Source organism: Micromys minutus, assembly GCF_963924665.1.
Source record: "Micromys minutus genome assembly, chromosome: 30".
Classification (NCBI taxonomy): domain Eukaryota; kingdom Metazoa; phylum Chordata; class Mammalia; order Rodentia; family Muridae; genus Micromys; species Micromys minutus.
Window position 1 is genome coordinate 31,777,874 of NC_137965.1, and position 107,743 is coordinate 31,885,616.

Sequence of the window (107,743 nt, forward strand, 5' to 3'; positions counted from 1 at the left end):
GTGCGTCTGAAGACAGCTACAGTACTTATATAAAATAAATAAATCTTTAAGAAAGAAAAAAGAAAAGGCTTGCTGGATGCTTGTACATCCTTTAACTCCAGCGCTTGGGTGGAAGAAGGATGCAGATCTCTGAGTTTGAGGCCAGCCTGGTCTACAAAGTGAGTTTTAGAAAAGAAAGGGCTATAGGAGGAAGCCCTGTATAGAAAAAAACAAACAACATACGCACAAAAAAAGTATAATAGTGCACATTTTTCATTCCAGCATACAGAGGGCAGAAGGAAGCGAGAGAATCTTAGTCTAGGGCCAGCCTCGTCTAAATACGGAGCTTGAGGACAGCCAGGGCTATATAGGGAGACCCTGTCTTTAAAACATACAACTTAAAAGGCCTAGGCCTAGTGGACGAGCCTTGCGATCCCAGCTTCTGGGACAGGAAAAGGCTTGAGTTCAAGGCTGTCCTGGACTCTAGAGCCTGCCAAGCCTTTTTATTTTGCCACAGGGCAAATTAGCAAAATCCTGTCTCAAACCAAGAAAAAAAGCCAAACTCATTAGCATACACTTTCAATCCCAGTGCCAGAGAGGCATAAGCAAGCAAATCTTTTTTGTTTGTCTACACACTGAGCTCCAGGCCAGCAGGGTGAGAGTCTGAATGAATGAATGAATAAACGACATGTAGTTAGGCACTGGAATGGCATTCTCAAAGCCCTAGGTTCAATCTCCAGGTAGCATCGCAAGCAAAGCATTTAGAAAGTACACTTGCTTGCCTAGTATAGAAAGGCCTTAAAGGTTCAGGCCCCAGTATTGCAGGAAACTGGATGTGGTCCTGCACTCCTGTGGTACCAGCACTCAAGAGGTGGGGGCACTAGGACAGAAGTTCAAAGTCGTAATGAAAAAGCAAATCATACATATGTCGAGCCAGCAAGTCGGTTCAGCTGGTATAGGTACACATGGTACAGACATATATATAGACACTCATACACATAGTCTGTTTTCTTCAAACTATGACAGTCATATTGCTTTGGCCTCCCAAGTACTGGGATTATAGGCATGTACCTTTACACAAGACTTGATTATTCTCTTAAAACAATCACCGTAATGGTGCACACTTTTTCTTTTGAAGAGAGGGAAATGTTTTAATAATCTCAGATTCAATACATAGGCTGATAATGGATAGGGTCTAGACGGAGCAGTGTCCTGTGATATTCTACCAACCCCTCCACTATTCTTTTCTCAGGCTTGTCCTAGCCCTCGGCAGCTGGTTTACTCAGAATCCCATGCGGGGTCTCTCTGTCATAACCTTTCCACTGTACAGCCACCTTTTTGGAACAGGGTGTCACCCCACAATCCCTCAGGGTACTTCCTCAAGCTTGGCAGAGATGGCTGATTTAGCCTGGTGATATCAGAACTGGGGCCCTGGAGTCCAGACCACAAGCCTCTCTCAAGGAAGCCCCAAATTTGAGCAAGTTCCAGTTGAAAAAGACATAGTTGTAGGAGAAACCCTGCTGGTGAAAGATTGCGGAAGAGCTGGCGCAGGGCGCAGGTACAAGTAGTCAGGCTTGTCACTGAACTGCAAGGGAGCGGCAGAAGTTCAGGTATGTTGAGAACTCGGAGGACCTTGATCGGCGTTGACATCTTCTTGCTGATCCGTTTGTACTTCTGACGCTTGGTGGCTGTTTTGAGGACCTGCCAGGCAGGGAGCCCCGGTTGAAGAGCATGAGCACGTAGCCCAGGCTCTCCAGGTCATCCCGACGGCTTTGCCCAATCAGTGCTCAAGTGGGTGTTGTAGAGGTGTAGGTGGGCAGTGCCAGTCAGGGTCTTGTTTTCCCGGTAGGGAATATGCTGGTGTGTGTGGCATTGCCGTACTTCTTGGCCAGGCCAAAGTCAATGATGTACATACACTAGGTTGCCTTTCTTCCCCAAACCCATGAGGAAGTTGTCAGACTTCACATTCCAGTGGATTCGTTCTTGGACTGGATGTACTCTATGAGGCTGATCATCTGGTCGGGCAACAATAGCTTGAGGCTGAACTTTTAGGAACAGAAGTTGAAGAGATCCTCCAGGCAGGGCCCCAGCAACTCCATGACTGATAGTCACCTTCCCTCAGCTCCGAACTACCTGATGGACAGGATCCCACTCCTCCCTGCATCATCTTGTAGAACTTCCTCTCGATGTGGAGCTGCGTGTCCTTCCTCTTCACACATCCGAGTTTGATGGCTACTTCCTCACCAGAGCTGGCACCCAGGGAGATGTATCCAGAGGACCCACTGTCGATCTTTCGGCCCAGGCAATATTTATTTCCCACACGTAGCTCCATACTTAAACCTTGCTGATGCGAGGAGGTCAGCTGTGCTGCTGGAAGACCCACACACCCTCTAGGTGAGGACTTGCTGGCCAGCCTGGAGCCCTGGAAGAGAGAGTCCAGTGCACACACTTACAATCCCAGAATGCATCAGATTGATGACACGAGGGTCTCAAGGTGTAGGCCAGCCTGACTGACAAAGCCACAAATGGTTTTAAGAAGGAAGGGGGGGAAGCAGGAGAAAGAGAATATGGTATCTGTTATGAACTTTAAAACTGTTATTGGGGGCTGGAGAGATGGCTCAATGGTTAAGAGCACTGGCTGCTCTTCCAGAGGTCCCGAGTTCAATTCCCAGCAAACACATGGTGGCTCACACCATCTGTAACGAGATCTGATGCCCTCTTCTGGTGTGTCTGAAGACAGCTGCAGTGCACTCATATACATAAAATAAAATAAATAAATCTTTTTTAAAAGTTTAGCCTGGGGAGATAGCTCACAGGATAGTGTACTTACCAGACAAGGGTGAGGATCTGAGTTCAGATCCCCACAACTCTTATAAATTCTCTCAAATACTCACATTATTATGAGATCTCAAAGAGACCCAGGACATGTCTCACCCCATCCGTACCCTAAACCTGTTCCCCCAGCTTGTCCTCTCTGTATAACTGCCATTTTGGCTACAAGTCCATTTAGTGTCTTGGTCTACAGGGACTCTCTTGGCCTCTGGATCCACAGCTCATCTCTTCCCTTCTTTTTCTCCACCCCCTCATGACAAGGTTCAGTCTGGACCCTTCCTGATGCCTCTGGCTATTCTCTTCTTCACGTCTACAGTAGAACCTCCTCAGCCGTACCCTGGAACAAGCACGTCCTCATTTTTATTCAACCATACACATAAAATCCAAACCTTTTGCATGTACCGTTTTGTGTACGTTCTGGGAAAGTGAGACAATGTCTGTATGGAGGTTGGAGAAAGACCTGCAGAAGTTGTTTCTTTCCTACAGATGCTTCCCAGGGATAGAACTTAGGTCCTCAGGCTTGGAGGCAAGCTCCCTTACCTCCTGAGCCATCTTGCCAGCCCAAATATTTTAAGTTTGAAAGATTGTTTTAATAAGTCCCAGGTCAGCCAAGACTACACAGAGAAATCCTGTCTCAAAATACAAAAAGTAAATAAAATTAAAACGGCTGTATTTTGCATTGGAATAATTTATTCTCATCCAGTCTCTTAGGTACCTGGTTCCTTAATCAGAGACTGCATATGTTATCAGGAATCTTGTGTATTTTGGGAGGGAAGTCTGTATGTATGCAAAAAGTTTGAATATGCCAGGTTGGCCATGGCTCAAGAATAGGCTTACTTGGATTTCTTTTAATCAGAAACTGATTTTTCAATCCGAGGTGAACATTAATACATGTATATTTAGATACATGTGTGTTTGGTTAGGTTCTTTGTGAGGTAGGGTCTCACTATATCACCTGGACTGACTCCAAATTATTCTTGTCTCAGCCTCCTGAATCCTCAGACATGTGCCATTGTTCCTAGTTAGTTTATACTTACTCTTCAGGAGTTTTGGATGCACAGGAAAACGGTGAAAGTTGCTAAGCACACCAAGCCCACACTGTACTAGTCTGAGACACAATTTAAAACAGCCAATTTTGCCCAATGACTGTACCACTGCAGTTGGATCTCTGTGTACACCCAGCGTAGGTTAAGACAAGGACCATGGGAAGGGTGTACAGTACAGGTTAACTCAGCTGAGCTGGGCCAAACACTGTCCATGCTAAAAAGACTTGCCTTATCTCTAGCCCTTGACCTACTGAAGAGAACCAAGGCCTTGGAGTGTCCTGATGGTAAATGTATCTGTCCTCCTGGTCAATGAGCATGATCACTGTCACTTTGACTGTTACACACCAGAAACCACATGATCCTTGGTGCAGTGCACAAGTTACAAGGTTGGTTCTCTCATGTTTCACACACACACACACACACACACACACACACACACGTATCTGTGTGAGAACGTGCATGTAAATAGAGGTACCCATGAAACCCAATGGCAATGATTCTCTGGAGTTACAGAAGCCCAACATGGGTTCTTGGGAAGGGAATGGAGCCCTCCTCTGCAGGAACATGTGGTCTGTACTAAGTCATCCCTCCAAGTATTCATGAGCATTCTCATTTAAGTGTGGAGGTTGTTGAACGGTCAAACCATGCACCAACAAGACGCAGGTGAGACCCTTCACTAGTTCTAGTTGCACAAAAATCTACCTCCATACCCAAAGACTTCCAGCTGAGCCTGCACAACCGTGTATGAAAACACAGGTAGGTATGCCATGTGGTTAACTTACAGGACATCAGTGTGGAAGACTCATTTTTATGTGATGGTGCAAACTACTCCCAACACAGAGGCAGACGGCCTGTTATACTATGTTGCTGTCCAGGCCAGTGAGAAAAGGATCAGCATGAAGACCAGTCATATCCCCAGCACCCACATCAGAAAGCCAGTCATAGCCGAGTGTAGTAGCAACATAGGCCTTTAATCCCAGGAGACAGGATCTGACTACATCCAGGACTACACACAGAGAACCTGTCTCATTAACATAGATGAAATGAAGCTCAGTAGTGGTAGTATATGCCTTTAATCCCAGCACTAGAACCAGTTCCAGGACAGGCAGGGCTACAGGAAGCCCTGCCTCAAAGAAACAAAAAATTGTTTACAAAGCTAATTGTGGGCCAGCAAAAGAGCTTGACAAAAGCAGCTTGCCCAGCAAGCCTAGCAACCGGAGTTTGATCCCCAGAATCCACCTGAAAGTCTAGAAATAAAACCATTGTCCGTTGACTTCCCCATGTGCAAGTGGGTTTACGGACAAAGCCAAGGGCTGCCACACAGCTGTGCTGTAATCCCCAGTACCAAGCTGAGGGTCACTGCCCTCCAAGCATAACTCCAATTTTAATGGGATTCGGTCTTAAAAGAAATAGATGCCACCCTCCCCTGGTTTCTATGAATGTACCACATATGCTTTTTAAGGTTCACTTATGAGTCCTAAATCTGCATATATGTGTATCCAAAGAGGGCATAAGATTTCATTACAGATGGGTGTAAGCCACGTGGATACTGAGAAATGAACTCAGACCTCTAGAAAAGCATCAAGTGTTTCACTGCTGAGCCTTCTCTCCAACCCCTACACAGTACATGTAATGATAAATTTAAAAACATCACTCCTCCTGTAGACAGGTCACCTGGGTAGTACTGCTGTCAAGAACCCTATGCTCAACAGATCAAAGCACAAGGGACTTAGTTCCTTAAAGTAGTTAAGCCTGGATCTATCAGTGGGGAGGGAGAAAGGGTGAGTTAAACTTGGTAAAATAGTTCAAGTCAGGCTGGGATGGACAACAGTGATTCAGACAAGACCAGCATCAACAACCCTACCATCCCTCATTTGCACTGGGGAAAACTAGAAGAGGCTGTGTTAAAAGTCAAACTTTACACAGCAAGCAGGTCCAATCATTCCCCAAAGGGGAATTTAGGCCCAAGCAGCTTTCAAATGAATTTTGTAACAGACGAAATTCCAGCAAAAAACGGTGTGGATGCTATCTTGCACCTGAGCCTTAAGTTCTCCAAGTAAGGAAGAGCTAATCCCAGAAGGATGGGTGGGAAATGGACACTCAAGTACTCAGCACAGCACTGCACCCGTTACCCCCTCACCCAGATAGACATAATGGTTCATTTTTGAGACAGGGTCTCTATAACCCCATGTATCCTAAAAATTGCAATGTAAACCAGGCAAGCATTACATATTCTCCTGCCTCTGCCTACAGAATACACTTAGATTACAAATGTAAAGGACAGAGATTTGGTGGAAACTAGACTTTGTTGACATTTTCCAGGGTCAGCAACAGGAGATGAAAAGAACACTTTAACCAAGGACTTCACTTTGAAACCTTTGTATCAAACCCCTTTCTTATTAGAGGGGCCTCTGAGTCAGCAAACTGAGACCTAGTAAGAGCCTCAAGCTCAGAATACCTGACACCATCAGCTGCTAAGAACCCTGTTTTTACCTTCACTCCTGTTTCTACAGGAATCAAGTGAATGCCCTCCACAACTAACTCTCAGCCCAGTCTTGGCTTTCACTTCTGTTGCTACCCAGATGGCCCTGTTAAGTTTTTTAGCCTATATCCCTCAGGGGGTGACTAATTCTTTAGATACTCATAACACGGGAAACTGACGCCCCATGTGTGTAGCCAACAATCCCCACTTCAGACAAGTCCTAACAATAGTCTGACGGCACAACTAAAGACATGCAGGGCCACAGCTCAGCGAGCCACAAAACAGGAGGCCTAATGGAGGCGGTTGAACAAGTCAGTGGACTCTTTATTGCTTCTGGGGTGTGGGGCTCAGGAGCTCTTGGTTGGGCGGGCCCGTTTCCTCTTCACCACCACAGGCTTCTGGCTTCGAAGGATGGCACTGGCCCTGCGGATGGCAGCCTGAGGACAGGATAAAGAACTTAGGTCACAAACTCAAAAGACTCCCCCCATTTACTGCTTCCTGTTTCCTAGGACTACAGGGAGGCCGGGGAATCAAATCTCCACCTAACTCTAGCTAGGAGTCAAGTACCCAGGCCTGTATCTATCTCACTCACCATACGCAGATCAGGGCGGTACTTGTTCTTTCGGATCATGTGCCTGATGCTGCTGAGGGTGGCCCGAGCATTCTTATTGATGGTGGTCCTCACGTAAGAAGTGGCAGGTTTTCGCTGACCTGGTAAGGAGAGCCTAGGAATTAGTGCATCTGCACGGGCCCTTCAGAATATCGATTGATGGAACACACAGCCTCAGCAGAACACGCTCACCCTCACTCAACTGTCTTTCCACCAGCCCATTCAGTACACTCCCTAGTTGATCACCACAGGTTAGTCTCAACCAAAGCCTGTGAAAAACCCATTCTTCTTTAAGAACTCCCAAATACAGCAGGAACATCGAAGCACAAGCCCTGAATTCCAGCACTCAGAAAGCAGAGGCAGGTGGATCTGTATTAAAGACCAGCCTGGTCTGCACAGAGTTCCAGGACACTGAGGTGTATGTACAGAAGTTGTACTTAAACTTCTCCACTTCTGACTTTAAAAATCACCTTATAGGGCTGGAGAGGTGGCTCGGTGGTTAAGAGCACTGACTGCACTTCCAGAGGTCCTGAGTTCAAATCCCAGCAACCACATGGTGGCTCACAACCATCTGTAATGGGGTCTGATGCCTTCTTATGGTATGTCTGAAGACAATGACAGTGTGCTTACATATAATAAATAAATCTCTTTATAAATCACCTTATACAGCTGGGAAGTCATAGGACAGACAATTCTGGACTCTGAAAAAAGAAGAGCTATTGTGTGGAAAGGCTCACCAGATCTGCGTTTCATAACCACCACGACCCCTTTGCCATCAGCCGCGGGCTCCACTCCAACGGTCTTGCGATGAATTAGCCCGTTGTAGCGGAAGGAGTTTCGGGCCTTGAGATTATTGGGCTCCTGGAGAGTAAGTGTAGAAGATGGTTAAGACCCGGATATGCGAAAGAGCCAGAGTACTTCCCACACGGGCCACACTTACCGTGCTGTACGTCTGCTTATTCCTCTTGATCAAGAAACTGGAGCAGTTCCGAACGACCATCCATTGCAGATGCGCGGACATGGCGGCGGCTGGGGAGAGACAGGGCACGTGAAAGATGGCAAATAAGAGAAGCAAGCCGTAGACAGGCGTCTAGTTAAACGGGAAGCACCGTTGGGAGAAAACCCGCAAGAGCTATAGAAGGCCGGAATGGGAGATCAAAGGAGGCCGGCCGAACCAAACCGGGGACGTGGAGGAGGGAAAGGGACGCTCAGGCCCCACTTCCGGCGCGGAAAGAGGGCTGCGAATGGCGCTTAGGTACAAGTAGAGAAAATATAGGCTGGAGACCGAGGCTGTAGGCGCGAGATGGCGGCCACGCGGAGCGGCCAGAGGACTCACACTTACCTCCTCTCCCTATGGCGGCCGGAGACGGAAAGAGAGTCACTAGGGGCGGGGTGACACCTTTAAAGTGGCGACGCATTTCCGCTTCCTCCGGTGGCGCTTCTGAACTCGGCTACCCAGCTTCCTCCGCTTCTTGAGTTCCACCTGCGAGTCTTTTTGACTCGGAAACCTTCGGAAATCTTCGTCTGTAGATCGCCGCGAGTTCTCGCGGTGGCACGAGGAAGCGTCTTGGGCTGTTAGGAAGTTTTTGCAGCTCCGTGGCTGGGTTTTCGTGAGAAAGCAGAGATCCCGAGAACTGTATCTTCGCCGTATCACTCTTATCTGTTCAGTTAGTACTTGGCACATGGTGGGCACTAATAAATATTTTGAACAAAGGGTTTTGCGACTTTGTCTAGTTGATTTTGAATTCGGATCCTCCCACCTCAGCCTTGTGGAGGCAAATATTGAGGATTCCAGAACTGTCTCATTATGTGGGACTTAATTGATTCTAAGATTTACTTATTTTTAAAGATTTATGTTTATTTCTTATTTGTTATGCATTGGTGTTTTGCCTACAATGTGTGTGAGGGTGTTGGATACCCCGGAACTAAAGTTACAAAGAGTTGTGAACTGCCCCGTGGGTACTCAGAGTTGAGCCTGTGTAGTCTGAAAGAGCAGCCAGTGCTGTTAACAACTGAGCCATCTCTCCAGACCCAACTTAATTTTTTTAATAATATGTATGAGGGCTTTCATTTTTAAAAGATTTATTTATTGTATGTATGAGTACACTGTCGCTGTCTTCAGACACACCAGAAGAGGGCATCAGATCCCATTACAGATGATTGTGAGCTACCGTTTGGTCGCTGGGAATTGAGATCAGGACCTCTGGAAGAGCAGTGTTCTTAATCACTGAGTCATCTCTCCAGCCAGCTTTCTTTCTTTGTTAAGCCCAGATATATGTATGCATACTATGTGCTTGCCTGGTGCCTGGGTTCAATTAGATAGATGTGGGTGCTGGGAATAGAACCTGGGTCCTCTGGAAGAGCAGCCACTCTTAACCACTGAGTTATCTCTGCAAATCCAGATTTACTTATTTTTAATTATGATATATGGGGTTGTTGTGTTAACATGTGAAATGCAAGTCCAAAAGAAAGCATTGATCCCAAGGTACTAGAGTAACAGTCACTTGTGAGCTGCCTCGTGGGAGCTGTTAAGCAAACCCATGTCTGTGAGAGCAAGTGCTCTTAACCACTGAACCATCTCTCCTGTTCTCAACACTTGTTCTCTAAATGGATTCATGAACCATTTTAAAGCTTTGCTCTGGGCAAGGAGTCTTCAGATGGTTCCATTGCTCTTCATAATCACTTGACTGTCCCACACACAAACACCAGTGCCCAGTGAACCATTTTCAGACCTCTCTAAAAATGTAGTGCTGCAGTGTTAACTTTATTCTCTCGTGCTTGGTTCTGTCTATGCAGAAACACTCCACCCACGTCTGTCTGTCCTCAGCAGTACCTGGCCAATCTTGGCAGCTCTCTGGCAATTTGCATCACAATCTTTTTTTTTCTTTTTTTAAAAAATAGTACATTGATGCTGTCTTCAGACACACCAGAAGAAGGCATCTGATCTCATTACAGATGGTTTTGAGCCACCATGTGGTTGCTGGAATTTGAACTCAGGACCTCTGGAAGAGCAGGCAGTGCGCTTAACCACCGAGCCATCTCTCCAGCCCCACCACAGTCATTCTTAATGTTTTATTAGCATTTAATTATACATAAAGTGGGTTTATGACATTTTCATATGAATATATAATGTGTTTGGCGATATTTACATATACCATAGCTGATCTATGTGTGTGTATTCGAGTGAGTCTCTTTTGTTATTTATAGACTCATGAATAGGAGTTTGTTTACAGGGTTACCAATGGCTTGTACTAGTGTAGAAAATATAATTTTCTCCTCTGTCATCCTGAGTTTTCTCCAACTCTGAAACTAGGTAGAGTCTTGGGAGAACCTAGACAGACCTGTCTTGAAGTTTCTCACCCCAGGGGAAAATGAAGTCACCTAAGGGTAGATGTGGGGAAGATCAGGACTGTCCTTTGACAGCTGTTAGTTCCCCAGTTCTCCCCACGGCCTTGGCCCACCCACTTGTCTGAGGCACTCCCATCTCCACAGTGCCCTAGCCAGCCATTAAATTCTGTCCAAGCCAACTCTGTTTTCAGGGATCGGCTTGCAGAGCAGCCATTGTCCTTCCTAGAAGCATTTATCAACAACAAAAAGGCCATAGCTTTGGTTTGGTTAGATTTGAGACAGGATTTCTGTGTGGCCCTGGCTGAACTCATTCTGTAGAGCAGGTTGGCTTGAACTCAGAGGTCTGCTTCCCAAGTGCTGGGACTAAAGGCCACCACTGTCAGGCTAAAGCTACAATTTCTATACCACTTCATTTCTATACCATCTTTCCTAGACACTTCAGAAACTGCGGCTAGGAATCCGAGGACAGGTCTTGTCAGGCTAACTTCTGAGCACCAGCAGAGCCCTGAGCTTAGTGTGTGTAGTGTGTTCTTATGCTGTCAGCAGCCCCTGGAATCGGCTCATTGTATTCCCACCTTGGGTTCACAAGAGATCTCAAAAGACAAGCATGAAGACAGCTTCAGGGCTCTGGCTTTGGTTCTGCGCTCCAGAGAATGTTTCTGTGCTGTGCAGGGCATGAAATCAAGAGCTTTGAGCGTGCTAGGCAAGCGCTCTATCAAGTGAGCTACAGACACCCCCAGCGTGCTCGGTTTTTTGTTTCTGATCCCAATTTTGGTTCCTCATGGGCCTGGTGGCAAAGGTGGCCCTCGGGAGGCGAGCACTAAACAGAAACGCCATCTAGCTACATTATGCCACCCTGAAGTTTGGTCCTAGTCACCTGGCGCTGCTTAATGGACAGGGTCATGCGCCGCAGATCCTCCCAGACCTCAGCTACACAGAGACTCATCCGGGCCACCAGGTCCAGGCTGTGAGCTCAGGTGACCATGCAGGCACTGGGCACACCTGGCGCTGGGCCCTAACTCCGCCCCGGGCAGCCGCACCCCGGGACACTTGGGGAGCAAGCGGCGGCGGGCCACCGAGGGCCATGGCGGCGGCGTCACCGGTGTGCGGCTCGCAGGCGTCCGCGGCCGGCGCCTCGTCCCCACCCGCGTCCGCGCCGGCACCGGCGGCCGGCCTGGGCCGCTGCCGCATGGCGCTGCTGCTGGCCGTGGCCTTGGACGTGGCGGGCATGGCGGCGCTGCTGACCGGCGTGTTCGCGCAGCTGCAGGTGCGCGGCCGCGACTTCGGGGACCTGCTCATCTACTCCGGGGCGCTGCTGGTGTTCTTGAGCCTGCTGGGCTGGATTCTCTGGTACACCGGCAACATCGAGATCTCGCGCCAGGAGCTGGAGCGTGACTACGGCCTGCGGCCCTCGGCGATCGCCCGCCTGGCGCGCAAGCTGTCCCGCCGCTGGTCGGCGCCCGCCGCCGCCAGTCCCCGGACTACAGCCGGGGTCCGCGCAGCTCGCAGAGCGGCCGGTGCGCCCCAGCCGTCCGCCTCCGCCTCCCGCCGCGTGCGTCTGCAGCTCGCCACGCTTGAGGCGGGGCCCGGGGCGGCGGGCACTGGCAGCGAGTGAGCCCCAGGTGAGGACACGTAGAAAGAGTGAGAGATGGTGGGGAGACAGACACGTCGCTGAAAAGGGAAACTGCAGGAGAGTGAGTCAGAAAGAGACCCTGAAGGATGGGTGGGACCGGGTTAAGAGTCACAGCACACTCTTCTTTTGCTCCCACGTGCACCAGGCCTCATGCCATCCTCTCTGCAGCCAGTGCTCTGAGTTCATCACTGTTTCTGTAGAAGCAGCACGGAAAGTAAGTGACAATCTTGCCGGGACCACACAAATATGCAAATGAAAGAGCGCCTTTCCTCCAGACTGGCAGTCCTAAAGTGAAGGCAAAGGCAAAGAACCAGTAGGCACAGAGAGAGGGGAAGCTCCCTGTTCCTTTCCCTTTCTTTTTATGTTTGAGACAATGTCTCACTTTGTAGCCCTGGCTGACCTGCCCTGGAACTTGATTTGCAGACCAGACTGCCCTTGAACTGAGATCAGCTTTATTTGTGTGTGTGTGTGTGTGTGTGTGTGTGTGTGTGTGTGTGTGTGTGAGAGAGAGAGAGAGAGAGAGAGAGAGAGAGAGAGAGAGAGAGCGCATTTGTGGCACAATGTTTTGTGGCATCTATTCTCTCTCCACATGTAGGTCCTGGGTATCAAACTCAGGTCATCGGGCTTGGTGGCAAGAACCTTTACCCAATGAGCCATTTCTTGAAGCACCTGTATTTCCTTTCTCAAACATGCTTTCCTGCTTCTACTCGAAGGCCTGCTAGGGTTCTCTCTTGCCATCTCATTAAACCCAGGCTATTGGCCAATATGTGAAACCTCCATTTTTAAGTTTTCCTTTTTCCCACATTTTATTTGCATTTAAATTTCTCAGACCACAGATGGACAGACAGATGTCCTTCGTAATGAGGAGGGCCATTGATATCTGCAGTCCAACCAGAAAACTTCCAAAATGTTCTTTAGGCACCAGTTCATTCCTCTGATCTCTGAGTATTCATATGGTCTGAGCCCATTCCTACTGTTTGAATAGCCATATGGCACAGCACTGTGGAAGCTGGTTCACAGGTAAAGCCAGGGTCTTTGGTGTCTCTGTTCCTGACACTACCCAGTCAAAGTGTGAACTCAGGAAAGACTGATCATGGGTAGGATGGATGGACCCATCAGTACACGGTGGACTGAGGATGGATAAATGTCTCACATACAGATTGATGGACGGATGGATGGATGGGGTGGAGCGGTAAATGGTTTGTAGAAGAGTGTGTTGATGAGTTGGGAGTGTGGGAGCAGATAGAGTTAATGAGGTGATGGGTGGGTGAAATGGGTCCATAGGACCAGTGCATAGATAGATGAGTCTTGCTGGGCATCCCCAGGTTCACCTTGAACATAGTCCTCCTGGTTCAGCATCAGATTAGTTTAGTAGATGTAACGGATGAAGAGAAGCATAAATGGGCAGTTAGGTGGATAGTTTGGGTGGCAGATACACAGATAAATGGATGGCTTTGGTATTTGGATGGATGGGAATGACTGAGTCCATGTCCTAAGTGCAGTTTCTGTAAAAGAGTTAAACCCTAAAACTGTGTGTGTGTGTGTGTATAAGATGTGTGTTGCATTTGCATGTGTGTGCACTCATTTGTATAGAGGATTAATTTGAGTGTCTTTTCTCAGGAACCAGCAATCTTGCTTTGAGACAGGGTCTCTTGCTGGCCTGGAACTCACTGATTAAGCTAGACTGGCCTGTCAATCAGCTCCAGGGATTTAAGTCTCCTCCTCCCCAGCACTGGGCTTACAAGCATCATAAAATCTGGCACTTTTTATATAGCACACTCTAGTAAATGCACCATGGTGCATCTGTGAGGGTCAGAGGACATCTTTCCTGAACAGATTCTCTCCTTCCACCACAGAACTCAGCCTGTCGGGATTTCATGGCAAATGTTTTTACCCAGTGATGTATCTCACCAGCCTAAAATAGTTTTACTTTTCTCCTGGGCATCCAAAGAAATACTAATTCTATTCTATGCTTCATGACAACTAAGAATTTGACTCCATGTTCTGTGGTTCAAATGGGGAAACAGCTTGGCTGGGAGGGTGTGATTCAACTGTAGAGAGAACCATCACATCCTCCATTCAGTTTCTAGCACCACATAACAAAAAACATGGTTGGTAACCACTATAATCCCAGCACTCAGGCAGACCACAGCAAATTCAAGACCAGTCCGATGTGCGTAGTGTGTTCCAGGCCAACCAGGACTGTAATAGTGAGACTCCATTTCAAAACAGAAAGCAGGGTCTGGAGAGGTGGCTCAGCAATAAGACTGGCTGCTCTTCCAAAGGGCCTCAATTCCATTCCTAGCACAACTACTACGTTCACCAGTAATTCCAGTTCCAGGAGATCTGATGCCCCTTCTGGTCTCCACCGACACTAGGCATAAAACTTTCCTATGCATAAAACATAAATCTTTTTTTAAAAAAATCACACAAACAAAATACGTAAAGGCTGAATAACCACGTGTACTTGGATTACAATACTAGACATATGCCAAAATATCCATCTGTGGTTAACTTGGCTCCTGAAGATCCTTGACATTTATGCAGAAGAGTACATTTGGGTGAGCCTCAAAGAACTTGAATTTTGACATAAGGGCATGCTCTGGGAATACCATCTTCCCCTGTGACCATAATTCACACATGGGGCAAATCTTTTCCTTCTGCCTTTCCTCAACGTAGCATGGTCTCGTAATATAACAAAGGCTGCCTGGCACTGCCTAGAGTAGGCTGGACTTTAACATGTGGTACACCTCTGCCTTTTAAAGACCGGGCTTACAGATGTCAGCCACCTCATCTGCCTTGGTTCTTTTGGAATTAGTTTTTTTTTTTTAAGATTTATTTATTTTATGTATATGAGTACAATGTAGCTGTCTTCAGACACAGTGGAAGAAGGCATAGGATCCCATTACATAGGGTTGTGAGCCAACACGAGGTTGCTGGGAATTGAACTCAGGACCTCTGGAAGATGCTCTTAATCACTGAGCCATCTCTCCAACCCGAGATTAGTTTTCTTTCTCTTTTTTCTTTTGGTTTTAAGTATATCTATTTGTTTTTAGTATGCGTGTATGTGTGTGTGCTCTGGAATGTGTGAGTATAGAAATCAGAAAGCAACCAGTGGGAGTGGGTTCTTGCCGTCCACTGTGAGGTCCTTGAGACATGATCTCACACTCTGTAGCCCAGGCTGGCCTCAAACTATGCATCCCAGACTGGCTTTGAACATTCTCTTTGCCAGCCTTCCAGGCGTTGGGATGCCCCGACGGTTTCTTGTCTATTTTTTCCAGCTCTGTTTATCTTCCTGTCTTTGTGACTCCCTAGGTCTGTCTCCGTGCCTCTGTCTCTCTGCTTTCTCCTGTCATAAACTCATGTCAGTGCATTCTGGTAAGTTAGAAGCACACTTGCAGACATCCCCTGGGGACTCTACAGCAAGCAGAGGGAGGGGTCGGGGTAAGCTGAGTGTCCATCAGCGAGTAAGGGGTCTCCCTGGCCTTTCATGGGTTAGGGAACCTCGAATGAAAGAGAAGAGGAACACACCTAACTAGCCACTAACCTCACTTTGCCTTCCCACAGACAACCTCATCCTCAGGACCTGACTGCGACATGCAGCTACCCTGTACATCACTCAGCCACCAGGATATCCATCTGTCACCTCACTTGGATAAATGTTTCGGTTTTGGAGCACTGCTTGCCTGTCTGGTTAAGGTCCTGAACTGGCGAAGGGGAGTGATATGCCAAGCCAAGACACCTTTGATCTTGGGGTTACTGGCCCTTTGATGGGGCACCTGGGAGTGAGAACAAGGATCTTTAGTGCATGCAGACCCACCCACCCAGCCAGGCTTCCCTAGGGTAGTTTAGATCTTCCAACAACAGACACAGGGGCACACTGAACTTGTAAGATATTTACTTCAGGGTTGGTCCTTATATAGAAGATGGCATTGATGCAGGGTACCTGCAAGGCTAGGAGGAGAGAGAGCTCATTGGGCAGACTGAATCTGAGTGCAGACAACACACTTCCAAAAGGCTTGGCCAGTGGAGACTCTGGGAGCTGAAGTCCTTGCTGGATGGCGCCCCTATACTTCTGTAGCCACTCAGGCATTGTGCTGAGGGGCAAGAGAAGTTTGAGAGCTGGTGATTAGTTGGTTCATGGTGCTTTCCTAAGCAGCATGGCTTAGGACATGTTCCCATGGCCATGTGTGTCCCTAATACCCCAAGTCCCCCTATTGGAAGCTCACCTCATTGTAGCCCCTACACAGCCTCCCACCCAGAACTACCTCCAGTTCCATGATTCAGACCCACACCACTTATTCCCAGAACCCACTCCTAACCATCTTCTCTACACTAAGCTCACATCCCTAATCATACCCAGTGCCCACATTCAGTCCATGTGTGCACTGTGCAAAACTCCTATGAGGCCATGTGCTCCCCACAGATCTCAAAAAAGACACACATTTATATGCTAGGTCTGTATTAAAGCGACCTCCAGGGTCCTCCTATTCTTCACCGTCCTCTGTTTCTTCCCCGGAAGCTGTAGCTTTAGCTTCTACTTCAGTGCCGCCTGGGGATTGTGGCACTGAGTACACTTGGCTGGCGGAAGGCGTGGAAGGCGTGGTAATCGGGGTTTGCCTCCCGTTGACCCTTCGTTGGTCCCTAGACAGTAGGGAGACTCGCCCTGCCAGTCTGTTACATTTCCCTTGTAGAAAGCGCGGTAGTTGCAGCATGTTTCGGCGCCTGGCCCACCTGGTAAGGAGAGCATATGTTCAGCCCGAACCACTCACACCTTCGGAGAACCATGCCTGCTGGCCTCCCAGCCACACTCACCACAAGAGACAGATACTGGTGATCAAGAAGAGTAGGGTGCCACAGGTCCAGCCCAGTGCCCACATATGCTTCCTCCGCATATTTCCTAGAAAAGGGGAGGAGGAAGGTCCAGGGATCCACCCTATGAACCCTCACCCTCTGAAACATTCCGTCTTCGGCCAGGTCACTCACCATCTGGCCGTTGATGATAGCATACACCATCCCGGTAGCAGCATCTCAAGCGTAGACAGAGATTGGGGTTCTCGATTGCTGCCTGACCCCCACAGCTCTCTCGGTCCCACACATCTCCCTCACAACCTAAGGGCCACCACAGTAGGTGCTAAGTAACAGAACTGTCCCTGGAGGCTACAGGCACAAGAACACCAAAGCCAGGCTGTGGGGGTTCAGTACTGTGTATTTGGCAGTATTCTTTAGAGGATCCAAAAATCCAGACCCAGCCCTCCTCCCTCAGTCTTGGACATCCCATCCCCAGACCTCTTCCTTCAGAGACTATATTCCACAACCCTTTACCCTCCAACTCAGGAGTGCAGGTTGCCGGCAGCTCTCCAGAGCCCAGCCCAGGGTTATAGCCTCAGCACTGACTCAGACCTGAGGCTCACTGCTCAAGCTCTTCCTCTCCCTCAGACCCGAGGCTGAGTCCCCTGACTACTTACTACCAGATCCAGAGGTTCAGGCCTTAGTCCCTCCCCGCTATACCCCAGGGACTAAGATCTGACTTCTTTCAGCTAAGGTTCCAGCTCTCCTCCCTCAGACTGTCCAGGCTTCAGCCCTCCTTGAGTCCTAGTGGTTGAGTACCTAGCCCTCCTTCCTCAGACACAAGAGTCTACCCCCCAGTTTTTCTCCTTCAGACCCAGGGGTCAAATTTCCTCAGCCTTTCTCTCACATATCCTAGTCTTAATTTGGGATTGCCTCCCTGGGGCCCCAGGATTTTGGCTCTTGCTTACTCCATGGGTAGAAAAATCCCTGGATTCCATTCACATCTGTGGGAGAAAAGGAGTGATGTGGAAGACTGTGTGACAGCCAAAGTGGTGACCCTGCCCACAGCCCCCTGGTGGCCATCATCCTCACCTACTGAACCCTGCATGAGCAGGAGAAGACCCAAAGCTGAGATCCCAGACCTCACCATGTTACCTCCCCAGACCTCTGGGGCCTCTGTGGAAAGAAACCTTGAAGGACATCAACCCTAGCAACAGCTGGGCCCCGCCCCAAAAGCCGCAGTCCCAGAATTCTTAGTTCTGTTGCTAGGGAATCCCCTCAGCAAGGGGTTCACAAGGAGGGGTGCCCCGGAACCATCATTTCTGTCTAGGAAGTGGCTCCTTAGGAGAAGAGGTGGGTGAGCATTGGGAGACTTCAGATTTAGAGCCTTCTCAGCAAGGGAAGAGGAAAAAAGAAACCAGAACAAAGCACGGGGCTGGAGATGTCTCTGTTTTCATCCTGGAACTGAGAGGGTACGGATCTGGGGCTGGAGAAATCTTTGAGTTGCAGAATCCAATTCGTTCCTAACCCAGTGTCCAAAGAGGCAGCCTCAAGAGACCCAAGTTCAGAAATCCTCATTGCTAGGGTATGAAAAAAAGGACCCTAGGATACCAGGGTCTCACTGAGCCCCATTATTAGAGAAGGTTTCCTCAGCAACCAGATCAGGATGAGGATGGGACCGTAGGGGCTGCTGGGTTGGCCCTGGATTTCTCATTCCAGGCTCCATCGGGCCTTTGCTTCCGGGACACAGACCAGGGACTGACTACCTGGCTGAGACTGAGGTGTGGTCACTGTTACAGGCTGTGATGGTGACTCCTGCCTAAAGTTTCAGGTCCCCAAAGAGACTCAGTTTCTGTTTGTTAATGAGGGAACACAGCTAGAGCAGCTCGGGTTGTTCTGTTTGTTTTACATAAGATTGTCCTAGCTTTCAGGAAGTCAGATTGGAGAACACTGCACTATGGCTCCTCATTCACCTCAGTTCATATCCACTTGGCATAGTGAGAAGGGCTCCTCAGTTCCTGAGGAAGGTCTGGAATTAGCTCTGGACTCATGGGATGGCTGGGGCACCCCATGGATCCTGGATCTCAGGGAAGGAGGGGGCTGGAAGATGGGATTCTTGGGGTTGAGGGAGGCAGGTTTTGGGAACCCTGCGTCTAAAAGAAGCAGGCTGGAGTCTGGATCCCTGGGTCTGAGCAGGAAGAGCTGGTCTGGGCTTCTGAGGCATTTAGAGGAAGAAGCTAGATCCAAGACTCAGATCTGAAGGAGGGCTCCCTAGGTCTGAGGGAGAAGTGTTGGGGTCTAGACCCCTGATTCTGAGGAAGCCTGGGGCCTGGACTTCAGATCTGAGGGGGAAAAAAAGGCCTGGGGCCTGGATTGTCCCTTCCGTGGGAGGGAGGGGTCTGAGTTCAGACCCCTGTTTCCCAAGAAGCTTACGAGGGTGACTCTCTTTCATCCTTGGATCCTCCAGTAAACATCTAAAGGGTGCTGAGTGGGCCCTGGGCTGACTCCGTCAGAGATGACACAGGTCCGAGGGGGCTCGGCAGGGGGCCTGGGGGTGGGGGTCAGAGGGGTTGCAGGGCTGAGGCCAGGCAGCTGCTGACCATTTCCTGTGTCAACACCATCTGGACCCACTTCCCAATTCCCTGGATTCCTCAGGGATCAAGGAGGGGGTGGGGGTGGAGCTGCCTGGCCCTGGACCGCGGATTGGGATTGGGGAGGGGGGGCGCCGTCAAGGCTCTCACCGCTAATGACAGGTTTGGGCTGCCTCTGTGGCTGACCTGCCTCGTCACCCCCCAGAGGCCAGACAGGACCCCCCAGGGACAGACAGACGGACACACACAGCCTGGGATGTGCTGACATCACACCCAGCCAGCACCAGCTCATCAAGGGGCCAGCACACCATTAAGAAAGGCCCCCCTGGCTAGATCCCCACATCACAGGGACTCCTCATGAAATGCCTCAGAGGTCTTCTACCCTCTGCCTTTGTTTTTGGCTCGAGCTGGTCCCTAGCACTTTTGCTTCTGTCTTCTCATCACCAGGATGTTTGTATTTGTTTATCTCCTGTCTTCCTTCATGGTAGGGAATTCCCAAAGTCTCTCACCCATCTGTCCTTTTGTGTCATTTCCCTAAACTGGTATCCCAACTCTAACCCAGGGAAGACCCAGGCAGGCATCCTAAGTCCACGCTTCAGTCCTTCCGTGGTCACTCTGGGAAGATGAGTCTTTCCCCACAATCCCCAGGGTGTAAAGTGAAGCAGGACTGAGAATAAGCAAGAAGCCCACGACCCAGACTCATAAACTTCCTCAAACGCAAGGCTCCCCAATTGTAGGACTTACATAAAAATGAGGGCTTAGTACCCTGGGTCTGAGGGAGGGGGGCTGGGGTCTGAACCCTGGTTCTGAAATAAGAAAGCAAGGCTCTGTGCTCTGGGCATGATGGAAGAGGGTTGGGTATCTGAGAGCCTGGGTCTGAGGGAGGAGGGCTGGGGTCTGAACCCTGGGTTTAAGGAATATGGGGAGATGGAAAGGTGGGGTGACTGTATGAGCTCTTGAATCTCAGTTGGGGAAGGGGCTGGCATTTGCAGTTCCTAGTACTGGCCAGGTCTGACCCCAGTCCTCTATCCCCTCAGACCAGCCCATTCCTTAAGCTGGTGGCCTGAGTCACCTTGGCTAGCCCCCATGGTCTGGGGGGCTACGTCAGCTCTCCCCTCACTGACGAAGTCTTGTGCCCCCCCCCCCGCTGACTCAGTCGGAAACAGGCCCCCTGAGGGGCGGAGACCCAGTGGTCAGAAGCCTGGGTCCTAGCAGGAGCAGGGGCTGAGGAGGGCCCCTGGGGGGCCCTCAAAGGGGTGGTGTGACAGACCAAGAAAGGGAGAGAAAGAGCTCTTACCTGAGGCGATGTGGTCATGTCCCACCATGGGGGGGCTGACCTCACCCCGTGTGGGATCTGAGCAGTTCTTCCCCCCCAGTGGTGAAAGATGAGGAGGGGAAGCCTCTGGCTGCCAGTCAGTCCAGAGCCAACCCCCACCCTACTCCCCCATCTCCAGCCAATGCAATGGGCCCAAAAGATGGGCATGGGTGGTCTACAAAGAGATTTTTAGCAGTTCATGTAACTGTCCTGTGTTCAGGCTATCCCCCTCTTGAGGAGGAGACGTCTGAGTTGATTTTGATGTTCCCTTCCCTTAAGGGGCTGAGAATTCTGAACCAATGGTAGTCATTCGTTGAACACGGTGTGTTTGGCTCTTACCTGGATAGACTATTATGTTTCCTTCTCTGAACGTGGCTTTGTCTAAGTTTCTCAAACCCACCCACTCATTTCTGCCATCTCTCCCAGTGACTGCCTGTGCCTCGGTATAGCTGATAAACTGTAACTGTGAGACCAGAAACAGTTCTCAGGTAGTAGTTTGCACAATACCTCTTCACTGTGGCATTTAGGGGTATGTGTGTATGTATAGTGGGTGGGTGTCTGTCAGAGGCCAGATGGGGATATTGGGGTTCTATCACTCATCCTTATGCTCTTGAGAAAGGGTCTCTCACTGAACCTGGAAGACAAGCCCTAGTGACCCCACTGTCTCCACCTCTCCACCCACAGGGCTGCAGTTTCACATGCTCAGCTTTGTATACAGCTGCTGTGGATTCCACTCAGACCTTCACGTTTGTGCAGCAAGCACTCTTAACCCCTGGCCTATGCATAGAAGATACTCTTATTAGCTCCATTTACAGAACTGGAAAGTCGGGCAATAATACAGCCAGAGACCTCTGTGGAGAACCTTTCTTTCTTTTGGTCCTCACCTTATCTCATGTAACCTGTCTCTCAGGTGACCCCATCTTTGGTACATTCTTCTGCAGCCTGCCTCTTCATTCCATGTCCGTACCCCCTTTTCCCTTGGAGGTCTCTGATTCTTTATTATATATGAGTACACTATTACTGTCCTCAGACACACCAGAAGAGGACATCCGATCTGATTACAGATGGCTGTGAGCCACCATGTGGTTGCTGGGAGTTGAACTCAGGACCTCTGGAAGAGCAGTCAGTGCTCTTAACCGATGAGCCATTGCTCCAGCCCCCCCCCCGCTTCTTTTTAAAAATAGGGTTTCAAGTAGCCCAGGTTAGCTTCAGTCTTACTGTGTAGCTAAGGATGACCTTGAACTTCTGAACCTCCGGGGTGCTGAGAGTGCAGGTGCGTACCAGTACCAGCGCTCTGCTGAGTTTCCCTGTCTCTTCATCTCAGAGACTAGGTATCTGTACGTCCTACTCTCCCCTTTCCTGTGCATCCGTCAGCCATCCTGGTGTTAGAGGTTCTCAACCGTCTCTGTCAATCGGATTCTCTCCCTCAGTTCCACCTCCTCAGGCCCCATCTCTCAGTGCTATCCTGCTCCATGCAGACCCCCCACCCACAGCCAGGCTCCACAGAGCTCTTGAGCCTTGTGTGTCTGTCCCAGCCCGTGGAGGTGGAGGGAGGGGACGCCAATGACCTCACCGGCCCCTCTCAGACCACCCCCCCTTCACTTTTCAACTTTTCCAACTTTTCCTTCCGTGCCCTCCTCCGAGTAAGGCGGTGTGAGCCCTGCTAGGCAGCCGGCTCGTCTGAATGGAAAAGGCAGGAGGGAGGGTGAGTCAGGATGTGTCAGGCCGCCCTCCCCTGCCGCCTGCCCCCCGCCCGCCCGCCCCGGCCCCCTATATAACCCCCCAGGCGTACACACTCCCTCACTGCCTGGCCCTTGCTGCTCACACTCACAAACTTCCCCTCCCCAGGCCGAGGCCCAGCTGACCCCCTGGGCTCCCCCGGCAGCGGACAGGGAAGGGTTAAAGGCCCCCCCCCGGCTCCCTGCCCCCTGCCCTGGGGAACCCCTGGCCTGTGGGGACATGAACTGTAAGTTGGTTCCAGTTCATGGGGTGAGGGGACAGGGTTGGGGGGAAAGGAGGAAAGGATTGAGGGATTGAGGGGGTGGGGAGGGTGGAAGGATGGGAAGCAGAGCAGGGACAGAGGAATAGAAGAGAGGAGTCAGACTGAGAGAAAGAAGAGTGAGAAAAGTGGGAGTTTTAGAAGAGATGGACAGAGAGAGAGAGAGAGAGAGAGAGAGAGAGAGAGAGAGAGAGAGAGAGAGAGAAGGCAAGGACAGTCAGACACTGACAGAGGGATAGATGCTGGGAGGTGATCCTTAAGGGCCCGGGTATCCCAAGGAGTCAGTGGGAATCAGGAACAGGGACAACCACGAAGTCCAACAGCGTGGCTCAGGAAGGAAACTGAGGCAGAGAATCCCATGAGGTTGAGAGCAAGCCCCAGAGAAAGGGGACCATGCAGGGGAGGCAGACGAAAGAGAGGTGCGGACAGAGAGCTTAAAGAGCCAGACAGATGCGCACCGGCTAGGGGACGGGTGCACCGACAGACGGCCGAGGAGGGGCTTGCGAAGGACTAGGCACAGCTAGAGGGGACCAGGGGGCGGGCTGGGGGTGTGATACTTGAGCTTGGCGGCCCGGGGGGCTCTGATTGGCTAGCTGTCTCAGAGGTGGGCGGGGCAGCTGGGGGATGGGCAGCCGGCACAGGAGCTGTCCTTAGCCCCTGAGCCCCGAACGCTGCTCGCCGGGTCTCCGGCCGCGTGCGTCCCTGAGCGCCTCTCAGACCAGGTGCGCCCAGGTCCTCCGCGACCCAACAACCCAGCCTTCTGCAGCCACCTTTGCGGGCATATGGGAGTGGGTCCAGGCGCCTTCCTGGAGAGGAACCCGTGTGTTCGGGTGTCAGATCCAATCTCAGGCTCCTACCCCTGTTCCCAGGTCGGCTCGGGCTCCCGGGGCAGGGGAGGGGGGCAGGTTCTGGCCTGTGCCTCCCCCCTCATGCCCCGCCCCGGGGCCCAGATTCCGGCGTCCGGGGGCGGACGGGAGACGCCCGGCCCGTCTACCCGCCCCGGGCCGCGTCTGCTCCGACGGGCGGGGCAGCCAGAGCCAGGGAGGGAGAGGGAAGCCCGCCCGGGTTCGGGCTTTGCGACCTGCCCCAGGGCGCCCCACCCTGAGACTCAAGACCTCCAGGTCCTCCTCCCTCAGAAGCAGGCGTTCAGGCTCCAGCCCTCCTCCCTCAGACCTAGGAGTCCAAACCTCAGCTCTCCTCCCTCAGAACCTGGAGTCCAGACTCTAGCCCTCTTTTTGCAGATCCAGGGTCCCGAGGCGCAGCGTCCCCTCTCTCAGACCCACAATCAAGGCTCCATCCATCTTCCTTCAGACTATAAGTCCAGACCTCAGTCCTTCAAAATCAAAATTCTGGACTCTAGCCTACCTACAACCCAGGTTATAGGCTCTAGCCCTTCGCCCTTCTTCCTCAGAGGCAGAAGACTCTAGACCCCAGCCCTACTTTTTAAAACCCAGAGTTTGCCCTGATTTCTCCCTTCTGTCCACAGGTGTTTGTCGCCTGGTCCTGGTGGTGCTGTGCCTCTGGCCAGATAGAGTCGTTGCCCCTGGACCACCAGCTGGCTCCCCTCGAGTCTCTTCAGACCCTCGTGCAGATCTGGACAGCGCTGTCCTCCTGACCCGATCCCTCCTGGCTGACACGCGGCAGCTAGCTGCACAGATGGTAGGAGACTGGAGGGACAGGGTATATGGAGTGACAGTCTCTTCTCTCTCTCTCTCTCTCTCTCTCTCTCTCTCTCTCTCTCTCTCTCTCTCGGGCACCTGACGAGGGGAGAACTTGGGGTTCCCATCACAGCTTCTTTCTCACCAGAGAGACAAATTCCCAGCTGATGGAGACCACAATCTGGACTCCCTACCTACCTTGGCCATGAGCGCTGGGACATTGGGGTCTTTGCAGGTAAGAGCTGGCTGATAGGGAGGACCGAAAGACTGATGGCAGAGGGGTCATGTGTGTTAACTGTTCCCTGATTTTCATTCTTCGTCCCCAGCTTCCTGGTGTGCTGACCAGGCTTCGAGTAGACTTGATGTCCTACCTCCGGCATGTACAATGGCTGCGCCGAGCAGGTGGTCCTTCCTTAAAGACTCTGGAGCCAGAGCTGGGTGCTCTGCAAGCCCGGCTGGAACGGCTGCTTCGTCGTTTACAGCTCTTGGTATATGCTCTGACTCTTCAGGCCTTTTACTTTCATTCTGACCCCTTTGGCCCTAAGAAACAACAGCCTGAGGTTTTGATTTCCTGCCCACCCAGACAGGTTTCTCGTGTAGCCCTGGCTGTCCTGGAACACTCCCTCTATAGACCAGGCTGGCCTTGAACTCAGAGCTCCACCTGCCTCTGCCTCCTGAGTGCTGGGATTAAAGGGGTGCACCACCACCACCCTGCTGGAATTTTGATTCTAACACCTCAGAATCCTAGACTGACTTTTGAATCCTAGTCCCCAGATCTGATCCCTGCAGATAAGATATCCAAGATCCTGTAACTGTGAGACCTTGAAGTCCCAAGACCCCAGAATCCTTCAGAGCAACTCTTAATTGATCCCCAAGGCTACAAGCTACCATAGTCCATTGTCTTGTGTCCCCCAAATCTCATCCCATGATTCTATGAAACCCAATCCTGACCACTCAAGACCCCCACCCTGAATCAGTGGGACCCAAATCTCGTGAGACTTGGAGGCCTAGGCCTTAAGATACCTAAAACTAAATCGCTAATACCCAAAGCCCCAGATCCCAGCCCTCCCACCCCCACCCCTACATCCTCACATCCCAAGAACCTAGTCCTGGTCCCTAAGATTAAAGATCCTGACTGAACCAGCCTTGATGCTCTCTGATCCCATTATAGATGGTTGGGAGCCACCATGTGGTTGGTAGGAATTGAACTCAGGACCTCTAGAAGAGAAGTCAGTGCTCTTAACCACTGAGCCATCTTTCCAGCCTTGCTTTTGTTTTTTTGTGAGACAGGATTTGTGTAGCCCAAACTGCCTTTCCTATATAGCCTTCAATCCTGGCCTTCTCCTCTGCTTCTCAAGTGCTGGGATTACAGATTTGAGCCCCAGACCTTGCCTTTTGCTAACTTTTCTCTCTTCAACAGATGTCTCGCCTAGCCTTGCCCCAGGCAACCCCAGACCAACCTGCTGTCCCCCTGGGCCCTCCTGCCTCAGCCTGGGCAAGCATCCGGGCAGCTCACGCCATCTTAGGAGGGCTGCACCTGACCTTGGACTGGGCCGTGCGGGGCCTGCTGTTGTTAAAGACTCGGCTGTAACCGGACTGAAAGCCACCATCTATACCGTCCTTTAAAGCCAGATCTTATTTATTTATTTATTTTGGTACTTGGAGGAGGGGCATGATGATTAGGGGCATGCCACACCCCAAACAACTGCCCCCCACTCAGCTAGATAAAGTCCTTCCAGGAGACCTGGGTGAGGGGGATCACCTGTGGCTTATTTATACTTATTTATTTAAAGAATTGGGGTGGGTGGGGTGGGTGCATCTGAGACCCTGAGGATCAGGGAACTGAGGCCCTGGGTTCTGGGGTCTTGATGAAGTCCATTCACAGTGTCTTTCTCACTTCCTACATTATTTATTAAACAATTACCTTTTATATTAAGAGGAGGAGGGAGGGGGTAAAAAGAAAGCCTGGGGTTTTATACCAAAATGTGAGTTTTTTGTGAGACAGAGAAGTGGGGAGGATTTAAATACATATCTCTTCAGAGGTTATTAGCAGGAATAAGCCACAGGGTTCTGAGTCGGAACTGGCACTCTAGCACAGGTCCTCCACAGACACCTACAGGACTCCAGAACATCACTGCATAACCAGCAGCACCTGTGTGGTGCAGAGCTGCAAAGTACAAGGCTGGTTGTTTCAGGAGATTCATGATGACAAATGGGAAACAACTCGGCTTTCTGGGGGTGAGCAGGGATGGATGGATGAAGCTAGGGACACACCCACAGGATGGAATATGAGCTCGCCAACCGTAAAAAAGCAACTTCCAGGCGAAGGATGCTTTAGATGTTGAACATCCCTATGACCCGGGAGCAGCAGCTGGTAGAACCACTCTTCCTCTACATGAGTATGGATTTTCTTGTCTTTCAAAATGGAAACACCAAAATGCTGACAACGGCTGCTCAGGGTTGGCAACAAGCTGGCACTGTGGGTGACTGTTACTGTTTGTGTTTTCCAGAGTTTTCACCATGACTGTATTCTGCATGGCACATTTACAAACAATAATAAACTATTTTTAGAGAGATGCTGTGCCCGTCTGCCTCACTCAGTGCATGTTTCACACACTCAGAAGGGACCAAGAAAACGGTTGTTTGGTCCTGGGCCACACCAAGCCCAATTTGTTTGTTTGTTTTTTTTTTTTTTTTTTTTTTTAAGAAGTTGTCCCAGAGTGGGAAAAAGTTGCTCTGTTTTACAAAAAAGAGGGAAACTGAGGCTCAAGGGGAGGAATTGCTTTCTGTAGGGTATTTTGACTTGGTTTTGAGTCTTTCTGTGTAGCTGTTTGGACCGGACCCCACAGAGATCTGACTGCCTCTGCCTCCTGAGCGCTGGAATTAAAATTGTGTGCCACTATGTCCAGCTTTGTTGCTAATATGGTCGCACAGGTAGTTGACCTTCTGTCATGGTACTAGGATTGAATCCAGGACCTTATGCCAAGTGAGCGAGCACTTGAACCCTCAACCACATTTCCAAATCCTTGGATTTATTTCCTATTAGTTTATTATTTTGAGACAGGGTATTGTTACATAGCCTAAGATGGTTTCAAACAAGATTTTCCAGCCACTTGTCCCTAGTGTTGGGATTGCAGCTGTGACTGTAATGTGGTCCTTTCTTTACAGTTCAGTGGATTCGAGAGTTACACACACACACACACACACACACACACACACACACGAGCCATTGGGAAACTGAGGCTCAGCATAGTGTTGGGTCTTTCTGAGTACGGAGGAGGGTCACTGGCAGACCTAGGCCTGTAACTCAAATCTTTGGTTTAATGATCTCTATAGAGGTTCGAACACAGATCCCTGGGGTGGTGGTGGGGTCTGTGTCATCACAATCTTGGGTCCAGGAGATGAGGATAGAGTTTTAAGTCACTTATCCCAGCCCTCAAAACACTCCATACCATATTCTGGAAGGCTGAGGCCCCTAGGCAGTTCCCAGGAAGCTGCCCCTGGTGTCTAATGAGGTCACAAAGCCCCTCTCAAAGCTTCTACTCACTGCCTAGTGCTGACTGCCTCTTCAGGGCCATGGCCATACCAGAGTCTCTCAGCCCTGGGGACACTCCACTTTCTGTCACTGCTGAGCTCCTGACATCCTTGAAGCCTAAGGGTCCAAAGCTGGTGGGCTGGGGTGGGGGTCAGGGCTCCACTAGGGCCAAGGATCCTTGAATCTATACACCCCCACCCACTGTTCTGGCAGCCATGTTAAGACGGCTATGGGACTTTTTAATTTCGCCTCCCCCGGAGCCTCCGAAGTGGGTCCCCATTCTTGGAGAGATGCAGAAGACCCTTGAGATGGCCGAGTACCTGCCCCTCCGCCCGCTGCCCATGTTCGAGAGTAACTTTACCCAGGTCCCCCAGCTCCCTATGCCCCCGGGGAATGGGGGAAGGAGGGTTGAGATACAGGAAGAGAGGGAAGCCTGGGCAGAGTGGGGTGAACAGGGATTTGGAATTTGAACTCCTGTAGGTAGACGGTGGGTTTGGAAAGAAAGGAGGCTCTCAGGTGAGGGATGCTGGAGCCATGCTGGAGAAAGAACTGGTCCCAGCTCTTCTCCATGGCTGCCCCAGGTGACCAACACAGGGACTCCTGCGTTATTGCACAACAAATCCAACAAGCTGACTATGGGTGTCGCCGCATCGTTGCCTGGCCTAGTGCTGCCTGACATTCTGTTGATTGCTCGGCCCCCCGAGGATCAGGAGTGCTCCAGTCTCATCCTAACCAGGTATGTCCTGGAACTCTAGCCTAGCTTACTCCGTCCATCCTTTCTATTGCACTAGCCACCCGGCTACCCTGTCTCCCACCTTCTGCAGGATGATCCCATTAAACCATGCCCGCCTCTACGTCCACGATCTGCCCACCTGGCGTCTGAAGCTGCGTCTGAAAACCGGCCGACACTATTTCCTGGCACTGGATGCCCCTGAACATGAGCTGGCCTTTCTGTTTGACCGCTGGATTCGCCTCATCAATATGCTCCATGATCCTGAATTATTACCCCGGGCACCAAAGACCTCCGACAACTCCCTGCAGGAAACGCCCCCGGAAGAAACTCCCGCCTCCACGTGGCACTTTCAGGTGAGGAGTCGATGAGCAAGGCCTGGAAACCGCCGTCCAGATTCCACAGAGAACAGGGGACCCATCCTAGAACTGGGTTTAAAGGGAGAGTCTGACCTCATGGGACCAAGGAAGAAAAGCTGGGGAGGAAGGTGCAGGCTGGGTAGTTGAGACAAAAATCATGGGGTGGAGAAAACAGTTGGTAAAGAGATTATTGTCTATGAACTATGAGAATTTGAGTTCAGTCCCTCAGAACACACATAAAAATGCTGTGTTGCCTAGCAGTGGTGACTCACGACTTTAATCTCAGCACTTGGGAGGCAGAGGCAGGTAGATCTCTGAGTTCCAGGGCAGCCTGGTTTTAAAAGAACAAGTTCAAGGACAGTCAAGGCTACACAGAGAAGCCTTGTCTCGAAAAACAAAAAACCCAAAACAAAAGGTTGGGCATATTGGCACATGCTTGTAATCCCGGTGCTGGGGAGGGAGAGACAGGTAGATTCCTGGCCTTGCCTGATTTACTTGGTAGAGTCCAGCCCAGTGAGAAAACTCTGTCTCAGAAGGAAACAAAAGCAAACAAAAAGGCAGACAGTTTCTGAGGAATGACAGGTGAGGTTGTCCCCTGGCCTCACATGCACAGACTTGCATACACAGATAGACACATATATGCCAAAAAAAAGTGGCCAGGAACCCAGGCACAGTGGTACACCACCTGGGAAATAAAGACAGGAGGTTCCTGTCCCAGCCTATGGGATGAACCGTATGAGGTGGGACACAGCCTTGGACAAAGGTCAAGACTGCTCATCTCTGCCCCGTAACTCTCTCTTACTATTTTGTGCTAACGAGCGCTGGTTTCTTTTCTCTTAGTATTTCGTGCTAAGGAGCACTGGCTTCTTACTAGTCTGTGGCTAAATGCCTCCTCTGGTTTCTGATAATAAACCCCTGCTGGCAGCAGCAGGAGATTAAGGGGAGAAAAAAGCATTATTGTTAGGGCTCTTTTCTCTCTGGCTCAAGGACCCTCTCTTGATCAGGCAAGAGTCCATGAACCAGAGAGAAAAGAAAGAAAATCATTTACACAGACAACACACAGGCACACACACTCATACATACACACCCTGGTCAGCCCTGACCACCTGTCTCATCAACTCATGCATTCTTACATTCATCAACTCATGCATTCTTACATACATACACATATACCTACACATGTATGTACATATGTATAGACAAACAGACATATACAAGTATACATTTGGTGGATGGGGCTGAGGCCCAATTGTCACACTTTATTCCTTCTCTCTGGCCTTCTTATACCTTCTTAGACAAAAGTTCTTTAGAAAATTACCTCATAGGGCTGGAAAGATGGTTCAGTGGTTAAGAACACTGATTGTTCTTCCAGAGGTCCTGAGTTCAATTCCCAGCAACCACATGGTGACTCACACCCATCTATAATGGGATCTGATGCCCTCTTTTGGTGTGTCTGAAGACAGCTACAGTGTGCTCATATAAATAAGATAAATAAATATTAAAACAAAAATTATACCAAAGACGACACGTTACAGCAGGGGGGTGACAGAAGGACATCAAGAATAAGTTCACAGCCACAGTCTCACGTGACCCTGCTCTATCAGAGTGCACACTTGTGGCTTCATCTTTGGACCTGACCCAGAATGAATGTTTTCCCTTGATCACAAATTGATCCCAAGCCTCTTTCTCTTTTTAGTGTAATTGTGGAAGCTCATTGCATTCCTTATTCTGCAGCCTTTACTTGCTATTCTAGGAGGAGGGGGCAAATTCTCTTCTCAATTCTAGTCTTATTACATCTTTCTAGCAAAACAGCTATGACTATCTCCTTAGGCTCTTCTTAAAATTATTTGAACCAAATCAGGGATTTTACAAAGTCATTAATTTATCTAAACAGCATTAATTTATTCATGAAAGTTCATCTTCATGTTGATCTGCAGGAAATCTGACCAATAGTGTGTGCTGATGCCTAGGGATCGTTAGGCTATGTAATAGTGACAGGAAAGCAGACCAGCAGTGAGAAGCAATCCTGGGGTAAAGTCTCTAAGGACCCTGCATCTAAGAGCTCACCCACCACAGGCCATGCAAAACAGTGGGCCACCTCCACAAACTTACTTGTGCGCCTTAAGATGTCTTCTGACATCTCTTCCCGTAAAATAAAATGAAGTGAAGTGTGATCTCTGTTGAGACTGTACAGCAGATCCGGATGATCAATAAGGTGATTAGAAAAAGAAGCAGCAGCAAATTAACCTCTAAACTCATAAAGAAACTCCACCGGGGATTTTCTTATAATATAATGCCACACGTGGTATTTGCATGTACTTATGAATATGTGTGAATACAGGAATAACTGATTCTTCTTTTTATTTATATGTGTATTTTTCTAAGAGTCTATGCATACTATTTAAGATGTCCATGGGGCAGAAGGGGCGTTGGATCATATGAAACGAGTCCCACGTGGCTGTGAGGGAAATTTTTTTCAAACAAATTTTTTTAACTGAATTAGAAAAATAACTAGTCAGTTCCTAGTAGTGATCTAAAATTGTAGAACTTGTTAATAGCAAGCTGCAATGAGTTCTAACACCTTGTAGATGTGTTTGTTTTAAGTCACAGGACAGAGGAGTAACACAAATCCATTTATAATTAGCATGGCAGGAATTTATCATACTGTCTTGATATTTTTAACCTGAGTCCCTATGTTAAAAATGGCTTTCTCTATTTGTCCAACCTTGATCAATTTTTGCCTAAATGACCAATGTCAAGGAAACATTTAGGGTGAAGGAATTTATATGGTTAGGGGGTGTGAACATATTGAATCAGAGAGGCAACTGAAGACAACATAGATCATTTAAAATAAGTGCATTGATAAATTTGTCTCCAAGAGAACGTTATCAACCAATTCCCATGTATACATAGCAGAATCCTCATACCAAAAATTAATAGGTAACAAAATATAAGTGGGAAAATATATATATGTGTGTGTGTATGTGTGTGTGTGTGTGTGTGTGTGTGTGTGTGTGTGAGAGAGAGAGAGAGAGAGAGAGAGAGAGAGAGAGAGAGAAACTTTAGGACTCATGGAAGAATCTGTATGGTTAGTCAAATAGCATTCTTATAGGAAATGTTACATAGAGACCCATATTTAGCAATTTTTATATCCCCTGTATCTCCTGGGTATCCAGTAGCAAAAGGTGGTGGAACAATACAGAATTAAGTCCATTAGGTGCATCAGGAGCCCTGTCCTCAGTGTCTTCTTTTGATGGGGTATCTGACACAGGTGGAGAGCCTGGAGATGTTGGCTGAGGTGGGCATGGAGGAATTGGCAGGCGTGGAACTCTCTGCCTCGAATCCATTGGGCAGCTCCTGGCACAATCAACTGGTTTGGCAACCATATAGTTCGTGAAAACATATAAACAGAGCTTCTCCCGGAATAAAACATCTCATCTTTTTTATTATCCAGTTTGTAGGTCTTTTTATCTTATTAGAGGGTTGGAGTAAATTTTATTTTGAAATATTAAAAAAGGAACTTATATTTTGTTTTTTAAAACATGGTAAGGAGATGAGTATTTATAATCTTATTTTGTAACTTAGATATATTGTGCCTTAAAGGTCTGGTGGGCTCATTCCATAATTGCCTGTCCCTGTGGACTCTAGGGACTGTCAATAGATGTGAGAAAGCAAAAGCCCAACACTGGTTTTTAAAGGCTTTGGTTTGGGAGCATAAACAGTGACATTGTCTATTTTTAAAGCCCTTGATATTTCTAAGATAATAAACTGTAAAACAAATGCTGTATGACTTCTTTGAAAGCTTCCCCAGGTTGGGCAGAGACATAAATAACATTGTAGGACTCCCTTTCGGGGACCCCCACTCGAGTCTCAGGACATGGGGTTACCCAATGAAACACAAGAGACCTTCTTGCTGCAAAAGCACGAGGTAGTTTAATGACGGAGTTCCGGGCCGATACATATCTCACGCAGGAGATAGAGGCATCGACCCTGAATTCAATTAGGGAGACATATTTATAGGGAAAATTACATAAACAGTTGGCAACAAGCACATAATAATTTCATTGGTTTATTCAAATTGGCACTCTCTGTCTGCTTTTGGATATGATTCAACTCTAGACCACTCTGTTTTGGGGCACACTGACCTTCATGCTAGTTTTTCTCAGGATTGCAAGGCCAGCCCAGAACTTATCAAGTCTAGCCGGTCTGGGTTTGGGCCATTTCTTTAAACGAGTTATTTTGTTCTTAGCCTTGAAGCATACTTGTCCTCAAAGCAGGGTCAGTGGGAGCTAACTTGAAATTTTAAATCTTTCAACGTGAGAATAATATCCTCACATACATGAATAAAGGCTAATTTTCCAAAAGACAAGACATGGGTAGTGTCATCTGACTTAAATCACAAGGACACAGGCGCATCAGGGGTTAATTCCCACGAGCCAGCAGTTCTTCAGGAATGCAAGAGCAACTTTGCAGGATGCAGTATTGCTCTGTCTTCATAGAAAAAGTAACAACTTTTGTCAAGGAACTGAATGCATCCTTACCTTCACGCACAGGACCAGGAGACACAGAATGAACTCAAGCATGTCCCATAAAGAAAAGGCAGTTTCTAGATCGAAGAAAGACTCTGAAAGTGGGGCTAGAAGAGTGGATCAGCTAGAAAACAGTGGAGCGGTTTCAAAAGGGCTTGTCCTTGTCCTTTAGTGGTTTTTGGTTTTGTTTTTAAAGACAATAATTATTGCTATTAGCTCTATTTGTGATGCAGAGGTTTGTTATGTGAGGAAAATTCTTTATGACTCTCAATAATTATGGTATCCCTGTCTGAGGGATACCATAGGACTGCGGGGTAATGAGGCTGATCTGGTTCTAAAAGTGTTAATGAAACTTTAGGCTTTGGAGGTAATTCAGCTGTAATTATTTGTTTTGTCATTTGAGCCAAACTCTGCCACTCCCTGTGGAACGTGGAGTAACAGCAGCTGGGCAATTCGCTGTTCTGAATAAAACTGAAACTTTTTTGGTAGGGAGCTCTTGATTTTTCTGGAAAAATCAGAATCAATTACACCAGGAACTGTATTTATTGCTTACCCTGAAGTGGAACTCTGACTTGCTACCGGTCCCAAGGTCCCTTCAGGAAAGGGGGCTGTAAGCTTCTGTGGGAAGACAAACCACAGGGGAGTCAGAGGTAAAGGCTGTTGTGGAGGCCGAACAGAGGCTCAGTCCTGTGCTGCCCCGGGTTGCCCTTTGAGGCTGTAGGTCCTTCATTGGCAAATGAATTGTTTGGCTGAGGATGTTGAATTACTCCCATTGTTTGAAGGGCTAGGAAGAGACTCCTTACCTAACTTCCCTGGTTGGGCAGGGTTTTTACATAGTTAAGAGTACAGTAGCATCAGATAAAGAGATTTCTTTCTATGAAAAAGCAAGTGGCATTCCTTTTGCCAGTGACATCCTGTCTGACAGTGAGCGCTCCTTGTCTGGACTTAAACTCTGAATGGGGCCAAGAGCATTAAAATTTCCTGGACCTCCTGCCCTACTGGGACATTGTTTGCTGATGTGTCCAGGCTTGCCTCATGAATAGCATTTGTGGGCTGTACCTGCTTGATTAAAGTTTTTTTCTCGATTAGTTAGATTCTGAGTAGTGCTCTGACTTTGTAAATCAGTTTAATGCCACACCTTGAAGATATGAAATAGCAACCTTGGCACATGCTTTAATAAAATCAGAAATGTTTTCAGATTTTTCAGTTATCCTTAAAAGAGACTGAAAAGTGGGCATAGTATTGTTTTAAAACAATATTTTATGTCTCAAAGCTGGGAAACTTTTTTTTTCTATTGACTGTGTCTGAGCAAGGGATTTCTCAAAAGTTCCCTTTGGTACTGTTTTGTGTCTTTCTCCTAAGTTTCCTTTTGTTACTCTTTTGCATTTCCTATGTTAGTTTCCCTCCTATTGCCAGTTACTGGAGACAATTCTCTATGAAGCAAACCTTTATATTTAACTTCCTATAGTGTGTGTGTGGCGGGGGGGAGAAATGCCTCCATCTAAGTAGGTTTTGGGTCATTTGAATCAAACCATAAGGAGTCGTCCACTGAGATGTTAGACTTTCTACAAGAGTCAGGGTATATGGCGAAGTGAAGTAGGCCCATATGCAGACCTACCTGTTTATTTCCTTAATTAATTGAAATGGCAGTGGCTCCCTCTAGGGATCCTTACCCCCTTTGTTTTTCTTACAATCACCAAATGCATACAACAGCAGCCAATCCCACAGGTCCCTTTTGGTTTCCTTACCTTTCTTAAGGTCTGCTGAGGAGGCCACTCAAGGTTATGACATTTTTTTTTTTTTTTTGTCTCCTTCTCCCAATTTAAATTCCTCCTCTGAGGTCAATTATTTTCTGGTCTGAATCATCCCTGTCCTTTTCTGTAAAACATGTCTTCCTTGGATTTTTATAAAGAGATAGAACATTGTTTTTAGATTCTAAATGAGATAATTACAAAGAAATTTCTTTTTTTTTTTTTAAGATTTATTTATTTATACGAATACGCTGCAGCTCTCTTCAGACGCCAGAAGAGGGCATCAGATCTCATTACAGATGGTGTGAGCCACCATGTGGTTGCTGGGAATTGAACTCAGAACCTCTGGAAGAGCAGTCAGAGTGGTCTTAACCGCTGAGCCATTTCTCCGGGACTCAAAGGAAATTCTTACACACACTGGAGGAAAAGGTCTTCAATGACTACTCATGCTTGCTTAAGCAGGGTTTCAATAGACATTCCGAAGGCATTTCTTTACCATTTACCAACATTCTTTGTATAACAGCTGTTTCCATTTACATCTGAAGGCTCTTGGTTTGGTAGCCAGGGGCTGACTGTATATGTTGGAGAAAATCAGCCAGTTGATCAGTGATATTAATTTTTTTAAGCATATGATTTTAGGTTGATGTCAAGGCGATACGTGATTGGACAGTAGAGAGTGGGGCAGGGACAAAGTTTTTGTAAGGCGGGGGGAGAGGAAGAAGGAAGGAGAATCAAGATGGAGCCAGAGGAGACGGATGTAGATCCAGGTGGTCTTAATTGGCGATAGGTAGATATGAATATTTTTAAGGATTTCTTGTAGGTCAAATTGTCTCATTTAGATGGGCAAATCTTTGTTAACTGGTTGTAAGTGTGTTGTGTAGATGGACTGTGGATTAAGAATGTAACATATAAATCTGATTGATAAATTATTGATTATTCAATCATGATTTTACTGGGCTGTGGGGAATGTGAGCAAAGTTCCCAGCTGGCAGAGAGAGCCGGGAGAGGGCAGCTGTAGAATGCTGAGGGCTAGTGTGGTGTGGAGCCACGCTGGAGTGGCCTGTGGAACATGATGCATATGTCAGGTGAAGTAACAACCCGCCAAGGGGACAGTGCGTGAAAGAGGCTGGTAGGGAGACAGCCAGAGTGCGCGGCTCTCTCGGATCCGTGCAGAGTGAGAACGTGGGAACCCATGGCCACCGACCCTTTTACTATTTACTGCAACAAATGATTAATCATTAAATCATCTTGTAGCCCTCTGCTGATGGTGGCAGGCAATCTGAACTCCAATTACGTACCCTCCTTAACCTGGCATTCCCTGTCTGAGGGCTTCGAAAGACTTAAGTGAGAATCCTATCCGTGTTAAGTTACCTTCCTTTGATTCCTGTTTGGGCACCGAAAAGATGCCAGGGACTTGCCCCCAGTGGCCTTTAGGATGAACGGTATGAGGTGGGACACAGCCTTGGACAAAGGTCAAGACTGCTCATCTCTGCCCTGTAACTCTCTCTGACTATTTTGTGCTAATGAGTGCTGGTTTCTTTTCTCTTACTATTTTGTGCTAACAAGTGCTGGCTTCTTACCAGTCTGTGGCTAAATGCCTCCTCTGGTTTCTAGTAATAAACTCTTGCTGGTAATAACAGGGAATTAAAAGAAAAAAGGGTTAATTGCTGGGTCTCTTTTCTCTCTGGCTCAAGGATCTCTCTTGGTCAGGCAAGAGGCTTGGAACCCATAAACTCTTCATGAACCAGAGAGAAAAGAAAGAAAATCATTTACACAGACAACACACACAGGCACACACACTCATACACACACACCCTGATTGAGCCTGACCACCTGTCTCATCAACTCTACGAGTGTTCATGCATTCTTACATACATACACATATACCTACACATGTATGTACATATGTATAGACAAACAGACATATACATGTATACATTTGGTGGATGGGGCTGAGCATTCCTTCCTTCTCTCTGGCCTTTTTTTTTCTTTTTAATTATTTTCATATTACTGGTCCTTTTTTATTATATACACACACACACACACACACACACACACACACACACACTGTAGTTGTTTTCAGAAACACTAGCACAGGACATCAGATTCTATTATAGATGGTTGTAAGCCACCATGTGGTTGCTGGGATTTGAACTTAGGACGTCTGGAAGAGCAGTCAGTGCTCTTAACTGCTGAGCCATCTCTCCAGCCCTCTGGCCTTCTTATACCTTCTTAGACAAAAGTTCTTTAGAAAATTACCTCATAGGGATGGAAAGATGGCTCAGTGGTTAAGAACACTGACTGTTCTTCCACAGGTCCTGAGTTCAATTCCCAGCAGTCACATGGCTTCTGACAGGCCTGTCACAAATTTAGGCTAGAGTCACTCCTCTCCTTACTGTATATGTGTGTGATCACACACGCATACTTGGATATGGGTTCTTTCCTACCATGTGGGTTCCAGGTGTCAAAACTCAGATCATCAGGCTTAGCTACAGGCGTCTTTACTTGCTGAGCCTCCTGACTAGTCTTTGGTCCCACTTCCCATTCTTGAGATGATTTCTCTTTTTTCCCCCAGTTTGAGATAGGGTTTCTTTATAAAACCCTGGCTGTTCTGAAACTTGCTCCATTGCTCCAAGGCTGGCCTTGAATTCAGAGATATGCCTGCCTCTGTCTCACAAGTGCTGGGATTAAAGGCATGTTCCACCACCACCTGACAAGTTTACAATTTTAATAAATAATAATTTCTAATTCTTAAAAAAAAAATAAAAGGTTTGGTGACTCATGCTTGTAATTCCCAAGACCTGGGACGTGGAAGCAGGTGGACTGCAATGAATGTGAAGTCAGTCTGGGCTATATAGTGAGTCTCAGGATATTATAGGTTAAAGAGAATCTGTTTCAAAATAAAACCCAAAAAACGAGCTGGAGAGGTTGTTCAATCCATAAGAAACTCCCCTTGAAAGTTCAAGAATCTAAACTTACACCCTCTCCAGAATTTACAAATGCTGGGTGTGAAGCATTTGCCTACAAGCATGGCCTGAATTGGATCTCCCCGGCAACGTGGTCGAAGGAGAAGGCCAGCTCCTAAAAGCTGTCTCCTGACTTCTAAGTATACAGCATGTGTACCTCCCCAAAATAAAAAGTAAATGTAATAAAAATTTTGAGGTGCTGGAAAGGTGGCTCAGTGCTTAAGAGCACATAGTGTTCTTGCAGAGGAATTATGGGTACTGAAAACCTACAGAGCAGTTCCCAACCCCCTGGAACTTGATCTAACAGCTCTGCCCTCCATTGGCACCCACGTTCATGAACAGACACAGAATTTTTAGAAAGTTTATTAGATGCTGGGTGTGGTAGTATACTTTTAATCCCAGGATTAGGGAGACAGAGCCAGAAGGATCCCTGTGTGCTCACCATACAGTGGTTCTGTGATCACACATGCATACAAATGCACATGCATACAAACATGCATACACATGAATCTGTACACATATGCAAATGTACACACATGTGCATCTTCATAGAAACACAGACATTAAAAAGAAAGAGGTGTGTGTGTGTGGCACATGCTTTAAATCCCAGCACTCAAGAAGCAGAGGCAGGATGGTCTTTGTGAGTTCAAGGACATCCTGGTTTATATAGCAAGCTCCAGAACATCCAGTACTATATAGACCCAGTATCAAAGGAAAGGAAAGAAGAAAGAAAAACAGAAGGTGCTAGAGAGATAGTCCAGTGTTTTAAGAGCATTTTAAGGGCATTTATTGCTCTTGCAGAAGACCTGGATTTGATTCCCAGCACAAACATGGCAGCTCACAAACATCTGTAACTCCAGTTCCAGAGGATCCAGTGTCCTGTTTGGTCTACACAAGCACCAGGTATAGACATGACATACATACATACATGCAGGTATTTATACATGCACATAAAAAATGAATAAACAAATCTTAAACCAAAATAGAATAAAAATAAGAAAAAGACCTCTGCAAATTGTCCCTCTGTCCACAGGCCCAGTCTCAAGGCAAATTTACAGGTGAGCCATCACTGTCAAAGGTTGGGCCATCTCTTCTTCTGCATGTCAGGTACCTTCCCTCAAAGCATGGGTGGGGTTCACACACGTTGGCAGGCTCTTCTGCCCTCCCTGGCTGAGCTCCCCGGTTCTCAGAGTCTGCCTGCGTGTCAGCACCACCTGAGGCCCTTGACCTTCCTCTCTTTGCCTCTCCCAGCTGAAGTTGCTGACCACACCTTTTCTTGTAAAATATTGTCTTCTCAAAAACCAAAGAAGACCAAGGTGAAGGTGACCAAGGTGAAGCAGCCAATGTGTCTGTGCACATGCATGTGTGTGTGTGGGGAGTGAGTGTTTTCCTGTGTGTGTGTGTGTGTGTGTGTGTGCATGTGTGAGTGCACGTGTGTGTTTGTATGTATGTGTTCCAGGGGCTGCCCAGACTGACTGACTGACTGTCTCCTCTCTGCCCATGAACAGCCAGCGAAGCGCATGCTGAGGTCCCAGGCTGTGGGTGACTCCGTGCCTCTCATCTGGTCACAACTGCGACCTTTTGAGGATCAGATGAAAGTCACAAAAAACAAGTAGGCAATGGGTTTTTGGCTGGTTGTGTTTAGGACCCTGGGTCAGATGTCACTAATGTCCCACTGCATTACTTCTGTAGGTCCTATCTAGATGTCTGCTCTGACAGACCTGCACCTCTAATCCATGTTTCTGGTATGAGCAATGCCCACCCTCTGCCACCATGAACCTGCTGTTGGGTTTGATCCCTTCTCAGAGGGCTCAGACTTCTTTCTGCCCTACAGACAAGGGCATCACCATCCGGACCATCTTCAGCATCATCTCTAAGACGATGAACCAGGACCACTGCAGTTCAAAGGCCAGCTGTTCATTAGGGGTTGGGGTCTAGCCTCCAGGGTTCAAGGGAGGAGGGCTGGGGCCTGGAGTCTAGAGTCCAGTAGAGAGAACTGGGATGCAGACTCCAGGGTCTGAGGAAGGAAGGTTGAAAGACAAGATTCCCAAGTCTTGTGCCTCCCCTAGTCCTGAACACACCCACCCCATCCGTGTACAGGCCCACAAGTCTGATTCTGAGAAAGACTCAGGGCGGAATAGTCTACTTGAGACTCCAACAAAGTGCATCTCTCGGAACAGCGCTGATTTGCCTGTCACAGTCTCTAATCACCTGGACACCCTCCTGTGGGCGCAAGACCTTGAAGATCTCATGGATACTGAATCAACCACACTATCTTCTTTGAACACATCTTACCCTCCTGCCTTCTATATCTTTCCTTCCAACCCCTCCTTTCTGAAGTCCAAAGACAAGGCCCTGCCCACAGGCTCAAAAGAACATGTGAAGCCACTGTCCTCTCACAAAGCTGCATCTGTCCCCATCGAATCAGGGAAAATGCCGTTCATTTTGGACCAGTCTAATAAGGTGCCAGCTAAGCCTGCTCTAGCTCGGATGGCCTCAGCCCTCCCCACTCGGCAGACCCCAGCTGCACAGTGGTCAAAATGGACACCTTCATCATCTAGGCGCTTCCACAAGTCTCAGCCTTCTGTTTCCCAGAAGACCCCAACCACCCCTCGACACCCCCAGAAGCCCCAAGTTGTAACTGCCCCTACCCAGAAAACTTTAACACCGAATCAGAAGCTTCTACAAGCACCTGCACATTCCCCGAAAGCTGTGCACCCCCCAAAGGACCATCTACTTGTAAATGCTACATCTCAGAAAGATCCAGCTGCCTGGTACCAGAACACTCTCAACTCAGGGGCAAAAGCCCCTGTGGATCCTAGTGTGTTAGAGGGAGGAGACATGCTTGAGAGAAAGACTGAAGGCAAACAGGAACCTGTGATGTTGGTGGGAGGGCAGAATACAAAGGTGGTAGACACGAGAACTATGTCCCTTCATCTGCCCTTAGCCACTACCAAGGAGCAGTCCAAGGAGATCTTGATTAGCAAAACCCAAGAGGTCACGCCGGAGGCCTTGAAGGGCAGGGAGAAGTTAGAGAACAGGGCCTACAAGATGGAGGAGGGGACAACTGTGAACTTGCCTGATCTAAAGTCCAAGGAGACAGAGATGCAGAAGTGGGTCTTGATGAAGGAGATGGCTGTTGAGGGCCCCTGCACAGACGACAATAGGCCCTTCTCTGAGGAGGGACTTGCCCTTGCCAAGATGATGATTATGGCCAACTCCAAACACCAGCACCTGAAGCCAGCTACTATCTCTCTGCCCTCCTCATTCTCTATGAATTCCAAGGTGTCTTCCATGTCTGTGTTGGCCAATTTGCCCTTTAACACCAGCCAGATGACCTTTCCAGAGGGGACACAAGTAGTGGTCATGGAACAATCAGGGTCCCATACTAAAGTGAACAAGGAGAACACACAACACCAGATGAAGAGGAAGCCACCTGAGGGCTTGCTGAGTACTTCCCAGCAACCCATATGTGAGGTGCAGAAGACTTCCATGTCTGTTTTTGATAGCTTAAAGATGCCTGCGACTTCTGTGTGCACCACCATGCCCTCTTTCACCTTCACAATATCCCCCACATCTGAGACGGAGAGATCAGTCAAGGGGCCCCAAAAGCCTGTAGTAAAACACCAAGGACACAAGACACAACCACAGCATCCTCCTTTGGTGGTGACAGAGTCAACCTCAGGAATTCTCCTTCCTGTGATTTTGCGAACTGAGAAAAAGGGGAAAATGGCCACCAGAGCTGAGGTGCCAGTGAAGAAATCTGGTGCCCATCATACTCAGGTATTTGGGAATAGTGTTTGGCATCCACTCCTGGGGGAGGGGTGGGGGTGCTGGGGAGAAGGAGCAGGCTTTCAGGACTGGACTCAAGGCATTTTGTATTCTAACTACAGACCTTAATTAACACTGAGCCAAACCACTAGATTAGAGATGGGTCAGATATGAAGTGTTGGCTGTGTGGCAGATAATGCTCTAAGTATTGGGGGTACAGCACCCAACAATCAGGCTGGCAGAAGCAGAAGTTGCTGCTTGGCATCTAGTGACAAGGGATAAGGCATGTTGCTAAACATTTACAATGCAGAGGGTAGAACCCATTACAGTACAGTGGCCTAAGGTGGCCTCAGCCTTGGAGCTGGGGGTCATTTGTGTAAAGACATGAAAGAGGGGGCTCAGATTACAGGGTACTTACCTCGCATGTACAAAGCCCTGGGCTTAAACCACCCAACACTGAGTGAAACTAGTAGCCACTGGATGTGTATGGTGGTGGGTGGTGCAGCAGAGACACAGAAACTGCAGACAAGTTTAAGGACTTTGGCTCTGAGCAAGCTGAAGGCTTGGGGCCAGAAGAATAGTTAGAACTGATTTATGTGAAAAGTGCTCTCCTTGCTGGAGTCCAGAATGTGTGCGGGGGGGGGGGGGGGTTAAAGGAGGGAAGATGGCAACCTGAACCAGAGAAGCCTTGGATTCCTCGGACACTTTGAAGGGTAACAGGATGTCTCATTGATCATGCACGTGATGCTTAAAGAGTCACCTGTTAGTCACTTTTCTCTACACTGTGACAAAATCCTGAACAAAAGGAGGAAATGGTTCATTCTGGTGCACAGTTAGAGACAATCCATCACGAATGGGGGGAAACTATGCACTTATTTCTCTGTACACACGTGACAGTATGTGTGTGCTGGCCTGTGCATGCACACGTGGAAGACAGAAGTCACTTCCAGGTGTCTTCCTCTGTGGCATTCCCCCTTTATCCTTTGAGAGAGTCTCTCACTGATTTAGGGCTTGCTGTTTGGGGCTGGAATGACTGGCCCTGGGCATCTGCCTGGTTCCAACCCCCCTGTGCTGGACTTACAGGTCTGGACCAATAGATATATGGGTTCTAGGGTCCCAAGGTCATCTCCTCCTGTTTTCATTACAGGCAGTTTAACCACTGAGTGTCTCCTCAGTCCTGGTTTCTCATTTTATCAACCTGGCACTAAGACAGTAAAATAGTCTCACTACATCGAGAATGGGCCTTCCCACCCCATTAACTCCAGAAGTTTGTCTCCTAGATGATTCTGGATAGTGTTAAGTTGATAATACTAACCACCCATGAAGATGAGGGTCATTGGGATGTTTAATGATGCAGAGACCCTCAGAATGAAAAGACCACAGGCAGCAGTGGGGCAAGAGAGAGAAAGAAGGACTCGGGGCAGTTCTGAGATGACTGGGGAGGATGTGTGAGCCTACAATTCAGGAGAAGTAATTTGGGTGAGACTGTGAGATGCAAGGGGGTTTTCAGCAGGAAATATGAAGAAGAGACAAAGGGAATGGGGATATAGCTCAGTTGATAGAGTGCTTGCTTGCCTAGCAGGCAGGCAGGAGGTCCCTGGATTTGATCCTGGCACCAAATAGAACTGGGTGTGGCAGTTCACACTCTGGTCCTCGAACTTGAAAAGTAGAGGCATGAGGATCATGAGCTCAGAGTCACCTTTGGCTGTGTATCAATATTGAGGCCAGCCTGGACTATAAGGTGACCCTATGTCAAACGATGAAGAGCCCTTGAGATGCTTCAGTGGATAAAAATGTTTGCTGTCAAGACCGACAGCCGGAGTTCCATGAGGTAGAGAGAGTGTGCAAACTGTCACAATGGTCCTCTGATCTCCGCAGGCACCTCTGGTATGCCACCCCTCTCTCCCTTTAATGCCAGCACTTGGGAAACAGAAGCAGGTGGATCTCTTAAGTTTGAGACTGTTCTGATCTACAGAACCAGGTCCAAGCCAATTTTCAGTCCATTGGGAGACTTTGCCTCAAGGGGGAGCAAAACAAAAATAAAAACACTGTCATATACCAAGTGAAAGGAACCAAATAGCTAACCAAATAAGATATGTCTATGGAAATGTCCAGATATCCATAGAGACAGATAGTAGATGGTGGTTTAAAACAGTTTGGAGATGGAGGAATGGGGAATTACTAATGTGTTGGGGGGGGGGGTGAAATCAAAATGCCTTGAAACTAGACTCATATGATAAATACAAGGCCTAAATAAACAGCTGTAGAATATATATATATATATATATCCCTACGCTCTTGGGAGCCTTTCTCTCTGCTAGTCCCCTGAAACATTCTCTGCCTTTCTCTTCCTGCAGTAAGCAGCGACCCAAGGATTTGAGATAACACAATGCAGGAGACTCGATCTGTCAGCAAACTGTCCAGATGCCCAATGAGGCCAGGTACCCTTGAGATCCAGAAGACCTGGAAGGAGTGGGTCTTAGGGGCCAGGAATCATACATACCGTCTTTCCTCCTTCCCTCACAGGCCAGCAGGGTGCTGCGTACCCTCGATTGTGAGGCTGAGTGCTGAGAACACCAAGTGTGATCGCAGAGGGGGAGGGGGATCCTCCTTCTCCCATAGAGACCAGAGCTAGATATAAGTTTATATTATTGGGGAGGATGGGGCAGGGCAAATGTCAGGGAGAAGCTCAACTTCATAGGGATTAAAAGTCCTAGTCTGAGACTCAAAGCCCTGTCTTTGTGCTGGTAAGTGTATGCGCTCCTGTGGGCCGGTCCCCCAGGGGCACTGCCTACAAGAACTAGGGGGCGGGGCCTCCACTGATCCCACCCCCACATTACAGACGGCTCCTATTGGCTGGAACTCCCTAAGGGCCAGCCAATCCGGCCTGAGGGTCGTTTTTTTTTTTTTTTTTTCTCGTGCGCTCGGGGGACCAACTCTCACTCTCAAGCTAAAAGCACCGGTGGACTTCATAGCCCTGGTGTTCCAACTTCTACGTTGGTCCACTTCAGTCTGGTGAGGACGGGGTGGGTGACGTTTAGAGTGGGTCAGGAGCTGGGGAAGGTGGAAGCGCGGGGCGTCCCCTAGTCCCCACGGGCCCTGCACTCCTTCCTGCAGGAATTGCTACCTGAATGTTGGGTGTTCAAGCCCAGAAGCCCTCTTCGGGCCAACGGACAACGCCGCCCTTCGACCCGCGCTTCCCTAACCAGAACCAGACTCGTAACTGCTACCAGAATTTTCTGGGTGAGACCGGTTGAGCCAAATTAGAGGGGAGGCCCCCACCTGGAGACCGTTGGAATGGGAGACTGCGCTGTGGCCTGAAAGGGTGGGGCCTGCACCAAAGTGGGTGGGGCTGAGCCATGGAGGGGCGGGTCCTGGGATGGCGGGTGTAAGAGTGCCACATTGAGGTGAAATGGATTGAGCCAGGAGGGATGGAGCCTTGTCTGTAAAGGGAAAGACCAGGACTGAGGGGGCGAGATCAAGAGAAAAGGAGCGGGACTTGAGGTGAAAGGAGGCACCTGATCTGGAGCCAGCTGGAACTGAGTCCTGGAGGGGAAGGCGAGGCAGACAACCAGAAGGGACTAGACATCTCTAGGTGATGAACCTCAGTCAAGAAGGGAGTCTGGGGGCTGGAATGGAAAAGATGAACCCGATTGGTTGGAAAGGGTGAGACTGTCCTGGAAGGCCTGGGAATGGTAGGTAGGGTGGGTTTAGAGGGCCGTGGCGTAACCTGTTCTTGACTGGGCATGGTTTGCCTCGCGATCCCCACTCCCACCCGAGGCACTCTGCAGACTATCACCGGTGTGTGAAGACCATGAATCGCCGCGGAAAGAACATGCAGCCCTGCGAGTACTATTTCCGTGTATTCCATTCACTGTGTCCCATCAGCTGGGTGAGAGGGCAGAGAGGGGTTGGTGGAAGGGTAGTAGTGGCTTAAGACGCAGGCTGAGCAGCCGCTGGGGTCCCTTTGCCTCTGCAGGTGCAGCGCTGGAATGAGCAGATCAAGCAGGGAACTTTCCCGGGCAAAATCTGACCTTGTACTTGAGCGCTGTTCCCGCGGTGGCATCAACCCCCAGTGACCACTGTCCTCTCATCAAGCTCCAGCCCTCCTCCACTTTGTCTTTATGCCACAAATAAAGTTATGGTGCTGCTAATATTTGTTTCTTTTCTTGTTAATTGTGTTTGAGACAGGGCATCTCATGCTAATCCTGGAATTTAACTGGCAGACTAGATGGCTGGAGTCCTCCCATGTCTGACTTCCCAGCACTGGCATTACAGTCAGCCATGGGGCCATTGTACCAGGCTTTTTGCAGGCATGTTGGGGACCCATGCATACATGGTGACTTACTGGCTGAGCCCTTGAACACTTCTTCTTTTGATCATGGGCACAAGAAGGATTGCAGCTCTGTGAGTGAAGGCAGTCATAATTCCCAGGCAGGTAAATATAAACAAGCTGAGAGGCTCCTGTGTCTTGCTTTTGATCATGATATCAAGATCTCAACATTGAAGTTAGCCCATGTATTTAGTCCAGCACTCCAAAGGCAGAGAGGCATGTGATCTCTATGGATTTGAAGCTAGTTACAATGAGTTCAAGGCTACATTACACAGTGAAATGCTGGCAAAACACAGCAATAAAACACTCTCTAAAAACATCAACAAAACCTTTTCCAGCTACAGGGCTCCACTATGTCCTGACTCTCAACTGCTATACCAGTCTGCAGATGTGCTCCTCAGCCTCCTGTCTGGGCCATCACCCCTCCACCCCTCCCGTCTTCATCCCATGACCCAAGGTTGTTCCATTATTCCCTGACTGTCCTGCTTCGATGCTTTATTAGCTTTTAATAATGCTGTGCCTCCTATGTCCTTCCAAAAATGTCCTGTCACCATAAGAGCCTTCTTGTCCTGACTGCCACAGAGACTTGTCCATCCTTCAGCACCCCAAAACCCAGCACATCTGGTTTTAACTTAAAAAATGTATATGAATAAAATACTCATGTATACACACACACACACACACATACCTTGAACACCTTGTACCCATGGAGGCCAGGAGGGAGCCTTAAATGTCTTAGAACTTACAGTTGTAAATGCTCGTAACCACTGAGCTATCTCGCCAGCATCCTGCCCCTTTAATTTCTAATGCAGGTCTACCCTGTGCTCGCGTGGAGCCATCTATCCTTTTGTCCATACATGATGTTTCTTCCACGGACCCTTTAGTACACTCACGCTTCTCTCTGAATTATCCTTTCTTCCCATCGTTTCCAATCATTCTGGGTCCAGATGCCCCCAAACCTGAGTGACACCATTTTATGGACAAGTCTATGTAGCCCTTGAACCAGAGAGATCCACCCATGTCTGCCTCTCATACTGGAATTAAAAGTGTGCCACCACCATCACGTCTCAGTAACTCCCAGACCCCCTTTTAAAAATGTGTGAGTGGGTGGGCACTGTTGGGAGGTGGTCAGAAGAGGACATCGGATGCCCTAGGGCTGGAGTTACTGGAAATTGTGAGTAGCCTAATGCCAGGTCCTCTGGAAGAACAGTAAATATTTGTAACCACCTTCTCTCTCTTCTTTAAAGATTTATTTGTTATGTATAAGTACACTGTAGCTGTTTTCAGACAATCAGATATCATTACAGATGGTTGTGAACCACCATGTGGTTGCTGGGATTTGAACTCAGGACCCCCGGAAGAGGAGTCAGTTAACCACTGAGCCATTTCTCCAGCCCTGAGCCTTCTCTTTATCCTGAAGAGTGACCCTGTTTATTGTTCTGATATAGTCTCTTGTAGCCTCAAACTATTAATTCTCCTGTCTTGCAAGTGCTGGGATTACAGCCACCAAGCTCAGTACTAGTAATCCTAAAGGAAGCCAGAGGCCTCTAGCTGGCTGTGCTGGCCTCTTCTGTTACCCACAGCTATCAGTTTCCTACCTAGACCTGAAATAATCTCAGACTCTGTCTTAAAAGGCCTCAGGTAACATCTAACTGCCAGGTTCAGAGATAACTTTGAAGTCATCATCCTGAGTGACCAACCTCAGTGTCTCCAGCTATAAACCAAGAAGCAGGATAGAAGGGTTGGCTGAGCTTCTAGGTCTGCCGGGTCCCACCCTTGATGACCGGTTTACCACCTGCCCCATGGGCTACTCACCACCCAAGACACACCCCAGATGGTCTGGGATGACTACCTCCAGACCTTGGCCTCAGAGCTGTCTGACCACAACCTGAGAGGGAGGGGCAGGGTGGAAGTCCAGGGTAATGACAAGGCTACAGAAGACACTGGTCACTCAACATCCCGACAGGTGGTGTTGCTGATAAAACAGCAACTGGCCAGAGGGCACTGTCAGGGGAGGAGGCTAAATGTTGCCTGAAGACTTAATAACATCACCCAGTTAGGTGTCTGGAGCACAGGATGAGCAGCTGGGCACCATTTGTCCTGCCCAGAATACATGCTCTCCCAATACCCACTTCTTCCTCTATCTCCTCTCCTCCTCAGGTCCATACTCCCTTTTGTCATTGTCACTTGACTATTTCCTACACCTTTCCAACTCATTTTAAAGCCAGAGAGGCATCAAGCTTTCCAAGTAGAAAAGGCTGGCTTCAAACTCACAGCGAGCCACTTACCTCTGCCTCCTAAATGTTGGGATTAAATGTGCATGCCATTACTACCTGTCCACTCCGGGCCATTCTTATAATCCTGGCCAACTTTGACTTGCACAAGGAGCTGGACCACACCTTGCCTACCAGCTCCACTTGGACTACTTGCCTCCACCACAAACTTTCAGCAGCTCCTAGCCCTCCCCTCCCCCCAGCTAGTGTTTCCCGTGATTCCAGGGCCAGGGCCAGGGACAAGGCCAAGTTCTGTCTCTTAGCAGCCTCCCCTGCTTAGAGGATTTGAAACCAGTTGCCCTGTTTTTCCTCTTCCCTCTAGTTCTGTAGTTCCTCAGAAATCTTTCTTCCTGGGACTACTTGCGGGTTTCATGTGCTTCCTGAGTAGAGAGGCCAAAACATCAAAATGGCTCTGTTGCTCTTCAGGCTTTGTCCTATAGATCTTCAGGACCCTACTTCACTTCCAGACACTGGCTCTCCCCATAGGACCCTATGGCTCTGGGTCATCAGATCAACCTCCAAGGTTCTCTGAAAACAGGTCAGGGAAGCCCCACTGAGGGAGGACCAGTCTCCAAGCTGGCTTTTGTCTTGGTTCTTTTTCTGTATGAAGGCTCAAATTTAGAACTTGGTACCTGCTAAGGAAGCCTCTCCCACTGAACTGTATCCCCAGCTTGTTTCACTCCTTGCGTATGAGGACAACAGGGCTACATGAGGTTCCCTCTGGCCTTGGCAAGGCTGAGCTCTTGGCCTCACTTATATTTCCTCTCAACCTGAACAGGCCCACCCCCACGTGCAGTTCCACTATGGATAGCCTAGAACTTCCTGTGTAGATCAGGCTAGCCTTGAACTTACACAAATCTGTCTGCTTCTGTCTCTTAAGTATTGGGATTAAAGGGGTGCCACCACACCAGGCCCTGCTCTAGATCTGGTTGACAAGTGACAAACCCTGTATAGTCTCAGACAAGCCACTCTGTTCCCCAGTCATAAGTTATTGGTTATCTCCTCAGTTCCACAGCAAAGAATGCATTTGATCATGTCCTATAAGCATTGTTTGTGCAGTTACAGGGCTTTATCTCAGTCCAGCAGTCCCCAGAACCCACTGCCCTCTCCCTTTTTAAGGCGTATCAGCGTAGCTGTCAGTCTCCCAAGCATACCACCTCATCTTCCCAGCCAAGCTAAGATCTCACCCTCCAACATAAAAAACTCCTAAGGGTTTACAATGTTTTAATAAAAAGTTCAAGTTCTTCCAATCCCCCATCATACCCCATTCTGGTGTGGGGAGGAGAGGGAGCCTCCCCTACACCCCAGTAGCACCAGGGATAGCACCGTGAAAAAGATGAGGTCACACCTGGCCTCCCTGAGACCCATGGGACAGAGCCAAGTATGTGGCTAACCCACCCCATCTGACTGCCCCTACCTCCATCAATTGCAGAGCTGAGAGCCAACTCACTCCCCACTGTGGGAGCAGTTCGGGGGAGGGGGGCAAACCCCCAAGTCGATTCCACCTCCTGAGGCCTGGTCTCCTGAAGAGTTGCCATGGAGTGGCCCCACCCACTTATGGCTTTGCTCCCTGGGGAGGAAGAGGCTGAGGGGAGGGGAATGACTCCTACAGTCCTGAGGTGGGGGCAGGGACGGAAATGGGGATATCAAATAGCCAGGGCTCCTTGCTGGGTTGGGGCTGGATGAGGAGTCAGCAGCTATAGAGCAACAAGGATCAACTCTCTAGGGGTGTCCCAAACAACACACTCCCAAGGTCAGACCTAGGTTAAGGGTCAGCTCCCTCCTTCCCTTCCGTGAAGCAGCCTATCATGGCTCACTGCTGTTGATGTCCAGATCAATAGAACCATGACTGACCACTAGCCGGAGGCGCTTAGGTGGGCAGAAAGGAGCGAAGGCAAGGGCCTGCTTAGGGATGAGGTCAGGGGTGGGGACAGGACCTGGGCTCCCAGCAGGGGCCGGAGCAGCTGGTAGAGTTGGGGCTAGGCGGGTAAGTTCCACACGCACCACAGAAGGTAGCCCATAGCGCCGGGCCCAGTACCAGTCCTCTTGTGGGGTCCAGCGAGTCTGGGGGAGCAGATGTAGGGTCACCATGGCCTCAGCCCGTAGCTGGCAGTGGGGACCACAGCCTCCACACCGGTGTAGGGAGATACAGGCAGTCTGGAGGACAGGGGGTAATGAAGCCTGGCGGATCCTGGGGCGCCGGTGACGGCGGCGACGACGGCGCTTCCGGGGACGTACTCTGGGTTGGGTCTGAGGCACCCACTGGAGCCAGAGGGGCAAGCAGTCCAAGCGGGGGCTGACAGGCAGCAGGCATGGGGGCTGGCAGGCAGCTGGGGAGGTCAGAGTGGACAGAAAGTGAAAGGTGGTCAACAGTTCTTTCTCTGGACAGATCAGAAAAGGTGACCCAAAGGGTAAAGAACAGGCGTGCTCACCACAGAATAGGTCAGGACGCAGTGGGGACAGGTCCAAGCCCTGCTGCAGACGCCTCTTTGTCTCTCGGAGTTCATACTTGTCCAGAGGCTGTGGCCGAGGCTCTGGCTCCCTGGGCTGAAGCCTGAAAGCTCCCTCACCTTTTCTGCAGAACAGAAAAGGGCAAAGGGAGATGCTGGGCTGGACATGTTTGACGGTGAACCCTGAGGATGCAGTCCAGCCCAGTAACCGTTGGCCTCCCAGGGCAGGCTGACACACCCTGCCCACTCAGTGCCTACCTCTCACAGGTAAAGCATTCACAGTGCTCATTCTTCTCACCGAAGAAGCTCTCACCATAGAAGCAAGTTACTTCATCCCCCGGCTCAATGTCCCGTAGCACCTTTACACAGGCGGTATTCCCATCTGAGGGCACAAACTGAGGCCATGCCCCCTTAGCACCCTAGCCTGGAGCGCAGGGCAGGAGCTGTACAGCTCCACCACCTGGCCAGTCACCCAGGTCCAAGGGTTCTGTAATGAGTCAAGCCACAGCTGAGGAGCCCACTCCTACCCCACCGTTTATCGGTAGCTACACAGAGCCCCTTAAGAACCTACCTTCTGTGTCTACCCCTCCCTGTCAGGCAGGATGCGGTGCCACTCTGACTTGTGGACAAATGCCAAGTTCCACCCCTCAAACCTACCCGTGTCCCCAGCAGTGTCCCTCAGGAGCCACTCCTCCTTGCCGCTCTGCCTCTGTGGCTACTTCTCAGTCTCCCAAAGCTTGTATCTACTCTGCAGCCAAATACCCCCTGACCTGCACTTAGGGTCACTCAGCCTGAGGCTACTCTATAGGCTCCACATATGGATCTACCTCGGCACTCCCTGTTTGGGAGGGAACACGGTCACCATCTAGCTAACTAGCCAGCCACCCAAACCTGACACCCAAAGTGAACCAACAAGCCTTCCTGCCTGATGGCCTTCGGGCCTGAGGGTAGCACCTCCTAGATCCTTGTCCTCCTCTCATCCTGCTGCTCTTCCTTGACTTGGTCCTTCACCACCGTGAGGTCTGTCAGTCTCCTCATGGCCACCCTCATCCGTCCACTTCTTCCCTTTCCACAGCCTCCTACACACTGCTGCCATAGCCATCCAAAAACCAACCTTCATCTCACCACTAGAGGGAGAGCTGACTGAGTTTAGTAGTTAGATTACCACCATCTTTAGTTATGGGTGCCTCTGAGCCACATGGTGTAAAATGTTTGTCATCTTGTGCCTGATTTTCTTCAACATGTAGGAAAACTCTTGCTCCTCCAGAGCCTGCTGATTCCAGACCACTATACTCAACAAGCTGAGGACCGAGAGCAGCGTGCCCTTCCTTTCTATTCCACTCTGTCTGCGTGCAAGGCAAAGGGTGTAGTGAAGGCTTTGTGTCATTCATGTCAAACGCCTGTGACATGGAACAAGTTTTATACATTCTCGGGTGTTCACCATCTGACCCAACAACAGTCTTAGGGGTGTCAGTGGGCGAAACAGAGGCCAGGACATACAGCCATAACTCTTTCCAGTTCTGAGTCGGGAAGCTGAGCGCTGGCCTTACTCATGTCACGGGTGCTCCCACAGAGGGCCAGAGGTCTGTGTCCTGACAGAAGACAAACGGGGAGCTTCTGGGGGACTCCCCTTACCTTCAGTTACTATTATTATTATTACTACTATTTGGTTACACACACACTCATTTTTATTTTATGGTCATTGGTGTGCTACATGCATGTATGTCTGTGTGAGGTATAAGAAGCCCTTGACATAGACCTACACACAGGTGTGGATGGCCACATGGGTGCATCCAGTGACTGCTCTTAACCATGGAGCCTTCTTTCTAGTCCCTGTCTTAACTCTTTGAAGACGGACCTTGTTACTATATAGTCTTCGGTGACCCAAAATTCACTATGCAGACCAAGCTGACCTCTATCTAACTTGAAGTAATCCTCCTGCCTCTGTCTCCCAAACACTGATTTCACAGGTACAAGGCAGGAGGGCGCTCAACTAAAACTCTGCTTTTGTTCTTGTTGGTCCTGTGGGCTGATCTCAGGCCACTCATGTGCTAGGCAAGGACACTGCCACTGAGCTACAAGCCAAGATGTCTGTTTTGTTTCTGTGGCACTAACTCAGGGTCTCACACACTCTAAGCAAGCACCTTACCCCGACTACATCCCTAGCCCTTCTGAAATACAGTTTCACTGAAGTTGCCAAGATTAACCTAGAACTTAGAATTTTTCTGCCTCAGTCTCCCAAGATGCACGACAGGACAATATTACATCCCACTGGACCTCCCAAACCCTTTACAGCATGTTCAGGCCAGTTACCTTCTCCCTCTCTTACTCTGCCCTTCCACTCAGTTTCTTAGCAGAGGTCCTTAGCCTCCTGGAATTTCCTGGCTTCTCCCCTGCCTTGACCTTCAAAGCTGCCTGGTGAGATTAGCCACCTGCTAATTTGTCTCCCCATCACACCCTTGCCTCCATTTCAGTCAGTAACCCAGGGTCCGCTACCACTGATGCCCCTTCTTCCTGTTTGATGTCCCTGAGGGTGCATGCCTTCCCATGCTGCCCACCCTAGGTGCTGCTACCAGCTATGAGGGACTGCAAAGGGTAGAAAATCACCCTGTCGGGTGAGGCAGTCCAAAGCCCGTCCTTCTCATACTCTCCAGTCGGCCTCACCTTGCAGTTGGGTCTGCAGTCTGCCGCCATTGGGTGGACAAGAGAGAAAAGAGAAAGAGTGAACAACTGAAGACAGCCCCCTCCCCTGTTTCATGCACCTGCCTGCACCCCAGCACCCTCTCTCTAGCCTTGCCCTCACCATGGTTGATGAAGGCAGCTGGGCCAAGCCACAGCTGGGCACTCCTTTTCCGGGTGGAGTACATGATGCTAAAGTCGTTCTCGCCAGTCCTAAGCAGGTATTCGTCTTCCTCACGCAGCTCCGCAATGCACCCCACCAGCAGCTCCAGCTTCTCATTCTTCTTCCTGCCAAGAGGCTAGGCTATAGGGCTCTGAGCGATGCCTTCCAGTCCGTGCTGGGGATGAGGGCCTCTCACGCAGAAACATCCTGGGAACAGAAGCTCGGAGGCACAGGCCAGCTGCTGTTTCCTCCATTCATTCTCAGCTCCACCATGCCCTCCAGTGTCACTAATCCTACTTCCCCTGGGTCTCTGCTCCCAGCAGCCCCTTACCAAGCACGGGTAGACACAATCTTTGCCCCATTGGTCTCCATGGAGTAGCGGGTGCAGGGCAGAATGGTGAAGCCACTCTCTGGCAGGAAGGCGCGGAGGTAGGAAAAAATCTGAGAAGAGTGGAGGAGGACAGGAAGGTGAGCAGGGCCAACCACAAGGTCCTCTTTCTCTTGGGCCAGGTCTACTTTGTCACTGTGTGGCCTGGGTCCTCTCTGGGTCTAGGTGTCCTCATCTGGCAAAGGAAGAGGAGTGTGGACTCAGCTCACCCACCCCCAATTCTCTTCTAGGATTCTGAGCCTCCCCTGTAGGCTGTCCCCAGCAGCCAGGCCGTCTTGGACTCGGGGCTACTCTCCTGCACCTCTACAACCTGCCAGAACGGAAAGAGCACAGCGCCGGGCAGCATGGGGTGCGGGCTCCCTCACGTGGGTCTTGAGGGCGGCCTCCTGCCGAGGGGCGCGGTTCTGGAAGTAGTGGGCCATCCAGCCTCCCAGTGTCAGGGCTCGGAATGCAGCCTCCAGGTCCCGTTGCCTTAGGAAAGCTTCCAGTGCTGAGCGAAGGTGGTGCTGTCGTCGCAAGGTGGGCACGGGGCTGGGAGAAAGGGTGTGCCTGGGTTCCAGGAACTCCGAGGCCTCTAGTCCCCACCCAAAGCTTCAAGGAGACCAGGCTGAGCGTTGTAAAAATACAAGAGAAAGGGTCCAGGACCCAGGACCCATTACCTCCAAATTCCCCCTCACCTGACATTCATCTTATGGGTGCGGAAGCCGAGGTAGGGGTCAAGGACGAGGCTGGTGGCCAGGTCATCATTCTCACAGAGTTCTCGGGCTGTCACTCGGTCAGGCCCCATGGTGCTCTAAGAACCAGGCTACTTCTGGCACAGAACAGGGTACGTGGATATGCCACTTGGAAGCTGCATGGCTTGTCTGTGGGCCCCAGAACTTGCTTATCTGTAGGAGAGCATAGGGGTGGGGGTTAATATTGACTCTACAGAAGAATGACACCTCACAGGTACTTTTGAATGAGGAAATCCTAAGAGAAATACAGTCTCCTGTGCATTAAATACTTCCCTCTCCTCTTGCAGAGCAGATGCATGCCCACCCCCAATCACACACTACCTTCCCAAGATGTCAGCACACACAAAGACCACCTTGCCAACTGCACATGGAGGAGACAGGTCCCTGTGTACCCAGGGGGAAGGAAGATTAATTGGCAGTCTGAAATAACTCCAAAGACTTAGCATTGCAGGAGGGAGTCAGAATAGCTGGGCTCTCATCAAAGGAAAGGGGAAATGAACTCCATGTTTTGAGCTTCCTGCCTGCCTTTGCTGACCCTTGCTAGGCTGATTTTCTTGTCCTCATTACCTCCTTCCAAGGTCATCCCCCTCTAGGGAGTGGTCAAAAGGTTGTGGGTGGAACCCAGGAAGCCATTAGGAGGATAAAGGATCCAGTACCTCATCCCCCAAGAAGGATTCCAGCAAAGGGAAGGCTTTGAGAGGACAAAAATAGAAAGAAGGAAGAGAGAATAGAGAGAAGGAATAAGTCAAAACAATAGGGTAGGAGGCAAAGAGGGGAAAAAAGAGATTCAGAAAACCAAATCAAATAAAATGGAGGGACAGGTTACCCAGTACCCTCACTATGGTATGACAGTTCTGCACTTTGGGAGAGAGCAAGGGGGCAGAGTGTGTCAGACACACTCTACCACTCTGGTAGAAGATCTGGAAAAAACAAGTCTGGGTTAAATGGAGAGGGCGCTTAGAAAAAAGCCTGGAAGCTGGGAAAAGACAAAGCCAAGTATAGGAAGTATGATAGGAAGGGAAAGGGGAGAGAAACATGGAAGAAAGTCAGGAAGGATTTGCGGGGGGGCGGGGGGGGCGGGCAATAAGGCACCTGCGGTTGCAAGGGAGGAGCCCACGAAATCCAAAGGGTAGATACGCCTAGGGTCCACGGGAAGGGCTTAGCGGTTCCAAGCAGGGTTTGGGGAAAGTCCTGGGGGATTTGAAGTGATGGAAACCTGAAAGATTCTAGGGGTTTGAGGAGGGAATCGAAGGTGCTAAGTAGCCAACTAAAGTCTGGGAAGGTTGCAGAAGGGGACTGGGGAAGCAGGGAGTCAGAGGAAGGGCCTCAGAGGCCAGGATAGTGAGACAGGAGTCAGGAAGTGCCCAGAGTGTGACAGGGTAGGTTAAAATGCAGGAAAAGGTGGCGGACTGGGCCCTGGTGGGGCAGGGAGCGACTCCTAAGGTGCAAGGAAACACCTGAGAGTAAGAGAGGGATCTGCATGGGCTCCAAGGGTGCAGGGAAGGCTACGAGTGAGGAGCGCGTAGATCCGCGGTGAGAGGAAGGGCCCGGGGACAGCCGGGTCAGGGGGTGACTGGGAGGCCGGGCGGCGCGGGGAGGGGGCCAAGAGGGGGCTCAGAGGTCGGGCCCCGCGCCGCCCCTCACCCGCTTCTCCTCCTCCTTCTCCTTTTCAGGCACCCGCGTTGCAGACGCCACCTCCACCCACCGCCTCCTTCGGCTCTCGGCAGACACAGCCGCCGCGCCTCCCCTCTGCCGGGATGACAGACAACTCAACCTTCTATTGGTCCAGTCCACCGTCATTCCTCCGTTGCTATGAAACCTGCACTAGTCTTATTGGCTAACTCTCATTGCTCTCTTTTTCCCGCCTCTCCTGGCCCCAGTCTGTGCCCTGACAAAACCCCACCACGCCCACTCTGTCAATAAATCCAGCAAGCTACAGCTAATGGCTCGGATTGCTGTCATTCAGACGTTGCTATAGAAATATGTTCCACCTCTTCATACGCACTGCCCAAAATCTTTGCTTTCATTGGCTCAAAGAGCCGTCGCTCCAATCGAAACTCTGTCTGGGTCAGGTTATTCAGGTCCAAGTGAAGAGGGTGGGCTCTGTCAGATACAAACTTCGTATTTTATTGGTTGGCCTTGGGCATGACCACGCTTCCATTCGCTAAGGCCTTCGCCCAACACCCTAGAGTCCCGAGCTCTATTCTCTTTCTTTCAGTTTGAGGGGGGTCAGCATTTCTGAGTGAACCAGGAAGAAAAGAGGTAAATGTATAAGCACTCCACTGTTGCCAACGGCCCCAAGAGAGAAACCATTGGTTGTCATAGCAACAAAACTTCATTGCCATCCCTGCTTGGCAAGAAGACCTTTTCATTTCCCAATATTCCTTATTTATCGTTTGGGAAATTGTACCTACAAGACTCTGAAGTTTTCTTGTCCTGCCTATGAACAGGAAAGAGACGACGCTGAGAAGTTGGGACATAGGAGACAAGCTCTGACTCATGGGGCACTCCCACGGGGAAACCCCTGTAATTACAATCCTGCAAATATAATTAGCAGGATATCATAATTATGTCCAAACAAATAAGCTCCATGCTTGGGGCAGGCAGTCTTTGTTTTTCTTTTTCATGAGTTATCTATTTGGTGGGTTAGAACAATGCCCGCAGCACAGAATGTTTTGTTAATACAGACTGAACAGAGATAGAACATTGAGATGGCCCAGTGGGTAAAAGCACCTGCCCACAAGTTTGACAGCCAGGATCCGCGTGATGGGAAGAATGTACCGACTCCCGAAGGTCGTCTTTGACCTCCACATTCATGCCAAGGCCTGTGCATCCTCACACCAGCACACACTCAGACACAATACATGAAAACTTCGTAGCTTCTCTTTTGAGACATGTAGCTTTGGCTGTCCTAGAACTCAGCATGTAGACCAAGCTGGCCTTGAACTTACAGTGATCCTCCTGTCTCTGCTCCAGAGTGCTGGAATTAAAAGTGTGCACCACTGTTCCATGCCATGTACAATATTTTGTGGGTTTTGTTGATGGTGGTTTGGTTTGGTTTTGGTTTTAATTTTTTTGAGACAGGTTTCTCTGTATATAACTGGCTATCCTGAAACTCAACTCTGTAGACCAGGCTGGCCTCAAACTCAGATATCCACCTGCCTCTGCCTCCCAAGTGCTAAGGCACATGCCACTACCAATCAGCCAACATTTTTTTTTTTTTAAATATAGAATGGCTCACACATTTGTGTGTCATTTTTGCACCGGGGCCATGCTAATCTCTCTTGTCCCAGTTTTAGTATATGTGCTGCCGAAGGGAACACCAACATTTTGTTTTTAAGGAGGCTGAAGTTTTGCACTGTTCTGTGATCTTGGGGTTTTGCCAACTCACACCTTTATGGTTCTGTTTACAAAGCAAATATACACTGGAACACTTTCAGGTGTCTGAGGTCCATGCCTCACTACCCTTATCTCTCCTGAGTTCTAAGACAGCTCCGTACCCTAAGCATCTTTCCAGATAAAGATGATTATATCTTCCTTAGGTGCCGTCACATTGTGTGAGATTTTCAAACAGCTAATAAAAATATATTTAAGAAAAGAAAGTCCACTAAATAGCAAAGTGTCTTCCAGACTGTTGAAGTGGATTCCAGGATGAGGATGTAATTTGTGGGTACACAACATGCACCACGTGTGAGGCCTGTGGTTTGAGGTCCATTTTGGGAGAAAAAGAGATGTGCCTGGCAAACAGCTGGGCAGAGAGATTCAGTACAGCAGCATGGTTACTCTGCTGGAGTACACGCGTGTCCTTAGGATACGTCTTTAATCCCAAACAATGACGGTAAAGTTAGTTTGTAGAAGAAAACACCTATGTTTGAAAGAGATGTTAAATGAGAAACAGATGAAGTGACAAGTCAGAGAAAGAGGTGATAGAATATGATACACCTAACTCTCTTGAAACCAGAGAGAAAATAGAGATCAGGGCAGAGAGAGTGAAGGAGAGAGGGCACTTTTACCAGGACAGTTGTACAGAGACGGGTTTCAGAGAGAGAAGCCAGATGATTAGAACAGATTACCAAAGTTAGTCTGAGGCCAAGCAGAGCATTTCAGGAGAAGCAGAGAAAAGCTGGGTTGGATCAGTCAGCAGGGAGAAGAGTTTGAGCCAAAACAGCTGCGTTGACCAGCCAGCCAGAGTTCAGAAAGAGCTAGAAAGGGAGAGCTTATTCAGCAGTAAGTCTCAGAGAATGAAAACATTTTAGGCTTAGATAAGGTTGTATGGAGGCGAGAAGCTTCTAGAACTAGGCCTCGGGTAGCAGACAGAGGTGGTAAACCTTCAAGTCAACAATCACATCAGGCAAATGGAAGACACTTTGACACAACTGACCTTGTGCCATCAGCCAAGGGAGCAGCCCAGGTGTTCTTTGAGAAAGAGTTGGGACAGGATTTCATCTATCCAAGGCTGATCTTTATGACCTTGAATTCCTTATGAATTCCTTAATGTTTTTGCCTAGACTTTCAGAGTGCAGACATGACAGCCCCTGTCATGCTGCCTTTACTTGGTGCTATATGTCAAGCCCAGGGCTTTGTCCATGCTAGGAAGACCTCCACCAACTGATTTATATCCTCGGAGAGCTTTTGTTTCTTTATTTTGTTGTTTTCTTGTTTTGAGACAGGGTTTCTTTGTGTCCTGGAGCTCCTTCTATAGACCAGGGTGGCCTCCAACTTAGAAATCTACCTTCTTCTGTCTCCCAAATGCTGGGATTAAAGATATTTGCCACCGCTGCCCAGCTGCCTTTTGTGTTTCTGAGATAGTTACTTATAGCCAGAGCTAGCCTGGAAGTCACTATGTAGTTCAGGCTGTACTTAAACGTAGAAGAGCCTCCTGCCTCAGACTCCAGAGTCTGGAATTACAGGTACCTGACTCTAACCCCATAAGCACAGGTAAGCTGTCACAGGCCCCCAGACCTTAGCACAGGGACGCCATGATGGGCAGGGTGTTCTGGCCATGGAATCTAGCTCACAGACAGCATCCTCTGTGAATAGATATCTAAAATCCATCAAAGTTCATGGTTCTGGAAAAGTTTCAAGCTGAACTAGTCTTATTTTGGCTTCTGCAGCTTTGTTTCTGGCTAAATGCTTTTCTTAACTGAAGTATGTTAAGACAGATTATGATTTTGTGATTAAAAGCTCATCCCGAGAACAGGTTGTGTCTACACTGGGATCAGGAACACACAGTGTGGTCACTGCTGACTCTCTAGGGCCTGGAGAGATGGCTCCGTGGTTAACAGTACCGCTGCTATGCCAGAGGACCCAGGTTCAAGTCCCAGTGTGCATGAGCAGCTCACAACTGTCTGTAACCCAAGTTCAGGAGATTCAACACCTTTACACAGACATACATGCAGACAACCCTCCAATGCATTTACAATATAGATAATTAAATACATAGAGCAGGCAAGACTCCAATGCATTTGCAATATAGATAATTAAATACATAGAAGTTTTTTTTTTTCTTTTGGCTTGAACCTGTGTCCAAATTGTTTTCTCTGGTGGAGCCATCACAACAAAGCCAGGACCACATAGCAAATCCCTTCTTTTGCTTTTATTTTGTTTGAGACAGAGTTTCTCTGTGTATCTTTGGCCATCCTGGAAGCAAATCCCCCACTTAAAGGCAGAAATCTGGGAGATGCTGAGCACTTCTTTAGTCTGATACTGCTCTAGTTAATGAACACATTCCTGGGTTAAAATCTGACTTTCTAACAAGGACATCTTTCTCTGACCTCCCCAGTCTTGCTGGTCTTACACTGTGTGTCTCCCATGACTTCTGTGACCTCATCCATATGATTTGGTCCCTCATCAGCTCAGCTTGCAATAATCTGGTCAACTGCCGCGATAAATGTCGAGTCTGGTTTGGATTTTTTTGATTTATTTGCTTGAAATAATGTCTCAGGATTGTCCTCTGAATTGTGCACAAGGTGTCCTAGCTTTCTGCTGCCTTCCCAGGGCTGGGATAACATATTTTTATCACTTCATTTGATTTTCTGGAGCTAGTGGAGATGGCTTACTAGGTAGAGACACTTGTAACCAACCCAGACACACACATACACACATGCACACATATACACAGATTCACACACAAATGCACACATACACCCACACACGCACATACACACTCAAACACACACACACACACACACTGAGTATACTATTTTCTTTTAAAGATTTGATGAAGGATGAAATAGTATCAGCCCCAGAAGAAGTGAGGGAGGAAAGATTAAGTTGAATGAGAGCTATTTTCCACAGACAGACATCTGTTCTTCTGGCCTTCACATGTACAAGGCAATCCCAGCATATCCACACATACACACAAACACAGAATAAATACAAAGGAAAACAAAAGGGCTGGAGAGATGGCTCAGTGGTTCAGAGCACTGACTGCTCTTCTAGAGGTCCTGAGTTCAAATCCCAGCAACCACATGGTGACCCACAACCATCTGAAATGGGATCCAATGCCCTCTTCTGGTGTGTCTGAAAACAGCTAGTGTATTCACTTGAATGAATTAAAGATTATTTAAAACAAAAACAGAAAAACAAACAAAAAAACCAAATTGAGGTAATTTTTTCCAAGTTTTCCCCTTCCCTTTGCTGACCAATGTGAAAATGGGCTCCATGAAACGGTCATAAAACAGTAAATAAAGTGTTTGGTCCAGTGGCAATACAACCTCTAAGGAGTTCTAAAGCATTTTTATCAGTCCCTAAGGAAAGTTTGAACCCACTATGCAATTACTGTATTTCTCTTCTCCTGTCTCTTGCCTTTCACCTGCTTCCTAGTCCCAAGTGTTTGTCTGTGGGAAATCTCTGTGCCACATTACCCAGTGGGGCATCAACTTTCTAGACAGGAGCTGAGGTTCTCTCTGCCTCTCTCCTCTCCCTTCCCCAGAGTCAGATCTGCCTACACCACACCCCCCATCTTCCCTCCTCTTTCCCTTTTCTTTTTCCCCCTCCATGCAAATCTTGTGCTGTCTGCAAGAGCCAAGTCACATAGTTGTCTGCTTTCCCCAGACACAGTTACTACCTCTGCAAAGCCAGGGTTTGGCCCACCAGATGCTACTAAAGACCAACAGTAGGTACAGAGGTATTCAGAATGTCAAAAAGTACAATTGATCAATGACTTAGACACAGAAGTACATCTTGAGAAGCAACAATATAGGAGGGTCCCTGAACCCCAAGGTGGAAACAGGGCTAGATGCTAAACCAGACAGAGTGCTACACCCACAGGTAATGTCCTGGGGCTTTCTCTAAACCTGTTAACCTGCCATAAGATAAGAGACAGTCTAGAAGCTGGGTGTGGCAGCTAATATGTATAATTCCTGAATTTGGGGGTGCTGAGGCAGGAGGATGAAAGGAAGCTTGGGCTACATAAAACTTTTTCTCAAAAAAAATATAAAAAGAAAGAAAGAAAAGAAAAAGAGAGACAGAAAGAAAGAGATTAATACCTACTACTGCCAAAAGTGGGGAGAAATGAAGAGAATGAAAGGAAAAAACAACAAAGGGTGAAGGGAAAGGGGGGGTTGGGCGGGGCGGACATGAGGAAGCTCAGGTTAACATTTCTTGTTGTTTTGTTTGTTGTCTTTTGAAAGGGTTTTTCTGTGTAGACCTGGTTATCTTGGAACTCACTCTGTAGACCAGGCTAGCCTCAAACTCAGACATCCACCTGCCTCTACATCACAGGTGCTGGGATTAAAGGTGTGTGCTACCCACTGCCTTGCTATTTTATTCTATTTCATTTTATTTTATGTGTGCATGTATGTACGTACACTTTGTGTGTGTGCGTGGTTTCAGAGGACAGCAAAGGAGGCTGTGAGCTATTGTGTTGGTACTGGGAACACAAGCGCTCTTAGCTTCTCAGCCATCTCTCCAAACTGTTTATTTTTTAACATGGGCACAAGAGATCAAACGCAGGCTTTCAAACTGGGAGAACAATTATTTTACCAACTGAGTCCAGCACCTCTAAGGATCAGAAACAGAAAGGGAGAGGAGAAGATACAGGCGTGAGTCAGAAGATGGACTGGGAAGGAGTGGGGAAGGGAGGGAGGTGTCACAAGTACACACACACACACACACACACACACACACACACACACATGCATACAAATGCACAAACTATAAACAAAAATGTAACTTTTTAAATGTCATCAACTGGATTCTGGTCTGGAGCCTCTGGGATAGAGCCAATAGGGCCAAACTGTATAAACTGTACATTAGCTTAATGAGACTTTCCTCAAACATAGCTCTCTAGAACTACTTCGCTAATTTGTGTTATCAGTGGTCTAACCTGTGACAACCACAGATAACACTCCTACTATTTTTGCATTAGAGGTGACTTCTGAACTCAAGCCTTTCTGAGTTAAAATCTCAAGTGTTTTGGGTCACAGTCCTTTTCTATCTCAGTATTCACACAGGACGCAGGGCTTCCTGTCAGGCAAGCAGGCTTCTACTACAACCACTGCCTTCTACAATCTCCTGAATCTATGCAATTTGAAATAATTCCAGGTATTCTGTCCTCAGGGCCACTGGGCTGTGTATATGTGTGTGAGTCATAAAGAAATGAGTCAAGAAATGAAGCATTCCCTGGGTGTGGTGCATGCCTGCCATCCCAGCCGCTGGGGGGATGAGGATAAGATCCTGCAGAGTGGGGGGGGAGGAGACGGACAGAGTGTGTGTGTGCGGGGGGGGGGGGGGGGGGAGACAGACAGAGTGTGTGTGTGCGGGGGACAGAGAGATACAGACAAAAGAAGGGACAGAGAGAAGAGAGTGAGAGGAAACAGGGAGAAAGGGAGAGAGAATATTAATGTCAGACACTCTAGGCATATTAATGGTTCAAATTAATCTTTCTCTTTGTCCTCCTCCCTCCATTTGTTTGCGGCGGGATCTCACGAATTCCGGGATAGACTCAGATTCCCTGTGGTGACCTTGAACTTTTGCTCCTCTTTCTCCCCGCCCCTAGGTGTGCAGTATCACATCTGGTGAACACTGTGCTCGGGACTGAAGTCAGGGCTTCACGATTGCTAGGCAAGCAGTTCTACCAACACATCTTCATCATTAGCCCGGTTCATTTGTGATTTTGTTTTTTGATATGGAGTCTCACTACAGAGTTGTAATGGCCTGGAACATTCTGGTACACTGAGTTTGCATTAAACTTGCAGGAATCCTCTTGCCTCTGTTTCCTCAGTACTGGGACTGGTATGACAGGCACTAACCAATATAGCTGCCATTCATTCATTCATTCATTCATTCATTCATTCATTCATTCATTCATTCTCTATGTGTGTCCCTGTGTGTGTATGTGTCCATTTCTCTGTGTTTCTGTGCCTGTGTGTCTCTGTGTATTTGTCTGTCTCTCTGTGTCTATCTGCTGGTTCTGTGTCTCTCTGTGTTTTTTTTTTTCTCTCTCTCTGTGTCTGTTTCTCTGTGTGAGTGTCTATGTGTGTTTCTGTTTCTTTCTGTATTTCTGTGTGCCTGTGTGTCTGTCTGTTACTCTCTGTGTATCTGTGTGTGTTTGTTTCTTGTGTCTGTGTGTGTTTCTGTGGGAGGGGTGGGGTGTGTATGAGTCTGTCTGTCTGTCTGTCTTCCTTGGGTCTCATTATGCAGCCGTGGCTGGTCTGGAACTCGTTATCTCGACTAAACTAGCCTCCAGTTCAGAGACTCACCTGTGTGTACTTCCTGAGTACTGAGATTAAAGCCTGTGTCACCATGCTTGGTACACCCAACCTTTAGTATTCGTTTTCCGGCTCCATATCTCAGTATCCTTTCCTCCTACTCTGCCTGCTTCAAAGACCTCACAAGATCCCCTGGTACTCTCAGGACCATCCCAAGCCTTTATGGCATCTGAGAACTTTTGGTCTTACTCTGTTTCTGTGCAGCTTCCCACAGACCTGGCAGAGGCATTGCACTTCCGTGGGCCAGGTTTGCCGTAGCATCAACACCGCACATGGCAAATCTCACCATCTGTCTAAGTGTGCTGATGAGGTGTCTCTGTGAACTCCCTAGTCCCACTTCTCCATTTCTCATATACGCAGGCAACCTCTGCTTCCGGGGCTGTGCCCATCATACCTTGCTCTCTCCACCCTGTGTATTTATATGCTCTTGTTTTGGGGGAGGTGTGGGTTTGTGTGCTGGTATGTATGCCTGCACGTGTGCAAGTATGTGTAAGCCAGAGAGCAACTTCAGGTGTCCTTTTTCAGGTAATATCCACCTTGATTTTTGAGACAAGGTCTGTAGTCTGCCTGGAACTCATGAAATAAGGAAACTAGGCTGGTTGGCCCATGAGCACTGGGGATCCACCTGTCTTTGGTTCTTTGTCACTGTAACTACAGGTGAGCCTCAATGGTCAGTTGTTTTGTTTTTTAAAATTACATTTATGAGCCAGGTGTGGTGGTGCACACCTTTAATTCCAGCACTAGGGAGGCAGAAGCAGGTGGATCTCTGTGAGTTCCAGGCCATCCTGATCTACAGAGTGAGTTCCAGGACAGCCAGGACTACATGGACCTCACAAGGTTCAATTAAACACAATTAAATTAAAATTTAAAAATGTATATGTTTTATTCATTTGTTTGTGTGAGTGTGCAACTAGAGCACATTAGTAGGCCGTCTCAAGAGACAACCAGCAGGAATTGGGTCTCTTCTTCCATTGTGTGAGTCCCCGAGGTCTAACCCAGGTTGTCAGGTTTGGTGGCAAACTCCATACATGGTGAGTCTGAAGAGCAAACCAGTGCCTCATGTTTATATGGCAAACACTTTATATCTACTGACCCGGGTCCCAGGGGAAACTCAGAGGGCTGGGTACACAGGCTTTGTACAAGAAATGCATTTACCCTCTGATCTAGTCCATCAGCCCCTCAATGTTTTTTAAAGATATTCTTGGGGCTGGAGAGAAGGCTCAGTGGTTAAGAGCACTGTCTAATCTTCCAGAGGTCCTGAGTTCAAATCCCAGCAAGCACATGGTGGTTCACAGCCATCTGTAATGAGATCTGATGCCCTCCTCTGGTGTCTGAAGACAGCTACAGTGTACTTATATATACAAAATTTAAAAAAGATATTCTTGAAGAACAAAAACAAAACAAAACAAAAAAGAAAGAAAGAAAAGGAAAAAGGAAAAAAAAAAAGAGAAGAAAATATATTTCACATAGCCCAGGCTGGCTTTGAACTTGTGAGAGTAATTGTGACCTTCTGAAGCTCCTGTGCATTTCCATTTGGTGTCTCTGGTCTTAAATACCTTTGCTACCTACCTGTCTTTAGCTTTGTTTCCCTGTCTGAGGGAAAGGAGCCTGTTGTACAATAATTTCTTCCCACATGAAACCTTTCTCACAGGGGGAAGACAGGAGACTCATGAGACTTGGGAGGCAAACACATTTCATGTGTCTAGGAAACATGAAAGGCAGGTCTCCTTAGGAAAAGTCTAGCACAATAGGACCCAGAGTCCTTAGTGCCAAAACACTGAAAATCTGGCAGAATTTAAGGTCTAGGGCCCTTGGGTTGTGGTTAAAATATGCATGATACTCTACTGAAGGAAACTGATTTTGCTTTTATCAGCAGGTATTCATTGAAAACAGCTTCTTGGTCAGGCATGGGACCTTGTGTACACTTCCTTTTCTCAATGCTGGGATTTTGTGTGTTTTTCTATTAATTAAAAAAAAAAATTAGCCGGATGTAGTGGCACTAGGTTTTAATCCCAGTACTCAGGAGGCAGAGGCAGGTAGAGCTCTATGAATTTGAGGCCACCTTAGTCTAAACAGTGAGTACCAGGACAGCTAGGTCTATAGAGAGAGGAAGAAGGAGGGGAAGGGAGAGAAAGGGAGAGGAGAAGGGGGAGGAGGAGGGAGGGAGAGAGAGGGAGATCGAGAGAATACAAAAAGCTAGACTGACTGGGGCATAGTCAACTCAGCACTTGGAAACATGGGACGAGGAGGCAGGAGGATTGGGAATTCAAGGTCAGGCTCCATTACATAACTCTTTCCCAGACCAGTTTCAAGTACGTAAGACTGTAGACCTAATCAAACAACATAAAGATACAAGATAGGGGGTGGAGAGATGGCTCAAAAGTTGAGTACTTCCTGCTCTTCAGAAGATCTGAGTTTGGTTATCAGCATCACGACAGGTTCAGGGTATATGACATCCTTTTCTGGCCTCCAAGGGCACCTTCGTGAGTGTGTCATACACACAGAATTTTTTTAAGTCTTAAAAAACAGACAAACAAATTCTACCACACAGCATAAAAACAAAAGAAGCCAGCCAGAATAGGCTATGTAGGTCCACTTCTATGAATGGTGTACAGTAGCTAAATCCACACAGAAGGAATCACTTGAGCAGGGAGTATCTGCTTGAGCTAATGAGACAGTTACAGGTTAGGTAAGTGTGGTGACATATGCTGTAATTATGCAAAATGGTGTCTGACACCAAGCCTGATGACTTGAGTTCAATCCCTGATATCTACATGATCAGAAAGAAATGAGTCCTTTGACCTTTACACACATGCCATTGTGTCCCACAGGTACAATGATGCCTCCTTCCTCTCCTCAAAATTAAGTAGCTGGTTATAGGGGCATACACCTTTAATGCTGGCACTCAGAAGTAGAAGCAGGTGGATCTCTATGAATTTGGATCTAGCCAAGTATATGTGGTTCATTCTGGGCTATATAGGGCTACATGGCAAGAGCCTGCTTCAATCAACCAATCAATCAATAATCAATTAATCAATCAATGTAATGTTTAAACAATTAATTATTAAATTAAATAAATTTAATGTTTTAAAATTTAAAATAAAAAGAGGACTGGATCAGCACTTAAGAGCACCGACTGCTCTTCCAAAGGTCCTGAGTTCAAATCCCTGCAACCACATGGTGGCTCACCACCATCTGTAATGAGACCTGATGCCCTCTTCTGGTGTGTCTGAAGACAGCTACGGTGTACTCATACATAAGATAAATAAATCTTTAAAGAAAACACAAGAAGATCAGGACTCAGGCCTTCCCCTATTGCCGTCTTATGGGCCATTTATTATTATTTCTCTTTTGAGACAGGGTTTCTCTGTGTAGCCCTGGCTGTCCTAGAACTTGCCCTGTAGATCAGGCTAGCCTCAAACTCAGAGATCTGCCTGCCTTTGCTTTCCAAGTGCTGGGATTAGAGTGTGCCACCAATGCCCAGCTTGGTGTTAACTATTTTTATCATTACCATTGTTTCATTGGGGGCAGGGTGGGTGTGGGGGCATGTAGCGTGTGAATGCATGCATACAAGCTAGGTTTAGAAGAGGTGTCAGGTGGTTTCTTTACCTTCTCCCTGTTCCCTTCAGGTCTCTTCACTGGACGGGAGGCTAGTCCTTTTGTCCTTTAGGCTGGCTCTTGGGACTCTGTCGCTGCACCAGTGGTGTGCACAAGCAGGCTTGCCTATGTGCTGGGTGCTGGGTGTTCAAATCTAGATTCTCATGTTTCCGGAACAAGTGCTTTTATCCACTGAGCCATCTCTCTAGGCCCAAATCCCAGTACTAGGAAGGCCAAGGTAGGAGGATCTTACATTTGAGGCCAGTCTAGGCTATGTACCAAAAGTCTGTCTTAGAAAACAAAGAAATAAAGACTAAGGAGCTGCTTGTGGGGGCAGGGACTGCAGATATGGTCTTGTCACTGCTATCTCCTTTCCCACCCACACCCTGCTCATTTTGGGGAACTCTTGTGAGAACAGAAAAAAAAGGGTGAGGGGAAGGAAAGAGGAGAGAAGGATGTAGGGTGAGATCATCAAGATCCCATGTCAATCAACCCAAAAGACTGAACCAATAAAGCACAAATCCAGAATGGACGAGCAGCCTGGTGGTGAAGGAGTGTAATTTCAGATATTCAGGAGACCAAGACAGGACGGGAACATTGCCAATTCCAGCTCAGCCAGGGCTATAGAAGAGTCTAGAACTAAGAGACCTGCATTTGCTGGTAGGTATGCATGCATTCCGGGGGGCTGTATGTAGTTTGTGGGGAGGACGAAGTAGTGGGGAATTTGGTCATTGAACCCACAAAACTGTAGGAAGGAAGTTAGGGGCTCCCTGAAGTGAGGGTGTTGTTTTTACAAATCTAAGTAAGACAGGAAGTGGTTGGGTGGTTTAAAAAAGGTGACTACTGATTAGACCCAAGGCCCAATATCTCATACACATTCAGCCTGGACTTTGCCTCTTCGGGAATGCGGAGGCCTGCCTTCTTTTGCCACACCTGGAACCAAAGCCCTTCTTTCCTGGTACTGCCACTCAGATCTAAATGTATTGAGGAAGTGGAGAGAATTTGAGGGAACTTGGAAAGGTGAAGGCCCTAAGGGAACTCGGAGCCTGGGAGCTAGCCCCGAAGATTCCGGAAAAGAGACAAACATCAGTTGATTAGGTCTGAGAAAGATAGGAAAAAGAGCCTGGAGCGAAGGCTGGCCTATATCAGTCTTCCAGCCAGTGGGACCACAGAAGCAGGTGGGCTGTCTTCAGTAGCACACACCTGAAGACTGCTTGCTGAAGCAAGAGACTCCACTTCTTCACGTCTGCTGCAGAGCCCAGCAATGTGGAATTACATGTCCTTGCTGCCTGTCATCTTAGTTCTGTGGGCTATATCTGGCATCTGGATTGTGTAAGTAGCAGAGGCCCTAAAGGATACTGGAGTATGAAGAAGACTGGACTTTTGGGTCTGAGGGAGGAGGGCTGGAGACTGGACTCCAGGGTCTGAGGGAGGAGGGCTGGAGACTGGACTCCAGGGTCTGAGGGAGGAGGGCTGGAGACTGGACTCCAGGGTCTGAGGGAGGAGGGCTGGAGACTGGACTCCAGGGTCTGAGGGAGGAGGGCTAGTGTCTGGATTTTTGGGTCTGAGGGAGGACAACTGGATTTTGGATGTCTTTTTGTGACAAAGGATGGGGGCCAGAAGTCCATTAACACAGTGAAGTGTTTGGCAAACAGAAAGGAAAGCTATCTACAAGATCCCCTTACTGACTTCCTTATTCCTCCCGTCTCAGTTTTGCAATCGCTGTGGTTAACGGTTCTGTGGACCTGGAGAAAGGCTTCCCCTTTATCAGGTTGTTATGGCTGACTGGGCAATAGGGGAGGCACATAGAGGGTCTTGTCTGGGAGGAGCCAAAGGATGACCCTGTTCTTCTTTTGCAGTAACTGTGGCTCTTATGCTCCTCAGAGCTGCATTTTCGGCCAAGTCCTCAATATAGGAGCTGCTCTAGGTAAGTATTTCCAGACCTTTCCTTTCACTGCCAGCCCAAAGCTGCCTAAGGGGTCCCTATCTCCTTTTCCCCCAGATCAGAGCAACTGTCTTCCCTGAAAGCCAGGAGCGTTCTTCCCTCAGACCGCAAGGTTCAGACCCCAGACCTTCTTCCTCACACCCAGGAATCTATGGACTCCAGTTTTCTTCTCAGACCCAGAGTCCATACCCCAGCCCTTCTCCCTCAGACCCAGGAATCCAGATTAGCCCTTATCTCTCAAACTGCCAAGCTCTGTACCTCCAAATCCCTTCTACCCTTATCCTATGTTTAACTCCGACACCAGCCTTTCCTGTTTCAAATCCTCCCCTTCAGCTGCGAATCCGGTGATGAGTCTGACTCTCGCTCACGTCTCTTTCCTAGCTGTTTGGATCTGCATTGTGCGTTATCACCAACTCCGGGATTGGGGCGTCAAAACGTGGCAAAATCAGCTAATTCTGTGGTCGGGGATCCTCTGTGCCCTGGGTACCTCCATAGTAGGCAACTTCCAGGTGAGGTGCGCTGGGAGGCAACCTTGGTTCCACCACTGGGAACTGGACTACATTTCCCTGTTTCCTGTGGCTTCTGGTGGCTCTTTCTGTGTGCTTGGTTCGTAGGGCTTTCTGGGATTTGTAGTTCTCATGACTCTTGCGCTATAGAGGGCTTTATGGAGTGCCCTGTATATACTAGGCTGAGTGTTCAGAACCTTGTGGAACCCTCGGAGGTTGGGAGGATTTTATTGCAGCCACCATTATCTGTCTTGAAATTATTGTAGTGTGGTACAATGATTCTTATCAGAAGCTCCACCGAATTCTATTCAGTTCCCGTCAGCCGTACCCTAGAGCAATCAGCTTATCTGTGGGTGGCAAGAAGTGGAGACTCACAGATCCTAGTTCTGCCATTTATGAAGATCTGTAGATTAACTTTAGAATGAATGGATGGACAGCGAATAGGCAAATCTCATTGGTCTATTTGTCATTGTATTTTATGTTCTGTCTCTGATGTCCAGTCTCTTGCTGAAAGATGGGGAGGTGCAGGGCAGGATCATAGGATATTTCAGACTGCCTCCACGGCCATTTTCTTCATTTATTTCTTTGCTTGCTAATTATTCCTATGTCTCTCAGCCTATGACTATGTTATTGTCATTATATTCCTTACTTAAGAACTCTCTTTTTTTGTTTTGTTTTGTTTTTTTTTTTTGTTTTGTTTTTTGTTTTGGAAAGGGTCTCAAGTAGCCACAGCCATTCTAGAACTCAATATGTATTGGAGGATAGCTTTGAATTCCTCCAGACCTCCTGCCTCCCCTCCTGAGTTTTGGGATCACAGGTGAGCCCCACTCCTGTTTTATAGGGCTCTGGGAACCAAACTCAGTCAAGTACTGTGAGCTGCCTTCTCAGTCCCTACTATTATTATTATGCCTTTCCAAGGAACATCCTTAGTCCTCTCTCCAGGCGTCACCTCCCTCCCTGATGCTATTTGAGACAGTCTGGTTATGTATCTATGTCATGTCGAATCTGAATTTGGGTTTCTTTTGTGCCTGTCTCCACTGTGCTGGCCTTTTAGGGAAGTGCCCCTCCCCTGATCTTTCATGATTTTTAAAACAATGTTTGCTTCTAGCTGAGGCAGTCCTTGAACTAACTATATAGCCAAGACTAGCTTTGAACTCAGAATCTTCCTGCTTCAGCTAAGATAACATCAAATGTGGCATTAAAAAAAAAAAAAACAAAACAAAACAAAAATCAAAAACTAATGCCAAACATGATGGTGCATACCTTTAATCCCAGCATGCTGAAGGCAAAGGCAGGCAGATCTGAGTCCTAGGCTAGCCTGATCTTTATGGTGAGTTCCAGGACAGCTAGGGCCTACACTGAGAAACCCTGTCTCAAAAAACTAACTAACCAACCAAATAAAACAAACAAAACTAGAAAAACTACCCCCCAACCCCAAATCAAAAAACTGACTTAAATATATTTTAAACTTGTTTTTGTAACTCACAACCCATTATAGCTAAGAAAATTTCACCTGTCAAGTATCAAACATTGGAAGTTGTTGAGATGGTTCAGCGTACGAAGGCCCTTGCAACCCAGCTCAGTAAGCTTAGTTTGGCCCTCAGACTCACAGGAGGACGGACTCCGGCACCTTATTCTCTGACCTCCTCACTTGCTCCGTAGTGTGATATCACTTTGCCCCCCCCCCCACGAAATAAGTGAAATACTTAAAACAAACCTCTAAAATTTTGCTGGGCATAGTAAAACTCAAACCTATGACTGCAGTGCTTGGGAGATGGAGGATCAGAAGTTCAAGACCAGCCTGGGCTCTGTGAGAACCTTTCTCTAGGCTGGAGCTAGGGAGGGCGATTGATTGATTACCCCATGCATGAAATCCTAGGTTTAATCCAGAGGTTGAGGTAAAGAAGCAGAATGACCCTGTCTTAAACAAAACAAAACAATTCCAAAAACTGGTAAAACCTTTCCCTCTGGGGCATGTTTACCTCTCTCCACTTTGAGAATGCAAAATTTATTCTATGTATGTTTCCTGAACATCTACTTTGTGGGAGGTGCTATTGTTGATATTAGGGTTGAAGATCTAGCCATAAATTTAAATAGCAATACTCGCTGGTCTTCTGGAGGATCCAGATTTGGTTCCCAGCACTCATTGCTTGTGATTCCAGTTTCACTGGATCCAGCACCCGCTTTTGACTTGTGGCATGCACATAAACACAGAGAAATTTATGATTGCTTTGTTGGGCTGAAAAGGGCCTAGGTACCTAATCTGAAAGTCAGTGATAGGGCGGCAGGTTTCATTTGTGTGTGTGTGAGAGTGTGTATGTGTGTGTGTCTGGGGGGGGGGGGAAGTACATGTGTGCTGAAGTTTGTGGGTGGAGGTCAGAGGACATCTTTTAGGCATTACTTCTCTGCTTCCTCCGTAGGTCCCTGAGAGCATTTATTTACCAGCTGAGCTCTCCCACAGGTTTTGCACTTTCAATTCTAACTGTTGGACTGGTTCAAAGCCTCTTCTTCCTTTCATTCTCCTGCTCTTGCCATAATTTTATTTTCAATTCTCTCTTCCCCCAGGAGAAGAACCAGAAGCCCACACACCTGGCAGGGGCCTTTCTGGCCTTCATCCTAGGCAACCTGTACTTCTGGCTACAGTTCTTTCTATCTTGGTGGATGAAAAGCCTGCCCCAGCCTGGACCCCACTGGATCAGGCCTCTGCGTCTGAGCATCTGCAGCCTCTCCACCGTCCTCATTGTGACCAGTATCCTTCCTGGGGGGCGAAGACTGGTCAGAGATGACTTCTCTTTGGGCTTCTTCCCGCTGCTGTGTATCACAGTGGGTGTCCCTTCATGTGTTTGGGCCTTAGTGTCCATCCAGGGCCACAGGCCAAGCAGAAAAGTGGAAACCAGGCATGGTGGCACAAACCTGTAATCCTAATACCAGGGAGGGAGGACTGTGAGTTTGAGGATAGCCTAGGCTATGTGGTAGGCCTTTGTCCCAGAAACAAATGTAGTGGACAGGACTGACTTTGAGGTCAGATTGGTTGCTCAGGAACCTCCATTCCTTCATGTATTATGTAGGGAACTTGGCTTCTTACATTCCTGAAGTGCCCTTGTTTCCCCACTTACGAAATGCAGGTAGCTGAGGCTGAGGCAAAAGAATCACTGTGAGCTGGAAGCAAGCCTGTGCTACGTAGTGAGACTTGTCCCAGGAAGATGTGGTTAGTTAACAAGCTGTCCGAAGTATGTGAGGAAGAAAGAGAAAGCAAAGAACTCTGTAAGATGCTTAGATCCATGCCTGGCATGGAGCATGTGTGTGTGCATTAGGAGAAGGTTCTGTTAATTACTGGCTGGTAGGGGCACCAGCTAGGCATGCCAAGCGTCTTTCTGGGTGCTGAAGAGCTGCAGCAGGCTCAGACAGGGAAGTCTCTTGGACAAGGTGAGAGTCCTGGTAGGAACTGGTGACAGGCTGAAGATGACTTGTGTGCTCCAAAAGACCGGTTAGTTGCTCAACCATCTTTCCCTAACTACAGTGCTTGTATAAGTGACCCAAAACGGCCGAGATGGGAAAGCTCTGGCTTATCAGGAATGTTTCTAAGTACAGCCAGCCAGGTGCGTGCGTGCGTGCATGTGTGTGTGTGTGTGTGTAGAGGGGGAGAATAAGTAAAGCCAGCTATGCAGTCCAGGGTGGCTTCAAACTCACTGTGTAGCCAAAGATGACCTGGGGTTTTGGTCTTCCTGCCTCTACTTACTAGGATTCTAGGCGTGGGGCACCACACCTTGCTTTTTGCCCCAGGTTCTGAGGGCTGAAATCAAGGCTTTTTTTGTGTGTTAGACAAGCCCTCTACCAATTGAGCTACTTTCTCCAGCCCCGGCTCCCCGTGTGAACATGTTTATTTGGTGTGTGCCTGTGGACGTGCGTGTGGGCACTCTGGTGCCACAGCACTTTCACTGACTTTACTTACCATGTGGATTCTTGGTGATTTTTCTACCATGTTATTACAGGTTTGGCGGCAAGCACCCTCATTGCTGAACCACCTTGCCTGCCCCAGCCCTTGGCTTCTTTCTTTTAGATTTTTAATTTTATTTGGGGGGTATAAATATTCTGCTAGCATCATGAATATGCATCATTTGTGTGACTGGTGCCTACAAAGGTCAGAAGGTGTTCGACCCTTGCAGCTAGAGTTATGAATGGTTGTGAGCCAAAATGTAGGTGCTGGCAACCAAACCCAGGTTCTCATTTCTCTCAGGCTTTTTTTTTTTTTTTTTTTTTGAGACATGGTGTCCTGGAACTTACTGTGAAATCTATGGTAGCCTCTCCCAAGTGCTGAGATCAAAACAGTCAGTATTCTTAAGCATCGAACATTCCTCCAGGTTTTGCCTGCCACTTTTAAGAAGCTTTTAAATCCACAAAAGGAGCCAGATTTGTCAAACAGTTGTAAGGCTAGCACCAGGTATGCTGAGGCAGGAGGATGATTTATTTCTGTGCCAGGCAGACTGTATTAAGAAGCTAAAGATACAGCTCAGTGGTAAAGCGCTTGCCTAAGAAAGGTGCTAGGTTCAATATCTTGTGTACTCTGCAAGTAATTTAGTAAGAATTTTGGAGAATAACTTACAGAGGACGAGAAAGGTACATAAAAAAGCGCCATAGATCCCAGCACTCAGGAGGCAGAGGCAGGGGCATCTACAGAACAAATTTCAGGACAGCCAGGGATACCCAGAGAAACCCTGTCTCAAAAGAGCACTGACCGCTCTTCCAGAGGTCCTGAGTTCAATTCCTAGCAATCACATGGTGGCTCACAAGCATCTGTAATGAGATCTGATGCCCTCTTCTGGTATGTCTGAAGACAGTGACAGTGTACTTACATATAATAAATTTTAAAAAACAAACATGCTTTTGTTTAAAAGCATGCATTAGAAGGGCAAGATGGCTGTGCAGGTAAATAAAAATACCGAGTTAGATGCCCTCATGGAAGAAGGAGAAAATGATTCCCTCAGGTTGTCCTCTGATTTCTACATAGTACGAACATAAGGAAATGAATGAGATGATACGCTGATAGAAAATGATGATGGAGGAAAGGGGGTGGGGGAGGTAAGAGAATGGGACCAGCACTGTGTGAGTGAGGTTCCAGCAAGAAAGAAATTATTGTCCCTTCTGGGCTGGGCCTCTGAAGGTAAGTAAGCTGAGGAGAAAACTTGTTTCCTTGTTTGTTTTCTCTTTTTCTTTTTTTCCTTGGAGATAGGGTCTCACACCAGAACCCTGGCTGGCCTGGAACTCACTGATTTCAGACTCACAGAAGTCAGAGATCCACCCGCCTCTTCATGAGGTATCACCAGCAGCAAAAGGTTTTACGTTTTAAGGAGTTGAGGGAACCTGGCTGTAGCAGCAGGGAGTGATGGGGAGAGCAGACAGAGGGTGACCACAGCTTTAGGGACTGGGGGATTCCCGAGTGTCAAATAGGGTACCTTGGAAAGAGAAACAGGTTCAGGCCAAAGAGATTCTATTCTGTTAAGGAGTTCATGTAGAGGAGGCTACGGGTCACAAAATCGGGAGGAAATTATAAGTAGCTTGAGAAAGGTGGGGGCTGGGGTATAGCTCGGTTTGTAGAATGGTTTGCTTGCCTCCGGTGCAGGAGGCTCTAGGTCCCCAGGACCGCGTAAACAATCTGTGGTGCCGGGCAGAACACCAACCTCAGGGAAATGGGCACAGGATTGGAATTTCAAGGTCAGTGTTGGCTACATACTAACTTCAGGGCAAACCTGGGCTACTCGACAGTCTGTCTCAAAATAAACCCAAACAAAGGGAGAAAGAGAGAGCAAGCAGCGATGCATGCGGAGGTAGTCCAGATGGTACTTTCCTCGGGAGAGTCATTCTGGGATCAGGAAGGATCCAGAATGAAAGACGGGTTTGGAGCTCTCCAGTGCTAATTGAAGTCACAAGAGAGGACAAACAGAGGAAAGGATGGAGGTGGGCAAAGTCTGGAGGGCAATGGGAACAACAGCTACAATTCCTTCGAAAGGATGTGGGTGTGAAGTGTGACTAGTTATGCCAGGAGAGGGGCGCACCTCACAGGACCAGTGGGGCATGGATCCAGTGTGAAGTGGCTGCTGGGGCTTTAGCATGTGCTATGTGACCCTTGACACTGGTGTTAAGTGATTGTCCTGCACGCCCTACGTATGCGCTCCGCCTCGGCCATCTGCGAGTGGATAGTGGCCATATTGCTCTTTATACTATTTGGCTTCTTCGCCGTGGACTTCTCCAGCTTTCGTGGCTGCACCCTGCACTTACAGCCTCATCTGGACTCCAGCCTCCCACAAACTCCCTCTGGGTCTCCAAATATACAGATGGCAAAGGTTCTCTGACCAGGCCCCACGCTACCGGCAGAGGAAGAATGACGGAGCCATCCCAGGCTCACCCAACAATACACTTGAGGCTGATGTGGACAGTCTGAATGCATGGCAAAGCGGACTTGTGCTCACTGCCTAGAGAGGCAGTCTCTTGGTACCCACCTGTCCCTGTGATCAGGAGCACCCCAGAAATTGAGAGGCAAAGGCCAGCCAGCTGTCCCTGATCAAGGCTATTTATTTTTGTTGTTGTTGTTGCTGCCGCCGGCGGAATCAGACACGGACGCAGGCAGGATCACGCGAAACCAGAATTCCTTCCGGGAGAGCAAATCCGTACAGAAGGTCATAGGGAAGGGGGAGAAGGACCTGGTGGGGAGCAGGGGCCCAGGAAGGGAGTGGGTGTTGGGGATGACACAGAGACAGAGGGCCCTGTCCGGATCTGCTAAGCCACCCCCATCCCTCCCCCACCCCATCCGCAGAGATTGATCAATAAATAAAATAATAAATAAGTTAATAAATAAATAAAAACAGCTCCCACCCCCTTTTTACCCTAGAACCTCCCCCCATTGGGTATGGCCCCTGGAGCCCTATCCCTGCAGGGCAAGGCTGAGTTTTGTGTCCCCCTCCCAACATACTCCTTGGGCCTTATATACAGATTCACAGTAGGGGGGCAGGGAAGGGGGTGGAGGGGGCTCCCCTCCTTCCCTGGCCCCCTGGGGTCAGGGTAGAGGGGTTCCATTGGTGGCCAGGAGCTTTTTGTCCTTAGGGGGTCCTCGGCGGGGAGAGCTACTCAGATCAGGGTCAGGGCGGCCTGGTGGGGGCTGCAGGCTTCGGGGTGGGGTACCAGCAGGCCTGGTCTGGACCCCGTTCTTCTCATCTGCAAAGGAGAAGATAATTTTGCATAGGAAGACAGGCTGCTGAATCCAGGTTGAGGCTCCTTTTTGTAGGTCACAGTAGCACCAAGAAACCAAACTTGGGCTGGCCAGATGGTTCAGTGGAACTTGTCACCAAGCCCGATGACCTGAGTCCAATCCCTGAGACCCATACAGATGGAGAGAGAACCGACTCCCACAAGTTGGTCTCTGACCTCCACATGTACACCATGGTGCTCACCCCAGTGCACAAATAAATAAATGTAATAACAGCCATAACAGAGATAACGGCCACCATTTGTGGGACTCTAAGTCCCAGAGGCAGCTGCCATATGGAAGCACACTCCCCACACGAGGCCCACAGGAATATTCTAGCTTCGAAAAACCTGCCCAGTTTGTCTGAGGCCCAGGCCAGCCTACCACAAGAAGTTCTCAGCTTTCAGGGGCAACCAACCATGGCTGTAACTACGGGTAATTATGGGAATGGGGCTCACAGTACTGCAAATTGTCGGTAGGGGCCGATCCTTCTGCTGACCTCAAGAAGGCCATACTACACATGCATGTGGAAGCGTGTGTGTGCACAGAAGCTTACGCATACATGCAGGTCAACATCAGAACTCTCTATAGACCAGTCTTCAAACTCACTGATCTGCCTGCCTCTGCTTTTTGAGTGCTGGAATTAAAGGTCCTCAGGCTCAGCTCATCTGATTTCTTAGATTACATTTTTTTATGTATTTATTTTGTGTGGGGACACATACATGCCGTGGCACACAAGCGGAGGGCTCTCTCATGAAACCTGGGGTTTATCAGTTGGTTAGATGGGGTAGGGGTTCTGTCTCTATCTCCCCGGAGCTGGGATTACAGAGCTACATTGCAGTGGCTGGCTTCTCTTTTTCCTGCCTCAGCCTCCCAAGTGACTGGATCGCAAGTCAGGCTAACAGGATCTAGAGTCATGGTGGAAACAAGGCTCTGAGCATGTTTGTAAATGATGGTCTGAATTAGAATAATGCAGGTGCAAAGACAACCTGCCCTGGTGTGAGCTGGACCACTCCAGGGGCTGGGTCCTGAACTGAATAAAAAGGAGAAACAGAGCTGGACACCATCATCACTGTCTGTATCCTGACTGTGCTGTGACCAGCTGCTTCAAGCTCCTGCCAGCCATCATGCCTCTTCGTGTGTGTGTGTGTGTGTGTGTGTGTGTGTGTGTGTAGATCAGAGAACATCTTTCAGGAATTTGGTTTCCATCTCATCTGTGGGTCACAGGAACTTAAACTCAGGTGTGAGGCTCAGTGCTGAGCACCTTTAAGTGCTAAGCCCTCTTGCCAGTTCCCACTTCCTGAAGTTGCTTTTGTGAGGTATTCTGTTGTAGCAACCAGTCCTTTAACTGGGCACTGGTGCTGAGGCTGAGTAACTTTGTTGTGAGAGTTACAGGGTTTTATTTATTTATTTATTTATTATTTTTTTTTTTTCCAGCATCCCTGGTCTCTACCCACATGGTGTCAATGACAACTTCCTGCCCGCTAAGTGAGACAATCAAAGAGTGTCCACACACTGACAAGTGTCCCTCAGGGAGGCTGTGGCATCCCCGGCATTGCGACAGATGTTCACATAAAGCTGTGAACCTGTCAAAGTGTTAAAACCATGTGCTGTGATTCAATAATCCCTGTGGGTGGGGAGACTACCTTGGCTTATCTGGGCAGACAAGTTTAGTCACCCAAGTCCTTAAATGAACAGTAATGTCAGGGGCAGAACAGTGTCACTGGTTCTGGAGGAACTGCAGAGCAAGAGAGGACAGCTCTCAGGAAGACATGCTGAAGTCACCTCTAGGACAGCAGTCTGAAAAGTCTGTGTTGTTTCAGGGACCAACTCTGAGGTCACTTACTAATGGCAGGCATAAAGATGAGCCCAAAGCCTAGACCAGCCCTGACATGAGTCAAGCCACTAGTGTGCTCCTGGGATGCTATATTCATTGTGGGTTCTCTTTGCCTGGTCCCTTCTACAGGAAACAGACAGAGGGATGCTAGGCCAGCCTCACTCTACTCCTGCGTACTTAGCATGCTCCGTCCTTTCTTGCATCCTACAATGGAACCTGCTTGCCTAAGCAAACCTTTCATTCACATAGGATTCTCATCTCTGTATCTCTGATTGCTATGGCCGACACACCTTTACTACAGGCTAAATGTTGTATTCCCATAACTCACATGACGTCCACAGGGCCTCTAGCATTAGTGGCCTGGAATTATAAAAGACATCAGTGAAAGCTCACTGGTAGTACACGCCTGTAATCTCAGCTGGGACAGAGGCAGGACCAGGAGTTCAAAATCATCTGCAACTATATTCCAAACTTAAGACCAGTCTGGGATATATGAGACCAAGTCTGGGGGAAAAAAAAAAAAAAAAAAAAAAAAAAAAAAAAAAAAACCAAAATACAAGCTCCTCCTTTGCCTTTCTACCATGTTAGAGACACAGAAGCTTCTGAGGAGGAGGAAATGGACTGTACACAGACACAAAATCTCTCTTGCTGCACAGATCTTGGACTTTAGTCTATGAACAAACATTCCTGGGTTGAAGAAATGGCTTAATGGCTAGGAGCCCTGGCTGCTCTTCCAGAGGACAAGCATACCGTTCTCACTCAGACCACAACCTTCTGTAACTCAGAATATGATACCTTCTTCTGGCCTCCATATGTACCAAGCATGTACATGGTACAGACACACGTGTAGGCTGATGTCTGTAATGTACACATATAGGCAAAAACATAATAAGTATATTTTATATTTTAATTATATTAAATAAATATTATAATTATAAATATTTATTTATATTTTATAGTAAAATAAATAATACTATGTTTATTTTATTTATTTATTTGCTTGTGTTTTTGAGACAGGGTTTCCCTGTGTAGCCTTGGCTGTCCTGGAACTCACTCTGTAGACCAGGCTGGCTTCAAACTCAGAAATCTGCCTGTCTCTGTTTTTTTTTTTTTTTTTTAACAGATTTAAGGCATGACCCAGCATTGCCCAACTTCTATTTAAAAAAATTTTTTTTTTAATTAAATATTTTTTTGTAGTTTTTAATTTTTGAGACAGGGTTTCATGAATATCTGTCTGGCCTTGAATTTGATATATATAGCTGGAAATGACTTTGAACTTTTGGCTCTCTGGACTCCACCCCACTGTGCTGGCTGACATTTTCAGCAGCAGTTTAACAACACTTCGCTCTCTATGTGAGTCACTGCCTCGCGTGTTGCTTTTAGACTGTTTTATTAAGTGGCCAAAATGGCCTGAAACTAGTCCCTCAGGGTGGCCTTGAGTTTGTGGCAGTCTCCCTGCCTCGGCTTCCTTGACGTTCAGACTACAAGCATTAATGCATTTCCATACTCAGTTTCCTAGTACTTTAAAGCCACCCAGTTCACTTGTATGATGGTGACACACCCTTTTAGTCCCCCCACTTTGGAGGAATTGGCAAGCCGATCTCTGTGAGTGCAAAGCCATCCTGGTCTACAGAAAGAGTTCTAGAACAGCCAAAGCTTCACAAAAAAACAAACAAAACCTGTCTCAAACAAAACAAACAAATCACATCAGCCACCCAGCTTAAGTTTATTGCATTTCTTTTTTTCTCCTGGGGACTGAATCCAGGACCTTTCTCATTTCTAGGCAAACAGTCTACCCCTGGATGCCAGAGAGAACTATATTCTTCAGTGACAGTAGCATTTGGGTCCTGCCCAGAGGGCAGCCAATCTGTCGTATCCCCCCTGGCTTTAGCTCCTAGGATGACTGGTCACTCTCCCACAGGGCAGATATGGCTGCTGAGCTCTGTAGCATCATTGTTCCTAACTTGGGGGCCACTATTGTTTTAGGGTCTTCCGATGGCTGAGAAATTCTTTTCTTTGACCCCAGCCTCTTCGGGGAAATCTATTCCCAACAGCGCAGGGGAGACCTCAGCAAGACACTGGCCAAAAGTCCAAGAAGTGGGCCAGTTTAAGAGACGCAGAGACACTTGAGTGCACTGGTTACCCTGGATGTGTGCCCACCACAAATCTGTCACTTACCTGCGAGGGCCTGCACGGAGGGCTGGTCGTGAGTACTCAGCAGCTGCGCCTGAATGGTCTCTACCACACGCTTGAACCGACGGCTGGGACCTGAAGGAAGATGGTAAACAGGAAGCATAGTGCCTGAGAGTTGGGCAGGCAAGGTCCCTCCAGAAGACTGTCCTTCTTTCAGGGCTAATTTTCCTGACTCTGTTGGGACGCGTATAAAAAACGGATTCCCCAAATGGATCTATATCTTGCACTTAAGGAACACCATTACACCACGACATCATTGGGCTGTTGGTTTCTATTTAAAATACATGTTGTTGCTCATTTAACTTTCCTTAAGAATGAAAATGGGGTGGGGAAGGTTAAGAACACTGACTGCTTTTCCAGAGGTCCTGAATTCAATTCCCAGCAACCACACATTGGCTCACAACCATCTGTAATAAGATCTGATACCCTCTTCTGTGTGTCTGAGGACAACTACAGTGTACTCATATAAATAAAGTAAATAAATACTTAAAAAAAAAATGTGTGGCAGGGAATCCACAAGAGAAATAAGTGAGGGGCTGGAAAGGTGACTCAGTGAGCAAGGGCACTGGCTGCTCTTCCAGAGGGCTTGAGTTTGATTCTTAGCACCCACATGGTAACTCACAACTACCTGTAACTCCAGCCCTAGGTAATCTAATTCCTTCTTATGGCACACATATGATGCACCAACATTCATGCAGAAAAATATCCATACATATAAAATAATCATTTTAACACAGAAAAATGAGAGAAACAAAGAAACAAACAAGCCAAAAAATAAAAACATAAAAGAAAAGAAAGAAACTATCTAAACAACAAAAATCTTGGGCTGGCAGAATGGCTCAGTGGGTAAAAGTACTTGCTGCCAAGCCTTAAAACCTGAGTTTAATCCCTGGGGCCCACATGGTAGGAGAGAACTGACTCCCCAAAACTGTCCTTTGAACGGCACATGACTGCTGTGTCACACATACAGTGTAGCCTGATTTAGAAACTCTTAGAGCAAATTCATCTCCTGATCATAACATTAAAATTGGTGACAAGGAACCAAGAATTGGGAGAAACATATCCCCAAAGTTTTTCCTCTCTTGGGATAACTCTTGATTGGTCATGGCTGCCTAGATTTAATTCTGGGGCTGCAGCTTAGCTGAATGCAGGAAGAAGTGAGGGGCAGGCTGGTGAAGTCTGCTCTGGGAAGGACCGATGTTTGAGGCTAGCTGAGGGGCAGGCTGGTGAAGTCTGCTCTGGGAAGGACCGATGTTTGAGGCTAGCTGAGGGGCAGGCTGGTGAAGTCTGCTCTGGGAAGGACCGATGTTTGAGGCTAGCACGCTCACTCTTCTATTAGGAGATGGAGATGAAAAGGTAGCACAAAGCACTCTGTGGTTTTGTTCCCTTTGTAAAATGAGTGATTACTGATACTTGTGAACTATTTTTCATAGTACACGTGCTGGACAGAGTGGAAAGAAAAGAGTGCGTGCAGACAAACGCTCTGGGAAGCAAAGCGCTCTGTGCTGGCTGACTCCTTTCTTGCTGCCCTCCTGTCCTATTTTAGAGATCCTGAATACCCCAAAGTTCAAAAGAAACTCACCAGAGATGAGAGTAAAGGTGACTGAGTAGATGCCACCTCCACTGCTGCCATCTCTTCGGGGTGAGGGCTCTGGGCCCTCAGAGGAGCTGATGTCCACCTGAAAGCGGACAGGCTTCTGGAAGACGGAGGGGCCACCACTGGCCTTGTATTCGGCCCTGAAGCTGGTCTGTGACAGCACACTGTGACTCAGGCTGGGGATCTAGAAGGGAGGAATGAGAATGAGGATGAGGCGAATCTAAGGAACAGATAACTAACTGTCCTACACCTGGCTCTGGACAAAAACCAAGTCCCATCAGCCAATGGGTAACAGAATAACTAGGCCTTGGAAGGACCCACTGGTTTATCTTCTATAACTCCTCTGATAAGAATGAACCCTAAATTCATGTGGTCTCTGATATTTACAGGACAGTTCCAGGCTCCTACATCACATGAAATACACTCTCCTTCCCTCCACAAGTCACATGTCTTAGTAACTGAGCATCCCATCACCGTCCTACAACAGAGGGCTGTGGACTAGTTGGACGTAGGAAGTAGGAAGTGTTAAGATCCACAGAGAAAGTTCTCTCCTCCGACCACCTCCTCAGATCTTTTGCTATAGCATGGTGACCAACTCATCTTCCACTGGTACTCTGGGACCTGTTATTTAGGGTCTTATTAATTCACCATTCAGGCTTTGGGCCCGATCATCTGTTCTTGTCTCTCTGTTCCATAGTGATCAAGTCCACCTCTTGGTGGAAAACTACAAATCCCATGAGTCTCAGATGTAAGTCAGGTCAGGGATAGAATGGCAGGGAGGTGTAGCTTTGTGGTCCATAAGGATGCCAGGACTCTTACCGACAGAAAGGCATGGACAATGTCCGCTTTGATGCTGCTGAGAGGTTTGTCCTTTAGCACAAGGAATATTTGTTCTTCTTTGTCCAAGGAGATGAAATTCCCGAACCAGGAGCGTTTTGCCAGCCTGGGTGGAAGGGGATAGATAGAAGGAGGAGGGTCAAGAAGGCACTAAGAGACAAGTCCCCTTGGTTCCCACTTAGTTCCTTCTTCCCTTGTTGAACTCACTCAGGAGAGGATTCTGGTGTCAAACTGGACATCTCCTCAGCGGTAGGAACTGGTTAGGGAGAGGAGAGAGCAGGCAGTACTTTTTTATTATTTATCATCCAGCATTCTGTGGGTTCAGTCATCTCCCAGATGGCTGACCCTAACTCCAGTAGTCAGATCTAGCCCTTCAGAACAGGCAGTATGGCTAGACCACATCCCCCAAGATGGGCACAAGCCCCTATGGACCAATGAGTAGGCGACTGAGAGTACACCGAGGAAGGACAATGCTCCCATGTCCCCCAAGCCCCCAAACCTGCCTCTCTCCAAACTTTATTATCCCCATTAGTCTTGGGACTTGGAAAGTAGTCTCTTTCCTATCTGAAGACCCCAATAAATTTCCCGTATTGACAAGACGTTTAGCCTCTCCTTCCCATATTAGAATCCAGCAGTTGTCAAACCCAGCCCAGCATCTGCTGAGACCCTTACCCTGCATCTTGCGCCGGTGGAAGCGAGGGGAGCCCAGGAAGCTGTTGCGGATAGAGTTGAGACGACTTCTCCAGGCAGCTCCCCCAACGCCACCGCCTGGGCTGGGAGGTGGCGTTGTTCCTGGAGTCCCAGTAGGGCTGGCTCGAGGAGTGTGCAGAGGTGAGTGCAAGGGGGTTCCGCCAGAGGAGCGCGGGGAGCCTGGTGGTCCAGGCAAGGGAGTGGAACGGGCACTGGGGGGTGGTGGCTGCTCTCCAGCGCCCCCACCTCTGGGGCCCCGAGAAGGCAGCGTCTGTGTTTTGGAAGTTGGGGAGCCTCCGCCTCTAGCCTCATCTCCAGTGCCTGGCTCCGGTGAGAAGGAAAAGACCGGACTCTGTGGAGAAGCAGGACCAGGTGAGAATTTGGACTACAACTTCCCGGAGGAAATTGTATTTGGGAGCATTACTAGCTCAGAATCACTAGGGAGGACTGCAAGACATGCTGGGAATTGTAGTTCGATCAGTCCCACCCACGCTCTGGATTTGAGGCACAAGCACAGTCTCCAACCAACGCACTAAGGCTGCAACCCTAGCCTAAGCAGAGACTGGCACGCTGAAGGTACTCAAAAAACTTCTAGTCTTACCCTTGGGCTGCTTAGAGGGCTGGAGGACAGACCAGTGGAGGCTCCACTGACGCTGCGGGATCTGTTTACAGGGTTAAAAAAATTATCTGAGAGTTTCAGAAGGTTCAGATGTTTCTCCATTTCCATGTCCTCCCAGATGAGGGACCAGGCACAGGAGATTGAGCAGGGCCTAAAGCGCTCTGTTCCCTCTATATTCTGGGATGAAGATTCTTCCATGGCATGGAGAGATGGCTCAGTGGTTAAGAGGTCCTGAGTTCAAATTCCAGCAACCACATGGTGGCTCACAACCATCTGTAGTGAGGTCTGATGCCCTCTTCTGGTGTGTCTGAAGACAGCCACAGTGTACTTACATATAATAAATAAATAAATCTTAAAAAAAAGATTCTCTCAGAGGGGACAGCCTCTCTCTCACCTCTGACTGTGCTGGGCCATCTCCAAGGCCCGCCTGGTAGGCACTGGGGACCCACCACTCCCAGCATCTGTGATGCTGAGGACTTCCATGGACTTCCGCTCTGGCCTTCTTTTCCCGTGTCTGCTCAACATGGGGGAATCCACACGCTTCCGAGGTGGGTCTGAGGGAGAGATTGACCCACTCAGTAGTAAGTTTGCCTAGGTATACACAGCATGACTTGTGGGGAAACTGAGGCTCTGAGCAGAGAGAGGTTCTCATAAATGTCTAGCTGTCTAAACATAGACTTCCAGGGCCTACAGCATCCTTCTCCCTCAGGAATCCTGGGATCTGAACTACCCAGACTGCCTTCTTACCAACATCATTCCGAGGAGGCAGGTCCTGGTCTTCACAGCTAGGATACCGCTCTTTCCGATCCAAAAGCAAATAATAGATCATCTTTTCTTGGTTTTCCCTAAGGCAGGGAAGAGGGAGGTGGTTAAGGGAGGATTGAGGTCAGTAATCAGTACTCAGGGCTAGAGATGGATAAAGGTGCCTGCTACTAAAGTTTAATAACCTGAATTGGACCCCTGGGACCCACATGGTGCAAAGAGAGGACCAAACTCCTGCCAAGTTATCCTCTGGCCTTTACACCCTTCTCCCATACATAATTAAAAAACAATGAAAAACAAAACAAAACTCATGTAAACTAAGGAAATTGGTGTCTGAATGAGACCCCCTCCCTCCTGCCGCAGTTCTTCCAGCTCAGACCACCTAACAGATCTGTCGACACATCCAAGGCTGTACAAGTCCAGATCTTCTTCTTCCTTCGACCAAGGAACCCAGACCCCAGTCCTCCTTTAAAATTTCAAGTGCAGACCTCCCCCTTCCATCACAGCCCCTCAAGTCCAAGCCCCTTAGCCTTCCTCCCTCAGACACGGGTGTTCAGGTCTCATTTCTCTTTTTGGACCCAGAATGTCACCCCTCTCCCCCCAAGCCAACATAGTTGGCTTCCTATGGTCCAATGTACATCACAACTTCAAGTACTTATTAAGTTCTAAGCAATGAAGACACCATTCATGCCTTCTCAGCATCAATACGTTCTCTGAGCATTTCCAGATTACAATTGCTCTTGTGCGCAAGCGCTAAATTTTTTGTTCTTTGAAAGTGGATGTGGCAGCCCCCTTCAGGCTATATAGGGAATTGCCACAACCCATTCAACCCAATTCAAGTGGGGTGCTGGTGAAGAGGATCTTGGGAGCTCTTACTCCTCACTTCGCAGTTCTCTGTGCAGCCGCTCGCGGTCTCTGAAGCAGCCCAGAGACGCCATGCTTTCCAGAACGTCAGGGTCCAGCTCGCCATTGGAAGGCAGGCTCCGCATGGCTACTCTGCGGCCTGGGGCTGGCTCCAGGCAAGGGTCTGGTTCGTGTTTTCCGCCCCTGGAATGGTGCAGGAACAGACGCTTTGGAGAAAACAGCGTCTGTGATAGAGCCTTTATCATCCTAGGCTTATGTCCCATGTCCAGACCACTCGTCCCCGGATCTGGAGAGTCCCGCTCGCCAGCTTTACTTCCTCAGACTCAGAGGTCCAGGTTCTTGTTCTCCAATCTCTGACTCAAGAGTGCTGGCTCGCCCCTCGCCCCTCCCTCAGGTCTCCACACCCTACCCTTTTTTAGCTTTGTCCTCTGCCCCATAATCTGAAGTTTGAGATTGTAGTTCCCTCCACCCCACTCCACCCATCTGGAACATGGCGTCCCACCCTCCACCTTTCAATTCCCTCCTACTCACAGATACCAAGGATGTTTCTGAATTTGCTCCAGCTGTGAAGGGTTGGGTCACAGAGAAGCAGAAATTAGGTCACATACAGAGGGCAAAGCAATTAAGTAAAATTGATCAGCATTGGCTCTTGAAGGTCCCCGACCCTCATCCCCCAACCCCAGGCAGGGTGACACCACGTCCCTTCGCCTGGTGGTGGTAAAGCACTTAACTGCACTCACAGTGCCAGCATTTTCAATCCCTGCCATCCCTCAACCGGCTCCAAGGCCTGGAATCCTTGGTCCAAGTTGGGAATGATTCTTTAGTTTTTATGTTTTGCTGGATCTTTGGCTTGTAGCTTAACCAGCAAACTCCTCCAGTCCCAGGATTTACAGTCAGGCCCAGAAACTCTCCTAGGGATTTTGCCGTCTCACGAACCATTTCTCTTCTGCCAGCCCCTCCCGGCTTACACTGAGCCGTTTCTCGGGTTCCACTTCAATCATCCCTCTCAGGAGGCTCTGGCAGTCTGGAGGGATGAAGTGCGGCATGTGGAAGACACCACGTTTCACCTTCTCCAGCAGCTGTCGCAGGTTGTCGTCATCAAAGGGCAGTGCCCCCTGTGCAAGACATTAAACCCTCAGGCCAGTGGTTCCCAACCTGTGGGGTGCAGCCCTTTGGTGGGGTTACAGGCATGCACCACCAGGCCCAGTTTAGGTAGTCTGGGGGATGGAACCAGAGGCTTCATGTGTCCTGGGCAAGCAATCCACCAAGTGAGCTACATCATTGGATCTGTTTTTACGGTAGTGGTTCTCAACTTGTGGGTCATAACCCCTTTGCAGGTCAAATGACTCTCTCCCAGGGGTTGTTTAACACTATCAAAAAAAAAAAACACAGACATTTACACAACAGTCCATAACAGTAGTAAAAATCACAGTTATAAAGTAGCAACAAAAACAACTTTATGGCCAGGGGGTCACCACAAGATGAAGAACTGTACAAAGGGCCAGAGCACCAGGAAAGTTGAGAGCCTCTGTCTTAGGTAGTAGTAAAGCTTAAGACTGTCCCGGTGATGGGCTGGAGAGACGGCTCAGCTGTTAAGAGCACTGGCTGCTCTTCCAGAGGTCCCGAGTTCAATTCCCAGCAACCACATGGTGGCTCTGTAATGGGATCTGACGCCCTCTTCTGGTGAGTCTGAAATAGCTACAGTGTGCTTGGGGAGGACACTTACTATCCTCACCTAGACAGGGCTGGAGATGTGGTTCAGCTGGTGAAGTGCTTGCCTAACTTCCATGAAGCCCTGGATCTGATCCCCAGTACCAGAGCGGTGACACAGGCCCACAACCCCAGAACTTGGGAGGCAGGGCAGGAGGACCAGAAGTTCAAGATCATTCTTGGTTGCATAGTGAGCTTGGGGCCAACCTAGGTGATGTAACATTTCGGCAAACAAAACCCACATTAAAACAAAAAATATGTCAAAACCAAATTACTCCTCCTCACACTAATCCTCACACATACCTTCAATCCCAGCACTAGGGAGGCAAAGGCAGGTTGATCTTTGTGAGTTTGAGGCCAGCCTAGTCTACAGAGCAGGTTCTAGGACAGCCGAGGTTACAGAGGGGAACCCTGTCTTGAAAACAAAAAACAAAGAAAAAATATTGAAAAAAAATCTAGGAATTTATTTTTATTTTATGTCCTTTGGTATCTGCCTGCGTGGATGCCTCTGTGAGGGTGTCAGATGCCTGTGACTGGAATTATAGCTGTTGAGCTTGGAATTGACCCACGTCCTCTGGAAGAGCAGCTAGTGCTCTTAACTGTTGAGCTAAATTTATTTGTTTTTATTTAGATTCGTGTATGTGTGTGTGTGTATTTGCATATGCATACATGTGGGATGCTATATGTGTACAGGTGCTTTTGGAAGCCAGAAGAGGAAATCGGATCTCTTGGAGCTGCAGATATAGGCATTTATGAAGTGCCTACTGAGGGTGCTGGGATTTGAACTCACGTCCTCTGGAAGAGCAGTTAATGCCATCTCTCCAGATCATAATCCTCACCTCTGAAGATGAAGTTAAGACACAAGAAGCTCAGCAATTTGTCAAAGCAAACACGTAAGTTACATGTCAAAGATTTGCAGGGGACCAGAAGGTCCCTAAAACAAGACAAAAACCACCACTGCACAGTTTGAGGCGGGCCTGGTACTGAGTGAATTCTAGGCCGGTCGGGGCTACTTAGTTCAGTGGTAGAGCGCACTAGCGCACACCACTCCCTAGGTTCAGGCCTCAGCACTGTAAGGAACCCTCTGGAGACTACACTCCTCACTCTATATTTACCAGGTGTGGTGATGCGTGCTTGTCACCCTGGCTCTCAGGGGCTAAGGCAGGACTGGTGCAAGTTTGAGGCCAGCCTGGACTACAGAGTGAGCTCTAGGTGGGCTACAGACCTAGTCTGAGAAAGAGTAAGGGAGGGAGATGACCAGCTTGGGTGGCTCATGCCTTTAATCTCAGTATGTATATATATATATGTTAACAATAAATAGCCACATCCATAAACAAGTGAGAGATCTCAGTGTGGTGTAATTCTAGTGCTCGGGAGGCAGAGGCAGCTGGATCTCTGTGGGGTATATATAGTGAATTCTAAGCCAGCCATGGTTACCAGTGACACCCTGTCTCAAACAAACTAACTACCTAGCGAATTAACTAACTAAACCAACTAACGAACTAACTAACAAAGACCCTGGTGTGGTAGTGCATACCTTTAATCCCAGAACTTGGTAGACATGGCAGGCAACCTCTGTTGGTTAGAGGCCAGCCTAACTGGTCTACATACAATGACCCTGTCTGAAACAAACACCAACCAACCAACCAAACAAACAAACAAAGGAAGAAAGAAAGAAAAATGGAAAGAAAAAAGAGGGGCTGGAGATGTGGCTCAGTTGGCAGTAGAGAGCTTTCCTATCATGCACAAAACTTCGTAATTCCCAGCACTGTATAGACAGGGCATGGAACTGACTCCTGTAACCCTAGCCCTGGGAGGAGGTAGAAGCAGGAAGATCAGATGGTCAGTCATCTCCAGTTACATAATGAGGTCAAGGCCAGCCTGGGATATATGAGAACCTGTCTCACACAGGGCCGTGACATGACATGTAACCCAGGCACGTGCTGCCAAGCCCATGTACCAGAGTTGATCCCTGGGGCCCACATGCTGAGGGAAGAATTACCTCCTGCTAGACACTCTCTGACCTGATACATGCCTTGGATACCTTTTGAGCTCACACACCCTCTCCCCCCAAATAAACACATAAATAAATGTTTAAAATAACAAAGGCTGAGAATAAAAGGAGAATCGGGAAATCCAGGTGGAACGGATGATGGAACATTCAAGATTGGGACAGAGCAAGAAGGGGATGTGGTCTGACATAAGGAATCAGAGGAGGACTCTTGGGAGAGGTGAGTCTCAGGGCTTTCCCAAATGCTTTAAATGGCTGACCCTGGTATCTGAGGTCTTGGAGTTCTGTCTTTGGTTCTGGTACCTGATGGCATTGGCAGTAAGGTTCAGCTTCTCGCCTCTGTGAGGGATGTAAGGCTTCTACTGGGAAAGGCTATGGGACAGATTAAAAATGTCAGCCACAGCACAGCTGGTCCTCATTACTCTCGGAAGTCCAATTTTATATAATCACTGTGATCAGTGAGTTAGTGAGTCCTGGAATAGTGGTTCTTGCTTCTGCTCCAACCGGCTAGGCTCCGCCCCTTTTTCATCAAGGTCAGCTATTGCTCTAAGTTGTTTGTTGTACTTTCTGTTGCTTGTCTGTTTGCAGTACTGGAGGGGAACCTGGGATCTTGCATTAATTTAAATCTTCATAATTGTTGGTACTGTAATTATTCAGTTCACACATAATGATTTGATGAGGAAGACTAACACAAAGAGAGTAACTTATTTGTCCAAGGTGAGGAAGTAGAGATTTGAACTCTGTCCTTTCCCTACTGATGACAAAAAGCTGAGTGTTGGGTCTGGAGATCTAGCCCAGTGGGTAGAGAGCTTGCCTAGCATACGCAAAGCCCTGGGTTCAACTTCCAGCATGGTATCTACCTAGCCTTTAATCCCAGCACTCAGGAGGCAGAGGCAGGGGAAATCTGAGTTCAAGACCAACCAGATCTACACAGTGAGTTCCAGGACAGCCAGGGCTACACAGACAAATCCTGTCTCAAAACCAAAGACAAACGGACAATCAAACAAGCAAAAACGAGACCAAAACAAAAACACCCCTCCCCCTCCCAAAAACCAAATTGGGTCTGGAGAAATGGCTCATCAGTTAGGAGTACTTGCTGCTCCTGGAGGGATCTGGGTTTGGTCCTCAGCGTCCACATGCTGTCCTCATAATCATCCATAATTCTAGTTCCAGGTGATTCAGACACCTTTTCTAACACCCGCAGGCACCAGACAAGCACATAGTTCACAGATAAATGCAGGGGAAACACTCATACATAGAAAAAAAAATCTTAAAAAGAAACAGACACACTCGGGGGCTGGAGAGATGGCTGAGTAGCTAAGAGCAGTGACTGCTTTTCCAGAGGACCCAAGTTCAGTTCTTAGCACCTACACAAGGAGGCTTGTAACCACCTCTAAGTCTAGCTCTAGGGGAGCTGATACCCTTTTAGTTCCCTCAGACAGACAGACAGACAGATACACACACACACACACAGAGAGAAAGATACAGGTACACAAAAATAAAAAGAAAGCTTGCTTTAAATGAGTTATTAGTTCATACTGCATTCAGAGGTTTATGACAGGCCAACCCTGGATCTGCAAAGATGAGACAACTAAACAAATGCACAAAGATGGAAGCCACTGGCTTGGTCCTCAACTTGGAGGAGCTTATGACAGACACAGAGGGAAGATAATGCTTGAAGAATTATGCAACAAAATGCATACTGAGATACTGAGAACCCGGACCATAGCCAGGAAGAAGGACACTTATTGCAAGATCCAACCTGGGGAAGGGGTGAGGGAGGTCGGAGAGAGGCTCTGGGAAGTGTGCAGGAGCAATGGCCATGGGGCTGAGGGTTTACAGTGGTGCCGCTATATGCTAGGTGAGTCACAGAAAAACTAGCAAGGATAGAGGCACGTTCTAGGCCTAGCACGAAAAGCCCTGGGTTCAGTTGCTAACGCTGCACAAACCAAGTGTGTTGGTACACACCTGTGATCTAAACGTCTGGGAGGTAGAGGCAGGAGAATCTATGAGTTTAAGCCTGGCCTGGGAGACATGACACACTGCCTGGCCCTCTCTGTAACCTGTGAGTGCCACCCCTTTGGGGGACAAATTACCCATATGGATCGCCTAAGACCATCAGAAAATACAGATATTGATGTTACAATTCATAACAGCAGCAAAATGCAGCTATGAAGTAATGGAAATAATTTTATGGTTGGCGGTCACCAGGACATGAAGAACTGTGTTAAATAAAGGGTTGCATCATTAGGAAGGTTCAGAACCACTGCTCTCTATAAAAATTCACACATATATGTGGGAGATCTCACACACACATGTGAGAGATCACATACATATCCATACACATATATGAGAGAACATACATACATGTTTACATGTATGTGATCACACATGCATATATTTGAGAGATCATACACATATACCACACACACAAATATGTATGCATGTGTGACTGACTGCATGGAGATATATACAAGTATTTAAGAGATCACATACACACATTTGGGAAATCTCACAGACACACACACCTGCACTGGCACACACATACACTCTCGAGGTGGCCTCAGGGGTGAGAATGCACGTAGGGTTTTATGATCCACTGGATGATTCTGTTCCACAAACACAGCGGTAGCAGCAAAAGGCACCTTACCACAAGCAGGGCAAACAGGATGACTCCACAACTCCACATATCTGCCCGGCGGCCATCATACTTTTCACCCTGCAAAGGCAAAAGGTGTCATTTCAACAGCATTTCTGTCCCGACTCTGTCCCCTCCTCTTAACCTCCCCAGCCCTTCACTCACCTTGATCACCTCTGGACATGCATAATGGGGGGACCTGGAGAAAGAGAAGGAAGGATACAGAGACAGCAGTAAGAGGCCATGAGCCCGGGCTGGCTTCTTCCTCTTCCCAGGAACTCATGGAGGGATTCCCACTCACCCACAGCTGGTCTCCAGGAGGCTGTCCCCCACCTGCAGGGACGCCATGCCGAAGTCTGCGATGCGGATGTTGTTCTTCTCATCCAGCAGCAGGTTCTCTGGCTTCAGGTCTCTGTGACTGAGACAGACAGGTGGGGCTCAGCTTTGCACGCTGCAGGAAAGCCCAGCCTCACTCGATCCACCTCTCTTGAAGTGCAGTACTTCTAAATTTTTTTTTTAAGGACAAAGGCATCACATAGCTCAGGCTAGCCTCACACTGATTATGTAGTTGAGGATAACCTTAAAATCCTGATCTTCTTGCCTCTATTTCCTATGTTCTGGGATACAACTATGTCCCATCAAGCCTGACTTTCTTTTGTGTGTGTGTGTGTGTGTGTGATGCTACAAGATCTTGGCTCACACTGACATCTAATTTGAAAATTTTCTGCCTTATTCTCACAGGTACTGAGATTACAGGCATATTCCACTGAGCCTTTTGCTTCATTCCTTTTTCTGTATGTGCATGTACACATGTATGGGCATGTATGTACACATGTATGGGCACGCACACATGTATGGGAATGCACACATGTATGGGAATGCACACATGTATGTGCACGTACACATGTATGGGCATGTACACATGTATGGACATGCACACATGCATGGGCACGTACACATGTATGGGAATGCACACATGTATGTGCACGTACACATGTATGTGCACGTACACATGTATGGGCATGTACACATGTATGGACATGCACACATGCATGGGCATGTACACATGTATGGGCATGCACACATGTATGGACATGCACACATATATGGGCATGTACACATGTATGGACATGTACACATGTATGGGCATGCACAAGTGTATGGGCATGTACACATGTATGGGCATGTACACATGTATGGGCACGAACACATGTATGTGCATGCACACATGTATGGGCATGTACACATGTATGTGCATGCACACATGTATGGGATTGTACACATGTATGGGCATGTACACATGCATGGGCATGCCTGGGAAGCAAGAAGTGGGGCCTGGAGAGGTGGCTCAGCGGTTAGAGAACTGACTGCTCTTCCAGAGGTCCTGAGTTCAATTCCCAGCAACCACATGGTGGCTCACAACCATCTGTAATGAGATCTGTAATGATCTTCTGGTGTGTCTGAAGACAGCTACAGTGTGCTTATATATATAATTAATAAATCTTGAGAAAAAGTCAACATTTAGTATCTTACCCAATTGCTCTCTGCTGTGCTTTGTTTGTTGGCCTGTTTTTCAGGGCAGGTTCTGTCTGCCCTGGACTTACAGAGATCCACCTGCCTCTGCCTCCCAAGTGCAGGGATTAAATGCACGTGCCATCATTTTACTTTTTAATTAATTTTGAGATTTTACTTTATGTGTCTGGTTGTTGAGCGGGATGCATGTGTGTATGTGTGCATGCAGTGACTCTGGAGGACAGAAGAGAGTGACGGGCCTCTCGGGCCCGGGGCCTGGGTCACCTAGCTCAGTGCTATGCTTTCCAAGTCTGCTCAGTTTTCTCCTTTTCTTTCTTTCTTTCAAATTGCTTTATTTTATGTGGATGGGTATTTTGCCTATATGTACATATTGGCACCATATAGATAGTAGCCTGGTGCTTGAGGAGGAGGAAGGGTGTCAGATCTCTTGGAAATGGGAGTTGTGATTGTGAGCTACCATACAGGTGTGGGAAATTGGACCCAGGTCTTCTTAAAGAGCAGCTGGGGTCATGGCACCTGCACCCCTCCCCCAGTAAATAAGTAAAGATTTTTTAAAAAAGAGAAATATAAAAACACAGCGAGGTATGGTAGCTCATGCATGTCATCCCAGGGTCTGAAGGCTGAGTCAGAAGGATTGGCATGAGTTCCAGGCCCTTCTGGGTTACACTGTGAGATTCTGTCTTACTACCCCCAAGAAATATAAAAATACTTCCCTATCAAGTCTCCCCCAAAACAGAGTTTATCTGTGTGTCCCTGGCTTTCCTGGGACTTGCTCTGTAGACCACAATGACCTTGAACTCGGAGATCTGACAGCCTCGGCCTCCAAGTTCGATGATTAAAGGCTCGTACCACTATGCCCAGCTAGTGCCATTGTTATTATTAGGAGTGCATATCAAGGAATTTTTAAAACACTTTAAAGATCTACCTGCTTCTCTCTCTTGAGTGCTGGGCCACAACAGGCTTCAAGTTAAATTTTTGAAAAGCCTTGCTACACTGAAAACAGACAACTGGCTCCTTCCTCAGGACATTTCTATTCCTGGACCAAACTCCTCAAGATTTAGTCAAATATGGAGGGAAACGGGCCTGTAGAATTCCATAATTTTATTTGGAATGGTCAGTAAGTGGGTCACACGCACTGTGTTGAATACTATTCCTTACAGGTTATAGTCTTCCATGTCAGAGCTTGAACCCCTGGCTGTTCAAAAAGGTGCTGAACTTATTTTAAATAATCTGAGTTTTTTTTTTTTTTTTTTTTTTTTTTTTTAAGATTTACCGGAAGGGGATAACATTTCAAATGTAAATACAAACAATGTCTAATAAAAAAATTAAAAATAGTTACTTATTCTGAAAAAAAAAAAAAAAAAGAAATGTACTCTATTAAACTAACAGTAAAGTCTTCAAAAAAAAAAAAAAAAGATTTATTATTTCTGTGTGTGTGTGTGTGATTGCAGCTGTCTAATCAAGCCAGAGGGATACTTCATCTTCCTGGATCCTGGAGCTCCAACAGTTGTGAGGCTTCAGATATGGGTGGTGGGACTTGAACTTGAATCCTCTGTATTACATGTTCTAGCCACTGAGAAATCTCTTTAGCCACACCTCCTTTGTTTTTAGAGATAGGGTCTTTCTATGTAGCCCTGGCTGGGCTAGAATTCCTTATATGGACCTTGCTGGTGCCAAACTCTCAATAGAGCTCCTGCCTCTGTCTTCTGGGCGATAGGATTACGGGTATGTACCCCTCACCCCAAATGCTACACACATCATATTTTGTCCTGGTTAAAGGCAGGTCACTGAGGAAAAGAAGTATCTCTCTGTAAGGATATCCATGTCATAAACATGAAGCATGATCCTTACCTCATATCAAACATTACTAATAACTCAAAAGGGACCCCAGGTTTAACACAAGAGATAATACTGTATAACTTTTAGAAGAAACCATTGGATAGAACTGTAGTGATTGTGACTTAGTTTTAAGCAGCACAGAAGTGCTGGCAAGATGGCTGGGGTGAGGGCCGGGGAGGCACTCCCTTCCAGGCCTCATGACCTCAGTTTGATACCTAGGATTCACAAGTACACAGAACAGGCTCCTAAAAGTTGCCATATGACCTTCACATGCACACTGCTGCACACATGTGTGCACACACTCTCTCTCACACAGACCATTAAAAAAATAAAGCATACAAAACACCAAAACAGAGCTAGAGCTGGGTGTGGCCATGTACACCTGTAATGTGAGTAAACAGGAGGCTGAGACAGGAGGACTGCAGTGAGCCCAGGGCAGCCCGGTCTACATAGACAGGAGCTTTATGAAACCTGGTTTCTCTTTCACATACACAAAGAAAAATGAAAAAAAAAAGTTGAGGATGTATCGCAAATGGTAGTGCTTGCTTAGCACTCAAAAGCACAACACACACACACACTTGCTTAAAAGAAAGTTCTAAAATTACATAGCAACCATACACAAGACTGAAAATGTATTTAAAACCACTAAATTGTACACTTTTTCAAAAGGGTAAATTGTATGGTCTGAGTTACAATACCAGGAATTTAAAAAAGGTTAGGGTTGAGGGCTAACCACACTGGTTTCTGCTTAGCCCTTCATGTGGCTGCAGCAACCAGCCTCTTGGGCCACCCTCAGTCATCTCCCCTCTGCAGCTGTCCCCTCACCAGATGGAGTAGCTATGGCAGAAGTCCAGCGCTGACACGATCTGGCGGAAGAACTTCCGGGCCTCCTTGGGTGTCAGTCTCCCTTTTTTTACCAGGTAGTCAAACAGCTCACCACCAGAAACGTGCTCAAGAACCAAGTACCTGAAAGACACAGATGGGGAGAGGGGCTGAAAGGGGAACGTGAAGGACCGAGGCCTGGTCTCCCTTTTCTGAAGACAGTGAAGCCCTAATTCCCACCAGTCTCTGCAAGGAAGAAATTTCAACTGCAGTTCTTGGGAAAGAGATTCCAGTTGCCAGGAGCGTCCAGGAAAAGTGATTCCAATATCCGCGCGTCTCTAGGAAACCAAAACTCAATTCCCACTAGTCCCATGTGGCATTGATTCCCAAGGAAACTCTTGGTTGTTTTGGGAGATAATGCAACCTCATTGGCACCTGAGGTCAGAAACCATAATCCCCACCAAACTCTGGGAAATAAAGACCTTATTCCCACTAGCACATTCCCCACCCACAGCCCAAGCTTCTAATTCTTACTAGAATGCAAACAAATCCAAGTTCTCATTCACTTTTAGGTAGTGACAATTACAGTATACACCAAAGACAAACGACAATGCCCATCAATTTAAAGAAGTTAAAAAAGAAAACAACAAAACAAAACAAAATCCTCCCAACCTCCCAACTCCCATAAGCCTCTGGGATAGGCAGTCCCAATTCCCATCAGCCATCTGGATTCTAGAGACTCCAAATCCCATCAGGTTCTGAAAGATTAAACCTCCAGTTCTTATCAGCTCCCAGGAAACAAAATCTCGGTTTTTGAGCTGTTGGCCAGCTAGATTCCCAGGTGAAGCACAAACTCTCATGAGCCCTCTCTCAGCTTTGATGGAGTGGGAGTGGTAACCATCAATTGTGGAGACAATGGCTTCTCCTTGCTTCCACACCTGAGAAGCCAAAGGACTACAACTCCCATGAGGACATGGGACTGCACACTGCTTCCAGCTTGGGGAAACCTACTATACTAATTTGATGGATGTTGGAGTAGTGGCTTTATCCTACATCCTGGGGAGGTTGGGGAATTGGGAGGGGGACTGTGAGGCCGGCCCCCTCTTCCATCGTGTACTCCAGCTGTTCTTTGGGCCACCAAAGTTGGCACAAAAGAGTCATTCTCTGAGGCTCAGACAGCTGACCCCACCCCCATCTTAACTGGACCATAATGGACTTTGTGAAACTGGCACAGAACTCCAGAGGAGGCTTACTGTTGGGGTAGCTAGCCTTGGCACCGGAAATAATGTTGGGATAGGAGAAACCTCAGATGTTCCAGAGTGGAATTTAGAAGGATCCTTTAAGCTCCTTCTAGGCTAATGTAACCCTAACTGCCTTAGAAAGAAAGAGGCAACTAGCTGGGTTTGGTGGTATAGGCTGGTAACCCCAGTTACTCAGGAGGCTGAGGCAGAAAGATGGCAGCAAGAGCCTGAGCCTCTGCTCTGCTCTCTGGACCACTCTAATCTGTTGTACTATTAGTAGTATCAGGTGGCGTGTAGATTACTGGATGCTCCTCTACCCAAGGGAAGGACTGGGCATTCAGTGCTCCAACTTCAAAATTCAAAAAAGTTGTTTCTTTTCTTTTTTATTCTCTCTCTTCCCCTTTCTTTCTTTACTTTCTTTCTTTTTTCTTTCTTTCTTTCTTTCTTTCTTTCTTTCTTTCTTTCTTTCTTTCTTTCTTTCTTTCTTTCCTTTTGTCACAAGTAGCCCATTCTGGCCTCCAACACAACAATGTAGCTGAGGATGACCTTGAACTTTTGATAGTTCTGCCTCATCTTAATAGAGCAGATGATACACGTGCACTGCCACGACCAGTTTACGCAGTGCTGGGGGCTGGCCTCAGGGCTTCCTGCACTCTACAGAAGCACGCTACCAATCCAGTTCCATCTCTAGCTCAAAGGCTTGAGTTTTGCCAGGCTACACTAGCTAGGTCCTGTTTCTAGAGAGGTCTCTATACCACGGAGAGGGAGGATGGAGGGTTGGGCATCTATAAATACCTACAAATATTTCTTGTTCTCGTAGACGTCGTGGAGTTTGAGCACATGCGGATGTTCAATGAGCTTCAGGATGGCGATTTCCCTCTCCACCTGAGGGGCCAGGAAGACAAGAGGACGGGTCAGCATGACCTCCCTACCTTTCTGTCTGCACCAAAGGACGCTCCCACTACACACACAAATACCAACGAACTTGCGCACACACATACAAACCCACCTTCATCAGCACCGATTCTGACAGCTTCTCTCTGTTCACGATCTTGACAGCAACTTTCTGACCCGTGATGCAGTGGACCCCAAGTTTAACCAGACCTGGAGATCGGATTTAAAATATGGAGTGTTCTCCTAAAGTTTCCCCTAGCTCTTAAGTTGCCACACCCCCTCTGCCCTCCCCCCAACCACACTTGGCTACTCATCTTCTATCCTGAATTTCTGCACTTGAACTGGTGGCCAACTGCTGCCATTGTTACAAAACACAAACTCCTTTCCATTCCTGTTGCCCACTCTGGTCCTTCTGACTGTCCACCCTCTGTCTACCCCCTTCACCAGCTTCCCGTGGCCTTTCATTCTGACTCTCTGGCCTTCTGGAATGTCTGCCCAACTTCATCTTTCCTTTCAGATTTCAGAAGCCCTATAATCTTACAAGATACACTCTCAATTTTTCTTCTTTCCCAAGCTTCCCCATCCTCACCTCATTCTAAAACCCAACCCTTCAATTATCCTTTTTAAAAAAACTCTTAAAAAACAGCTGCCATGGTTAAAAAGTATGCATACTACCCCAGCACTCCTCAGAGTCCAGAGTTCAGTTATGTAGTCTCAGTCCCAGGAATCCAGATCTCACCCCTCCTCTTTGGCCCCCAGCCCTCCTCCCTCAGACCTCAGTGCAGGTTCCTGACCCCTCCTCCTTCCACAGTTTTTGAATTGAGGTCAACACCACTGCACACTCTTACTACCGGGATATAAAGGACTGACCTCCCTCTCCTATCTCAGGCCTGAAGCTCAGCTTCTCAGGGACCCAGGACCCATAGCCTGGAACACTGGGGGTTGTTTCCCAGTTCACCTCGAGCCCCCTGCCTAAAAGGAGGTGGTTATGACCACACTCAGCCTTTAGCATCAATCAAAGATAACTGCTTTCCAGGGTCACTCCTGGCTGGGAGCTGAGCTTTCTACAGTCCACCTCTTCATTCTATTTCCACACTGCAGAATGGGGAGACTGTAGTCGACCTCACACCCTAGGGCACCAGCTTGCTGCCCATAGTGCATGTGGCCCCCTTTGAGCAGGCAAGAGGGACAGAAAAGCAGCTTCTTTCAGGATGGACGAACCTCCACCCAGCCTGCACCTCCACCCTGCCTGCGGCTGTACTGCAGCACCCGTCTGCCTCAGCTTGCAAAATTAGCCCTGGCCTCACACCCGCAACGGGCATACTTCCCCACTGCTTCCTGAAGCCCCTCCAATATCTACCCCAATGGGGTTATTTGAGCCACAGTAGTCCGTACTCCTACTTCTCCCTCGGACCCAGAAGTCCCAGACCCCTGCCCTCTCGAGGCCCCAGAGTCAGACTCTCTATTCCGTACACCGTGGGCACTTGGAACTCAGGATCCAAGCCCCTTTTCTATGAGGGGCCCAGGGGTCTGCCCTTTAAATAGCCATGGTCCCGCCCTCTGCCCCCTCTTGCACCCCGCCCCCGCCCCAGGTGTCCGCTTAGGTTTTAAGCTCACCTGTCTGTCCTTTGCCCAGCGTCTTCTCCAGCCGATAGGGGCCCACATATTGGGCGTGCTGAGGTGGGTGTGGGTGTGGGAGGTGGTAGGCGGGAGAGCTCCCGCCACCTTCCTTGGACCCAGACGACATGGTGCCCTTGGTCCCGGCCCGACCGGTCCCCCGGCCGCCCCCCCTGCGGCCCGTCGCCCCGTTCCTCCGGTGGGGGCCGGCGACACCTCCGTCCCGGCCCCCCCGGTTGCTCCCCACTTCTCCGGGGGTCCCCAGGGGGCTGGGCTGGCCCCCCCAGTCGGTGGGCCGCAGAGCTGGGGGAGGGGGGGCTGCCGGGGGGGTCAGGCCCCTGGAATCAGCATGGCGGGGGGGGGGCTGCGCGGCCCCCCCTCCCCAGCCCGTCCTTGGCCGGCCCCCCCTTCCTGTGTCTCCCCCTGCAGGGGGGGTCTGAAGTGCGGGGCCGGCGGATGCTGCAGGCCGAGATCCCCCCCGCCCCCCCACGCGCCCTCTCTCCTCCGCCTCCTCCTCCTCTCCGCCTCCCCCCGCCACCTCGTCCTTTCTCTCCGGCACGCTGACATCACCATCCGGGGACTCCCGGCCCTTCCCCACAGTTAACCCTTTCAGAGGGGGAGGGGGAGTGGCAGGGGGCGGACCTGGAAGCTGGACGGACAGGGAGGTGGTAGGAAGATGCAGGGATAGGCGGAGGGATGTAGGGATGGGTGGAGGGATGCTGGAGGAGAGGGATGCTGGAGGAGAGAGGGATGCCTGAAAGGATAGAGAGGAAAGGACCAGTAGACAAGCGGAGATGGAGACACAAAGAGAAGTCTGCCATTCATTAGTAGATGGGAAGGTGAGAGTGTATCAGAGACAGGGCGGAGGAGAGATGGAGGGAATAAGGGAGGGTGGATTAAGAGTTCAAGGCCATCCCAGCTGTAAAGCGAGTTTGAGGACAGCCTAGGCTATGTGAGAACGCCCCCTCACCCCACCCCACAAAAAAGAGCTGAAAGGGGCAGACAGGGATAGGAGACCAACAAGCAGATAGGATGAGGAGACAGAAATGCAAAGGAAGATGTAGAGAGAGGGACAGAGAAATAAGGACCGTCAGGGGTCCAAGTATTCACACGAAGGAAAGATGCTGGGCTTAGATGGGAACAGACTGCGGGGTGTGTGTGTGTGTGTGGAGGGGTGGCAGAGGATAAAAGAGACAGAGAGAAAAGGGAAGGGACTTTGGGGATAGTAGACCCAAGTGTGATCTATTTCTCTATGTCCTCTAAGGTCAGCACTGTTACTCCTTGGGCAAAGTCTATGTTCCCACCATTATCAGGATGGGAACATCCTGCTTATTTATTTATTTATTTGTTTGTTTATTTTTAAAGACAAAGTCCGGCTGACCTCAAACTGTGTGGCTGAAGATGACCTTGAACTCCTGATCCTCCTGCCTCTGTCTCTCAAGTGAGGGACTACAGTCCTGGAGAGATGACTCAGCAATTAGGAAGAGCCAGCTGCTTCCCAAGGACCTGGGTCTGCATTCTCAGCATTTATGTGGCAGTTCATTGCTCAGTGTAACTCCATCCAGATTTGGGGGACTTTGGCTCCAGGGCACGAGTACACGTGTGGTGCACATGTGCACAGCCAGATGTCCACATGGATAATTCTTTTAATTCCTTTGAAACTGTTTAAAAGTAGTCCTAAGCCATGCTCTGCTGTCTCCCAGTGCAGGCTGTATTTGTAGTGTTTGCTTAAGTCCTGGAAACCTCAAGTAGGCCTCAGGGTAGTCTGCACGCCTCCGTGGGAGTACCATTGGATGTGCACTCAATCGTGTGGAGTCTGGTCCGTATTAAGCCTCTACATAAGGCATAGCCTTATGTCCGGCATCCAAAGTTGCCAGACATCCATTTGATCCCCAAGTTTCTCACAGGGTGCACCCATGAAAATTGATGTTCTTCTGAAGTGGTAAGCTTATTAAATTATCTGCATTTTAGCAATATCAACATGAAAACTGAGCCATATACTATTCTGAATGGTAAGGATATGACAGGGTGTTAAATCTACAAAATTCCTCCCCTATAGGGTTTCCATAATAGTGGAGAAGGAAAGGTAACAGGGTGAATACCCTGTTAGCTACTTTGGACAGTCTTGGCTGATGTTGCAGAGGTGACTAAGGGTAAGAAAATGTTTCCTTTTCCCTTAATATTGTGTTTGTGTGTGTGCATATGAACATTGCATTTGGGTGCCACTGCAAGTCAGGAGAGGATGCTGGATCCGTGAAACTGGAGTTACAGGCAGTTGTGTACTGCCTAGAGTGGGTGCTGGGAACTGAACTCTGGTCTTTGATGAGCAAGAACCTTTAATTGCTGAGTCATTTCTCCTGGAAAATGTTTCTAGAAATAGGTATGAATTAGGTAAGATGGCCAGGAAGTAAAATGAATCATGCAGAGAAAAGGCAAGGTCCTGAGGCAGGCATATGTTGGGTCATATCTTAGCAACACTGGAGGCCAGAGCGTCCAGAGACAAGTGAGCAAAGAGGAAGGCCAGACAGGAGCTGTAAGGGCCTCGTATGTAACAGACATCATGTCTTTAGTTTATGGCTTATATCCTATAAGTTTTTATCTGTATTAAAAAATATATGTTTTTGCCAGACCGTGGCGGCGCATGGGAGGTAAAGGCAGGGAGATTCTGATGAGTTTGGGTCCAGGCTGGTGTGTAGAGCTAGTTCCAGGACAGCACAGCTACACAATAAAACCCTGTCCCAAAAAACAACAAAAGAACACAGTTTTTAAAAATAATTTTTACACATGTATATAATGTATTCATTCTGGTTACTCTCCCCACATCTGTAGTTGATTATTTGTATGTGTGTGTGCAGATGTGAGTTCACACTACATAATGCTTGTTGAGGACAAGGGTTAACCTCCATCATTCCTCAGGAGCTCTCCACCTTCGGTTTTTGTTTTTGGTTGTTTTTAAAATAGGCTTTCTCTGTGTAGCCATGGCTGTCCTGGAACTCACTTTGTAGACCAGGCTGGAATCAAGATACACCAGGATGTTCTAGATCCATAACTAAGAGCAGAGCATATACTTTAAACTCAGCACTCAACATGCAGATGCAGCCAAACTTTTGTGAGTTCGAAGATAACCTTGTCTATTTAGCAAGTCCCAGGCCAACCAAAGCTATATAGTAAGACCCTGTCCCTCCACCAAAAAAAAAAAAAAATCCATAACTGATATATGCTGCCACATAATACAAATGTACATATAGCATATTATAGCATATTTATATGTATATATAAATATTAAACACATACACACCATAATGGTAGCCTAGATGCAAGCTCCATTGTATACTATGAAAGTTACAGTATGATTTGTAGATACATACATTTATAATAACCTTTAAGGAATGTGATCATATAACTTTTCCTTCTGTACTGAGATACTCCAGAGCAACAGGGGTCCTGTTAATAACAGAATATACCTGCAATCACAGTACTTCTAGATCAGCCCAGGTATATAGCAAGTTCAAGACCAGCCTGGGCTACGGAGATTCTTCTAAAAATCTAGAGAATGGGGTTCTTTATTGCACATGATAAAGGACCCACAGGGTGGGTGTAGTGGTACATGCTTGTAGAGAAGTGGAAACAGGAGAATTCTCTAGGACTCAATAGCCAGCCATATAACCTAATGGGCAAGCTCCAGGGTCAGGGATAGACCCTATATATCCAAAATAAATAAATAAATAAATAAATAAATAAATAAATAAGAGGTATGGCTGGAGAGATGGCTCAGCAGTTAAAATGCTATTCTTTCAGAGGACCCAAGTTCTGTTGCCAGAACCCATGTCAGGAAGTTCATAATTACTGGTAACTCCAGCTCCAGGGAATACAATTCCCTCTTCTGGCCTCCTAGAGCACCTAGAGCACCTGTATTCACATGCACGAGCACGCACACTCGAGCACACACACACACACACAGTCTGGAGCAGGTGAGATTGCTTAGCGGTTAAGAGTACTGACTGCTTTTGCAGACGTTTGGAGTTCCCAGCAACCACGTGGTGGCTCACAACCATTTATAATAGGATCTGATGCCCTCTTCTGGCCTGCAGATGCACAAGCAGACAGAACACTGTTTTGTTTTGGGCTGGAGAGATGGCTCCGTGGTCAAGAGCACTGACTGTTCTTCCAGAGGTCCTGAGTTCAATTCCCAGCATCCACATGGTGGCTCACAACCACCTGTAATAGGATCTGATGCCCTCTTCTGGTGTGTCTGAAGATAGCTACAGTGTACTCATATACATTAAATAAATAATTTTTTAAAAAGTTTCTTTTTTAAATAAAAAATCAAGCCAGGGAATGGTGGTACATGCCTTTAATCCTAGTACTTGAGAGGCAGAGACAGATCTCTGAGTTTGATTCTAGCCTGGTCTACATAATGAGTTCCTGGATAGCCAGGACTACACAGAAAAACCTATCTTAAAATTAAAAACAAGATTATTTGTTAAAAGCAATAGTAAGAGTTCCAGGGAACAAAGCTTGTCTTCTGGCCCACAAGGGCACCAAGCATGTACATAATGTATAATATATGTACACACACATATATACACACACATATACACACACATATATACACATACACACATATACACACATATATACACACACATACACACACATATACACACACATACACACACATACACACACATATACACACATATACACACATATACACACATGCACACACATATACACACATATACACACACATACACACATATACACACATACACACATATACACACATACATATACACACATATACACACATACATATACACACATATACACACATACATGTACACACATATACACACATACATATACACACATACATATACACATATACACACATACACACACATATACACATACATATACACACACATACATATGTAGGTAAAATACTCATACATAAAATAAAAATGAATAAAATCAGACAGGGTGAGTGTGCACACTTTTACTCCCAGCATTCAGCACGTGAATATTTATGAGTTGTAGGGCAACCTGGTAATGTCATGCTCTAGGCCAGCCAAGGCTACATACTGAGAGCCTCATCAAAACAAATCAACAAAATAGCAAACCAAGTTCAAACAAACAAACAAACAAAAAACAAAAGAGGGGTGGGAGGATGGGGGGGTTCAAAAAAAGATAGGTCAATGATTAAAAGCTCTTGTTGCTTTATTGCTCTTGCTGAAGACTCAGGTTCAATTCCCATCTTGGAAGGCTTACAATCATCTATTAACTCCAGTTCCTGGCAAACCATCTATTAATCCAGTTCCTGGCATGCATATGGTGCACATACATACATGCAGGCAAAACAGTCATTTACACTGGGCAGTGGTGGTGCATGCCTTTAATCCCAGCACCCGGGAGGCAAAGGAATGTGGATTTTTGTGAGTTTGAGGCCAATCTCTTCTATAGAGTCTGCTTTAGGACAGCCAAGGATACACTACACAGTGAAACACTGTCTCAAAAAACAAAACAACCAACCAACCAGTCAACCACAAACCATTTATACACAATAGATGAATCTAGAAAAATTAAAGGGATAACAACAACAATAATAATCTGAGGGGCCGAGAGATGGCTTGGCAGTTAAGAGCACTTACTGTTCTTGCAGAGTGCCTGAACCTGGGTCATAGCACCCGCATTGGTTGTCTCATAACTGCCTGTACTCCAGCTTTAGAGCTTCCTATGTCTCTGGCCCCATGGGAACCTGCATTTACACGCATCTGCTTCCTTCACTACATAATTGAAAACAATACATCTTTAAAAGAAAAATCTAAAAATATTTTTTAAATGAGGTGGCGATCAAAGGTGGAAACAGCTGATGTTGACATGTGATTTCCCACACACACCATACATAGTCAAATAAAGACATATATACACAACTTACACAGAGTGCTCCACACTGAAACTGGTAACAAATGGGGGAAACTGAGGCCTAGAAAAAGGTGAGACTGAGTCTCGGGTTACAAAGATGGGATATTAGGGGCGTTATCCAGAGACTCTAGGAGCAACTACAGTTAAAAACAGTTGAGTGAGGAA

General features: G+C 48.0%; 9 protein-coding genes and 1 pseudogene across 13 annotated transcripts; 5 read left to right on the plus strand and 5 right to left on the minus strand.

Annotated features, from left to right (window-relative positions):
- Nucleotides 1-1,382: 1,382 nt before the first annotated feature.
- Nucleotides 1,383-2,311, minus strand: LOC308439982 (casein kinase I-like; annotated as a pseudogene). Its single transcript has one exon. The product of its transcript is annotated as a casein kinase I-like (transcript).
- Nucleotides 2,312-6,635: 4,324 nt separating this feature from the next.
- RPL28 (ribosomal protein L28) lies at nucleotides 6,636-8,338 on the minus strand. The gene is made up of 5 exons (XM_080941813.1): nucleotides 8,292-8,338; nucleotides 7,890-7,978; nucleotides 7,687-7,810; nucleotides 6,932-7,050; nucleotides 6,636-6,776 (listed from the first exon to the last, which is right to left on the minus strand). Exons 2-5 carry the CDS (start codon nucleotides 7,968-7,970, stop codon nucleotides 6,687-6,689), a joined length of 414 nt encoding a protein of 137 aa, XP_080797939.1. The 5' UTR covers nucleotides 7,971-7,978; nucleotides 8,292-8,338; the 3' UTR covers nucleotides 6,636-6,686.
- Nucleotides 8,339-11,299: 2,961 nt separating this feature from the next.
- On the plus strand, nucleotides 11,300-16,344 carry TMEM238 (transmembrane protein 238). 2 transcript variants are annotated; one of them, XR_013975636.1, is made up of 3 exons: nucleotides 11,300-11,919; nucleotides 15,246-15,308; nucleotides 15,498-16,344. XR_013975636.1 is itself a non-coding variant. In XM_080941999.1 (2 exons), exon 1 carries the CDS (start codon nucleotides 11,382-11,384, stop codon nucleotides 11,910-11,912), a length of 531 nt encoding a protein of 176 aa, XP_080798125.1. In that variant the 5' UTR covers nucleotides 11,300-11,381; the 3' UTR covers nucleotides 11,913-11,919; nucleotides 15,498-16,344. The 2 variants fall into 2 exon arrangements, 1 of the variants encoding a protein (XP_080798125.1); XM_080941999.1 differs by lacking the exon at nucleotides 15,246-15,308.
- Nucleotides 16,345-16,417: 73 nt separating this feature from the next.
- On the minus strand, nucleotides 16,418-17,871 carry TMEM190 (transmembrane protein 190; the record flags this gene model as incomplete). Its single annotated transcript, XM_080941914.1, has 5 exons — nucleotides 16,418-16,664; nucleotides 16,746-16,830; nucleotides 16,917-17,042; nucleotides 17,690-17,725; nucleotides 17,814-17,871. The coding sequence occupies 5 exons, from the start codon at nucleotides 17,869-17,871 to the stop codon at nucleotides 16,418-16,420; spliced, it is 552 nt and encodes a 183-aa protein (XP_080798040.1).
- Nucleotides 17,872-24,489: 6,618 nt separating this feature from the next.
- IL11 (interleukin 11) lies at nucleotides 24,490-25,875 on the plus strand (the record flags this gene model as incomplete). Its single annotated transcript, XM_080941495.1, has 3 exons — nucleotides 24,490-24,519; nucleotides 24,611-24,772; nucleotides 25,705-25,875. The coding sequence occupies 3 exons, from the start codon at nucleotides 24,490-24,492 to the stop codon at nucleotides 25,873-25,875; spliced, it is 363 nt and encodes a 120-aa protein (XP_080797621.1).
- A 2,159-nt stretch (nucleotides 25,876-28,034) lies between these two features.
- On the plus strand, nucleotides 28,035-43,081 carry GARIN5B (golgi associated RAB2 interactor family member 5B; the record flags this gene model as incomplete). Its single annotated transcript, XM_080941915.1, has 10 exons — nucleotides 28,035-28,184; nucleotides 28,401-28,555; nucleotides 28,644-28,905; nucleotides 39,188-39,212; nucleotides 39,406-39,485; nucleotides 39,663-39,766; nucleotides 39,847-39,899; nucleotides 39,989-40,044; nucleotides 40,255-41,937; nucleotides 43,073-43,081. The coding sequence occupies 10 exons, from the start codon at nucleotides 28,035-28,037 to the stop codon at nucleotides 43,079-43,081; spliced, it is 2,577 nt and encodes an 858-aa protein (XP_080798041.1).
- Nucleotides 43,082-45,056: 1,975 nt separating this feature from the next.
- COX6B2 (cytochrome c oxidase subunit 6B2) lies at nucleotides 45,057-46,034 on the plus strand (the record flags this gene model as incomplete). The annotated part of the gene is made up of 3 exons (XM_080941768.1): nucleotides 45,057-45,168; nucleotides 45,717-45,817; nucleotides 45,905-46,034. The coding sequence occupies 3 exons, from the start codon at nucleotides 45,057-45,059 to the stop codon at nucleotides 45,956-45,958; spliced, it is 267 nt and encodes an 88-aa protein (XP_080797894.1). The 3' UTR covers nucleotides 45,959-46,034.
- Nucleotides 46,035-49,740: 3,706 nt separating this feature from the next.
- Nucleotides 49,741-56,663, minus strand: KMT5C (lysine methyltransferase 5C). Of its 3 annotated transcripts, none has more exons than XM_080941841.1 (9): nucleotides 56,590-56,663; nucleotides 54,889-55,098; nucleotides 54,577-54,742; nucleotides 54,155-54,264; nucleotides 53,785-53,948; nucleotides 53,646-53,665; nucleotides 51,240-51,340; nucleotides 50,964-51,106; nucleotides 49,741-50,861 (listed from the first exon to the last, which is right to left on the minus strand). In XM_080941841.1, the coding sequence occupies exons 2-9, from the start codon at nucleotides 54,996-54,998 to the stop codon at nucleotides 50,338-50,340; spliced, it is 1,338 nt and encodes a 445-aa protein (XP_080797967.1). In that variant the 5' UTR covers nucleotides 54,999-55,098; nucleotides 56,590-56,663; the 3' UTR covers nucleotides 49,741-50,337. The 3 variants fall into 3 exon arrangements, with proteins under 3 accessions (XP_080797967.1, XP_080797966.1, XP_080797965.1); XM_080941840.1 differs by having other exon boundaries at nucleotides 51,240-51,376; XM_080941839.1 differs by having other exon boundaries at nucleotides 51,240-51,376; nucleotides 53,589-53,665.
- A 12,856-nt stretch (nucleotides 56,664-69,519) lies between these two features.
- TMEM150B (transmembrane protein 150B) lies at nucleotides 69,520-77,056 on the plus strand (the record flags this gene model as incomplete). The annotated part of the gene is made up of 6 exons (XM_080941497.1): nucleotides 69,520-69,587; nucleotides 69,967-70,026; nucleotides 70,115-70,182; nucleotides 70,582-70,709; nucleotides 73,272-73,455; nucleotides 76,848-77,056. 6 exons carry the CDS (start codon nucleotides 69,520-69,522, stop codon nucleotides 77,054-77,056), a joined length of 717 nt encoding a protein of 238 aa, XP_080797623.1.
- A 701-nt stretch (nucleotides 77,057-77,757) lies between these two features.
- BRSK1 (BR serine/threonine kinase 1) lies at nucleotides 77,758-101,795 on the minus strand (the record flags this gene model as incomplete). Its single annotated transcript, XM_080941619.1, has 19 exons — nucleotides 101,651-101,795; nucleotides 100,149-100,243; nucleotides 99,939-100,024; nucleotides 97,902-98,042; nucleotides 94,006-94,122; nucleotides 93,870-93,903; nucleotides 93,717-93,785; nucleotides 88,314-88,460; nucleotides 87,877-87,908; nucleotides 87,358-87,528; nucleotides 86,467-86,564; nucleotides 86,114-86,273; nucleotides 85,702-85,762; nucleotides 85,083-85,452; nucleotides 84,618-84,666; nucleotides 84,393-84,516; nucleotides 83,559-83,757; nucleotides 81,962-82,051; nucleotides 77,758-77,915 (listed from the first exon to the last, which is right to left on the minus strand). Exons 1-19 carry the CDS (start codon nucleotides 101,778-101,780, stop codon nucleotides 77,758-77,760), a joined length of 2,331 nt encoding a protein of 776 aa, XP_080797745.1. The 5' UTR covers nucleotides 101,781-101,795.
- Nucleotides 101,796-107,743: the final 5,948 nt, after the last annotated feature.

Excerpts from the sequence above, each read along its gene's own strand:
- KMT5C (XM_080941839.1), bottom strand. The coding sequence starts at position 54,998 with ATGGGGCCTGACCGAGTGACAGCCCGAGAACTCTGTGAGAATGATGAC. Across the intron at positions 54,743-54,888 it reads ACCCATAAGATGAATGTCAG|CCCCGTGCCCACCTTGCGAC; the intron begins GTGAGGGGGAAT and ends CCTTTCTCCCAG. Across the intron at positions 51,107-51,239 it reads GAATGCTTTACCTGTGAGAG|AAAAGGTGAGGGAGCTTTCA; the intron begins GTAGGCACTGAG and ends TCTGTTCTGCAG.
- RPL28 (XM_080941813.1), bottom strand. The coding sequence starts at position 7,970 with ATGTCCGCGCATCTGCAATGGATGGTCGTTCGGAACTGCTCCAGTTTC. Across the intron at positions 7,811-7,889 it reads ATAAGCAGACGTACAGCACG|GAGCCCAATAATCTCAAGGC; the intron begins GTAAGTGTGGCC and ends CTTACTCTCCAG. Across the intron at positions 7,051-7,686 it reads GGTTATGAAACGCAGATCTG|GTCAGCGAAAACCTGCCACT; the intron begins GTGAGCCTTTCC and ends TCTCCTTACCAG.
- TMEM238 (XM_080941999.1), top strand. The coding sequence starts at position 11,382 with ATGGCGGCGGCGTCACCGGTGTGCGGCTCGCAGGCGTCCGCGGCCGGC.